Here is a 143228-nt window from a genome sequence, read left to right as displayed (position 1 = left end):
GAAAATTAACATTGGCACACCATTGTTATATAATGTACAGACCTTACGCACATTTTGCCAATCATTTACAAATGTTCTTTTTTTTAAGTTGCTGTTTTTTTAAATTATTTTTATTGTGGTAAAATATATATAACATTAAATTTGCGGCATTAAGTACATTCACAACATTATGCAACCATCACCACTGTCTTAGCCTGTTTGGGATGCTACAATAAAAATACCATAGGCTGGTTGGGTGGCTAGAAACGGAAATTACTTCTCACAGATCTAGAGGCTGGAAGTCCATGATCAGGGAGCTGGCAGATTGGGTGTCTGGTGAGAACCTGCTTCCTGTTTCACAGACCGCCATCTTCTCACCATTTCCTCACAGGACAGAAGAAGCAAGGGAGCTCTCTGGGGTCCCTTTTATAAGAACACTAATCCCTCTCATAACCTAATCACTTCTCAAAGGCCCCATCTCCCAATACCATCAAATTGGGGATTAGGCTTTAATATGTGAATCTGGGGGGACACAACAGTCTATAGCAACCACTATCCATTTCTAGTACTTGCTCATCATCCCAAACTGACACTCTGTACTTATTGAACAATAACTCCCCATCCGCCCTGCCACCCAGCCCCTGGTAACCACTATCTGTTCTGTCTCTATGAATTTGACCATTCTAAGTACTTCATAAAAGTGGAATCCCACAATATTTGTCTTTTTTTGACTGGATTATTTCACTAAGCATAATGTCCTCAAGGTTAATCCATGCCGTAGCATGACTAATGTCCTTTATAAGGAAAAAATGTTTCTTCCTGGGCAGGATCCAATCCAGAGTCCATATTGCATTCAGTTGTCATGCCTCTTTAGTCCCCTTTAATAAGGAACAATGCCTTAGTCTTTCTTTGTTGTTCATGATGTGGACATTTTTGTAGGGTGCAGGCCAGTTGTTTTGTAAAACGTCTCTCGATTTGATTTGTTTGATATTTCCTCACAATGAAATTCAGGTTATGCATTTTGGGCGTGTTGTGCCCTTGTGTTGCATCATATCAGAGCCACCTGTTGTCAATTTGTCCGTTAGCGGTCACATTAACTTTGATCACTTGGTTAAGATGGTGGCCAGGTTTCTCCACTGTGAAGTTACTGTTTTCCCTTTTGTAGTATCCTGTGGGGAAAGAGCTTGAGACCATATACAAATCCTGCGTCTCATTAAACTTTCACCCACTGTTTTAGCATCCACTGATGATTCTCCCTGACACGATTATTACTATGGTGGCTCCAACTGGTACTTTCTAATTCCATTATCCCTTCTACATTCATTAGTCGATATTCTATCATAAGGAAGAGCTTTCCCTTCTCCCTATGTATTTATTTTTTTTATTTACATAATTATATCCATAAGCACTTGTGGATTCTTACTTTAGGCTATGATTATAATAGAATAAAGTAAGAATAGTTATAATTCAATAATATCATTATCTTAGATTTGTCCAGTGGGAGCCTGCTCAAGCTAAGTATCTTTTGTCCTTTTGATATGTTCCTATGATTCTTTGAGCACTTCCTCACTGTCTGGCAGAATAATATGTTTGGGGCACATCTTGTATCTTTCCTACCTGAACCGTGAAACTGGCCATTTCTCTGTGGAGCTCTGGTGCCTTTTAGTGGAGAATGACATTTGGAATGCCCAGATCTGGGCGCTGGGTGAGCGTCAAGACCATCTTAGTGGATAGAATGGGGCACACCAGCATTAGCTGTGTGGCACTTCAGCCTTTACACCAGTGCGTTCTCACACCAGTTCTGGTTCTCAGTTGACTGCTAAGCTACGGATATGAAAAATCATGTGTTTGTTCTGGGAGGTGGATTACAAGTGACTGATTTTCTTCTTCTTTGTTTTTTTTTTTTTTTGGCATGTCACGTGGCTTGCAGGATCTTAGTTCACAGACCAGGGATCCAACCCGCGACCCCTGCATTGGGAGCACAGAGTCTTAACCACTGGGCCGCCAGGGAAGTCCCTTCATTTTAAAGATGTATGTATTCATGTCCCCTTGCTACTGTAACAAACTACCACAAATTTAGTGGCTTAAAACGACACACATTTATGATCTTATAGTTGTGGAGGTCAGAAGTCTGAATGGGTTTCACTGGCCTGCAATCAAGGTGTCTGCAGGCCTAGGTTCCTTCTGGAGGCTCTAGGGGAAACTCTCGTTTCCTTGCCTTTTCCACCTTCTAGAAGCCATTTGCATTCCAGGCTAGCGTCCCCTTCCTCCATCCTGAAAGCCAGCAATTGCATCGCTCTGACCTGTGCTTCTGTCCTCACATGTCCTGTGACCCTGACTCTCCTGCTTCCCTATTCTGAGGACCTCTGTGGTTGCACTGTTCCCCACTGGATGATGCAGGATAATCACCTTCTCAAGATCCTTAACTTAATCACACCTGCAAAGTCTCTTAGTTTTTTTTTTCTTTTTTTTTTGGGGGGGGGGTGGGCTTTAACATATGTACAGGTTGTGGGCGGACATCTTTGGAGGCCCATTATTCTATTCAGTGTATTTTATCTATTGTTAAATAATGAACACAAATTACTGTGGTAATAAAAACGTTGTAAGAAAGAAGGGCCAAAGGGACAGCTGCCCTCTTGCCCGCCCCTGCCACTCTTGATGGCATCTGCCTCCAGCTCCTGAAGCATCCCTCCACTTTGGCCAGAGGGCAGCAGAGACAGGAACTGGTGACAGGGTGGCCCAAGCCGGCCCCAAAGGCAAAGCTCCAGGGTCACCGCCCAGGTGAATGGCTCCGGACTCGGCAGGGGCTCTCCTGCCAACCCCCAGCTCCCCGGGCGAGACGTCCCCTCTTTTCAGGTCTCTGAGATTCCTCAGGCTGGCGTGCCTTTTAGAGGCAAACTCAGGACACTGTGGGGCGCCTGGGACTCGGTTTCCATTTGAGTGGCTGGATTGCAATCACGCGATGGTGGAGTTTAGCTTGTCTCCGTGCATTTCCTGCAGGAAGCGTCCGCACGGCCGTCTTCCTTCGCAACCCCTCGGCTTGCTAGCCCGGGCCCAGCCTGCCCTGCGAACTGTGCCCACCCGGCCCGGCAGGGGTCCCCCGTGATCCCGGACCCCCGCGCCCCGCCCCGCCCCCGCTCTAGCTCCTGGCCGCTTCTCTTCTGCTTTCTCCGCGGCCCCCAATCCCTACTTCTCTGGACACTCCTGTTTGCTTTCCTCCGTAACACAAATATTGCCCTTTTACGAACCTCCCGCCCCCTGCAGTCCCTTAGATTCTGAGCCAGGTCTCGCTGGGAGAGTCAGGATGGATTCCGCCGACTCGGCGCCCCTTTCCCTGCGGGCCCTCCGCTCCCTGCTCGAGTCCCCGGCGGCCCTTGCGGGACCTCGCGCCCACCCAAGGACACCGCCCCTCTCGGGCGCGGCGGCGACCCCGGAGGGACAGGATCCAGGGGTGCCGCCGCAACCCGCGCCCCTTGAGAAGCCCTTTCTGGGCTGGGGGTGCGGTTTTGGTTGGTTTCGGGGTCTCCTGGGACGGCTGGGATTGCGCCTGGAGTCGAACACCTTTGTTAGTGTCGCGTGCCACCCTTTGCCTCGGACTTCAGCCCCTGGGGCGGGGCAGGGGTGGAGGGCCCCCCGGGGCCCCGCCTGGCAGCACGTGCGCGCCTGCAGGCCGGTCTCGCGGGCAGCGCGCCCCTTGGGGGTGCAGCTAGAGACTCCTCACCCACCCTCTGCCGCCCCTACCCCCATCCCACAGCATCCGAGCGGGAAGAGGGGAAAGGGGAAAGGGAGCCTTACTGAGAAGGTGGCAGGGGCCAAGAGCAGGAGGCTGTTTCCCAGGCGATCTTCTTGCACTTAGGACAGAAATGGCATACCATATCCATCCCTCTAAGGACTAGCATACCCATACTCAGTGCTCAAAGGACAATTATTTTTAACCTCTTTATTGAGATATAACTCACATTACCATGCCATTCATCCAAAGTGTACGCTTACACGGTTTACACGTTCACAGGGTTGTGCCATCACCACCACAATCAGTTTTACAGCATTTTCCTTGCTGTAAAAAGAAAACTATTCTCATGAGCAGTGGCTCCCCATTCCTCCTCTCCCCCCAGCCCCTGGCAACCTCTAATCCAATTTCTGTGCCTATAGATTTGACTATTCTGGACCTTTCATGTAAAGGAAATCATTATACTATGTAATCTTTTGTGGCTGCCTTCTGTCACGTAGCATAATGTTATCAAGGTCCATCAATGTTGTAGCATGGAACAGTACTTCCTTCCTTTTTATCACCAAGTAATATTCCACTGTGTAGATACAGAGCATTTTATTTCTCCATTCATTAGTTGATAGACATTTGGATCGTTTCCACTTTTTGGCTATTATGAATAATGCTGCTGTGAACATTTATGTATACATTTTTGTGTGGACATATGTTTTCAGTTCTCTTGGCTATATTCCTGGGAGTGGAATGGCGGGGCTATATGGTGACTCTGACATTTCAAGGAACCGTCAAAGACCTAATTTTAGCTATTTGGGAAAGAGGGAGGTGGGGCTAGGTCAAAAAGCAACCAAAGAGGCCTGCAGCAGCACAGGATAACTACCTCCCAGCTGATGACAGAGAGCCTTCTGTACGGAAAGCCTACCCTGTGGAGACCTACGAGAGGAATTCTCACAATGCCGAGAGGAATAAGACCAGCTCAGAGAGGGCTCGGTCCAGTGAGGACTTCCTCCTCCCGGTGATGGAGACGGAGACAGACATCCCAACTCCCAGCGGTCACCCTTTCACGCGGAGAGGGCAGAAATCCGGGGGAACGCCCAGCGGTGGCTGTTTGGGGTGGTGAGGGTGTGGGGAGAGGGCGGCTTTACAGCTGAGCTAACATCTGCGTCCATCTCCAAGAGGCTTTGCAGCAGAGACGGGGAGCAGCGTGGGTTAAAGCCCAGCCATGTGAGCGCGCTTGATGCACTTGGCCATGATAAAAGGAGGACGGGAGTGGGGCAGACAGGCCCAGGAGGGCAAACTGAAGCCTGACTTCGATTTCACGCTAAGGAGTTTGGACTTGAACCTTTAGGTCCTGGGAGCCACCCAGGACTTGGGGCTGGGAAGGGTGGTCAGCCCATGACCTGGAGCCAAGCTTTTGGAGGAGGGGAGGGAAGGAGGCCTGAAGCTGGGGGTCTGGGTGGAGGCTGCCGTAGGAGAGAGATCAGGAAAATGTCGGGGCCAGGACCGGACGTGAGGGTGGGGAAAGGGAGGAGGAGGCATATGGGAACCCTCACAGGACTGTGGGAAGGTGGGAGGTGGTCAGGGAGAGGGAGAGCCGCCGCAGTCATAAAGGTTTAGTCCTTTCTTCCAGGGAGAAAGAATGGCTGCGACCTGGACCGCGCCCAGGGCATATACAGTTGCTAAACGCTTTTCCTGTGTGTTTCTTCCCACTGAGCTCCAATAAGGAAACAGCTTCAGATGAAAACGCAGCTTCTTTGGGTTCGGGAGAAAGCCTTCACTATCCGTCCCCATGGAGTGGGGTGGAGCTGCCCATTACATGCCCCCTGCCCTGGCACACACAACGCCCCAACCCCCCGCCCAGCCCCGCTTCTGCAAACCCCTCCGGGCTCCTCCTAGATGGCTATTTAAGGGCCACCTTAGGGGCATCAGAAGTGTGAAAAGGAAATACTTGTCTCCAGAAGCCATTCTTTTTCTTCCTTCTTTCCTTGTTTCTCTGTTTCTGTGCCTCTTCTCTCTACTCCCCTGTTCTTCTGTAAGAACTCAGAACTCCAGCTGCCCAGTGTCTCTGCAGGGCCCGTTCCCAGGGGGGTGTGGCTTCTCCGCCAGCACTAAGGCTCAGGTACAGGCTGAGGGTTGCAGAAAGAGCCCCTGACTCAAGGGATCATAGGAAAAAAACATTCCCTAAGGATGCGTGCAGGCAGAAAATCTGGGCTGGGGGCAACAGAGGAGCAAGCCAAAGCACTTCCAGGGTGCTGAAGTTCCTGGTAAGATTCACAGCACGCTTCATTACTTACCCTTGGGGGTCAAGTCTGAGGTCAGGGAGGACTGCTAGTGCAAAGGCTTTGAAGTGGAAGAAAGCATGATGAACTTGGTGAGGGTGAATAACGGGGGCAGGTGTGGAAGCAGTTCCCAACTTTGATATTCTTGCATGCCACTTTCTTCCCAGGGAATTTTTGGAATCAGCCCAGACCGCAGAGGTGGTCAGATGTCGGTGTAGCCCTGGTCCTCATCCAACTGTTGCTCCTTATTGCCAGAGTGTGACAGGTTTGGCAGCCTGCAGTGACAAGAGGGCCAAGTCTGAGCTGCAGGCACGAAGGTTACCCTGGCCTTCTCTGTGCCTCCTGCTGCAGGGACCTACCAGCATTACAGCCCCGGTCACGTGTGTGTTCAGCTTTGCCCGCATCCTCTTGGCAATTGGATCTTTTCATAATTCTACAACATTGTGAAATGTTTAGACATCAGGAAACCTAAGGGACTTGACATACAATTAGATAATAATAGTACATTTAAAAATAGCTGATGGATTCGCATTACTTTTCTCTTAGTTGATGGTTAAAATCCCCGTAAAAACTGCAGGGTCAGATTTCTCTGACTCATCTATAAGTGGTTTCTGATAGTTTTAAGTAAGGATTAACTGCATCAAAGCTGGAATGAATACAAGCTTCTGATCCAAAATAGACCTCTAGTCTAATTTCATCCAGGTTACAGTCTCAGAGCCAAGAGCTAATTTAATTAATGTTTATATGAGCTTTAAAGGTTATTAACAATAGTGTGGTGCATTGTGACAGTCATGGCCCCCACAAATGGTGTCCTGTGTCCTCATTCCCTTGCAGTGTGACTTTGCTGCTCTTCCCTAAATCAAGAGGTGAGACCTGTCTCTCCACCCCTTGACTCTGGGCTGGCCTCCTGACCTGCTTTGGCCGATAGAATGCAGCAGAAGTGACACTGTGCAACCTCGGAGACTAGGTCTTCAGAGGTATTGAAGATTTCATTTTCAACGTCTCGGAGCAGCTAGAGACCATGTGGAGAGAGAAGCCCCACCAGCAGCCCAAACAAGGTCCCAGGATGTGAATGAGGCTACCTTTGACTCCAGCCTCAGTATCTCCACCAGCGGTCTGACCTGGAGAGACCAGCAGAAACTTGAGAAACAATACCTTGTTGTTTTAAGCCACTAAAGTTTAGGGACATTTGTTACGCACAAGAGATAAATATAACTCGTATCCTAAATGGTGGCAGAATGGAGTCCTTTCCTATAAAAATAGACCTCATTCCTAAAAACAAATGAGACATTTCCTCACTTTCCGGAAGGGTACGGTAGAGTTTTCACCTTGAAAGAAAGAACGAAAGAAAGAAAGAAAGAAAAAAAGAAAGAAAGAAAGAAAGAAAGAAAGAAAGAAAGCAAGCAAGCAAGCAAGCAAGCAAGCAAGCAGGGTTGTTCAGGAAAGTCTGTGCGTTTAGGTTTGAAAGCCAAAATATAATAATGTTTATCCATTTTTTTAAAAATTAAGTTTTATTATTCAGACTAAGAGCTCGTTAGGGAGAAAGAAAAAGAAATTGATAAATGGGTTCCATGACTGCCTCTCATTTGTCCTGGTCAGTGCTTTGTTGGCTTCCAACTCGAAGGAGTTGGAACCTGCCCTCCTAGCACCTGACGCTGAATTAGCAAAATTGTGCTCTCCCTTTCTGCCCTCTTTCCTTGCTTATACCTCCTTCATAGCAACTCTCACCGCAATAGATACACTGTATCTCTCCCCCTAACATCATGACCTTTCTCACTTGCAGGCATTTGAATTAAAATGCATCTTCCAATACCAGGTTCATGTGCCAGATGCACAAATGCTGAGATGCGGAGGCTTGCAGCACAGAAAGTGTTTATTCACGAGACAGCCACGCGCAGAGATGGGAGAACAAGTCTCAAATCTGCCTCCCCAGAGGCGAAGGGCTTGAGATTTTTATGGGATAAATGATCAGAGTGGCCTGAGGTGTGGGGAAAGAGGATCAAGGCCAAGAAAAAGGTGAAGTAATAGGTGTTCTATGAAGGTGTATCTGAGTTACATGCTTCTATGGGATGCATGTTCAGAAAACGGCAGTGTTATCCTGATCGAATTTGGAGAACTGTCCAATTTCTGAAAAACAACTTAAGCAACCATTACCGTAGCGACCCCATAGGTCAGAGGTGTCGTCTACTTGTGATATATTGTCTAAGCTACATGAAGCTTGGGGGGAATGTGGTTTGCAAGAACAATTAAAGTGATCTAAGTCGGTGAAGACAGGTTACAGAATATTACTCATTAAGCAAGTTATAGTATAAGGGATATAAGTGAAGACTCCTGCCCTCAGTTTCAGGATTTCAGGAAGGACCTCTTCGCTCTTTCACTGAAAAAGAAACACATGATGACAATACTCCTTTCATGGGGTTCTCTTGAAGTTAAGGAATTTGATAACAGGATTTATTCCCTTTTTCACCAGAATACTGGGCAACAAATACCTAGAGAAAAAGATCCAGGTACGGAATTACTGTTCATCCTTTTCTATATTTGTCTCTTTACATATTTTAAATTATTTTAAATGTACATGCTGTAAAATACACATTTGATTTTGGTACACAGCTCTGTGCATTTTAACATACGTGTAGATATGCGTATCCACTACAATCAGGATAAAGAACAATTCCAACACCCCAGAAAATTCTTTTGCATGCTCTTTTGTTGTCAACCCCTCTCCCAGTCCCCAGCCCCTGGCAACCACTGGCCTGTTCTCCCTTCCTACAGTTTTGCCTTTCCAGAATGTTGTAATAATGGAATCATGTACTATGTAACTTTTTGAAACTGGCTTCTTTCACTCACCCATTCATGTTTTTGAGTGTGCAATATTGTAATTTATATATATTTGGTCACCCAGATGACCAAATATAAATTTCTCATGTATATATTTGGGCTTCTTCCATAGTTCCTGGCTTACAGCTCCCAAAATCCTTAGAATTTCCTGAGTCGTAAGAGCAAGGGGGGAAAAAAAGAGCAAGGGAATAATAATTGGTCTCTTATCCTCAGTTCCTGAAATTCTTCAGAGAAGGTGACTTTTGAGTCCCACCCAAGATTGGGGCCTTGATACCAGGAGAATCAATTAAGGGATTAGAAGGTTGGAACTTTCATCACCACCACCCCCCAACCTCCAGGGAGGGGAGAAGGGGCTGGAGGGTCAACCATTAGCCAACAGCAAATGGTTTAATCAATCATGCCTATGTAATGAAGCCTCCATAAACACCCAAAAGGACAGGATTCAGAGAGCTTTTGGGTTGGTGAACACGTGGAGGTTGGGGAGAGGGCCTGGAGCATGGAAGCTCCGTGCCTTTCCCCGTGCCTTGCCCTATGTATCACTCCATCTGACCGTTGATTCCTAACAAGCCAGTAATCTTGTGAGTAAATGGGTTTTCCTGAGTTTTGTCAGCTGCTCTAGCAAATTAATGGAACCCAAGGAGGGGGTCATGGAAACCCCTGATTTATAGCCAGTTGTTCAGAAGTACAGGATGCAACCTGGACTTGGGGTTGGCATCCTGAATTGGAGGGGGTGGTTGGAACATCCAATTTGTAGCCAGTTGGTCAGAAGCACAGGCTTCCACTGGCATCTGACGTGGAGAGTGGTCTTGTGAGATTGAGCCCTTTACCTGTGGAATCTGGTTCCATCTCCAGGTAGATTTAGTTGGATTCTTGGACACCCTACTGGCACCCAGGAATTGCTTGTTGATATGGGGAAACATCCATACACAGACGCGCACCACACATGCATTGGAATTGGTCCAGGAACCCTTTGCAAGGTGTATAAATAATTTGTTCCTTTTTCTATGTGAGTAGTATTCCATTGTATAAACGTACCATTGTTTGTTTATCTGTTCACTCACTGAAAGATATTTGGGGGACTTCCCTGGTGGTCCAGTGGTTAAGAATTTGCCTTCCAACACAGGGGACGTGGGTTCGATCCCTGGTCAGGGAGCTAAGATCCCACATGCCGGGGGGTAACTAAGCCTGCATGCCGCATCTACTGAGCCTGCATGCCACAACTAGAGAGAAGCCCACGCACCGCAACAAAAGATCCCACGTGCCACAACTAAGACCCAATGCAGACAAAAAAAAAATAAAATAAAAATAAATAAAATAAAATAAAAAGATATTTGGGTTGTTACCAGTTTGGGGCAATTATGAGTAGAGTAGAGCTGCTATAAATGACTTTATTTAAATTCATTAACTGTAATGCTATTTATTTCAAAACTACTTTATCAGCAGAAATATTAAACTGTAGTTTATGACACTTTAGTTTTATTTAAAGTGTTTATTCTAGTAATTTGGGGGGTAAATTAACATTTCTCTTGTATTCACTTTTATTACATAAATATAGATTATTAAATAACTACCATGACTTACTATGTCCCCACAAATCATGACAACTCAAGGCAAAGATCAAGTCCATATAATGGATACAAATAAAGTAAAGTGGTGGTTTGGAGCAGGGCAGTTTTACACATGATCTGAAGATGGAGAGATAGAAGTTAAAATTTTTAAAAATTTGATGCACTTCGGTTGGATCTTAGAAAGTATTCAATATATTGGCAGCCAGAAATGGATAAGGGAAGGCACGGATTTGTGGATAAGTTTTTGGCATCCTTGAGGGTAGTTTTGGGTACAGAAAGAACTGTGTGGATGTTTATTTTAGCTTTACATTTTTTTTTTTTTAAATAACTATTTATTTATTTATTTAGTTTTGGCTGTGTTGGGTCTTCGTTTCTGTGCAAGGGCTTTCTCTAGTTGCGGCGAGTGGGGGCCACTCTTCATCGCGGTGCGCGGGCCTCTCTTGTTGCAGAGCACAGGCTCCAGACGCGCAGGCTCAGTAGTTGTGGCTCACGGGCCTAAGTTGCTCCGCGGCATGTGGGATCCTCCCAGACCAGGGCTCGAACCCGTGTCCCCTGCTTTGGCAGGCAGACTCTCAACCACTGCGCCACCAGGGAAGCCCCCAGCTTTACATTTTAATTTCCCATATATGAAAGTTACAAATCCTAAATCCTTATTCTCTTATTAGTTATTAAAGTTTAGGTTACAGATCTCATTTTTCTTATTATACATCTAGTAAACCTGAGGCATCAGTTGAAAGAGGTTTTTGGATTTACTAAGTTAATGAACCATCTTCAACTCTTTTAAACTACATTTATACATGTAATGTAACTGATTTCCCTTTAAAGTACTTTTGTTGCCCGAATTAACAACAAAAAAGATTCCTGAATACTAAATAATTATAGGAAATCTAATAAATTAATTTACAAAAGAAGCAAAGCTTAAGTTCTCTTAATCCTTTCAATATGGTGAATCAACCTAGTAAGACTCCATCCTTGAATCACAAATCTAAATTAACTATTTAGTTACACATTTTAAATTGGTGATAAATGGCTGACCTTCTAATTGGTCAAATTCTATTAAATATTCCAAGAACATAAAATACCAAATATGCACAAATCCTACCTAACAAATTTCATGTTAATACTATGGCTTTGACTTTCATAAAGTTTTGATATTTAATTCTAAATCTTCCCCTACTAAAATGTATTTACCCGGAGGAAAGGATGGTTACCATTCCAGTTAACTGAGGCTACTCAGGCCCGGGACTTCAGAAAAACGTGAGTCCTGATGCTGCAGACATTTAGAATGGAATAGAAATCTCTGCCTGACAGTCATGCACAGCCCTTTCTACAACTGTTTTGTGATAATTCAATACAATTGACCCTTGAACACCATGGGGGTTGGGGGTGCCAGCCCTACTCCCACCCCACCCTGCTGTCAAAGTCTGCAAATTGATAAATGGCTCAGCCAAGGGCAGGAAGCTGAAACAGTTTGGGTAGGATCAGGACTCAAGCCCTAGTTCTTTTGATACATTCTGTGATCTCTAATCAAACACAACTTCCCCATACTTCATTGTACCACGTGGAACAAGATTTTTAGTAAAGAGCCAAGGTGATCAAACTTAACATGACTCACAGTGGGACACCTAATGTTATTTCCTCCTGAATGTCCTAGAACATGAAGTTCTTCAAACAACCTATGAAGACTCTTGCCAAAAATGTTTAACCTGAACCACATCAACCCTTTAAACTTACCTTCCAGTTCACAGGAAATACAGGGGAGGGTAGTTAAATGGACACTGTATTAGTTAGCTACTGCTGAGTAACTAATTACCCCAGACCTAAGCTACTTAAACAACAATGAACAGTATCTCACACAGTGGTCCAAGAGAAGGCAAGGAGAAAGCCCCAATGCCTCATATGAACTAGTCTCAGAAGGCACAAGCTGTCACTTCTGCCATATTCCATTTATTAAAAGTGTGTCAATAAGGACAGGCCACACTCAAGGGGAAGTTCCATCTTTTGAATCGGGAGAATCAAAGAATTTGTGAACATATTTTAAAATCACCACAGGGGTTATTTTAGTTTAAAAAAGATAAAGAAACCAGAAGAAATGTGTGAATCCTGATTGGATCCTGGATTTTTAAAAAAGTCATAAAAGTCATTTTGAGGACAATCATGCTTAGTGAAACAAGTCAGACAGAAAAAGATAAATACTGCCTGCTATCACTTATATGTGGAATCTAAAAAAATAAAACAAACTAGTGAATATAACAAAAAAGAAACAGACTCGCAGATATAGAGAACAAACTAGTGGTTACCAGTGGGGAGAGAGACGGGAAAGGGGCAAGATAGAGGAAGGGGATTTAGAGGTAAAAACTACTATGTATAAAATAAATAAGCTACAAGGATACACTGTACAGCACAGGGAATATAACCAGTATTTATAATAAGTATAAATGGAGTATAATCTTTAAAAATTGTCAGTCACTATGTTGTACACCTGAAACTTAAGTAATATTGTAAATCAACTTTACCTCAATTAAAAAAAAGTAAGACACAATGATATGTTGTCTACAAAAGACTCACTTTAGATATAAAAACACAAAGGTGGTTGAAAGTAATGGGAAGGAATACATGCACCTTGCTCATATAAGCTTAAAAAACTGGTGTTACTATATTAATATTACTCAAGTAGGCTTCAAGACAAAGAGTTTTATCTGAGATAAAGAGAACTATTTTATTATGATCAAAAGATTGTCAATAGAAAAACATAAAAATCCTAAGTGTGTGTGCCTCTAATAAAAAGAGCTTCAAATACACGAAGTAAACATTGACAGTATTGAAAGGAGAAATAAACAAATCCACAGTGAGATTGAGACAAACATCCCTCTCAGTATGTTTATCTGCTAAAAAAAAGTAAACAAAAACTAGTAAATGTATAGAAGATTTGAATAGCATTATTGGCCAGTTTGATCTAACAAACATTTATAGATTGCAAAAAGAAAAAGAAAAAGCCATAAAAGTCATTTTGAGAACAACTGGAAAACTTGAATATGAAACAAATATTTGATGAATTAAGGAATTATTAATAATTTTCATAGATATGACAGTGGCATTGTGGTGATGTGGAAGAAGATTTTTATTCTTAGAGAAGCACACAGAAGTATTTAGCAATGAAATGTCATGAAGTCTGCAACCTGTTTTTAAACAGATCAGAAAAAAAAGAGAGATAAAGCAAATGAGACAAAGTATTAACACTTGAATTTCAGTAGAGAGTACAAATTATTCATTGTACTGATTTTTGACTTTTTCATACTTTCAAAATTTTTCAAAATAAAAATAAGTAAATATATTAGGATAGTTTGGTGTCAAATTAGGGGTGAGTTTCTCAAATTCAAGACTGAGGAATTAGGTTGTCATCCTTGGTTTGCCAGAAGGAAAAGGAGACCCTCTGCTTTTAGTAAATGCTCTTCTTTTGTGTAATATTCCTGGCAAGTAGGTACCACATTAGCTTCAAGGAACTCTCTTCCTGTAAGAGACACAGGAAGAAATCCCTGGTGTATATGTGGGGCTCCGTCTGCAAAACCAGGCAACAAAACCACTTTGAAGACATTATAGACACACAGGAGAAGCAGAGCCAAGCAGAAATTGATGTCAAGGAGAAAAGCCGGTGTACTTTACAAAAAGCAGAAGTTCCAGGGCCTTCTGTGAAAGTCTGAGAAGGAAGAGTGGAGGAGGTAAGGAGGTGGGAAAGGAGAGCCCCTCTCAAACTTCCAGCCCAGGATTTCAAAGAAAACACCAAGAAGCCTCTGTTAGACACTGAGAGACTCTGGAAGAAAAGGCGGGGAGAATTGTGTTTGAGGTCAACAAACGAAGGTCTCAGGTTTATGCCTCTGTAGGCAGATAGGATGGGCGTCCACGGAAGAAGAGAACGAGACATACTTTCTAACACAGCGGTCCCCAACCCCTGGGCTACGGACGGGTACCAGTCTGCACAGCAGGAGGTGAGCGGCGGGCTAGCGAGCAAAGCTTCAGCTGTATTTACAGCCGCTCCCCATTGCTCGCATTACCGCCTGAGCTCCGCCTCCTGTCAGATCAGTGGTGGCATTAGATTCTCAAAGGAGCGTGAATGCTACTGTGAACTGTGCATGTAACAGATCTAGGCTGTGCACTCCTTATGAGAATCTAATGCCTGATGATCTGAGGTGGAGCTGAGGCGGTGATGCTAGCGCTGGGGAGTGGCTGCAAATACAGATTCTCATTAGCAGAGAGGTTTGACTGCACAGCGACCATAATATATAAATTGCTTGCAGACTCATATCAAAACCCTATCAGTGAGTGGCAAGTGAAAACAACCTCAGGACTCCCACTGATTCTGAATTATGGTGAGTTGTATAATTATTTCATTATATATTAAAATGTAGTAATAATAGAAATAAAGTGCACAATAAATGTAATGCACTTGAATCATCCCGAAACCATCCCCCCCTCCCCAGTCCGTGGAAAAATTGTCTTCCACGAAATCAGTCCCTGGTGCCAAAAAGGTTGAGGAGGCCAGTTTAGGCCTAAGCCATTTTGTGATCTAAGCCTGTCTACCATGCCTGCCTTTGACCAGGCCAGGGAAATAACTTAATCATATCAGAGACAAGAAATCAGTTATAAAGACTCCCAGTTCTGTTTGAGGTAGGGATTAGCCTGAAGCTCAACTCTTGAGCCATCTTGCAGGATCCAAACCCCCTTGAGCACTCAACCACCGGACTAACTGGAACCTAGGGAATGATGATGCTGACCTCTGCTGACCCTCGAGACTTCAATCAACTAGAACCTGGACTCTGTCAACCTTTTCCCCAATTCTAGGCTGAATTCTCCTCTGCCCAAGCTCCCTTGTGAATATGCATATAACCTTAGCTTAAAACTTCCCCAATTTTGCTCTTGGGGAGACACTGCATTGGGAAATATCCCTGGTGTTTTCCTTACTTGATGCAAGTAATAAATCCTACGTTTCTCTGTTCTTTGGCTTGGTTGTGTTTTGTGGCTTGGCATTCTCCAAGAGGCGAACCGAGTTTTTGGGTAACACCTTCAAAAGAAGCCTACATCCCCTACTTTAGAATACTCAAAGGGAATCCTACATATAGGATTTGAGGTTAATAGTAAAATAAGTTAATAAAACATTATTTCAACATCCCATAATGACTCAATAACTCTTATTGACACCAAAACATTTCATCCATTTAATAACATGTGGTATTATTTTTAGCAACTAGATACTGATCTAAAAATCACATTTTATTGAAGTACATTAGAAGCAAGTAGATAAAGTCAGAATGTGGGACCTTCTACAGCAGCGGTCCCCAACTTTTTTGGCACCAGGGACTGGTTTCGTGGAAGACAAATTTTCCATGGATGGGGGGGAGGGGGATTCAGGCAGTAATACAAGCAATGGGGGGGATGGTTCAGGCTGTAATGTGAGCAATGGGGAGCAATGGGGAGTGGCAGATGAAGCTTCACTTGCTCACCAGCCGCTCAACCCCTGCTGTGTGGCCTGGTTCCTAACAGGCCATGGACCAGTGCCGGTCTCTGGCCCAGGGGTTGGGGACCCCTGTTCTACAGGATAACAACCCAATGGGGAGACTATTCTAGATAAAAGAATGTTAAGAAAAAAGAAAATCTCAAAACTTGGAAATAAAAAAGTGATGATTCAGTGTCCTGTTTTTTCAATGTCACGCTGGGGCATTGCCTAACATGCTAGGGGCGTGCACCTTCATTTCAGGCTATTTAAGATTAATGAAGGTATTTCACAGTTCTGTGAGTAAAGATGATAACATGTATAAAACAGACAGAGTGATTCAGATGATTCTTATCTGATAGCAACTGGGATTAATTTTGTCTGGTAAAGATGCAAATGATTTCTACTTGGTAGCAAAGATCATCAAAAAGATTTTGATTTAAATTTTTATTTTCTTGGAGGTTGTCAACCAGTTTACAAAGAAATCTAACTTAGCAATCATTTTCTGATGCCTCAGTTTCTCAAAGTTTCTTTTAACCAACTTAATCATCTTGCTGCTTCCCTTATTACTGAGTTAATTAAATATTAATACCTAGTTCCTTTATGTTTATAGGAGACTCAGGTTTTGCCTTTTTAAAAATTCTACGTTGAAAAGAGACTTGACAAACATAACACCAAATGCAATAGGGGGACCTTGTTTAGATCCTGTTCTCTAACAAACCAGTTGTAAAGACATTTTTAGGGAGACGGAGGACATTTACAAGATGTCTAAGTATTAGATGATATTAAGGAATAAGTGGTAATTTTGTTAGGTGTAAAGATGGCATTGTGGTATGAAGGAAAAAATTATATCTATATCTATACATATATTTAAGTGTATGAGTTATCTAGTGCTGTGTAACACATTACCCCAAATTATGCTATTTTAAAATGTAGGTTTTATTATTATTTACGTATGTCAAGGCCAATAGATCAGAATATGAGTGCCATTGAAAATATAGTTTTCTATACTCCTACATCCTAAGAGAAGGGAGCACACCACACCACACCACAGGTGAGCTACATGGGGAAGCACCTGGGTCAGTCTGGAGGCAGAGGGACTGAGGGGAACATGTGGGCATGAGACTTTGTTGTGGTTTCTATGGGAAGGAACAGGCAAGGCAGGGAAAGCAGGTTTAGGATTGTCTAGTCTGAATAATTTCAGTGGGCTCTGGGGCACGGGGGCTATCTCTAGTTGTCTGGTCCCTGGCTATGCGGTCACTGGTGCAGGTAGATAGTGGCCCAGAGTGTGAGAGCCCGATGGAGGAGGTGGTTGGGGTGTGGGCTCTGGATTAGCTGGTTTGCTTATGAAAGGTATGTTCTCTTTTTAAATTTTTAATGTTTTATACAATTTTTAAAGGTTAAACTCCATTTACAGTTATTACAAAATACTGACTATATTCTCTATGTTGCACAATACATCCTTGTAGCCTATTTTACACCCAATAGTTTGCATCTCCCACTCCTCCATTCCTATATTGCCCCTCCTCCCCTCCCTACTGGTAACCACTAGTTTGTTCTCTATATCTGTGAGTCTGCTTCCTTTTATTATATTCACTAGTTTGTTGTATTTTTTAGATTCCACATATAAATAATATCATATGGTATTTGTCTTTCTCTGTCTGACTTATTTCATTTAGCACAATGCCCTCCAAATCCATCCATGTTGCTGCAAATGGCAAAATTTTATGGCTGAGTAGTATTCCATTGTATGTATACCACATGTTCTTTATCCATTTAGCTGTTGATGGATACTTAGGTTGCTTCCATATCTTGGCAATTGTAAATGATGCTGCTATGAACACTGGAGTGCATGTATCTTTTTGAATTAGTGTTTTTGCTTTTTTTGGATGTATATCCAGGAGTGGAATTGCTGGGTCATATGGGTCATATGGTAACTCTATTTTTAGTTTTTTCAGAAACTCCATGCTGTTTTTCACAGTGGCTGCACCAATTTACGTTCCCATCAGCAGTGTACAAGGGTTCCCTTTTCTCCCCATCCTTGCTGATATTTGTTATTTGTGGTCTTTTGGATGATAGCTGTTCTGACAGGTGTCAGGTGATATCTCATTGCGGTTTTGATTTGCATTTCCCTGATGATTAGCAATGTTGAGCATCCTTTCATGTGTGCCTGTGAAAGGCATGTTCTATCCCTGGGAATTGGCTAGCCCTGGGAGGCACAGTCTTTCCAGGCCCCAGAGATCAAGACATCAGAAACACATGGTTAATACACATAGCGACTTTAAAAAATTTAGTATTTCATACAGTTTCCGAGAGTCAGGAATCTGGGAGTGGCTTTGCCGGGTGGCTCTGGCTCAGGGTCTCTCAGGAGGTTACCATCCAGTTGCTGGCCAGACTGCGGTCATCTGAAACTTGACTGGGGCCAGAGCCTCTGCGTCCAAGATGGCCCAGGCATCTTGTTTTCTCTCTGTTGGAAGAGAGTTCCTTGCTGACTTTGGCCAGCAGCCTCAGCTCCTCACAAAGTGGGCCTCTTCAGAGGGCGGCTGGCTTCTCCCAGAGCAAGTGATCTGCAGTGATGGTGAGCGAGTTAAGCCACACTTACAAAAATAAATAAGTATCAGAAGTGACATACCATCACTTCTGCCGTATGCTATTGGTCAGACAGACTAACGATGGTCCATTGTGGGGGAAAGGGCTGCACAGAGTATGAATACCAGGAGGCGGGGTTCACTGTGGGCCAATTTGCAGACCACCACGGTCCACCGAAAGTTCATATCCTTCCCAGATGCAGAATATAGTCAACGCCTTCCAGAGTCCCCAGAAGTCTCATCCTATTATAGCATCTGCTCAATGTCCAGAACCTCATAATGTAAATCAGGTCCGGGTGTTATTATAGTTCCTTAAATCCAGTTTCTCCAGTACAGTTCTTCTTGACAAGTTATCTGCTCCACCCCACCCCCTCTGTATTAGTCAGCTCAGGCTGCTATAACAAAATACCACAGACTGGGGGGCTTAAACAACAGACATTGATTTCTCCCATTTCTGGAGGCTGGAAGTCCAAGATCAGCGTACCCGCATGGTTGAATTCTGGTGAGGACTCTCTTCCTGGCTTGGAGCTGGCTGACTTTTTTTTTTTTTTTTTTTTTTTGGCTGACTTCTTACTGTATCCTCACATGGAAGAGAGACAGACAGAACTAGCTCTCTGGTCTCTTTACAAGGGTACTAATCCCATCATGAGGACGTCACCCCCATGGCCTCATCTAAACCTAATTACCTCCAAAATCTCCACCTCCAAATACCACCACATTGGGGGTTAGGGCTTCAACATGAACTTTAAGGGGACATGAATATTCAGTTCGTAAACCCCCTCCTACTGAACATACAAGGGGACAGACAGAATAACCACTCTAGACACTCTTGCTCAAAAAGGGAGAAGATGAGAGCATGAAGAAGTGGCTGGTCCATATAGATTCCAAGCCAAGCAAACGTCCTAAGTTCCTTAATTATGTCTCAAGTCTGGGGAACCATACTCCAAGGCTTTGGGCCGCCCTCTGGGCTCTTGGTTTTTCCCTGTGAGTCATCCTTCCTTTTTCATGAGAGGAAAGGTATCATGCTGTAACAGGAAAGGTATCATGTGTTAGCAGCTGAGTAATATTCTCAGCCTGCTTTCTGCCAGTAGAACTTAGAGGGTCCAAAGACCTCTTTTTATTTTGTACTGGCTCTGTCCCTTTCAGTCCAAGTTGGTAATGATTCTGTACATATAATTCTCATAAAAACTTTATGGATTTCCTGCGAATCTCCATGGGACCTACTCCATTAGGCAAAGGCAACACCCCCAAATCTCTTTGAGATGAGACCTTCTCCACATAGATAGGGCTTCTGCAGACAGCTGAGGGGCAATGATCCGAAGCTTCTAGGAGCACTATTTTTTGTTTTTTTGGCCGTGCCGCTGGCATGCAGGATCTTAGTTCCCTGACCAGGGATCGAACCCAGGCCCCCTGCAGTGGAAGCGTGGAGTCCTAACCACTAGACCGCCAGGGAAGTCCTAGGAGCACTATCCTTTGACTGAGAGGGTCTGTGAGTGTCTTAGTCCATTGGCGCTGCTGTAACAAAGCACCACAGACTGGGCAATTTATAAACAACAGAAATCTATTTCTCACAGTTCTGGAGGCTGGAATTCTGAGACCAGGGTGCCAGCATGGTTGGGTTCTGGTGAGGGCCCTCCTCCAGGTTGCCGATTTCTTGTGACCTCACATGTGTGGTGCACCTTTAATCTCACAAGCATTCAGGCCACAGCAGTGAGGCACACCTTTAATCTCCTTAGATGGCCTTTTGTCTGACAAAAGTACTATGGGGTATGGCTTTATATCTTTCTGAAATCTTTTAAAAATGATTTACAGGCACAGCCTAGGGTCTATCTCTGGACCACAGGTTTTCTGGCAGGGCCCTGAATGTGGACTTTTGCTTGGAAGCCATTCCTTGATTCTAGCATAATTTGTCATCTGGCCCGGCTGAAAACCTTCCAGTCCCAGCTCCTTTCTGCTTAACGACCCTTCCGTTCATTTCTCTCTCTCCTCTGGCATCTTACTATAAGCAACTAGCAGAAAGCAGGCAGCACTGGCCAAGCTTTGGCTCCAGATCTCCTCGACTAGATCACGAGTTCACTGGGTGCATTTTCCTCGGTCCACGTGACTGCAGGCAACAGCATCGCCAGGACCCCTTCCTCCAGTTTCGGACAGCATTTCCCTCACTTTCCTGCAAGCTCTGACCTGAATCTTTAACGACCTTGACTCTTTTATTCACAGCTTCTTCAAGGTGCTCCAGGCATTCACCAATGCTCTCAACAAAGCCCACCGCCTGGTGCCAAAGCCACTCCCACATTTTGGGTTTCTGTCACAGTACCCCGCCTGCAAATGTATCCAAATGTGTACTATCTGTACTACCAATTTAGCCCCAAATTTAGCAGCTTAAAGCAATAGAAATTATTATCTTGCACCGTTTCTGAGGGTCAGGAATCTGGGACTGGCTTAGCCGGCGGTTCTGACGCAGGGTCTCTCAGGAGGTTCCCATCTAGATGTGGTGGGGTTTGCGGTCATCTGACACTTGACTGGGGCTTGAGGATCTGTGTCCATGAGGCTTTCTTTGCCACATGGGCCTCTCCATGGGGCTACTAGCGACATGGCAGCTGACTTCCCCCAGAGCAAGTGATAAGAGGGAGAGGGAGAGAGAGAAAGCAAGATGGGAGCAGCCACGTGTCTTTTGTAACTTAATTCCAGACGAGAGAGGCCATCACTACTTCTGTATTCTACTGGACCAACCCTGTACAATGTGGAAAGAGACTGTAGGAGGGTGTGAAATCCCAGAGGCTGGGAGCATTTTGGGTCATCTTGGAGGCTGACAACCACACAGTTATTTAGGGGCGAAATGTCATGTTGTCTATAACCTATATACTTCAGCAAAAAAAAAAAAAAAAAAAAAAGAAATGAAGTAAACCGCAAAAATAGTCACAATAATTATATCTAAATCAGGGGTATGTGGGACTTTACTGAGCTTTTCTTTCTACTTTTCTGCATATTTGTACAGTTTCATAGTAAAAAGTGGGAAAAAAAGCTAATTTAGGCTTTCTGTCTGGGGGTGACAAGATGGCTTAATGGCTCAAGAATCGTCTAGAAACCAGCTTTCTTTTCTACCCAGCCTTCCGACCTGCCTCCAGCAGCAATGCCTGCCTTGCACACAGGACTCAGTGCTTTCCCAGCTGGCTACCTGCAGCTGCATTCAAGGGGTGGGGCTGAGTCAGCAACACCGCCCCAGAAATGGGAACAGATGAACTACAATACACTCTCCCCCAGGTATTGCCGGGAGATGTTCTCAAACACACCAGCACTTCTTCTGATTTTGTTCCAAAATTTCTTTAGAGGAGCAGTTCCATGGAATACTTTTCCTGACCTTGCCTTCAAGGTCAGCGTTCATCACGGGGCTTTAGCAGAGTCTGCAGTCTTGTTTAACTTTGCCCGGTTTGTTAATTCAGCTTGGGTTCACTCAGTTCCTGGAATTTAGTTCCTTATTTCATAATAATAAATAAAATAACTTTGGAGGGATAACCAGCTGTGACTGCTGAGTCACAGCTCTTTATTAAGGAACTCTGTGAAATCCCAGTGTTCACTTATGCTAAGAGTTTCTATAAGAATAGAGCTTTAAAAAAATTTTTTTTAGAGTTAAATATTAACTTGTGATGAATTTTCCAGAGGAGTTTGGAACTAAAACTGGTGAAGGTGAAAAAAATGCCATTTGGGGTGTTGCAAGCAGTTTGTTCGTTTTAAGATACAAGCAAGAATTTATGTTTAGGGCCCACCCTCAATTGGTTCTGGGTGATAACACTTTGGTGACTTCTTTGACTTATTCAGATATTTAAAAATTACCTAGACATTATTTTGGAGAAATCCCAAGGCAGTGAAGCAATTCAGTTGCAGATGTTTCAAACTGGCACGTGAAAGGTTCTGTTTAATGGTAAACCAGTGTATCTCTAGCAGGATATCACCTTTGCCTTACGGAGGACTGGAAGGGTGCCCAGCCATGGTGCGATGGTTTGTCGATGTGCCCACTGGGCTAAGCTGATCTGCGTTTCCCAGCATTCCCTTTTCTTGTATGTTTCTAGTTTGATGGAGCTGTAAGGTTTATTTTATCCTGAGAGTTGCACCTGCCTTCCTCCAGCCAGGCTTTCCTTGCTGAACCTATAACATAAAATCATGGAAGGTTGACCCTGACATGGCCTATACAGATTATGTAGTTCAACTGGGTCCTAAAGTTGGTCCATTGTAAGAGTCATCTGGGGAGTTTTTTTGAAATATGCTTTCCCCAGTGCCGCCCTGTAAGATTCTGGTTCAGTAGGTCTGAGCCCAGGACATCTGAATTTTACAAGTTCCCTAGATGGTTTTGATGGTCAGCTAAGTGGGTTTTGCTAGTCACTGTGATTCTCAAAGTGTGGTCCTTGGACCAGGAGCGCCAGCATCATCACCCAGAATCTTGTTGGACCCACAGATTCCTGAGGTCCCACCTGGACCTCCTGAATCAGAGGCTCTGTTTGCGGCCCAGCACTCTGTGATTTAATAAACCCTCCAGGGGATTCTGATGCGTGCTAAAGTTTGAGAACCAAATCTAGTCTAATCCCTCATTTCATAGTTAAGGAAAACGAGTCTAAGGAGAAGGGACACATCTTTGGTTTAATGCAACGAGATGGACACAGGAGGCATTCTCTCCTTGCACTCAGGTGTTCTGAGCAGAGAACACTCACAGCCTGTCTTGAGAAACCTCAGGTTACTACACTTGTGAAAGCAAGGTTTTCATCAACTAGAAGATGTTACATGCTCCAGTGACCCAGTTTGTAGTACAAAATGCCAGAGGAATCATTTTTTTTTTTTTAGGAGTGCAGATTAGGGAAAATCAAGAGTTGTAGCACTTAAGCAAGCTTCATGAAGAAGAATTATGAAAGCTGGAAAGTATTTGCATAAATGGAAAGAGAGAGGGCGGCCCTCTCCCCAAAGTGGGAAAACCACAGGGAGGAAGAGGAAGGACAACGAAGATTCCAGCCAGGTTCAGGGGGAAAGTGCAAGTTAAGACAAAGAGAAGACTGTGGGAGGGATCTGGGAGATAGTTTTAGGAAAATAGGTGGGAAAACAGTAGATAGAAATTGTTTTTGAATGTTGTAGCAGAGGTGTACTTTATAATATAGCGCTGTCTCGTAATATTGGAATCCACTGCACAACTTTGCCAATTGAGACTGATTTGGAGGCAACTTTTTAAAAAATTACTTTTAAGTACGTGCATAAGTTTAACACTGAGTTGGCAAATTTTGGCAAGGCATAGAGTTGCGAATATGAAATCCCTCATGTTAATAAGTGTTAATTAATGTCAGGAATGATGCTTGGAGAGCTAAATTTAGCAAATAGAGAAAAATGATGTGTAATCAGTCACATCTAGTCTTTCCATGTAACTGGTACTTCCAAGATGCTGGAAGATGCTTAGAAACAGTCTAATAGAAACAATTTTGTGTTTCGATGGAAACCTATGCTTGGCCTAGAGGTCACCCTCCAGGCTATCTGATTCTTGTCTTCCAATGTCTGGTAGCTGCTTTACAATTCTGTAAGTTGTAGGTAGATGATAGACAAGCAAATTGACCTCCTTCCCCATCCTGTGGAAAAAAAGCCAGTTTGCCTCTGTCTGCATTTTCCTTTCACCATTCCTTTACTCCATATGTGTGCACTTTTTAGAAACTTTCTTTTGAACTAGTTTTAACATCTGCCTGGTTTTCTCATTAATTAATGAGTACTGTAAAGTTTTCAACACAGGTCATTTTTATATCTGCGTGAGCATCATGATTTTACCTTTTTCTGAATATTGCCCTTTAACAATCAGATTAAGTCTCACAAACCTTACCCCTCGAGGCTTTTTATATTATTGATTTGCCATCCCTCTGCAGAAAAGATCTCTTAAGAAAAAGTCACCCTCAATCAGAATTCATACCTTTTCCAACTGGAAGCGTCTTAATTAGTAAGGCTCTATCTCACGGGTCAGGAGATCTTTGGTGAAATTCTTGTGGCGTCAAGAAGCTGCTGCTACTTTTCCCTCTGTCACTTATTTTCCTAATCAACATTTCTTCCGGTTTTCTTTCTTAACCCTCCTCTGTAGCCAATTGAATTGGTTATCACAATCTTAGGTGACCAGACAAAATATGGAGTGGCGGAGGAGGGAGGGAGGTCAAGTATGAGTATGTAGTCATCTACCGTTTAAAATAGCCTAATTTTGATTTACAGTAAAGAAGTCACAGGTCTCAGGAGCCAGGCGCACATGTAAATTTCATAGGCGGCCTGTCTTCCTCCTCCCGGTCTCCCTCCCCCCCCCGTCCTCGTCTCCCTCCCCTCTCCTCCCCTCTCCCCCCCTCTCCTCCCCTCTCCCCCCCTCTCCTCCCCTCTCCTCCCCTCTCCTCCCCTCTCCTCCCCTCTCCTCCCCTCTCCTCCCCTCTCCCTCTCTCCCTCCTACCCTCCTTCCCTCTTCCTCCCGACCTCCCCTCCCTGCCCCTCCCTCCGGCTCCAGCCTTCCCCGGCGGCTGGGAATCCAGGACAGCCACTGGTCCGTCGGGATCCCACCGCCCTCCGTCACCGCGTCCACTTCCGTCCCCGAAGGAGGCGCCTCCCCCTCGGCTTGCCCCTGACCGTCTCCCCTGTGTCCCGCGGGGCTGCGGCGTTGCCCGCTCCGGTCCGGCCTCCTCCGCGCGTAAGGACAGCGTCCTTCAGGCAGTTGGACGAGGTACGTGCGCTTCGCGAGCCCGGGAACGCGCTGCAGGTCCGCTCTGCTCTAACTTGCGCGTGCGTTTGCTTGAGGCAAAGTAGGTCTTTGCCGTGTGCACAGGTAATGAACCTATTAAAGTCCATTTCAACACCTGCTTTTATCAAAGCAGTACATTGTCACTGCAGAAAAGCAACCCCGCCTTCCTACTTTGGCATATTTTCCTGTATTGTTTAGCCATACATTTTGAATAGATAGTTGAAATCGTACTGTATATAAACTTGTATTCCTTTTTTTCCATTTAACACTATGTCATGATCCTTTCCTCCGTGCCATTAAATACTCTTTGTAACCGTTTTCCTACAGTTGAACATTTTGGTCGTATAGTTCTTACTACTGATATAAAAGTATGGGGGAAAAATGAGCGTATCTGCATCCAGCTCATTCTCCACATTTTGCAGCATTTATTAAGGACGGGTGTTAAGAGAGGAGGGTCCGGTCTAGGCGTGTAGTGTCCTGGATGCTGGGTCCGTGTTGCCAGGAGAGACTGTACCGTTCCCACTCGGCCATGTGGGTCAGGAGGTGAAGCGGTGGCCTCTCCCAGGCCTTGCTGACACTGGGCACTGTGATTTAGGGCTACTTGCTGATGGAAATGCCACCTGTTGTTTTCAAAGCCCATTTAAAGTAAGGTGGTCAGAAGTGAGCCCTGTGGGTATCTGGGGGAATGCCATCCAGGCCTCACAACTGTCCAAGAAAAGGCCAGAGGCAGCCGCATGATTGGCAGTTCACAGGCCAATCCAGCTTCATCCCACCTAGCTTTCTAATTAATGCTGTCAAGACCGTGTACCCTTTGGAAAACACCACCATGATTACTGAAAAATAAAAATAATTGAAGGAGTTGATGTTCACAGAACCATCTAAGGATAAGGAGGGGCCCTGCCTTCCCTGCTGCAAGATTGAAGATCAATTGCCATGCAAGTTACCGTGTTTACCCAGTAAAGGAAACCCCCAGCCTTCCCCTGCAGCCACCTTCGAGGTCCTGTATTATTATTTCTTAGTGTTGTTTTCGATGCCCTTTCAGGTGTTCCCATTTCTAAATATCTGAGGCTGCCAGCATTTTATTCCTAGACTTCTTTGCTTGTTGCATTCCCATCAACACCAATCCCCTTCGCTTATCAAAATCTGCTTCCTTATTTCTTTTGGAGATCTTCATTGCTTTGGGAGGTGTGACTTCTGAGTTATTTAAATCCTTGGGGGTATGAAAGCAGGAAACCACACTAGCTCAACCATACTTTACCACCCATTTCTCGCCTTCTGCCCTCCAGTGAGAAAAGGGGAATGTTCAATTACACAGTTAAAAGATAATTTTCAGCGAAAGGCAAAATCATGACTAATACAGATAGAAAAACGAGCATGTGTTAAAGATTCTATTTTATTCATTAAAGAGGGGACCAGGCAGATCTTATGACTGGCTCAGAAAAAGAAGTCAAGAAGCACACATTTGTTTGGAGTAGAAGAATGCCTCTGGATGGTACATCTTAGGAAAGGGGGGAGGGCACAGCAGCCCCTTGGAATTTGCAGATCAGACATGCACCAGTGATCCCCATAGGTCTTGACTTACAAGTTTGTGGAGGCATTTGCTGTGTGAAGGAGAACTGGAGGGTGTCAAAGAAAAAATTATTCATTCGTGACACTTGTTAAAAAAACCGTAAGGCAGACCTTATTCAGGACCATCGTGATAGGGATAGGGACCACTCCAGGGGGATCTTGCAGTAGGAGAGAGACACTGGGCTCAACTCTGAATATAAGGAAAAGTGGGAGTTTCCAGCCAAGGGGCAGAGTAGAGGGTCCATGGATGGAAATAAAGGGATTCCAGCTAAGCTGACCTAACAGGATTCTTGCAGAAGACAAGCCAGGGTGATCGGACATCACCTGGGGGATGATGGAGGATGAGGAAGCGAATCAGGTAGGAGGCTGGGGGATTCTGCTAAACCGACTTAGCAGGATTCTTACTAAAACTGGACAAAGCCCAAAAGTCAGGGCCTAGTTGAGAAGAGAGTTCAGAGGATCCTGACTAGAGTTCGGTCAAGGAGAGAATCTTTGTCAAGGGACCAGAAAAGTCAGTCTGTAGGGCATGGGTCTCGCAGTCATTCACAGTTATGTGGGATCTTGCATGGGTGTTATGGGGGAATCATGTACTTTAGTGCTGCATCCTGGGTGGCATTGACAAAGAATGTGCCCATCAGGGTCTCCTCTGCTGGAGCATGTCCTGGCCATCCCTCGTGTCATAAAGAGAACCCTGACTTCTGGAGGCGTTACTGGTGGAAACCACAGATCTGATCTCAGGGTGGCTGGAGCGTGTTGCCAAGTCCACCTGACGTGATACAGAAAAGCCCTTCTTGGTACATTTTATGAGGACCCCACCATACATGTCAGACCGACAGTCCCATCCCCTTACAGGAGGAAATCTTATCCCTCACTGTGACCTTATAATGTCATAGAAGAAACTCTGTGTTTCAATGCAAAAGTACCCATACACTATAGCCCACCCTTCCGGGCTGTCTGATTCTAGCCCTGTTCATTGTATTTGAGCTGTTTTGCAGCTCTGTGAAAGTTGGGGGTAACTGATAGGTTTGTAAATTCTGTCCTGTCTGGTGGAGAATTAATTGGCTTCCTCCCCTACTGTGGAAAAATTGGTTTTGTCTCCATTTACAATTCATCTCAACATCCCTCTACTCCATATAAATTAGTGCTCTTTTCTTATTTCCTTAGAACCAGTTGTAACATCTGCCTTATTTCCTCCTGTCATATGAGTAAAATACAATCCTTAATGTGAATTCATTTTGGTAACTGTATAGGAGTCATAGTTTTACTTCTTTTTCTGAAAATTGTGTTTTAACAAATGTGTCATTTGGGAGGGAAAAGAGCCCAAATCTTGAAATATATACACAGAAAGTTTACGTATAGTACAATCAGTAGAGTGTCAAGGGTATGTTTCCCAAGGCTCTTGCCCACAGAGAGACTGTCTGCCCTGCCCACTGCGGCCTTGGCCCGGGACACGCTGGCTGGGCTTGGCTGCTGTGCCCCGTGAAGTGTCTGGCAGGAGTCCAGCCTTCCTGTGTGGCACATCCAGGCCTCCCCAGCCAGCACCCCTTTCTGAGGGAGAAAAGCCTTTCAGGATCAGTTCAGAGAGTGGCTGTCTTGGCTGTAAACATTCCTTTTGGAAAGTGGATAGCAATCGAAGGTAAGTAAAAAGATTCGGATTCAAGGCTGCTTATTTTCTGTGGTCTTGCATCCTCACAGGACAGCCCAGGTAAGAAATCAGCCTGAGGAATAGGTTCTCAACAAGTAATATGCAGTGGGACCTAAAGTTTACTGCTATTGATACTGGACTGTTCTGACTTCTCTTATAATAGTTCTATAATGTAGTTTATGGAAACAAAACTATGAAAAATACTGTCAAATTTTTCTTTGATCAAATGACTAGCTCTTAATTTCTCTTTCCTTAAAATTTAGTTATTTCTAGTTATGAACATTGAGAACATTCTGGAAAGTACAGGATATAATGTAATAGCCACCTGTAGTCACATGATGCAGACTTATTTTAAAAAAAGATATTAACATTTTGTCCTGGGCTTTCCTGGTGGTGCAGTGGTTAAGAATCCGCCTGCCAATGCAGGGGACACGGGTTTGAGCCCTGATCCGGGAAGATCCCACATGCCGCAGAGCAACTAAGCCTGTGCGCCACAACTACTGAGCCTGTGCTCTAGAGTCCGTGAGCCACAACTGCTGAGCCCACGTGCCACAACTAATGAAGCCCATGTGCCTAGAGCCCCTGCTCCGCAACAAGAGAAGCCACCACAATGAGAAGCCCATGCACCACAACGAAGAGCAGCCCCTGCTCGCCGCAACTAGAGAAAGCTGGTGCGCAGCAACAAAGACCCAACACAGCCAAAAATAACTAAAATAAATAAATAAATTAATTTAAAAATATGTATTATTCGGGGGTTTTAGTATTTACTTAGCATCAAAAAACCATTGTCTCTCTTTTTTTTAACATCTTTATTGGAGTATAATTGCTTTACATTGTTGTGTTAGTTTCTGCTGTATAACAAAGTGAATCAGCTATACGTATACATATATCCCCATATCCCCTCCCTCTTGCGTCTCCCTCCCACCCTCCCTATCCCACTCCTCTAGGTGGACACAAAGCACCGAGCTGATCTCCCTGTGCTATGCGGCTGCTTCCCACTAGCTATCTATTTTACATTTGGTAGTGTATTTATGTCCATGCCACTCTCTCACCTTGTCCCAGCTTACCCTTCCCCCGCCCCGTGTCCTCAAGTCCGTTCTTTACATCTGCGTCTTTATTCCTGTCCTGCCCCTAGGTTCATCAGAACCACTATTTAAGATTCCATATATATATATGTGTTAGCATACGGTATTTGTTTTTCTCTTTCTGACTTACTTCACTCTGTATGACAGACTCTAGGTCCGTTCACCTCACTACAAATAACTCAATCTCATTTCTTTCATTGTCTCTTTATATAGCATTATGTTTTGAGATTTACCATATTGATAAATATATATGGAATTTGCTCATTGAACTGCTATGTAATGTTCTTTTTAGGAATGTATTAGCTGTAACAAATTACCGCAAACTGGGTGACTTAAGACAATAGAAATTTATTCTCTCACTGTCTGGAGGCCAGAAATCCGAAATGAAGGTGTTGGCAGGGCCATGCTCTTCCTGAAACCTGCAGAGGAGAGTTTTTCCTTGTCTCTCTCCTGGCTTCTGGTGGTTGCTGGCAATCCTTGCCATTCCTTGGCTTGTAGATGCATCCCCTCCAAACTCTGCCTGTGTCTTCCATGGCTATCTCTCCATGTGTGTCTGTGTCTGCATCCAAATTTCTCTCTCTTCTTCTAAGGACACCAGCCATGAATTAGATTAGCACCTGCCTTCATCAGGATGGCCTTGTCTTAACCTGATTCCTCTGCAAAGTCCCTATTTCCAAATAAGGCCACATTCACAGGTTCTGTGGGTTAGGACTTGAACAGTATCTTTTTTTGGGGACACAGCTCAACCCACGACAATGAATAAATGGCAACGTATCTCATTCTCCTGATGGTCGTAATATTGCTTGCAATTGTTGCCACATTTTGGTGGCAAGAACAGCCTTGCATACCCACTGCATGTGTCTGTGTGTACACACACACACACACACAAACACCACACACACACACGAGTGTGAAATTCTCTAGGGAATACACCAGTGGGGGGATTTCTGGGTTGCAGGGTGTGTTCATCATTGCCTTTGCTGAACTGCTTCCCAGAGTGTGTATCAGTTTACACTCCCTTCCGTTTCCGTACTTGGGCACCATCTCTTGTTGTTAATAGACTTATTGCCAATCTGCAAGAGGTAAAAGGGTATCTTGTTGTTGTTCTTGTTACAATTTCCTTAAATACCAGTGAGGTTGAGTATCTTTTCATATGTTTACGGGCCATTCAGGTGTATCCTTTTGTGAATTGCCTCATATCTTTGGAGCATTTTCTATTGGGGCTGTCTTTTTTTTGTTAATTTCTAAGAATTCTTCATATATTTTATCTGGATACTACGGCCTCTGCTTTGAAGATAATTTCTTCTTTTAGTCTGTATCTTGTTTTCTCAATTTCTTTACAGAGACTTTTATCTTACAGTGTTTAAAATTTAATAAAAGTTTGAAAGCTTTTTGTTGTGGGAAATCTCAAGCATGTATGAAAGTCGAGAGGGGCTTCCCTGGTGGCACAGTGGTTGAGAATCCACCTGCCAACGCAGGGGACACGGGTTCAATCCCTGCTCAGGGAAGATCCCACATGCCGCGGAGCAGCTAAGCCCGTGCGCCACAACTACTGAGCCTGCGCTCTAGAGCCCGTGAGCCACAACTACTGAGCCTGAATGCTGCAACTACTGAAGCCCGTGCGCCTAGAGCCCATACTCCACAGCAAGAGAAGCCACCACAGTAAGAAACCATGCACCGTAACGAAGAGTAGCCCCCGCTCGCCGGAACTGGAGAAAGCCCACGTGCAGCAATGAAGACCCAACACAGCCAAAAATAAATAAATAAATTTAAAAAAAAAAGGAAAAGAAAGTCGAGAGACTAGTACAATGGACACTCCTGAACCACCCAATTCCAGCACTGTCAGTACTTAGACACTCTCCCACAATCTCCACAGCCTACTGGGAAAGTCCCAGTACATACATCAGCATGTAGCTATAAAAGATAAGGACTTGTTAAAAAAAAACCATCACTGTTATAACATTATTCCTCCTTCCCTGTCCCCCCCCATTAAAATGATTCTCAATATCATCAAATATCCAGTCAGTTCAATTTTCCCCAATTTTCTTATAAGTGTTTTTTACAGTTGGCTACTGCTATGGACTGAATTGTGTCCCCTAAATTTACATGTTGAAGATGGTATTGGGAGGTGGGGCCTTTGGGAGGCAATTAGGTTTAGATGAGGTCCTGAGGGTGGGGCCCCCATAATGGGATTCATGCCTTTAAAGGAGGCTGACAGGATCGCTGTGTGTGATAGGCAGTGACTCACAGGGATTTGTTTTCTCACCTGGGTTGCTTGGTGTCCATCCCACCTCCCGAGGAGCCACAGAGTCCTCCTGCCCCTGTCATGACCCGGCAGAGCCCCGTCTCTTTGCCGGCCTCTCCCTGCTTGCGCCCTGCAGCTGGACCTGGCTGGGGGACACGGCCTCGCTGACCCTGCCTATGTCCCGGACCCTCATTTTCCACTTCTCTTCTCCCCTCCAACCTCCTCCTTCTTCTACCCTGATCTGTTGACTCTGCTTCTTAGTTCTCTGAGCAATCAGATGCAAGTGGGAACATCCACAACCTCCCTCCTGGCATCACCCACCCACCTGTGTCTGTGTCCTCACCCTCTGCCTTCCCTCCCAGGGCTGTGGGAGGACCTGCGCAGTGCCTCCTCTGCTGTGCTGGCCTTACCCCTCTCTCCAGAGACCAGTGGTTCCCTCTCCGTGGTACATTCTCATCCATAAGCCAATATGCTGACATTTCTTCCATGAAGAAAAAGAAAAAAAGAAGACTTGTTTCCACATCTTCCCTCCATCTTTTGCTCACTCTCTTTTTTAGGGCTGGCAACAGTCTAGAGAGAGCTTTCTGTATTTCCTGTCTCCCCATCTCTCTTCTGTCTCAGCCCCCGGCAGTCCCGCCCTCCCTGATCCTGCAAACCTGTTCTGGACGCCCTCAGCCTGACTTCCACCGTGCAGAGCCTGGTGGGCAACCCTGTCTGCACCCTCGGGTCTTCCTGCAGAATGTTGCACGGTCTACACTCTCCCTTTCTTTCTTTCATTTTTATAAAAATTAATTAATTATTTTTGGTGCATACACGTTTTTTCTTTTCTTTTTTTTCAAGTATAGTGGATTTACAATGTTGTGTTAGTTTCAGGTGTACAGCAAAGTGATTCCATTATGCTTACACTCTCCCGTTCTTGAAGCCCTTCCTTGGCTTGGCTCCTGGACACCACACCTGGGGTTTCCTCCTCTCTCACTGGCCCATCCTTCTCAGACACAGTCACTAGTCCCTTTTTTACCTCCCCAAAGGAAGTCTTAAGTACTGAAGGACCCCAGGGCTCCACCTTCTGCATTCTTCTTTATTGTTATTCCCTGAATGATGTGATTCACTCTCAAGGTTGTAAATACTGTGTTCAGCTGATTCTCATTATTCACACAAGTTATGTTCGGTAAAGTTGCTGTGAACGCTGAACTAACTGCTAGTGGACCACAGGGAAATGCGGTCAGTTCCTGCGAGCTTCTGGTCACGTTTCCATCAACTCATCAATACTTAACCTTGTTTTGTTTGTGTTTCTGTATGAAGAAACACAATGTATATTTACTATATATTGTTGATTCATTAACATTGACTCATGGCCAACAGCAGTGTGACTCACACCTGAACAAAGCTTGTCTAACCCGTATTTTCTCCATAAGGCACATCACAGCCTTCTTGCACTTAGATCACTAGATGGCACTTTAGCGCTGCCCATGAAATCACCAACAAAAAGCACAAAATTACCAAAGGTGTGGCACTAAATAGACCATGAGAAGGACACTTGTTTACAGCATGAGAGCTGAAACAGGAAGACAGAGCACAGCCTTGTTCGACCTTGACTGGGAACGTGCATCTCAGTGACTCAGATTTTTTGTGGCTCTACACAGATTTGTGGATGATGCAAAAGCCCGGCAAGAATTGATTTTGGAGTTACGAATAAATTTAGCAAGTAGGCAAATTCATGAATACAGAATCTGCAAATAGTGAGGTTCGACTGTGTACGCTGATCACTCCCAAATGCATATCCTCAGCTTGGACCCCTGCCCTGAACTTGTGCGTTGTCATCCAGCTGGCCGCTGGACATGAATATGAATGTCTCATAGACATTTCAAACTGCTTATGCCACAGCCTGAAGTCCTGGTCTCCTCAAACCTGCTCTTTCGGCACTCTCCCCTTTTCATTTAGACATTCCATCCTTTTCCAGTTGTTGCTCAAGCAAAAGACCTAGTCACCACTGACTCCTTTTTGTTAAATATCCCATGCATGCCATCTCTCAGCAGAACCAATTGGCTGCACCTGAAAAATCTATCTAGACCCTGACCTTTCTCGCTCTTTTCACCATTACCATTCTCATGGCAAGAATTTGGCTTTTTCAGTGTGAGATGGAAGCCGCTGGAGGATTCTGGGAAAAGCAGGGTTCCCCACCACTCTCTCTCCCTGATACTTCTGTTCCAACTACACTGTTCCTTGTTGTTCCTCAAAAACCGGAAGAAAGTGAACACTTGTGATCACCTAGATTCAACAGTTGTTTGCAATTTGCCATAATTGCTTTATGTTTATGTATGTCTGTGCATGTGTGTTTTATAATGATTTGAGGGTAAATTGCAGATGTTGATACTTCATCCCTTACTTGAGCACACATATTTTAAAAATAAGAACATTCTCCTACATAACTTCTATTACCACACTGTAGAAAATTAATATTAATTCGTAATATCAACTATCATCCATAGTCACTTCCTCACTTGTTCCCCAAGTGTCTCTTATAGCAGTTCTTAACTTGGAACCAGGATGTAGTCAAGATTCACACGGTGCATTTGCTTTCATTTCTCTTTAATCTCTTTTAATCTCGAGCTGTCTCATCACCTTTTTTTTTCTTTTATATTGATTTTTGAAATTAGGAATTTTTTAAAAAATTAATTAATTAATTAATTTATGGCTGTGTTGGGTCTTCGTTTCTGTGCGTGTGCTTCCTCTAGTTGCGGCAAGCGGGGGCTACTCTTCATCGTGGTGCACGGGCTTCTCATCGTCGTGGCTTCTCTTGTTGCGGAGCACAGGCTCTACATGCGCAGGCTCAGTAGTTGTGGCTCACGGGCTTAGTTGTTCCGCAGCATGTGGGATCTTCCCAGACCAGGGCTCAAACCCGTGTCCTCTGCATTGGCAGGCGGATTCTTAACCGCTGTGCCACCAGGGAAGCCCAGGAATTTTTTCCTCTCTTTCATTCTGCATATTTGTCAGTTTTTTCTGTTTCTAAATTTATTAGCATAAAGTTGTTTATACTAATTTTTTTGTGATTTTTTTTAAAGGGAAAAATCTGTACTTACATCACCTTTTTCATTCCACATATTGTTATGCTGTTGTTGTTGTTATGTCTTTATCATTCTTTCCTTTTTATTGATCGGGTTTGCTGGAGATATACCTATTTTATAACTTCAAAAATCAGATTTTAATCATTTTCTGTTTCTCCATTGTTTATTTTCATCTCATTATTTTCTCCTTTTGGGTTTATTCTAATTTTTCCCCTCACTTGAATTGAATGCTTAACTTATTTCCATTCTTCCCTTTTGTCTAACACATGCAGTTGAAGAGGATCAAAGGATGCCATCTCAAATATGGCACTTTGGCATATTGATTATTTTGAGCTGAAGGCAATTAGGAAAAAGCAGATGCAAAAAGAGTTTTTCTCCCTCCCCCTTTCTGCCTAAAATTAGGGCATAAATTCCCTCTCCCCCATGAGGGGAGCAACTCTTATCACCAGATTCCCCATATATTTCCCAGTCATGTCTCCACAATTTATCACCCTTTGTTAAAATGCTGTATAAACCATGTGTCTAACTGCTTCTTAGGTTTTCACTTCTTTTCTGCAAAACCCCTGTGTGCTAAAAATTAAAAATATTAATAACGTGTATGCTTTTTCTCCTGTTAATATGACTTTTGTTGGTTAAATTCACAGGCCCTCAGTTGCTGAACCTAAGAGGGTAGGGGAAAGTGTTTTTCTCTCTGACTGCAATCTAGGGTGTCAATATTTCTCTAAGTACCAGTGTATTGTTTCAACTTTTTGCTACAGAGTGTTTTCATTGTAATTCGGTTCTAAACCTTTTGAATGTTTATTATAATTTCTTCATTGTGCTAATATAGCACGTTTTATATAAAATTTTTGCTGACTTGTGTTGTGGGTTAATATGTGGGCAGTTTGGTAGCTGTTCACATCTGCTTGAAAAGACTGTATATTCTCTAATTGCTAATGAAGAGATCTCTATCTTTGGGTTCAGCCTTCCTAGTTTTTCCTTTCCAAGGAAACCTCTTTGAATTAAAAACAAAAATTTAATTAGAGAATCTGTCTCAAACAGTGAATTTAATATATTTATGTTTGTTTGGATTTATTTCAGCCCACATTATTTTTTGCTTTATGGTTGATAGGTTTACTGTTCTTTTTCTTCTCCTTTCCTGCTGTTTGTTTGGTCAAGTGTGTTTGGGTCTCTTCCTCATTTCTACCCCATTCCCACCATCAGTCTTCCTGATGAGTGTTTATTTGGAGCACTTCCTCCTGTGAAGCTATTTGTAGTAAGCATCTCTTCAGTGGGAAGCATTTTTCGGCCTGGATTGTGAAAGTCTTGCATTTGTTTCTGCCAGGTGCCCAGGGATTTCACTGCCCAGGGTCCACTGTTCCGTCAGTTTCTCAGCCTAGGTATTCCTACTTCAAAAGGATGGTGCAAATTTGGGGGATTGGTTTTTTTGTTGTTGTCGCTGAAGACTTTACATTCATTTATTTTCCAGTTTTATTTTATTATTTTATTTTTTACGGTTTCTTTTTTCCTTTCCTGGGCTTCCTTACCATATTCCTAGACCTGGTTGGCAGAGTTTTTCTTTTTCCTTTTTTCTTGTGTTGTTTGTTTTTAATTTTCTCCACTAAATATGAACCTTGGAGGGCTCAGACCTTGTGTGGGAAAGTCTCAGTTACAAATCCCTGTCTCAAGGGGTCCCAAGGCCTCACTGGACACAGAGTCCTAAGCACTGGTTAGGTGAGAGCCTGTCTCTGGGTCTGGCCCTGTCCCCAGCATCCTGGCTCCCTCACATCTGCTCCTGCCACCCTGACCCTGACCTCCAGTTTCCTCTCTCACCCGGGGATGGGGGTTGCTTCCTTTTCCCTCTGAGCTCCACCATTTTAATTTTTATTTGTTGGTTGCATTCATTCTGGTATTTCTACTGTTTGTAAAGGGAATGGATTCTTATTAGCTTAATCTTATTACCCAGAACCAGAAGTTATCATTGATTTCTTGCATGAATACACTATAAGTATAGTTAAAATTAATTTTTTCCTGTACTCCTGATTTTAGTTTGCTCATTGTTTATAATCTTTGGATGTGCACTACTCAGAGTATAATGCACGTGTCTCTCTCTGTAGCCCGACATAAACATCTCCAATGGCTAACGAAGCTCGTCCTTGTCCATGTGACATTGGCCATAGAATAGAGTACGGAGGGTTGGGGCATGAAGTTCAAGTTGAGCACATCAAGGCTTACCTCACCAAATCCCCCGTTGACGCTGGCAAAGCTGTGATCGTCATTCAAGATATATTCGGCTGGCAATTGCCCAATACCAGGTATATGGCGGACATGATTGCAGGAAATGGATACACGTACGTATAAAATTCTTCTTTTTTTTGTTTTTTGCTTAAATTCATGTAAATTTCTGTATTTTGTTCCCTTCAAAGGAAATGAAACCGAAAAACCCTGAGTATATTCTGATGTACATTATCTATTTTCTTATCTCACTGGGGTGCAGGTAAGTGGAGAGTGTCATATACGACAGTCAGTGGCCAGTGGAAGCCAACTGCTCCCAACCCAATGTCTGGGCTTCAGGGCCTCCTAGGATGCTAGCCCTGTAGACGTGTTGGACGTTGAGAGAGTTATTTCCCGATGTGAGGCCCTGCGCAGACACTGGTACAGGACACCTGGGGCAGAACTCGCCAGCTCTGAAATGGATCCATTACTTGGCCCTTGAAGCATCTCTGCCTGGGGTCAGCTTTCACACACAGGACACACATGGTTACGTGGCCTGATCTGAATTAGACTGGCTTCCAGAACTGGCAGAGTGAGACCTCACTCAGCTCCCAAAGGCTATCTCTTTGTCACATTGTGTGACCATGGCCACCTCTGGTGAATGCTGTCACCTGTTTGCTTCTCACCGCTGTGGTGTTGGTAGCAGCTTCAGTAAAGCAGGGAGGAGAGAGAGGAGGGACCATTCCTTCCACTCCGGCTTCACTAAGCGTAACACTCAGCGAGCCCCGAGTGTGGTGCACCCCAATTCCCTTTGTTTTCTTAAAAAGAGGAGCTGAAAACCAAAGGATGCACCTATCTCATTTTCCTACAAAGAGAAACCCATTTAAAGGAAGCACACCCACTGCCGTGTGATGCAATTTCCTGTTGACTGGAAAGAGGAAGTCCACTTGAGTTTTCCCTTTTTCATGCCCTCACGTTTCTTCTTGTAGATGAGGCAACTTAACTTTCCAGGGGCAATACCAGTAATAAAACAATAGCCAGCCCTGATTGCTTTCTGGCTCCGCCAGACCCGGCACTAGGGCGTTCCCGGGGTTATTGCCCTTCATCCTTCCAACAACCCCGACAAGGCGCGGCTGTCACTGTTCCCATTTTGATGGTCAGGAAACCGGGGCATGAAGGCAGAGGTCTCAGTTGCCCCAGGTCACCCGCTGCAGCGAGGAGACTGGATGGGACGGTGGCTTCTGTTGTCCTGAGTGGGTCCATTAGCTGGAGACAGAACATAAAAATGAGTAAAGATGCCTGTGACTTACAAAGCCTCTCACCCTTATCTAAGTATTTTGCCTTCAGAATAATCCTCTGAGGGTGCACGGCTCTGTTAGATCATCAAGAAAAAGAGGCTAAAAGTGATTAAGTGACTTGTTAAGGTTTCAGGGCAGGACGGGGCAGTACTGGGCCCTGAACTTAGATTCTTCTGACCCAGATTTCAGTGTTCTTCCCCCCACCCCTGCAGGAGAGGCTGTGTTCCTCCATCCATGGCCATGACCTTTACTTCAGGAACCGGCTCTCTGGCCGGGGCCGCGTTGCCCCACCCCGGGGTTGATGCGGAAGGAAGGTTGACACGGACCCCGCAAGCTGCCTTGTCTGCTCCGCGGCCCCTTTTAGAGCCTGCGTGAGACCAAACCCGCCGGGCAGGACACTGTGCCCTGTTGGCATCCTGGGCGGAGGCTGGGAAATCGCTTGGTCATGGTGACTGGGCGGCTCACGAGGTGTGCCCTCTGGCCTGAGGCTAATGCGAAAGGCCAGCTGAGAGGTGCGACTCCTCAGGGGCAGGAGGGGAGCCTGTGTCCACCCGCCCAGGCCCTCGCCGCCCGGGGAATCCTTGTCCTGGGCGTCACAGCTAGCGGGGAGTGTGCACGACCCAGGCCTCGGCATTTCAGATGCGCTGGGCTCTCGGCCGGCTGCCAGAGGCCCTGCACCTTCGGTTGTGAAATCCGAGATGCTCTGGCCTGGAGCCAGTTGGCCTCTTTGCTGCGATCACAGCTGGCCCTGTGACCACTACCTTTCTTCTCCTGTGGTCCAGAACCGCCAACGTGACAAGTTCTTAATGAACATAAGCAAATATGGAGTCCCAACAGCTCCGAAACTAAGAAGGATGAATGTCCCTGTTTTACAGAACCATTGTTCCAGACTTCTTTGTAGGGCAGGAGCCGTGGCACCCCTCAGGGGACTGGTCCACCTTCCCGGAGTGGTTGAAGACAAGAGATGCCAGAAGGATCGATAAGTAAGTTCCGAGGACGTTACCAGCCAGCGTGGCTGTCTTGGTGGCGCCCCAGGGCCCCGGGAGCAAGAGGCAGGAGGGAGAGGAGGGTCCGGCTTCCTCGGTCACCCACCTGCCCGCCCTCCCGCTGTGTACGACCTCAGAGGCCACGGCTCGCAGAGTCCTTCCTGAGGCGTAAAGGAAACCGATTTCGTTTAGCACAGTCTTTGCAGCGGAGGGTTGGTTAGAAACCAACAAGTACCCTGCTGGCCAGTAAGTTCACTTGCTTTCCTCTCTGGGAAATGCTTCGTGGCACCGATGCTGAGAGAGCTTCCTTGAAGTACCTGGGGGTCCCATTTTCCTTGACAGTTGGGCTATAGGGGTCCATAGATGAACACTCCCTCCTTCCCCTCTGGTTGCAGAACCAGTTGAAACAACAGGCAGAGAAGAGAGACTAGAGAACACGTCAGCCCCACTTCCACTCCGCTGATTGGAAACTGAGGCCCCAAGTGCCAGCCCCTCTCCCCAAAACCCACCCTCCCACCCCCCGCCTCGGGGAAACCGGGTCTTTAGACCAGACCCACCAGACCAGGACTGCGGTCTTGCCAGGGTCCAGGGAACGTGGGAAGAAAAGGGGCGGATCGTCCAGGATTGCAGCCTTTTATTAAAGTGGCTCCACCCAGGCCAGAAGCAAGCACCGGAGGGCTCAGTGCCGCTCAGATCCCCTCTTCTTTGTCTGGAGGAACAAGGATGGAGCGGGGAAAGAGGCAGGGATGTTCTCCAGTGCCAAGCTCCTCCTGAACAAGAAAACCTGAGCCCAGGGCAAAGGGGTCCCCCAGCCCTAGCCCCCGACTCACCTTGACCAGGCACCCTCCCGGACGCTGTCCTCTCCCATCGTCGGACGTCCTCGCGTCACGCACGTGAGCCTCGTGTTTGATAAGCTGTCCCCCGAGCCCAGGTTGGGGCCGCTGCTGCTAACACGGCCCTCTGCCTGTGGCCCCTTGGTCCCCGGACCTCTCTGCTCCTCCAGAGCTGACGCCAGGGCTGCTGGCCCCTCCTGCTCCTGAGCTGGCGGACCCCGGGCGGGCCTCTGCCGCCGAGCGCGGCTCCCGGCTCCTCGGCCTCACCTGCGTCCGCGTGCGCCCCGGGGCCAGACTCCCCTGCGCTCTGGCCACCCTCTCTCTGCGGGCCTGTGCGGAGCGGCAGTGCGCCGCGGCGCGGGCCGGGGTCTCCCTCGGGGCTCTGCACAGTCCCTCAGACCCGGAGACGCCGCAGGCTGCCCTGGGGGCTCCCAGCTGGCCGGGCAGTCAGCAAGTAGGAACCTCGGGGCCTTGCTGGCGGCGGGAGACCAGGGCAGCGGCCCTCTTTGGAGTGGCCTCTAGGGTGCGAAGCGCCTTGTCTTAAGTCCCACCCTGGGGAGTCTCACGGCAGGGGTGTGGAGGCCCGGCTCCTTCACCCCCAGTCGGGGGCCGCCCCAGCTCCAAGTTCCCCGGTTGAGGCTTTTGTGGAGACTGCACCACAGCCCAGCTTCTCTCTCTGCCCTGCTTCCTCCCTTCCCTTCCCCAGGGTGGGCTCTGAGATTACTGGGGACCCAACTTCACGCACCTTGATCCATTTCCAGGCCTCCCTCCCAGGGACTCAGACTGCAAGCCCTGGAAAAACAAAATGAAGCAAGAAGTTATGAGTAAAATACAAGTAGAAACACAAAGAGAACCAGAGAGCCTGTGATGTGAATATGAAATTCAGCTTTGCGTGGAGGGGAATAGTTAGGACATTTTGAGGAAAAGCCTTGTGGGGCTGCTTTCTATTTGTGAGCACAAATCAGGGTGATCCTTTCTGGCGGGCATTAGAGCAGCCCAGAGGTACCTCTCCACAGGGGATAAGGAGAGCCACACATTTTAAATCAAAATGAGACATAAAATGGAGACACTAACTTGGAAATTAGACTGAAGTCCTTGTGTCTAGTCAAGTGTCTTTTGTTTGAAAGAAAACCCATCTTGAATGCTTACTGCTTAAGCAGTCATGGAACTTATTGGCTTATAGTACTGAAAAGAGGTAATTTCTGGCTTCAAGCAGAGGTTGGTCTATAGCTCAGAAAGTATCCCCAGGATTCGACCTCCCAACATCCCGCAGCACCCTTGTCTGATGCTGGCTCCATTGTCAGGCAGCGTTTGCCTCTGGGTGGCAAGATGGCAGCAGCAGCTCCAGCCTCCCACTGGCTCCTTTCCCAGCAACCCAGCAAAATTCTCGTTTTGTCCTGATGGTTATGACTGGGTCACAAGTCCATCCTTGAACCAATCGTTGTGGCTAGAGATTGCTATGCTGTGATTGGCCAGGCCAGAGCCATGTACTCCCCTCCTGGAATTGAGCCCCCCAAAGTATATGGACCGAGCATGGGGAAGGGAGGTTCATCCAAAGCTAAGTTCTGGTGTTCCCAGGAAAGTGGGGAATATACTCAGCAACAAAAGCCAAGATAGGTTCACTCGAGTCAGTTAAAGAACGTTTATAGAAATGCCCTCTTCCTTCTTGTCCCCTCCAATTATGGCAGTTATTCTTAAGATCAAAGCATTCGAGAAAAACTGAAAAACCAGAATGACAAAAACTATTCCTTACTCCATTTTATTTTGCAGAATTACTTAATTACAGCTCTTCTAACACTATGAAAATAACTACTTGCACACAGAATGGTATGATACATATGTTTAAATGTGTTCAAAGATATCTTACGATTAAAAGAAAAAGAACGTGCAATAGAATTGCTTTCTCCTTTTTTTTTTTTTTCTTAATTGCAAACAGACAGCATTTCTTCCTTATCAGATCCAGCAGAACTTTCCGGGCCGGCCTTGCAGCACTACCTCCATTTTGGCATCGTGCTTCTAGTTGCAGAAGCTGTATGAGTTCCAGACAACCAATTTGCAAATGAACCATTTGCAAGGCCAGAGCCACTGTTCCCCGTCTCCTCGGGCTTGCCTCTTCCTGGTGGCTTTCCAAATACTGTTGTGCTCTTTGGGCATGGGAGGAAACAGGCGATGCAGAGTTAGGGTGTCGGGCAGGGGGATGGAATGTGCTGAGTCAGACAGAGCTGAGGAGCTGCCTCCTGGTTGAGGCTGGTCCCTGTTGAGAGAGAGGAGATGGAGGAGCTCCCTGGGGCCGGATCTTGGGATGAAGCCCTAGAGCCGTGCTGTGGCCTTGGGCCTTGATCTATCCTGAGGCTGTGGAAGGCTGTTGCTCAAGATGGTATGACTTGTGCCGCCCTGTCAGGTGGTTGGAAGAGGCTGGGCTTGGCAGAGAGACTTGCCGGGGAGAGATGTCACTTGTTACTCGTCACCCGGGCAGGAGGTGGTGAGAACGGAGCTCTGAAAGTAGGAATCTCAGAAACTCAAGGAACAGCTGCTGAGAAGCCCTGTTACCACCGGTGCTTGCTGCCCAGTGCACTTTCAAGGGGCCACAAAATACCTCTTTTTTTTTTTTTTTTTTTGGCTGTGCCACGAAGCTTGCTGGATCTTAGTTCCCCCACCAGGGATTGAACCCGGGCTCCGGCAGTGAAAGTGCGGAGTCCTAACCACTGGACCGCCAGGGAATTCCCCTTGAATAACTTTTCTTTCATTCTAGAGAAGTTGACGCGGTCTTGAAGTATCTGAAACAACGTTGTCATGCCAAGAAAATTGGCGTCGTGGGATTCTGCTGGGGTGGAGTTGCTGTCCATCACGTGATGATGAAATACCCAGAATTCAGGGCAGGGGTGTCCATCTACGGTAAATCTGCCTTGTGCATTTTTACACAATGAAAACTGGAGGAGGGGTTGAGTGACAAAGGCCACGAGCCTCTTCCCAAACTGAGGGTCCTGGTGTAACACAAACCCCAGTGGAGCAGAGACGGCCTATCTTAAGGAATTGGTTTTAAAAATCTGAAGGTAGAGGCGGAAGTATGTAATATCTAACCAGAGGGAACCCGGGTCCTGACGGTGTGCCTTTGGGAGAATCCCCTAATCTGAGGTCTCAATTTCTTTACCTAGGATGAAGGGGATAGCTTTCTTTCTGTGATAATGGTTAATATCAAGAAATATTTTTATGAGCAACGGCTATGAAAAGATTTTTCCAAGATATGACTAATTCTCAACTACTCATGCATGCGTGCAGTCCTGCACACACACACACACATACACACACACACACACTATGTATATACACATGCATATATGTGTATATATATGAAAAGAGGGAAAGGGAAAACCCACTCTAAAATGTAAATAGCAACATAAACATTTCATCCAAACAAACCAAATGTATCACACCAATGACATAAGAACATTATATCTGTGTATAGAAATGGTTACTAAGTGAGGATATGGAAGCATCCGACCTCGGCTTTCTTTCGTGATAGTATATCCAACAGTTATACTAATGATTCTTATTTGGCTTAATGGTTCCTCACTGTGGTATTTTCGCTTACTTTTAGCATTAAAAAAACCTTTACCTGTTTACTCACTCAAAGGCAGTAGCAAGCTGCCAGTTGCCGCTGTGCACAACGGGGCTGGCAGCCCTCGCGGCGCCTTTGTGTGAATTAGCACAAGGCGCTCCGGCGTGGACTGCTCGCCGGCGCCCCCTCGTGGCCGCCGCTGCGCAGTGCGCGACTGCAGAGCCGGGCGGGACTTGGAGCCCAGGGGCCTCAAAGCGCTGTGCAGCCACCTAACGTGGCCTTCACAGAATAGGGCGGAAAGCGTGGCCCTCTTGCCCGTGGCTCCCTGCATTCTAGAGAGGACTTACAGCTAAGGGGAGGCTCTCCGGGCTACTTGGCTTTGCTATACTGCCAACAGGAAGTGGAAAACAATTTTTTCCCCTCCGTACTGACTGGGATTCTCTCTGACCACCCTGGAGTCAGACTCCGCTGTGAGTCTTCCTTCTGAGGAGGTCCCGACCTTGGGCTCTCTGCTTGGCCCACTGGGTCAGTTTAGCGAGAACTCCCCACCCTTGATATGTGATCAAAGTCCTCATGTCCCCCCCCCGATGCCTTGTCACCCTGGCCTGCCTTCAGCAAAGGCTTTGTCAAATATTGTCTGGCCAGAATCCCCGTACCCCGATGATTCCTTAGTAATTTTCCATCCACCGGCCCCCATCCTGCTCCTTGGCGGTAAATCCCACTTGTCCTCGCATTTGGGGTTGAGTCTGGTGTCCCTCCTCACTGCAAACCCTCATTGCCGTGGTCTCCTCGAATAAAATCTTGCTTACTGTCTTTTTTTTTTTTTAACATCTTTATTGGAGTATAATTGCTTTACAATGGTGTGTTAGTTTCTGCTTTATAACAAAGTGAATCAGCTATACACATACATATATCTCCATATCTCCTCCCTCTTGCATCTCCCTCCCTTCCTTACCATCTTTGACAAGTGTCAGAATAATCTTTTCTTTTTTTTTAATAAATTTATTTATTTTATTTATTTATTTTTGGCTGCATTGGGTCTTCGTTGCTGAGCGCAGGCTTTCTCTAGTTGCGGCGAGCGGGGGCTACTCTTCGTTGTGGTGCGCGGGCTTCTCATTGCGGTGGCTTCTCTTGCTGCGGAGCACGGGCTCTAGGCGCGCGGGCTTCAGTAGTTGTGGCGCGTGGGCTCAGTAGTTGTGGTGCACGGGCTTAGCTGCTCCGCAGCATGTGTGATCTTCCCGGACCAGGGCTTGAACCCGTGTCGCCTGCATTGGCAGGCGGATTCTTAACCACTGCCCCGCCAGGGAAGCCCAGAATAATCTTTTCTTTAGAACTCCTCTCATCTCAGAATGACAATGGAGTTTGAAACTTTTACTTATTTTCCTATAGGAGCGGGCACACTCAAAGTTGTCTGAATCCCCAAAGTCCAACATGCTTCTGACTAAATGATCTCTAAAATTCTGAAGGCACTTTAGAAGGATGAAAACTAATTATGAATGACCTGCTGGGACCTGCTGCCGTGCCCAGGGACTTCACACACGGTCTCCTCTGAGCACAAATACCCCATCAAACACTGACGTCAGAACCTTGGGGCTTGAGTAAACCGTGAGAAACTTCCAGAAAAGCGGTGGTCAGATGGTCCAGATTAGAAAGTTATCACCTCTTGGTAAATGAAGGCGCGTCCCAAGAGGGAGCATTTTTCAGGCTGCTCCGTATCTTTACCTGCCAAGCAGCCGGCCAGGTCTGCAGCCATCATTTAATGGCCTGATTCCTGGTGAGTGAGGCGGAGAGAAGGGAGCTCAGGCTCAGTAACTTTCTCTTTGAGCCAGTTTTATAGACCAGGCCACTTTTGTGGAATTGCTAAAAAGAAGAGACACAAAACCCCCAAAGCACATGTTTTTCTTTGAAAAATCTAACTCACGTCGTTTTCTGTGGCACATGTACGGGGGTCATACCCTGTGTCCCTGTCCCCCCCCCCATTCTCCAGGCATCGTCAAAGACTCTGAAGACGTGTACAGTTTAAAGAACCCCACGTTGTTCATTTTTGCTGAAAACGATGCTGTGATTCCTCTTGAGCAGGTAAGTTGGCGTCTTGACTCTTCTCGTCTCTGTGTTTAATAGCACGACTTGACATTTTGGGGGAAACATCCGAAGGATTCATTTGTTGCTCCAGATATGTTTCAACATTAAAGTTTTAAAGGTGTGTTTTATCGGGGACTTTGAGGGGTACTGTTACCCCCTAAGTGCTCCTGCCATGGCTGGGTGGCTGGTTACTTCCCTGCCCGTGCCCCCTCCGCGTGGAACCCATGAGTTATCATAAGATCTCTGTCCTTAAAGACTCAGCTCTGTTTGTTTTTTTAATTAAAAAATTTTTTTATCAAAGTATAGTTGATTTACCATGTCGTGTTAGTTTCAGGTGTACGGCACAGTGATTTGGTTACACATAAAATATATATATATACATATATACGTATATGTACATATCTCTTCTTTTTCAGATTCTTTTCCCTTATAGGTTATTACAAAATATGGAGTATAGTTCCCTGTGCTATACAGTAGGTCTTTGTTGGTTATCTATTTTATATATAGTAGTGAAGACACAGCTATGTTAAATCCAGTATGTTGATAAGGAAAAAGCAGACGGAAACTGTGGTTCAAAAGCAGTTGTTTAGAAATTACTGTTGTTATTCATAACTGATACATTTTATTGATATAAGTTTTAAACAACTTATATTTGAATCTATTGAATTACATATTGAATACATTGAATATGGTATATGCAAATAGATTGAAGTATATATTGAATAATATATAAATATATTAATACAATTTCAAATAATTGATGATGTATCTTTTTAAAAAATATTTATTTTTACTTATTTGGTTGCGCCGGGTCTTAGTTGCGGCACGTGGCCTCCTTAGTTGCAGCACGCATGTGGGATCTAGTTCCCTGACCAGGGATTGAACCCGGGCCCCCTGCATTGGGAGCGTGGAGTCTTAACCACTGCACCACCAGGGAAGTCCCCTGATGTATCATTTTTATATCGCTCTGAATTCTCTCCTTTGCCAGAGGTGAGGACTGTGCCGGTTGTAAAATTAAAAGTGAAAAATTCATGATAGCTATGGAACTTAATTTAAAGCACAGATGTTAAAGCTCTTTGATGAGCATTCAGGGAAGATTTGGAGAATGGAAAATATTGCTAGAGGGTTAAAGTCCTATCATCATGAAATCTTTTGCCAACCAGGTCTCTTTGCTGACTCAGAAGTTGAAAGAAAACTGCAAAGTGGAATATCAAATTAAAACGTTTTCTGGGCAAACGCATGGGTTCGTGCATCGCAAGAGAGAAGATTGTTCGCCTGAAGACAAGCCCTATATTGATGAGGCGAGAAGGAGCTTGCTCGAGTGGCTGCACAAGTACGTGTAGCCAAGGCCAAGGGCAAACTTTCTCAAAATAGCTCGCATCCAGAAATTTGCTTTGAAATGCTTAGATCATTTGATTTCATGTTCACTTTACAGAAGATGAATCAAGGAATCCTGAAATTCATCTGAAACACAAATTCAGTAGGAAAAGTTAATGTATGAAATACTTTAACCTTTAACATGTGCATAAATAAAAATTTTAACAACAGGTCAGGACCTGAAGAATTTGGATGGTAGAGTAATGTCCTAACTATGAGTAAAAACCTAGAGCTATCCAGGGACCAGCTCACAGCTCGGGTATGGCCTTCCCAGCCTTGAATTGAGCACATCCTCTAAAACGAATAACTTGGCAAAACCGTGAAGAGCATGAAATGTAAACTCAGGTAAAGCCCACCTTAATTGGACTTTTTTAAAAAAAATTAATTAATTAATTATTTATTTATTGGCTGCATTGGGTCTTTGTTGCTGCGCGTGGGCTTTCTCTAGTTGAGGCGAGCGGGAGCTACTCTTTGTTGCGGTGCGCAGGCTTCTCGTTGCGGTGGCTTCTCTTGTTGTGGAGCACGGGCTCTAGGCGCACGGGCTTCACTAGTTGTAGCACGCGGGCTTAGCAGTTGTGGCTCGCGGGCTGTAGAGTGCAGGCTCAGTAGTTGTGGCGCACGGGCTTAGTTGCTCCGCAGCATGTGGGATCTTCCCGGACCAGGGCTTGAACCCGTGTCCCCTGCATTGGCAGGCGGATTCTTAACCACTGCGCCACCAGGGAAGCCCAATTGGACTTTTATCTCTGTCTTAATACAGATGAATTTGTCATGTTCATATATTGCACTATGAGAAATTTTGAGATTAAAATAGGGTTTTAATGACTGACCTAATCATATCAAGCTAAAGACTTAATTTTTGAGTTTTTGAATTTGTGGCTTTTTCTAAAAGCTAATAAAAAACGATGGCTGAGAGTTGCCATCCAGCTGTCTCCTTGGCAGTGGTGTTTCAGACACTGACATTTTCCGCTCCCTGGGGCTGGGGTGGCATCACAAATCTCTCCTGTGTTCAACCAGAAGGGTGGTGTCAAGGGTAAAGTTTCAGTTTTTACATTTAAATTAATTAAAATCAAATCAAATCAAAGCCCCAGCTCCTCGGCAGCCCTCACAAGTCAAGCCCTCAGTAACCAAGGGTGGCGGGTGGGAACCGCATGGGGCGTGCTTGTCTGCACTGGTCAAGCCACTTCACCTGCTGTAGCTGCATCCTGCTGACGCGCAGCTAACCCCGTCATCCCCCACGTGACAGCCCAGCGGTCGTCCTTCTCAGTCCCGGCCCAGAGGATCTCTCTACCTGGCCAAGTGCTCACGACTAGAGCGGGTAGCCGTCCCTCCCGCTGGCCCCCAGGCCGTGCAGACGCTGGAGGGCTGCCTTTCTCCCCACCGGGCCGGCCCTGCAGGAGGCTCCTCACCCGGTGGGGCTGCGGGGAGGGGCCGGCTTGGGTCCTGGCTGGAGGGTGGGCTTTCAGCCCAACGTGCATGGCTGACTGGGGGCCGTTTCTTGTCAGGCCTGGGGCTCCGGGAGGGACATCGGGGACATTTCTCGTCTGGAAGCCGGGGAGCAAGGAGACCCCGGCAGCCTCAGGGAGCCGCCCCTCATCTTCCGTGGTCGCTGGGCCTGCAGAGGCCCCGGGAAGGGGTGCGGGCTGTCGTTTTTCCTGTGAGAGCCCACGAGGGACAAGATGCCGCCCTGGAGAGGGAGGGCGCGGGGGGCCAGGGCGCAGGGGTGCGGGCCTGAGCCGGGCGGGGACAGGGAGGAGAGGAGGGGCCCAGGGCACCTGGAGGAGAGCTGGGAGGACACGGTGAATGGCCCAGAGCGGGAATACTGCAAGACAAGTGCGGCTGTGGGGAACAGAGTTCGGTTTGGGCCCAGCCTGGAAGATCAGTTAGTTAGGTTTTCTTGGGCCGCAAGTAACTGAAACCCCGACGAACAGGAGCTAAGGGAATAAGGTTGAAGTCTCTCCCGAACACCCTTCAGTGGATCAGGAGCGGCTCAGGGCCTCACTGTGTGAGGACGTGGTGGGTGCCTGCCATCCCGGGCCCTCTCCTCTAGGTCTTGGCCTCACAACGCAGCAGCCACGCAGGAAGGGAGGGAAGGGCGCTCTTCCCGTTCCTCTCGACCTCTGTTGGGGAGGGAACTCTCCCAGAACCCCCCAACCGGCTTCCCTGCGCGTGCCGCGAAGGAGGCCGCGTGAGCCTCAGCCGAGGGGCTCCGTGGCCGGGACTCATCGGCCCCCAACTCAGCCCGGTGCCGGCCCAGTGAAGGCGGGGCGTGGAGGCCTGGCGGGTGGGCACTAGAGGAGCCCCACGTGGACCTAGAGACTGGGGAGCCCACTGCCAGGTGGCCTTGCCGGCGTGGGCGGAGGGGCTGTGGAGCAAGAGCGGGACAAGGAGAGAGCCTGGGAGGCGGGAAGCGGGGAAGGGGCCCAGCGCCCAGGCCCCAGCAAGTCGAGCCAGCCGTGCGGCTTTGGGCAGCTCACCCCAGTGCTCTGACCCTCGGTCTTCCTCAGTGTGAAATCTACCAGATGGAGAAATGACATCAGTTTGCAGTTGGGCGAAAGCAGCCCGGTCTCATGCGGGCGTGTCATCAGGTAAGGGTGGGGAGCGAACTGCAGTCGTTTCTGAATGTCCGTCTCAACCTTAGCAGGGAGCTAGGGAGGGCAGGGTTGAGGAGCTGGGGGGGGCGGCGAGAGGACAACGAGAAAAAAGAATGTTCAGGAAAGTCGGGAAGAGTTCCAAAAAGGAGGGAAAAATTTAAAAAAATTAAAAATAAAAGAAGGGAGAAGTCCACGGTGTGTGTGGAACAAGACAAGTCGTCCCTGGAGTCAGCAGGGGCCAGAGCTCCCTGTGAAGGAAGGGCCGGGCCAGAGGCCGGGCAGCGGTGGGTGAGGAGAGGAGAGGAGGTGAGAGGGCGCGGGGAACCAGGCTGGCTGCAGAGAAAATGAGAGGCACGAGGGAAGAGCCCAGGCCTCAGGGCCCAGAGGGGCTTGATTTGTTCTGCTCCCTTAAAAGGGAGCTACTTGGTGGCAGGTGCGAGGGGGTTGAAGGTGCAGTGGAGAGGTTCTGTCAGGCAGGGGGACCTCAGCTCTCAGGGTGAACCTGTCCCAGGGCCCTGACTCACTCCTGCTCCAAGCCCACGGCTGCTGGAGGGGGCTCCCATCACTGTCACTGCAGGGGGCCAGGCTGGAGCGGCCGCCCTGGAATAATGCACCTGGCTGTGCTGAGAGGAGAGCACCCTGGAGGGCCCTGCACGGCTAGTCAACGCTCTGGCCTGGAAACGATGCTTCTCTCCCCTCACGGGCCTGAGCTGCTCACAGGAACCTGGAAGCGTGATCCTGTCGGGTGCCCAGAAAGGGCCACGTGTTGGCGAGGCTCACTCATGGCTACCCGAGATGGGGAACTGAGGAAGCAAGCTTGAGAGGAGATGGAATCTAGGGTAATGCCACACACACACACACACACACACACACACACACACACACACACACACGACAGGAGTGTATGAGTTTCCTACTGCTGCTGTGACAGATGATCACAAACTTTGTGGCTTAAAGACAAACATATTATTCCACAGTTCTGTAGATGGGAAGCCAGGTCGGCTCAGCTGTTTTTTCTGCTCTGGGTCTCACAAGGCCGAAGTCCAGCTGCTGGCTCGTTAGTCTCCCTTCAGGAGGTCTGGGAAGGATCCACTTCCAGATACAGCTGACCCTTGAACAGCAGGCCTGGACTGCGTGTGTCCACTTGCAGGTGGATATCTTCCAACAGTAAACACTGCAGCGCTACACGATTCACGGCTGGTTGAATCCTCGGATGTGGAACCGAGTGTGTGGAGGGCCAAAGGGCCGGCTGTAAGTCACTCAGGGGTCTTCACCTGCGCAGGTGGGCGGCGCCCCTAACCCGTGTTGTTCCAGGACCAAGTGTGCACCCCAGTTTTGCCACAGCTGTCCCTTGCAGTTCGGGACCGAGGCCCCGTTTCCTTCCTCGGCCCCTTCAGGCCTGTCTTCAGGGACTGCACACGGTCCCTGCATCTCAGGGCCAGCAGGGGGGTATCCAGTCCTTCTCACCTGCACCTCCCTTCTGTGACCATGAAGGGCTCCTGTGATGACACGGGGCTCAGCTGCATCACCTCCCTCTCTTAAGGTCAGCTGACTAGTACTTCATGCCGTCTGCAAAGTCCCTTCACAGCAGCACCTAGATCAGCATCTGATTGGATGAGTGCATAACCAGACTGAACCCTGGTTTGGAATCCTGCCTGCCACAGGGAGAGGGATGGATGGGCTGCCAAGGTGACCACAGGTGGGAGCACAGAAGCTGGAAGTTCACACTATCAGCTTCAACCGTCCTTGAAACGGGTCAAGATCATACGATAGGTCTTGGTAAGTGCAGATTTTCAGCACTGTATAAACTTGAGTTTATTTCAATGAGTGAATGGTGCAAACTATGCAGCGTCTCTTGGCAATGACCGGCATTATCGTGAAGATTTAAGGTGCTAATGTAGTAGTTTTCAAACGTTTTCATCTCAAGATCCCTGTATGCGCTGAAAAACTTACTGAGGGCTTCCCTGGTGGCGCAGTGGTTGAGAATCTGCCTGCCAATGCAGGGGACACGGGTTCGAGCCCTGGTCTGGGAAGATCCCACATGCCGCGGAGCAACTAGGCCCTTGCGCCACAACTACTGAGCCTGCGCGTCTGGAGCCTGTGCTCTGCAACAAGAGAGGCTGTGATAGTGAGAGGCCCGCGCACCACAATGAAGAGTGGCCCCTGCGTGCCGCAACTAGAGAAAGCCCTCGCACAGAAATGAAGACCCAACACAGCCATAAATATAAATAAATAAATAAATAATAATTAAAGGTGCTAATAATTAAAAAAAACTTACTGAGGACCCTCCCCCTCCTCCCAAGAGCTTATGTTTTTGTCAGTTACACCTGTTGGCATTTAGTGTGTTAGAAAATAAAACTAAAAAAATTAAGGCAAATATTTATTTTAAAATAATAATGAACACACGTTAATGTACACTTTTTGTATTTTCCAAAACAAAAAAAGAAGAGTGGCATTGTTTTCCACTACTGCAAATCTCCTCAATGTCTCTCTTAACAGAGGACAGTGGGTTCTCACATCTGCTTCTAACAACACATTCAATTCACTGCAATGTGGAGTCTGGGCACATCAATATGTTCAGTAGTTGGAAAACAGTGCATATTCCGTTTTAGTCTCTTCCAAAACAGAACAAGTGGTAGTTTCAATCAACTTTTCATTCTGTTACGTTGGTCCACCTACCCAAGAACGAGACCGTAATATACTGAAGATTGGAAAATACTAGCTTACTGAGCCACGCACAAATACCACCAGTCATTGCTGGCGGGGTGGGGGGGTGGGGAGAGAAAGAGGGAGACCCCAGAGACCCTCCCGGAGCCGCTGAGGACACAGAGAGCAGGCGGCTGCCGCCTACACGCGCTCTCACCAGACACCGCCCCGCCGGCACCTTGATCTTGGACTGCCAGCCTCCAGAGCTGTGTTGTCTAAGCCACCCGGACTATGGTACTTTTGTTGTAGGAGTTCCACTGAAGCGACAGGGTCACAGCTCATTTCTGAGCAGCCGTCCGTCACGCACACGTGCGAGTAACCGGCTGTCAGTCACGTTTAAGTAAAGACGGTGCCCACGGGGAGGGGCCAGTCCAGCTGAGGCGGCCGCCATGCCTGGTACGTGAGGTGCTTCACACACTTGCTGTGTCGAGAGCACCGAGACGCCGTGTACTCAGGGGCCGAAGTCTAATGACTCCGTGGCCGGCACTGCTTCGAGGTCACCCGTCAGTGCGAGCGGCTTCCTAAGCGGGTGGTGGTGAGGAATACAGCTTCCAGCGCCACCACCTGATCCCCGCTCACATGAGTTTTACCCGTCACTGCTTTTGCACCATCAGTGCAGCTGTCAACGCGGTGGAAAAGGCAAATCAGCTCTTAGTGAGAAACTACTGTTGACTTCACGGCCCCTTGAAAACCGCTGTTATCACCTACGTAAGACGTTACAGCAGCACTCAGGACCCAGCACGTTGAAGGTGCCCTTGCTGCTGCCACTGCGTTCCCCCCTCCCTGGCCTTCAACGCTCCCCAAGGAGCCACCTGTCTTTGGTGCCCTCTTTCCTGGCGCTTCAGATGACCCCCGTCTGCCCGGCTACCCCCAAGAAGCACCTGAAATGCAGAAACACTTCTCCACGCCTAGTAGTAGTTCAATTATTTGTTACTTCGTTACTCCCATTCCCCCCCCTTTAGTGGGGCTGTTTCACCAGGAACAGAGAAAGAAAGGATTGAAGACATTTGGTCACATACAACCCACTAGCCTCCCAGCCCCTGCAGAAGCATTTGTATTTTTGAGTGGTTGTTGATAATCAAAGACCAGGCCACCTAACAAACATGGAATAGGGAATTCCCTGGTGGTCCAGTGCTAGCTAGGACTTGGTGCCTTCACTGCTGGGGCCCGGGCTCGATCCCCGGCCGGGAACTAAGATCCCGTAAGCTGCGTGGTGCAGCCAAAAAACAAAGCAAACGAAAAAACAAACAAACAAAAACACTGAATAAAGCTGCAAGTGCAGGAATTGGGAACCAACAGGACAATGTTGGGCCCTGCGTGGGAATCCGGCTTCAGGGTCAAGTGCCTTCACTGCTCCTGATACACATGGGGTCGGCTACAATACAAGGGATATAAACTCGACAAGCTATTTGGAACTGGAAGATAAAAGGTAACATGGTACCCTGAAGAGGCGCTTTTACCGGAAAAAATCAAAAGCTTGTGAAACAACACGTCTACGAGGTTGTTCATAAGCCACGTAGTTTCTCTTGACCGAAACCAGCAGAAACATCGTGAGGTCCACTCTTCGGAGGAGTGGTTTAGTAGCTCTTTTCATTCAACCACAAACCCCTTCATGTAAGACTGGTCCAAAGCAAGTTGCTGTATGTTCTTTATAGGCTAGAATCCACCCTTGTAAATCAACTCATCTGAACTACTAGGTTAAGATATTTATCTAAGTGGGTCTAAGTCTGACTTGATCCCAAACTTGACGCATTCTGACGCTGCACCCAGAAAGTAGTAGTGTAAGTGATAATAGTGCCACTTCACAATCCATTTCATGATGAAGTATGTACCAGGTTGTATGTTCCTTAGGATGAATGATATTGGCTCTCACTACTACGTTTCCTAGCGAAACCGCCAATGCATTAACGTAGAGAAAACACAACGACCCAATAGTTAGGACTGGTCAGCACGCAGGTCCCCAGGAGAAGGAACCCTGGATCGTTTCCTGATCCTATGGAACCTGACTGGTCCAAATCCTCTCCCCCTGGTGGCACAAGAGTGAACTTCATCATCATGATTCTCTAAGAAACATCCTTTTAGAGAACCAAACACAAGCCAATGGGGGCAAAACAGCACAGGGGAGAGGGGAACTCTCGAGTTAGACTGCCAGGGTTTGACTAGGCTCTACCACGTACTGGCCAGAAGAGGCTGGCAGATGATCAAAACTCACCTGTAGGATGTGAACAACAAGAAACCTGTCTCCTTTCCAAGGCGGTGAGGACAGATAAAGTTCTCAGAACACAGCTTGGCCTATGGTAAGGGCTATGTCACTGTTAGCCAGTATTATTTCAGTAAGCAGAATTAATTCAATACCAGTCTACTCATACATGGTCATTGCAAGGTATTTCCTCCCACTTAACCCATTTTCCCACATTTCACACTAACCTCCACTCGTTCTGTTCCTCTGATAAGAAAACCCCAACAGGGTTCTGCATCGCCCTTCTAAGCACCTGCAGGCGGTACAGGAGACTGCGCGCACTCTGGTCTTCTCTGCACACATGCTGCCTGTGCTTAGGGTGGAGCCAGGGCAGGATAACGCCAAGGGGACTACGTGAAGGTTATGCTGTTAACGCGGTCTCAGTAGCACGGTAATGACGCCCTAGCACACGTCGGTGTAACCTAAAAGCACGTTAAGACATCCCACAATCGTTTGGTGGATACTCTCCTCTGATGGGTCTCTACAGTCAAAGATCTACCCATTTACACAGATGCAGCATTTAAATAATAGGACCAAGCCCATAATTCCTCAATGTTAAAATGAACTTTGAGAACAAACTGAACATTTAAAGCTGTTAAATACAGGTCCTACAGCTTATTAAAAAAAAAAGAAAAAAAAAAGAAAAAAAAATCAACTCAAACCCCTTCAATTAAGGCATTTGATGAATGTTACAGTGAACGTTTCTTAACGTGAAGAGCAGAACATAAAGGCTGTTTAAAGAGTTCCCTTTAATAACAAATACAAAACCCTGTGAGATCACATCTCTAGTTTCATGTCTCTGAACAAGTGAAACTATTGCTACCAAACAGCTACTGTTGTTATAGCACCTACAGTGTCTAATAAAGGACATAGTAATAAATAACTGTAGATGCATCACAAGACACCCATTTATTTAATCATGGTAGTGGATCTTACTTCTACATTTTATTCTAAATTCTTTTTTTATTCTTCAGATTCTCCAGGCTTACGGATGTCATCAATCTTCAAAATCATTCTAACCATTTGTGTTGCAAGAGAGATCTGTTGCTTTTTGCCAATCAAGGTTTCTATGACGTGTTGTTGCTTCATATCTGAAAAACACAGATAAATTACTATAAAACAGCATACATATTTATTACTAATACTTTGCTCCGATTTATGGAATCAGAGTAAAACTTAAGAAACACAAACTTGGAAGCCACTAGTCCCGGTTATACTTTCAGAAGAACGTAATTCCACTGCTTCCCAGGACATTCCGGAATGCGAGCCTGGTTACTGGAGAGCTGTGGGGACAGGGCCGCCTCAACCGCAGGCTGAGTTTCTCAGTGACCTGCCGAAGGGGGGATCGCTCAGCGACACCTCAGCCCACAACGCACCCAGTGCCGCCACTTACTGATAGTAAGCCCGACGTGACCGTGCCTGAAACGTAAAGTGACTCCAGTGAAGACCTGGGCGTTCAAGTGAAAGGAACTGAAACGTGTGTCTGACAAGGGGCTGCGGCTGTTACTCAAGTCCCTGGGCTGTTGACCTAAACCCCGGAAGACACCTCCAGTGCTAAGTAAAAACAGCACAGAACACAACACCAACTGCTGGAGACTCTGTGGTCGGGACTGACGCAGCACCCCCGAGACGGCCCCGTCAGCACAGCAGTCACTGGGAACCGCCAGGACCACCGTCCCAGCACGCTAAAGCCGCGCTACCTTCTCAGATCAACTACGCGAGTGCTACAGAAGTTACAGTACATCCCATTTACAAAACACCGGGGAATTTATGGGACACGACCACAGAATCAGCTGTAAACCGAAAGTCATTTTCAGAGCTGTCCTATAGGTCATACAGAACCCACGCCGACAGACATTTGTGTAAAAAAGGTAAGATGGAAATTATTTTCTAAAACGGAAGTCACCTTTGGAATAAATACCGCACTGCAGCTTTTTGTTATTAAAATTAGCTGTAGGTTGCCAAGACCAGCAGTCCAACAATTCCCAAGATAATTAAGTCAAATGTTCTAAAATTCATGGACCTGATACCTGAAGTGTGTTCAAGTATTTAAAAAGACAGGACAACACGCAGCACGCGATGCTTCGAGTTAAGTGGCACCGCAGCCCTGGAGCGGTGACAGCGCCTCACCGTTTGTCCCCCTGTGCATGCAGTCAATCCCGAGGGCAGGGTTCATCTCCTTCACTTGTTTGGCTCGGACTTCGGTCATAGTCTGGATGGGATTCATGCCGCTGTTTTCGGCGAGGGCCATGGGGATGACCTCCAGGGCGTCGGCGAAGGCTCGCATGGCGTACTGCTCCAAGGTCGGGCACTGGAAGGGCACAGGGTTACGGTCAGCGTACTTGGCCAATGCCCCCCAAGCAGCTATTTGGAAACATAATTAAATCGCGTACTTTGAAAAGCTAACTCATAAAGAATTCTAAGGACAGGTCGTCCTAGAAAACGTCACTACAGGACGAGGATGGAGAAGCTCCATGTGTGAGAAGTCGGAACAAGTCAGCCCTTCCTGCTGTGCCTGCAGGTACGACGTCTGATTAATTCTGAATTTCAAGTAACATTAAGAGTGCAAAGTTTTGCTGTTGAGGCTGCAAGGTCTGAAAAAGGCTGAGACACGCTGTTCGTGGTAACCCGCACTCGAGTACACGGGCACGAGAATCGACGCAGATCGGACGCCTGGGGTCTAGCACCCCCGCCGCACACGCTGCACAGTCTGTGACGGGTCTCACTCACCTTGTCGGCCTCCTGGCTGACGGCCAGAGCACAGGCTACTTCGGCAGCGCCTCCGCCGTACACCACGCGGTTGTCACGGATGAGGTTCCGGATGACACACAGAGCATCGTGAAGGGACCGTTTGGCTTCCTCGATGATCTGGGGAAAACAATTTTGCCTAAGTTAACGTGATCACAATCTAATCACTTTAGAGCCGAATACCGTGCACCTGGGGTTTAATCTAAGTGCTTGCCGGGTACTGGAAATATTCCTACCTCGTCCCCAGTAAAATCCTTGGTTAAAAAGACTGGTGCCAGAAGGTTCTTTGACAGATGGTTTCTATCTATTCTACTTTCCTTCCCTATAATGTAGTTTAAAAAAACCAAAACACACGGCAGCCAGGGACTCGTTCCAGGACCTATGCCCAAGTGAAGGGGGTCAGACAAAAACGACAAAGAAATACCCTTACGATGAGTCTTACTCATCTCGATGCACTAAAAACCCATTCCTGGTGAATGGACAGCATGCCAATGGTTACCACTCAGGTCACCCATTTGTACGTATGAGACGGAGGAAAGGCAAGTGTGCCTCGTAGACCCAACGGTGGAACACGGTCTTCAGTATCTTACGTTGTGACATGTCCTTTTTTTCCCCCGCTGCACCGCATGGCTTGCAGGATCTTAGTTCCCTGACCAGGGACTGAAGCCAGGCCCTGGCAGTGAACGCACTGAGTCCTAACCACTGGACCGCCAGGGAATTCCTGACGTGTCCTTGCTTCTCTAAGAAAGATGCTGTCATCTTTCTTAAGGTAACTGTGTCTCAGTTAAATACATTATGGGAAAAGCCAAATCACGTTCCAAATTCTGAAAAAATGGAGGACCAACAACTGCGTTCTCACCATCTTATTTCCTCCTCTGATGAAAATGGTGACGGCTCTGGAGTTCTTGCACTGCTCGATGACCAGCATCTTGTCTTTAGTGGTCCCGAATGAAATCTCCTTCACAAGACCCGCAAAGCCCAGCTTCTCGGCCGTGAGCTCTGAGAACCTCGGGACAATGCGGCCGCCTGTGGCAATGGCGATCAGCTGACCGGCGGGCCAGGAGGAAGGAAGACCAGGTTGGTGAGCGGGGACTCTCAAAATCGGACCATGGAGGAGCCACCGTGTTCAGTAGAACCTCTGCCCCAGCCTGGCCCAGGTTTCTAAGTCCGCCCCGAAAGCCTGGCTCACTGAACAAGCTTCCGAAGAGCTGGGCGACCTGGTCAGGCTGCAGGGCGGCCCGGCGCCATGACCCTGTGCCACAGCCCTCAGCTCTCCACCCGTCCCCACCACGAGCAGCCACGAGGCCACGTGTGCCGGGCTACGGACCACGCCTGCAATGGCTCTCAGTACCAATGTGGCTGACACCGAAGTGGGCAGCCCGTCCTCCTGCCTCAGAGCGCCTATGAGACAGCCAGGGAGAGAGGGGAAAGCGTTTCCAAATGCCGTGAAACATCAGAAACACGTATAAAAATGATGACAAAGACTCTAGCGGTCTCCTCTCTCCCAGCTCAGCCTCCTCTTATCTGTGGAGCCCCGGCACGGTGTGCTGACCGCAGGCGAGCGAGGTCACTGCAGCCGCATGTACAGAAACGTGCCGTAAGCTCAACCCGTGTTCACAATCTCTTCACAGGGAGCCTCCTACCTCGATTTCAGGGCCTCCGACCCAACGAACCGCAGGCAGGTTATTCTGAAGGAGTAAATGATTTGCTTCGTCGTCAAAGCCCCACTGGCAAATGGCTAGGTTAGCGCCAGTTTCTTTAATCTGGGGAAAGAAATGCCGCAATCACGTTAATAAAAAGTAAGGGGCTTCCCTGGTGGCGCAGTGGTTGAGAGTCCGCCTGCCAATGCAGGGGACACGGGTTTGAGCCCTGGTCTGGGAAGATCCCACATGCCGCGGAGCAACTGGGCCCGTGAGCCACAACTACTGAGCCTGCGTGTCTGGAGCCTGTGCTCCGCAACAAGAGAGGCCGCGATAGTGAGAGGCCCGCGCACCGCGATGAAGAGTGGCCCCCACTTGCCGCAACTAGAGAAAGCCCTCGCACAGAAATGAAGACCCAACACAGCCATAAATAAATAAATAAATAAAATTAAAAAAAAAAAAAGTACATATATAACTTCAATTTAAAAAAATAAAAATAAAAAGTAAGTACTCCTTGAGCTCTTCTGTTTGAAAGAAGGTGAGAAACATCGCTAGGTGTGTAGGTGGGTGCATTAAAATAATGCACAGAAAAGAGAAGAAAAGAAATATCCAAATGTCTACCTTCTGTCAGCTCTAAACTCTAAATACTGAACACGTATCAACGGGAATCACCTCATTTATAAACAAAGCCTTAAACGTTAGCAATTCACGTGAACTACACTGTTACAAGTGAAACAACACGAGGCACGTCAACAAGGCCAAAACCCCGCCCCCGGGAAACCAAGGTCCACAGCTCTGTGTTGCCACAAACACCTATGAAGCAGTTTATTCGTGTGTGTGTTTAACAAAAATTGCATCTTGCGATATAATTTTCTGTAGCTTGCTTTTCCCACTTGAGTGGGCTATCCTCTGTGGAACAAGATGCAGGCTAATTTACAGGCCGACAGAGGTGACCCGATTCTAGTACGACCTTCCCCGCCCCCAATCCCACAAACAGCTGAGTGGCTCGTCCCGGGACGGCGGCAGTGATCGGTACTGTCAATCCCTCCCCGGGCGGTGAGGACTATGCCGTGTCCCACAGCTGCCATTTCACTCCTGTCTCCACCCACCTGACTCTCCACCTCCTCCCCCTCTTCCCCGACCCTCTGGAACCTTCCAGTGGCCCTCTGGAATTCAGCCCATCACCAAACTCCTCCTTGGCAATGTTTCCTTTCCATTCTTGCTGGAACGCACGCTGGCTGTCCCCTGAAAAACCAACGTGCCCATGCCTCCTTCTCAAGTGGCTATCTTCCCTCCCACATGCTCCAAACAGGAGGGGCCCTTGCCTCTCCCGGCCACCCACAGCGTCCCTCTTTGGGTCACGCTCTCACTCCTGACAGTGTTCGCACCCAGCCCCATCACCACTCCTGTTAGCATTCCTGGCAACCTGCACACCTATCAACCCCTTGGCATCTCGGTTCCTGTCCTCTTCTCCTGCAGGGCACCTCGGCCAGCACTCCCATGGCTACCCTAGATAGAGCCCAGATAACAAGCTCTCATTTACAACCCCCTGCCAGCATACCCAACCCCTCAGCCTGCTGTTCCCAGCCTCAGGGCCTTTGTACATGCTTCCCACTCCCACCTCGCCGCAGCCTGGAATGCTCCTCACCCAGACATGCTGCTCTCACTTCTCTGAGGTCTCTGCCCACATGCCACGCCCTTTAGAGGCCCTCTGACCAGTGTCTGTAACAGTCCCCCGACCCGCTTTCCCCTTATTCTGCACCCCAAGAGCAAGCGCTCTGCTTTGTTTACTGCCGTATATCCAGTGCCACAACAGTGTCTGGTATATACTAAGCAGAGAAATATAACATGAAAGCGTAAATGAACTTAACTATTCCCCCCTCCCCTCAAAAACACTGAAACAGCTTCTAGTTTGTTTGCTATGATAACGTTTCGATAGAGGCCCATGTTCATGCATCCCTGAGTGCTGGTGTTTTAAACTCCCAAGGACAGAGTCCCCAGGAGAGGAACCGTTTCGTCGGAGGGCAGGCACGTGTAAAACTTTAATAGCCAGAGAGAAAGTATTTATAAAATAATACTCTTGACTTGTTTAAGCAATGAACTGGGATGATTATGACTGCATTCTGGTTTGATTTCGGTTACTTAGTAATAACTCTTTTGTCTAAAAGTTTTACTCGGAAGTCTCAAACGTGTGGTAAGCCACACTACAATTGTTCAAACCTGGCACACACTAGCTCAGGTGTGCCCAGAACAAGCACGTAAAATCACAAGTGCAGCTCCACGTACCCAGGCCGAGTCGTTCATGCACCCCAGACACGTTACCATTTTAAGATTTGCCCCCTTACGCCGTTCTGTGCCATTTGACTTTTTCCTCACTGTGAATGTTTATCCATTTGATAATTTAAAAGTAAAGGAGGGGCTTCCCTGGTGGCGCAGTGGTTAAGAATCCGCCTGCCAATGCAGGGGACACGGGTTCGAGCCCTGGTCCAGGAAGATCCCACATGCCGCGGAGCAACTAAGCCCGTGCACCACAACTACTGAGCCTGCGCTCTACAGCCTGCGTGCTACAACTACTGAAGCCCATGTGCCTAGAGCCCGTGCTCTGCAACAAGAGAAGCCACCGCAATGAGAAGCCCGCGCACTGCGACGAAGAGTAGCCCCCGCTCGCCGCAACTAGAGAAAGCCCACGCGCACAGCAACGAAGACCCAATGCAGCCACAGATAAATAAGTTTATATATACAAAAAAATAAGATTTAAAAAAAATAATAAAGGAAAGAAGCCTATACTTTAATACCATATTTGTAGCCACATAAAGTATCAAGATTAATACAGATTAGCATCACATGTATTTACTACCTGGAGCTAACTAACTGCATCCTTTCAAAGTTTTAAATTTCACCAAGAGCCACGGTAAGACTTACCTGGCGAATCATCTCCTCAAACTTCTCCTTTTCATATTTCTGAAGGGCTTTAAAATCTTCCACAGACGTCACATCCAGCTTATGCTTCGTCTTTGGTTTCGGCGGCTCAAATGGACACGTGAGGATGGCAATCTTAGCATCTTCCACTTGCTGCAGTGAGAGACAGAAACGTGTGAACCAACCAGGGGGCTAAGGAGGGAAAAGGCTGAGGCTGCAGGAGGCGCTGACTCACTTTGGGCATCTGCGGGTGACTGAAATCCTTGTCCACGATCACGCCCTTGATCAGCTTGGTGTCCTCCAGCCTCCCGCCCACTTTGCCTTCTACTTTGATGAGCTCGAAGTCAACGTCTCTGCGCTGCATGTCGGCCACAGTGAGGACGGCGTTCACGGCAATCTCAGCCATTTGTCGGTGACAGCTGTTAACCCTGAAACACATGGAACAAACCTTTCACGTTCACTGAACACTGACTGCAGGCAGAGCACAACACGTGATGTGGTAACTCATATGACACAACATACTGCGACCCACAGATACTGTATGAAAAGAATGCCACCACGACCTTCACTTTCAACCATCTGGAGCAGGGATTCTTAACCTGGGATGCAGGGACCCCAAAGGGAATCATAAACTGGGATGGGAAAAAAATTCCATCTTTATTTTCACTAACAACAACTGAAATTTACTATTTCCTTCCATTATGAATATACATAAGAGACCACTGAAGTACGGTAAGAACCAAAAATTTACCAAGACTGCCACTTTTTAATACTATTAACATTCTGAAGTCCAAAACAGAATGGGAAAGCTATGAAACCACCAAGGAGAAGCCAATCTCATCCACAGGAGGTGCAGCACTTAATGAGAAAGGCCTGACCATAACAGTTACAGAGGGGGGACGTTATCTTTTCTGAGAGTTTTGAAACATCTGAAAAGACTGCTCAGTAATTTTAATTTGATTCTGGAGAAACCACAAGGGAACTCTAGTACTTGAAATACAGTGCCTGAAATCTTAGGTCACCTAGAACAGATAACCATGAAACTAAAAATACCGTGTAACCTAAGTAACTGATATACAACGTTTTGCTTTATGTTGAGGATATCTGGCCCTCGTTAATCCATTTGAACATTTTCTATAGACCTACACATACTGGGGTTTTATAAAGACTTGCAAATAAAGCAGAGTCAACTTAGAAAGCAGTAATGACACACGATTTGTGCACTTCAAGAAAGGGTAATGCCTGCTTTCCAGGAGAAAAACAATGCTGTACTTGTGACAGAGGCCGCCCTGGGTAGTCACCCTTGCCCCGGAGCTGTCTCAGCTCAGACCTGCAACGAGGGGACAGCTGGCATCACCGAAGATTTCTCTGCTTTAACACAGTGCTGCAGTGGATGCCTTTCCCCCAAGGCAGAAGGCAGCAGACATGTCTGTAGTACTTCCCCTGACCTCTAAGTTGAGACCATGTCTTCCTTCTTGGCACAAATTAAAAAATTTCTCAAATTGATATGGATAAGAAAAACAGCGTAATAAGGCACCTTACACTGGATTTTTATGCTACATTTTTAGAAGAGCCCACGAGTCTCTACCGTTGTTCAAAGTAAGGTGTGTCCTGGGGCTGACGCTGCTTTGAGTCTCTGGGGCAACGACTGTGTCTTGAGTCCCCAAGACTTGGCAGCAGGCCTGGCAAACAGTCAGTACTATGTAAATGTTACAAACGTAAGTCACTTTCAGCTTAAGTCAAACTTCAAGACTGCCCCTTCATACTAAATCAGAATTCTGGATCATTAACTTGCTTGTTGAATGAATAAAAGCAGAACCTCCCCACTAAAAGGCTTCCTGGCAAAGAAATGGTAGAAAGAAGTGTTATGAAAAATTAATACATCCCACTAGTAGGACCTTTTTCTAACCCATCTTATCCTGCCAAATTAAAGAACTCTATAGTTTCCAAATACTGTCAAGAGGCCTTAATAACCAAACCTGGAAATTCAGCTTCCAACTAAAACACAAAATGCCCGTCTACATTTGCAGTAAAGACAGAGTAAACCAAAATACAACACAAACCGAAAGCAGCTCATTAAATCAACAGGAAACCAGCAAGGATAATTCTCAGGTGCCTTTCTGAACAAGCACACAAACTCCGCCCACTCTGTGAACGCGCCCGGCAACGCTGTACTGTACACGCACACTTTGGAGCCCAGCGTGGTCTTCGCGGTCTGGATCAGGGGCTCGGTGTCCTTCATGTCGACGAGGACACTGTCGCTGATCCTGTCCAGGTACTCGATAGCGATGCGGGCGGCCTGCTCGTAGCCATCGGCGATCCTGATGGGGTGAATGCCGCGGTCCAGCAGCTGCTCGGCCTCTTCCAACAGGGCACCAGCCAGGACTGCGGACGAGACAGCACACACCTGGCTCAGGAAATCGCTAAAACTCAAAACAAGTTAGATGCTGCTGCTGGAAATATGAAGGTTCCAGAATTAAGCTGGAAGCGTCTTAGAGGCTGAGGCCATCTAATCTAATTCTGCTTCGGTTCTAACAAAGTCCTAACAGGTATCTCTTACAGATGAATGTTCAATTCTTGGTGATATACAGAATGTAAAGAACATAAATCGCAAACATTTTTATAAAGGGGAAAAAACTTCTTATGTGTCCTGGACCAGGGATTTCTGTTCAGGGACACTTATGTTGGTGATAAAAGGATTAGAGAATTTGTTTATTATCCTCCCCCAACCTTCCCTTCCCCTCTCATTTCAGCATCACAAAGATGAGGAGTTTGTTTTAATGCTGCTGCATTCCAAGCACATCCAGAACAGTGCTCGGTACCCAATGAATATTTGAAATATTTGCAGAATAAATTAATTCAAATTTCAAATACAGAAAAAGTAACATTAAAGATATTCATCTTATCAATCCTCCCAAACTTTTAAAAAATTCAAACCTTCAGAAAAAATTTCAAGAAAGTTAAATGAACACTAGTTTACTCATTAATAACATTCGGTCGCATTTGTTTCCTCTACAGATGTGTGCCTTTTCTTTTCAACTATGTGAAAATTAGTTGCAGAAATCAGACATGTCACCCCTAAATACTTCAACACAGCTCCTAAGGAAAAGGTCATTCTCCTGCATCACTGTAACACAACTGTCACACTCAGGAACCTTAATATCGGTAAGATACTACTCTAATACATGACTCACAAATGACCCCATATGTCCCAAACATTCTTCACAGCTAGGGAAAAAAAAAAAAAATCAGGCATCCAACCAAGTTTTACACATTACAGCTGGCTGTCATTTCTCTTTAGCTCCTTTAATCTAGAATAATTGCTTAACTCTACTCCCCACCCCCTTCTTGTTCTTTTATGACAGTGACAGTTTTGAAGAGTCTGGGCCACTTGTCTTGTATCGTGTCCATTTGGATTTGTCCGACTGTCTCCTCATGATTTAATTCAGAATAAACATTCTCAGCAGGCGTGTTAGGCCTGTAATATTAAATAACACCTCTTAAGTGAGAAAGGATATTTTGCCTTTTCTTACCAACCACTCCTGTGGTTCCATCTCCAATTTCATCATCCTGTGATTTGGACAGTTCGACCATCAGCTTGGCGATCTGATGATCGACATCCATCATGCTTAAGATGGTGGCACCGTCATTAGTTACGGTCACGTCGCCGTCCTTATCCACCATCATCTTATCGAGCCCTAAAAGACACCAATGTTTAAAATGGCTTTGACCTCTTGACCCAGTTCCTATCTAGGAATTTATTATAAATAAATAATTCAACATACATAAAGGAATATCTCCATGAAGACCTTTTTAGATTGGCTAATCTAAAGCAAAACATTGGAAGCAATTTAAAATGGCTAAAACTAAAGAAATGGCAAAAAAATTAAGGAGCATCACCAAATGTAACAGTCATCACAAAACATAATGTCACAAAAGACAACAGCTATGATTTAGAAAATGCTAATGGTAATTATGTTAAGTGGATAAAACATCTAATCTAAAATTGTATGCGCATTATGACTGTAACCGTGTTTAAGGTCTGGAATACACCAAACACGTTTGGCCATATTAGGGGGGAGGATGCCTCCCTTCATTTCCTAACTTTCGGCAAAGATAACGTATTGACTATTTATGATTTATGACTTTTGTTAAAAAACAGAGAATGTTAGTCTCTTACCATTTGGTCCAAGTGATGTTCTCATTGTATTTGCTACAGCCTTTGCTGCCATTATATGAGACTAAATGAAACAAAAAAAGCCATATTCAAGTTACATATAATTTTAAGAGTTAAGAACATACAGCTGATGGTTATAAAAATCACTTATGACATATTTTCCGTTCTCTAGAAGTAGCAGCAGACAGGTCCGTATCTAACTGTGACCACTTCCCAACTGCTAGTGTTAGAAGACAATTCTTATGTAAAAGAACAGAACTAAGTCCTCTGTGCTCTCTCTTTAATCCTCAACACATCTACGAGGCAGGTTCTACGGGCCCATTTTACAGCCCAGAGCACAGACAGTCTGACCCGACAGGCCTTGCAAGACCACTGTGCAATGCTAACGTCACGTGAAGAGCCTGGCGTCAACACACAGCACCCTCAACTGTCACACCATGGTTGCTGCATGCTCCTCTCTCAGGTGGTCCAGCCCGTACACAGCCCACAAGGCGGCCAGTGCTGAAAACAACAGAAGCCTGCGTGCATCCTCTCCTCCTTCCACGCATGACTACACTCATTCGTCTGGTTCCGTCTTCCTATTCCTGCCGTCACCAACCTAACCCTGACCCGCCGCACCTTACAGACTTCCTGGTCTCTTACCTCACCGATGCTTCGCGTTCATCCTCCATCCAGCTAAGCCATCCACTTCTCTCAAACACGTTACTTTCCAGTCCCCAGCCCTTCAATGACCCCCCAGTACCTCCACCCTCACGTCCGAAAGCTCCAGCTGTTCTTCAAGGCCCCCCACAGTCTGAGACCTGCGCCCTTCCAGCGAGGACAGCCTGCGCCCCAGCAGGCCCTCTGATCCCTGAAGCACCTCCGCCCATCAAAATCCTGACCAAGTCTCCAAGCAGTTCAAACGCATGTGTGCTGTGAAGTCTACCCTTGTCACCCCATCTAACAGGTAACAAGACACACAAAGTCCACCAGGTTTGTGGAAATACTGGTAATCCTCAAAATACACCTGGACTGATAGGTCTGCACAATGGAATTTTTATACAATAATAACCACAGGGAGGTGGTAGATATATTCTTAACCAGGGGTGCTACTGTCCCCCAGGAGATATCTGGCAATGCCTGGAGACACCTCTGGTTGCCACAGTCAGGGAGGGGACCCCAGTGGGTAGAGGCCAGGGATGCTGTTAAACATCCTGGACGGGACAGACCCCACAACGGACAAGGATTCAGCCCCAAACATCAGCAGCGCCGAGGCTGAGAAGTGGGCTTTAGACCGCTGGCTGCGGAGTCAGACAGAGGTGGGCTTGAACTGTGGTCCTGTCCTTTACTAGCTCTGGGACCTCAAGCAATCCCTTCACTGCTCTGGGGTCAAGTTCCCTATTCCATAAAATAGGACCTGTCTCAGAGTGCGAGGACTACATCAGATGTGGCAGGTGCAAAATAACCTGGACCTTCTGTTGTACTGGTATTTTGGGTGCAGGTACTGGCTACTACTTTCTCTGAAGTGAAAAATGGAATTGAATATGTAACACAAGTGGTGTGAGCATCTACCACGGACCAAAGGCTGGGTGGCCACTCCTTACGTTACCCCGTTTAACTCTGGTCCTCAGCTCGACGGGGGTGCACTGCCCCCACTGGGTTGTGTAACTTGTCCTAAGTCAAACAAACAGCCCGGAGTAGAACTGTACTGCTTCTTAATTTAAGTAAAACCCCAAGAAACTAAGCAAACAGGGACGCCTCAGACCTGGTGACAACAGTCCATACACAGCAACATCATGGATTCCATCCCAGATGCTACCTCCCCAAGTTTAGTTCTACTTAAATTGTGATTCTGTTCAAATCCCCTTCCATGGCTCCCCTCCCATCCCTCAGGATAACATCTCGATTGCGGGGCATTCAAGAACTTCCACGTTTTGGGAGCCACTGTAACTTAAAGTAGACTGTGCTGTTAAAACCAAAGTGCTGTCTTCTACAACATGCCATGCGTTCTCCTGCCCCGGTCCTTGCGTTCGCTGTTTCCTCTTCTTAGAAGCTAGCTCTCTCCCGTGCAAAACATAACTCCATCCCTGATCAAAGGCCAATCAATCCTCTCTCCAACGCCTGAAGGACACCCTCCAACTTTTACCTGCCACCCCTGCCATAACTGGTGATTCTGGTCGCACACAATCTTGTATTATGGTTACTGGTGACAACTTTTCACTCCTGCAGTAGTATTTTCTTCCTTAAAGGTGTACGTTTTTAAATTTTTACGACCCCACGTCCAGGAATACGCCATGCATAAAGGGACTCAAAAATGAAATGCGCTGTCAATGACTAAGCCTTTAGGAAGCAACAAAGAAAATGAACCTCATTTCCTTTGGGGCTGTTGTAGGGACACCGCCTGAGGGTTAAGAATCAGAGTCCTAACCGGCCAGGTGACCTGAGAACACCTCCGCTGCATCCTACTGCTGAAAACGCTGTTCGGAAGGACTGCATCCTGGAGAAACCAGCGGGGACGCGCCTTCAACGCCTGTGAATTCAGGCCGCCCCACCCGACTCTGAAGGGCGCCTGCGGGCCACTTTAACCCCCAAATGGGACTAAGGGCTTATACGCTGGCTTTTCCCGGGCCCGAGGCGTGGGGTGCAGGGCTGGAGACCAGAGGGGCTCCCTCGAACCTTCCCCGGGAGCACGTGGCAGAATCACTGAAGTGGCGCAGGCGCAGAGCCACTGGCTTCGGCCGCGTCCCCTCATCCCACCGCCAGTGCGTCCCCGTCCCGTTACCTTGAGGGCCTCAAGTCCCATAAGACGAGACTTGCGGTCCTGATCCTTGATGATGAGGAAAGGGCGGCCATATTCATCGAAGGCGAGGGTCCCCACGGACGCCATGATGCAGCCACAGCAGTTACTCTCCCACAACCGGCGGAAGCTACCGCGGAAGCAAGAACACACTCTGCTCTCGCGGGCGGGCGCAAAAGCTCGCGCATGCGCAGTACAGGACGCCTGAGACTTATTTCTCACTAGAGACTAGCTTAACGCCGGACAGTACCTTCTGGAATCAGCGGCCTTCGGAAACTTCTATCATCCAGGAAGCTGTGGGGGGAAGTTGGAAGACACGGAGGGGAACTTGAGAACCCACAAGCCAGGAGTAGATAGAAGTTCAACACTTATTAAAGCTATAAAATTGACTATTTCTTGACAGTGGTTCCCAACGAGGAGCTCATTTACTCAGAGCATTATTTTCTCCCTCCTTCCCACCCCGGCTCCGAGAAGATGGTAGAGCCCACTTCCTTTTTTTAAAACTACCGGAGATCTCGCGATGGAGGGAGGAGGTGAGTGTGGCCGGGCGCGGGCGCGGCGTGGGCCTCCTGGGCCTGGTGGTCAGTCAGCCGGGATGTCAGCGATGCCGCAGGTCCGTGTCGGCGCGGCGGGACGGGGAGCCGCGGGGCCGCTGCTCGGGCTCGAGGTCTGGGGTTCCGTGCTCAGTGCTTGTGCCTGCGGCGCGTGCCTGTGCTGGTCCTGGTATCTGGCCACCAGGAACTGTTCTCAGCGCTTCAGGGCGAATAACTCACTTAATCGGGAACGATCTTCTGGGATGTGGGCACTGGAGTCACACTGTCCGGGTGGGGATCACAGCTCTGCCACTTACTAGCTGTGTCTTTGGGGAAGTGACTTGTCTGCAAAAATGGCAATAATAACAGTAGCATCTCTGTTTACGGCGGCTTTACGGATTCAGGGAGAACAGTGCCTGGTCCCTAGCAAGCTCTGTTTGTTTGTATTATGTGTTTGTTAAAGAGATTTGTTTGTATTTGTGTTTGTTAAGGAGATCACCGTTTTGCACGAATACTTCAGTAACTTGCCCAGAGTTACCCAGCTAGTAAGAAGCAAAATGGCCTGGCCTTGCTCTAAGAGTCCCACTCTGAAGCCCTGCGTTGTGCTGCCTCTGAAAGATCTTTTCCTGGCAACCCTATCTAAGTAATACCAGGTCCTCTGAATCCCCTCTGCTGCTTTTTCTTCGGAGTGCTGATCACGACGTAATACTTTCTAGGCTTAGACTTATTTGTTATGGGTTTCCAGTCTCCCTGCACTCCAGCTGCTGTAGAATTGGGACTAACCCTGATGTATTATTCCTAGCCTTTATCGGCTGCTCAGATGTTGAAATGAATGCGTGGGTTATAACATTTAACCGTGGCCTGAAAGTTAAGAACTGGCTTCGTCACCGGATGGTTGGTGGTGATCATTTAACCTCTCCTGATGCTTGGCCCACTTCAGTGATGCTCCGAGGACATTTTGGCTTTTGGTCTCAATTCACTTTGGCTTGGCCAATTCAGTGTTTCTTGTGATGAATCCTGCAATCCATCTGGTTCATTAGATTGTCCTGAAGTATAGGAAATGTCTAATGATGTCCCCTATGCAGTTTATTTCCTGTCAAAACATGGAAAAAAAGTTTTTTTCTAATGTCAGTACATTCTGTATTTCAAAAAGACACAATGACGTTAGACCAGTACAAGAAAGGCTTCTTAAGGGACAAAATAATATACGTTAAAGGGACATAAAATATATGCTGTAGTTTTTCAGCTTGTATGTATACGCAAGTACACGGTGAACAGCCCTAAGATATTGTGACGTTCAAATATAAACCCCACTTTAAACAAACGGCAGGTCCCAATCCCCAAAAGGCCTGTCCTTTCTTCCTGGCCTTTTTCCTTTGGCTTGAACTTGGATAAGAACCCTGTACCTTTTTGTGCCTCTGTCACTGCCTCTAGCATTGGCTGACCCAAATCTGTTCACTGAAAATTAAGATTTTCAACCATTATCAGAAGTCAGTAACTAGGCAAGCCTGGAAACAACAGAAGTTCACTTTTTTGGGTCATTTACTTTCAACAACTGGCTCCCTCCAAGTGCTCGAAAGTAGCCAGTGGTCCCCACAGCTCTCATATAAAGGAATGCTGCCATGTTCAAAAGAGCACATGTGACAGAAATCTTGTGTCATTTATATGACAGTAAGCAGACTGAATCTAACATGTTCCATCCAGAGGATTAGGCATTTGTAGAAGCAGTCTTGATTTTAGTTTTGAATCTTTAAGGATTGCTTTTCACTGATAAAAATCAATACATTTTTTACTGAACGGACATAGCAGTATTTTGGTTATATATATTGGATTTACATAGTAACTTCTTCAAAAGCTCATGCAAATTTTTGTGACATTGAAAGACTTTTGCAGGTCTAAAAACTTGACACAGAAGATTGAGTGATTTCATCAAGGGATACACTGCTGCCAGTGTTGACTTTCTTAAAAACACAAATACTGTAGTGCTTTTGCTCAAAAAGTTTCATCCCAGTGCATAAGAATAAAGTACATGTTTAACCTGGCGTTCAAGGGCTCCCCTCTCCTTCCTGTTTTATCTCCCACCCTGTGCTCACCAAACTGCTCTCCCGCCTTCCATGCCTTGGTTCCAAGGCGTCCGTCCTTGTTTTGAGAATGTCCCTTTTCTAATGCAGGCATCCTCTGCTTTTTGAAAATGAACTTTACACCACTTTGCTTTTGTGAAAAACCTACATTAGCCCCAGTTTTCCCAAGCTGAAAGGAGTGCAGAGAAGGTTTTTGCTTTCATGACAAAAGGGGAAAAGGGAACGCAGCGTGCTGAGTTAGTTTTGCAGGGAGCTGTCCTGGAGGCGGTGTGCACCCCGCCAGGCTCCTTCCCCAGGAACCACGCTCAGCATCCAGCCGCCGCAGCCCTGAACTGTGTCTGGGGGCATCCGTGCTTCACCTAGATTTATTTTGCTTTAAGCCGTTTGGCTTACGAACGATTTCATGGGAACGCTCTGCTTTTGGACAGCGGGGGAAACCTGTACCCTCACGCCCCGCTCAGATTCTGTTTCTGCCGACACCTCCCCGGTTCCATCATTGGGATCAGTCTTTCCTCCACCTCCTCTCGTATTCCCATGGTGTTTGGTACACGTTAGAGCATCTCTCACAACCTGCCTTGTAACTGTCACCACTGGGCCCCCACCACTCACTCAGGCTAATGGGGGCCCTGAAGACCAGGAGGTCTTCATCGCCTCTTTTGCTGATTAAGTTGAAGGGCCTGTGTGTACACAGGTGAAACAGAGTTTGGGTCATCTGACTCGTGTTGGTCTAATCAACTCCCTATTGGCTTACGCTGACTAGAGAAACAGTCCATCAACAGACAAATGGATAAACAAAATGTGGGCTATCCATACAGTGGAATATTACGTATTTGGCCATAAGAAGGAATAAAGTGCAGATACATGGTACAGCATGGATGAATCTTGAGAACATTATGCTAGGTGAAAAGTCACTCACAAAAACCATATACTGTATGATTTCATTCATGAGAGTCTGCTTTCTTTAGAGACAGAAGGCAGATTTGTGGCTGCTTAGGGCCAGAGGGTGAGGGGGAGGATGGGGGGTGATGGCTAAAGCATAAGGGGTTCCTTCCGGAAGTAATGAAAAAGTTGTGAATTTAACTATGGTGATGGTTGCACATATCTGAATCTACTAAGAACCTTTGAATTGTACACATCAAATGGGCAAATTGTATGATATATGAATTACATCTCAATAAAGCTGTCAAAAATTATTGAGCCCCCCCGCCCCGCCCCCCGTGATAGTATTGAGAGTAATAATAATAGTGGCAAGTAGTCATCACTTTCTCTCTCGGGCTGCGCTAAGGGCTTTATATGCATTGTTGATTTAACTGACCCAATAACTCTGTAAGGATAGTATTATCTTAGAATCTTACAGGCAAGGAAACAGCCTTAGCAACAGCTTAACTAGTGCCACACAACCTGTTCAGTTCTGAGGCTCCAGAGTTGTGTGGCTGGAATCTTCCTAACCACTGTCCTCTACAAGTGCAATGCCTGCAGGAGGATTTTACACAAGGCATGACAGATGAGCCTTGACTTTAAAAAAAAAAAAATCAGATGCACTTCTATTAGCATGTAAGTTCATACAATGCTGAAAAGTATAAATGAGAATGTATTTAAAACTCTTGCTTTCTATCAAGCACAATCACTTTCCTAAACTTTACTTTTACTTCACCTCCATCGCCTGCATCAGCAGTAGACTTTTGTTGTTGTGTCTGAACTGGTTTTCCTCCCCGACACTAGTTGTAAAACTCACTTTAGGGGACCTCGGGCATCAACAACAAAGCTGCACCGAGCGGGAGATGCTGAGGTGGGTCAGCGCCTCCCCCAACCCCCCCCCCCCCCCCCCGAGCGGTGACTCACAGCCGTGGGCCAGCTTCTGGTGTGTCCTGTGTTCACATTTGGACCTCACCACACTTGTGACAGATGACCACATCTCACGGGTATGGTAGGCGGAAATAGGTCCGTGTTTGAATCCCCGGACCCTGTGAGGACGCTACCTGGGGAGCGAGTTGGCAGATGTGGTTAAGTTAAGGACCTTGACGTGGGGGAATTATCCTGGCTTGTCTGGGTGGGCCAGTGTGTTCACAAGGAGAGGATTCCTTTCCTATAAAGGAAAGGGGAGCAGGGCTGTCAGAGGAGGTGTCACGATGGAAGCAGAGGTTGAGCGATGTGGGACCAGTGGCCGAGGAATGCGGGTGGCCCATCCTACCCTAGAGCTTCCAGAAGGAACACAGCACAGCCAGCCTATTTCAGACATCTGACCTCCAGAACTGTACGTTAATAAATGCATGTTGTTTTAACCCACCAACTTTGTGGTAATTTCTTACAGCAGCAGCAGGAGACTAACCCAGTGGGCCTTTTGTACGGCTTACTGACGCCAAAACTATGAACACTAATGTCTTCGAATGATAAGACTCTGTTGTCGCCCCTCCTCTCACTCTCCTTTTTCCTACAGATTCCTGTGGTTTTGGTCTTAGCGCCCCAGTGAGATTGAGAGCTGGTTCAGGGCAGCAATGTCTTGTTCCCTGTGGGGTTCAAGTGCTGGGCGCTGTTCGGAGTGCTCTTCCTGTATCCCCTTGTTTCATCCTCACAAGGATCCCATGATCCTCACCTTACAGAGGAGGAGACTGGGGTTCGGAGAGGTGAAGGGTCACAGCTCTCAGTGAGGGGCGGAGCCAGGGTCCTGACCTTGGCAGCCTCTGCAGCCGTGCCCTTTGCTCTGTGCTGTGCTCATCATTAATCCATTTAGAAATTAATTTCAAGTCAATTTCAACTTAAAAAACTTGAGATCCTATTAGGAATACCTTCTAAAGGATAAAACTCAACAGGAGGTTATGTAAGTTACCATTTGTTTCCTCTGTAATTGGTGACTAGAGTTTGCTTTATTCTGTACTTGTGATAGCATTGAAATGCTTACTTTATTTTTTGTTCTTTGTGGATCTGCTTTAAAAATCTCCTTATTACCATATTTAGTAAAACCTGAATTTTGTCTCCTCTGTTACTTCAGAATTTGTACAACTGGATTATTGATGCCTGACCAATTTTGATGTAGAATACTTTCATCCTATTTGAAATAGGGTAATAATCAGACATTTTCATGCTTATTTCTTTATGGGGCTTTGTTCTGAACCATAAAAATATGGAGTACATAGTTAATATTTGAATTAATGGATACTGATTCATAAAATACCAAATAGATTGGAACACATTGTTTTCTAAGGTTGATGCCTAGAAAAAAAATCAATATGTTGGAAAGAAAAGGTTTTAGTCTTCCATGAGTATTGAATAATTTTCTGTAAAACACTTGAGTTGCTGGACTCTAGAACTCATTGTGGAATTCTACGTTTGTAATTTAAATTATATTGAGCAAAATTATCCTTTAAAAAGCATGAGTTTATTTGTCAATAAGAATTGTAAAAAAAAAAACACTACCTTGGATTTCCGATTTGGTGCTACATATATCTTTTCTGCTTGCTCTCAATCCAGGGACACCCCCAGAAACACTTAAAGAAGAAAGGCAGTCAGGATGTGTTCCACTTACAAGTCTTGAGGGCAACAGTTTGAAGAAAAGCAATTGGGGGTTCTTATTTACTGGCATTGTTGGGGGGACGCTGGTGGCCGTGTACGCCGTGGCCACACCGTTTATAACACCAGCCCTCCGAAGAATCTGTTTGCCTTTTGTACCTGCAACTGCAAAGCAGATTGAAAATGTTGTGAAAATGTTGCGATGCAGGAGAGGACCCCTGGTAGACATCGGTAGCGGCGACGGGCGTATCGTGAGTTATGCGAAGATGTTTTAAGGTTTATGTTTTTTTAGGTTTTAAGGTTTAAAATTTCTGTTTCACAGTTCTTGTGAGGCTTATGCAAAGACTTGCTAAATTGACAGCTTAATAAAGTAGTCATTTAATTTTGTATTTGTTTGGCTGAACTTCTAAGCCCTCCAGCGGGATTTTGGAATTTATTTTTCTCAGATTTAATTTTTCTTAAAGGCGAAAGTACACTGTAGATCTGCCAGGTAAAAAGGAACAATTAATTTGTAATTATGAAATTGTCCGTTAAAAAACTTAGGCAGTAGAGGTAGCATAACCAGAAGAAACATGTTAAGTCATGTAGTTTGTTTTACATTTTTTGCATCACAAATGGTTCTACTACATTTACCTGTATTTATACACGTATCATAATTCCTGTTTGGTAATATTGGGTTAAATAGGGAAGAGCCAATGTGTTGAGCCCCACTTCTCCAAAAATCAGACTTTCAGTGACTTCAGCTCACTGTGACCCCAGCTGGGAACTTATAAATAAAGACTCAAAGCCACTGGCTGGCCAGCGGTGTCCCTCGCTGGGCAAGGTGGCGCCATCTTCAGGCCCCCACCCAGATGATGAGCAGAAAGTGAGGATAGCAGAAGTATAGGCTCATGTTCTGGAAACATTTAGTGTGGAAACCAGCAGGGTACAGCACCGTTCACTGCCCCTGCAGACGTGGACCCTGCAGTTCCATGGTAGTGACCTGGAATAATCAGCAAGAGTGACATGTTTTGAAGAAATCAGGAGATGTATATATTAACTAGGAGGACATTTTAAAATCCAGATATGAACGCTTTACATCTCTGGATGGTCTCTTTCTGGTTTCTAAGAAAATGGCAAAGGGGCGACACTGTAGTTACTTGGGAAATTGCCGTAGATGGGACAGTTCCTTCAGGGCTGCTCCCTTGAACAGTGGTGGCAAAACAGGGTGAGCAGAGACCCCAGCCCAGCCCACCGTCCCTCTCACCTTTGGAGGCCGGGGGCATTCGGCACTTGACTTTATTCTGACTCGTTCCATTTTGCTTTTACCTGTTGTCGATTTTGAGCGAACCATCTTTAAATACCAAGGAAATGTGTAATTAACGGCAGGTTCCTCACTGACCGGTTGTTCTCGTTGCGTGTTACAGCCAGTTCACAAGGCGGGCCCCAGGCTCGCTCAGTTCGCCTGCTGCTGTCCGTCAGTGATGGAAGAGAAGGCAGGTTTTCAGAAACTTTTTGTCAGCCCTTCCTGGGGTGGGCCAGTCCAGAATGAATTAGGCAGCTGTCCAAAGCAAGCCTGTCTGTTCTGATGCTCAAGGTGAAATCTTTGACAGAAAAATAAGAAAACTGAGTTTAAATGGATGGGCGTTACATTGTCCACAAAGCTATTGTAACTTCAGAGCTCCACCTTTAAATGGTGTCTTGAACAAACACCTTTTGATTGGATGTTTTATGATTATAGACCATAAATAGGAAGTTTTCGTATGATTTGACCATGTGAGTTGATGTTTTTCTTATTTTGAATATGGCCTCTCTCCACAGGTAATAGCAGCTGCAAAGGAAGGATTCACAGCTGTGGGTTATGAATTAAACCCCTGGCTCGTCTGGTACTCCAGATACCGCGCTCGGCGGGAAGGGGTGCAGGCATCGGCCAAGTTTTACATCTCAGACTTGTGGAAGGTAAGTAAGGCAGAGGATGGTGCTCGGAAACTCCACCCCCAAACTTTATAGTTCATGATGAGTATGACTGAAAACTGAAGATGTATTAAAGGAAGAAGAAATATAAGTGTATATTTCAGCATAATGAAATGTGAACAGCTTTTAAATTGATACATTTTACAAGTCAACCCTACTTTGGAGTAGAAACTTCAGGTTTATAACTTATAGGTCATGTGAATACTAACATTTTATTTACTCAATTAAGAAAGTTCTCATTTCTGTTTATTATGCAGTGATAAGATTTTGATCTCTTTTGGAAGTCTTATACATCGTAATATAGGCATTAACTTGTTAATGTCATTCTTGGTAAATAGGGGTGTGTGTGTGTGTGTGTGTATGTGTGTGAGTGTGTTTATGTGTGTGTATATGCGTATGTATGTGTGTGTGAATGTGTGTATATGTGTTTATGTGTGTGTGTATGTGTTTATGTATGTGAGTGTGTGTGAATGTGTATGTGTGTGTGTTTATGTGTTAGTGTGTATACGTGTGTTTGTATATGTGTGTGCATGTGTGTGTTTGTGTGTATATGTGTGTATGTGTGTGAGACTGTGTGAGTGTATGTGTGAGTGTGTAAGTGTGTGTGTGTATGTGTGTGAGTGTGTGTATGTGTGAGTGTGTGTGTGTGTATGTGTGTGAGTGTGTGTATGTGTGAGTGTGTGTGTGTGTATGTGTGTGAGTGTGTGTATGTGTGAGTGTGTGTGTGTGTGTGTGTATGTGTATACATACCTAGAGAGAGACAGAGATGGTGCAGGAGAAAAGAAGGGATCCACCAACCATGCTGTCATGGTTCCTTCATGTCTTCATAAAGCACAAGATATTTCCAAGTTTACTTGTTCTCTAAAAAGTGCCCTGTAATTTTGCTTTAGGAATGCTCCATAAAATGCTTTTCCTTAAGTAAGAATTTCCTGTTGTAATATTGTCATCAGTAGCTTATAAAAATTCACTCGAGTTTTGCTTGCATTGTTTTTATTCTGTATATACGTAAATGATCTCTCCATAGAGTAAATAAAACTTTATTGGGCACTAAGAACTTTGACTGGCGAAGCACTTTTCCCCCTGGTTTTCCAGCTAAAGACCATTTCATTGCATTTTTTACTTAGTATTTTAGAGAAGAGGAGGGGGACTAGAATTCTAAGGATGGCGCAGCAGGAAACACAGGTGGTTCTGAAACCCCTTGAGCTCTTGCTAAGCTCGTTTGGTAGAGAGTGGAGTAGAAAGTGGGCCAGGGGTGCGGACGGCCCGGGCTACCTGGATGAGCACCTGTGGTCACTGGATGAGTCACTGCCTTCCTGACAGTTGACCCCGGGCGGCCCTGCATGGAGTGGCTCTGAAGGTGAGATGAGATAACTTACGGGAAACTTTTGGAAAACTGTAACAGATGAACTAACACGGGTGCAAGTGTGAATGTGGGAAATCTTAAAAAGGACCACTCTTTGCGAAAAACCCACTGTTGGGTGAAATGGGAAATTGCTACTCATTTTGAAATAAAACTTAAGCTAACGTTTGGCTTTCAAAAATTAATCTGTGAATTGTTTTCTCCCTCCCCTTTAGGTCACTTTTTCGCAGTACTCAAATGTTGTTATCTTTGGTGTGCCCCAGATGGTGAGTACGCACTCTCCTGCCCCCTGCGTGTTTGGTTCTAGGTTATGAGGGGGCTTCCAGCCCGAACAGACCACCTCCCTCTGGCCTGCTCCCCCATGTGCAAAATGACAGCCTCCCGAGATTCTGAGGGAACATCGGATTTTAGATCATTGGTTTAACAAAGTACTTCAGGGCCCTAGAAGATTAATCATAAAAGATCCAGTCTTGCAGTTTAAAACTTTTGCTTCAGATAAAGGTCTCAATGATCTACCTAAGCCCTAAAAATTCCAGTCTGAAAACTGCTTTATGAGCTCCTGGTGTCTAATATGGGTGGAGATTTTCATGTTCGTTCACTTATATTCTGCTGAAATCACTTGGGAAAGTTAAGGGGATGTTCCCTTTGAGTTGATCATTCCTTGGATTTTGCAGTGAGGTGATTTTCAGGGTGGATGAGCGTTGACTAGTTTCAGTTGACCTCAGTTGACTGATTTGTATTGAACTCTGTGACTCTGTACTTTCACAAGGGAAAATGCTGCAGCATCAGACTGAAAATGATCCTAAATTTAGCCTTTGGAAAGGTGACCAAAATGGGATGCTTTCATTGCAATTGTTGGTTTACAGACCATAGAAAGAAATCCCCCTTCACTTTTCAAAATATGTAATTGTAGCCATAATAATCTTGGTAAAATTGGATGTTTGCTGAAATGCCACTGTATGACTGATATGGTTTTTAATTTAAAAAAAAAGAAATTTACTTTTTTTGTTGTTATGCCTTCTTATTCATACCTTAATTTTTGTTTAAGATGTCTCAACGCTGGAGAAGTTTTGTCTTACTATTAGGACTTTCAGTGCAATGCCATTTTCTTTAAAAAGTCTATTTAGAAGTACTTTTGTTAGATATTCTTGAAAGTGGCAGGAGTATATATGTTCGTAATTCTTAGCAAGCCTAAAATTAAGATGAAACCTCCGCATCTACACTTCTGTTATAGAAATGAAGAGGTAAAAGGCATGATCCCTGGTTGTTAAAAAAAAGAAAGGGGCTTCCCTGGTGGCGCAGTGGTTGAGAATCTGCCTGCCAATGCAGGACACACGGGTTCGAGCCCTGGTCTGGGAAGATCCCACATGCCGCGGAGCGGCTGGGCCCGTGAGCCACAATTACTGAGCCTGCGCGTCTGGAGCCTGTGCTCCGCAACAAGAGAGGCCGCGACAGTGAAAGGCCCGCGCACCGCGATGAAGAGTGGCCCCCGCTTGCCACAACTAGAGAAAGCCCTCGCACAGAAACGAAGACCCAACACAGCCAAAAATAAATAAATAAATAAATAAAGTAAACAATGCGTTTAAAAAAAAAAAAAGAAAGAAAACTATTTAGGATCATAGAATTGCTATGGGATTTGATGGTTATTTCCTACTTATTGTGAAGTTTGGGCATTCTTTTGGAATAATTAGCATTTTGGGGCAAATAACTTTAATTTGAAATCTGTACTTTCTAAAAACAGAAAGTTGGTATTTCTTCCTCACTGTCTCGAGAGGCCCCGTGGCGGCCGCAGCAGCTGTGTCCCACTAGGGGGCAGCAGTGGCCTTTGCTGGCCTCCAGCTCCTTGCGCTTCTCACCACGTTTGCAGTCAGTTTTGGGAACTGTTCACTCAAGGGAAATAAGAGTCTGTTATTTTGATGAATACTGTTGCGATTATCGTCCATTCTTCTGTACACGGAGAAATCTTAAATAAGGAACTTGCAGCATTTCACTGTTCCCAGAAAAAGGGAGCAGGTGAAATACACGAAGCACCCACGTTCCCTGGGATAAGAGGGATTCAGCCAACTTGGAGTCTTCCATGCAGGGGGATCGATTGGGGTGCAGGGCCCAGATGGCTTCTGTGGGTCTGGGGGCCCCGGTTTCCGGGTGGAGGGCCCTGCTTTCCCCCTTGTCCAGCTTTGCCTACGTGGAGGCAGTGAGGGGAGGGGAGTGCTCCTGGGGGACTCAGGGGGCCGGGTTGGCCCTCGGCGGGTTGTGTGAGCGCTGGAAAGTTCTTCAACCCGTCTGGGCCCCATCATGCCATCTTCTGTCAGTAGAATGCATTTCCCTGGCCAGTTTCCTGGCAGTGGCTCGGTGGCTGGACAAAGCCAGCATGGCAGGAAAGGTTTCCACTGGCGACTGAAGCACACGTAGGCCGTGAGAAGCCGGGGGACGCTTCGGGAGCTTCAGAGGGAGGGGCCCTGGTGTTACTCCTCCTCACTGTGCTCCTGGTGCCGGGCTGGTGCTTCCTAGCAGCCCTGTGCAGGGGTAGCTCAGATGGGAGCGGCCCTGACCTTGCATCCGGGGTGTGTGTCCGGCGTAGCAGGAGTGAGGGTGCCGGTGGACCTGGCAGGCCACTGCTAGGATGGTAAACAGCCACACTTAACACAAGCTCATGCCCCGAGAGTGTCTTTTCGGAACGTGGGGCAGATCGGTTGTGTCCTTGTTGAAAACCCTTCTGTGACTTCTTGCTGCTTGAAAGCAGTGAGGGTTCGGCCCGGCCCGCCACGTGGCCCGAGTGGCCCTGCTTCCGCCAGCCCTCCGCACACCAGCTCCATCCTTCTCTTGGCCCTTAAACCGCACTGTGTGGGGCTGTGTCCTTCCCTCTGACTTCAGTGCCCCCAGCTCTGGGCCTGGCTAGGGAGCGTCTGCTCAGCACTCGCAGGTCGGATGTCTTTTCCCTCAAGGAGCCGTCGCTGATCGCCCTGTGAGACAAGCCCCAATGCCCCCGACTTCCAGAGCCCTTTGCTCTCTCTGAGGACACATGGCCGCACGTTTCCGTGTGCGATGGCTTTGGTGCTGTCGGCCATGGGCGCCGCGCACTGAGCTCAGGAGCAGGGCGGGCCTGTCGTCCTCGCTGCCAGACCTCCAGCTCAGCAGCACCCGGCCCCGTGATGGCCCCGGAAACGTGTGTCAAACGAATGGATGAATATCGTGTAAACATACCCATTAAGTACACTTTTCCAGTGGGCTGTTAAGTTTTGTAACTTCAAAGGATGACTCCTTTAATTTTAGTTACGAATCCTGTTATGACTTGATGAATGAAAATACTATCATCATGTTCTGATCAAGAAACATGATTCACGACCGAATCATTTATCATTCATTCATTCATTCAACAAGTGTTTATTCAGGGCCCACTGAGCACCAGACCCTGTTCTGCTCACTTGGAACACTTTAGTGGATGAAAAAGAAAAACATCCCCGCCCCGAGGTGTTTATATGCTAGTGGGGAGAGCAGATATTCAGTGAGATGTCTGTGCACTGACGGAATATGTCGTGCGATAAAAGGGGGTCAGTGCCGTGGGGCTAACTGAAGCGAGAGAGGGACGGGGCAGAGACTGTCCTGAAAAGGGGACCCGTGGGGGCGAGGGGGGAGCCGTGTGGCCGGCTGGTCGGGAAGAGCGGTCCAGGCAGAGGAACAGCCACTGCGAAGGCAAAGGCGCTGAGGGGTGTGTGCCTGCAGGTCCCAGGAGCAGCAGGGAGGTGGGTGCGAGGAAGGGAGGAGGGGAGCGAGGTGGGGGGGAGGGGGGAGGTGAGGTCCGAGAGGAGATGGGGGTTGGGCGGGAAGGACACAGGCTGCCATGGAGAGCAGACGGGGAGGAGCCGGGGCACGGGGTCTGAGCTCTGGCAGGCCTCCGGGCCGTCGATGGAGCAGCTGGGGAGAGGTGGTCCAATTCTGGGTGCGTCGTGAGGAGAGAACCACCAGGGTGAGCAGGCAGATCCAGTTGGGGGCGTGAGGGAAGGAGGAGCCCAGGGCGCCCCGAGGTGTTTGGCCTGAGCTGCTGGAGTTTGCTGGGCCGGCAAGGTGCAGGCCGAGTGCGCAGGGGCGGGAGGGGAGGTCAGGGATTCCACGCGGCACGTGCAGTCTGGGACCGTGTGGGCACGTCAGGTGGGCGGCAGTGGACGCGGGGAGTCTGGGGCGCGGGAGGGAGGCCTCGTGGGGCATTAGTGCCAGGAGTTGAAGCCGACGAGTGGCTGAGGTCACCTGGGGAGGGGCCGGAGCCGTGTAAGGCCTGAGCCCTGGCCCCCAGCAAAGGACTCGAGAGGAGGAGGGGGAGGGGGAGGGGGAGGGGGGAGAGGGAGGAGGAGGGGGAGGAGGAAAGCGGGTGTGCGCGTGGGTTACTCCAGAAGCCGAGAGAAGCCCGTTCCAGGGAGGAGTGACCAAGCGGCTCGGAGCTGCGGGTGCACTTGGCTAATGTGTCTTACGCCTTTGAGCTGGTTTCAACTTACGTTTAAAGTTTTGAAGATGTAATTAGAATACGATAAGTTCGTGTCACTTTGAAACGTGTAATTGTATGAATGATTTTGAATTTCATTAGGCGGACAGGGCACATCGCGGCTTCTCTTTGTGTATGATATCAAGACCCAGGTTTGTTGCATATTTTTGTGTAATTTAGTCAGTTAATTTCTTATGATTGAAATAGTGCCTTTCATTTGTAGGTTTATCTTGACTTAGCATATGACAGTCATTTTGAAATAAAAGATCTGTAAAAGAGAAAAGAAGAATGGTAATGTGAATAAATTTATAATTGTCCTTTCTGTGAACAAAATTACCATAAGAAACGTCTGATATTTTGGAAAAACACATCTTGTCCTATTCTTTGCTTATTTAATTTTTTCCTTCAAGGAACAAAACTTTTCCTTTTTTTTTATTTTTTAAAAAAGCAAAAGCAGTCTTCTACTAGCTGTTAAAAGAGTGGAAATATTCCATCCTTAATGCAATTTATTCTTTGTTATCTTGGTATTGATTCTAACGAAGAATCAGAATTCTGGCTCACTGCAGCCATAGGTCATGTAGAGGAGTTTTTCCAAACCTTTCTTTAAAGATACATAGGTGAGGAATAAAATCTTCCTAGAAGCCCTATTGATTTGTTCATCTTGATTTAATTGATTACTTTTAAAGGGGGTAGGTTTTGCTCAGATCTTGGTTTCTAAATATCATTTCTCACTCAGAGGAACCAGGAATGTTTGAGAAATGGCTGATCCCAGGGCTGAGGAAGGGAAGATAGAAAAGCCTGGAACATTTTGTTGAGCCCGAATAGCAGGAGGTGCTCAGAATGTTTGATGGGGCACATCCACAGGAGAGAGAAGCCAGCTTGAGGGAGCTCCCAGTGGCCAAGCTGGGACAATTTGTGTGCTAGAATAAACAAGGACGATGGTGGGTTGTAATCCATTGAATGAAGTGAGAATCCAGGAGTTCACACTTAACAGTGATGGAGAGACAGAGGGGAAAGCTATTCCTCGACGTTCTGACTGTCGATCTGGGAGGAAGGATGGAATTAGCAAATTGCCACTTTCAATCCTTACAGTAAAGCTTGACTCAGGCAGAATCATCAGGAATGCTGCATCGAGTGGGGGCAGCTGGATGAGTAACAGGACATTTGCATCTTCTCAAGGCTTCTCCCCGCACTTGCTTACCCATTGTAAAGGAGCAGTAGTAACCACACTGCGGAGACACCAGAAAGCTCCTTGACCGAGCGGTACGTCACCCTCAAAGCAGGAGGACCCCGTGGGCTCGGGACCGTGGAGCCCTGCGAAGTTCACAGCCCCACTTGTGGGGCGTTGCCAAGGACGCACGCGCCAAGTCATCATGAGCGCGTGTCAGAGGGACCCCCGGTAAATAACTGGCCTGTGTTCTTTTTTTTTTTTTTGAAATTATAATTTTTTTTAAACATCTTTATTGAAGTATAATTGCTTTACAATGGTGTGTTAGTTTCTGCTTTATAACAAAGTGAATCAGTTATACATATACATATGTTCCCATATCTCTTCCCTCTTGCATCTCCCTCCCTCCTACCCTCCCCATCCCACCCCTCTAGGTGGTCACAAAGCACCGAGCTGATCTCCCTGTGCTATGCGGCTGCTTCCCACTAGCTATCTATTTTACATTTGGTAGTGTATATATGTCCATGACACTCTCTCACCCTGTCACATCTCACCCCTCCCCCTCCCCATATCCTCAAGTCCATTCTCTAGTAGGTCTGTGTCTTTATTCCCGTCTTGCCACTAGGTTCTTCATGGCCTGTTTTTTTCTTTCCCTTAGATTCCATATATATGTGTTAGCATACTGTATTTGTTTTTCTCTTTCTGACTTACTTCACTCTGTATGACAGACTCTAACTCCATCCACCTCATTACAAATACCTCCATTTCATTTCTTCTTATGGCTGAGTAATATTCCATTGTATATATGTGCCACATCTTCTTTATCCATTCATCCGATGGTGGACACTTAGGTTGCTTCCATGTCCTGGCTATTGCAAATAGAGCTGCAATGAACATTTTGGTACATGATTCTTTTTGAACTATGGTTTTCTCAGGGTATATGCCCAGTAGTGGGATTGCTGGATTGTGTGGTAGTTCTATTTGTAGTTTTTTTAAAGAACCTCCATACTGTTCTCCATAGTGGCTGTATCAATTTACATTCCCACCAACAGTGCAAGAGTGTTCCCTTTCCTCCACACCCTCTCCAGCATTTATTGTTTCTAGATTTTTTGATGATGGCCATTCTGACTGGTGTGAGATGATATCTCATTGTAGTTTTGATTTGCATTTCTCTCATGATTAATGATGTTGAGCATTCTTTCATGTGTCTGTTGGCAATCTGTATATCTTCTTTGGAGAAATGTCTATTTAGGTCTTCTGCCCATTTTTGGATTGGGTTGTTTGTTTTTTTGTTATTGAGCTGCATGAGCTGCTTGTAAATCTTGGAGATTAATCCTTTGTCAGTTGCTTCATTTGCAAATATTTTCTCCCATTCTGAGGGTTGTCTTTTCGTCTTGTTTATGGTTTCCTTTGCTGTGCAAAAGCTTTTAAGTTTCATTAGGTCCCATTTGTTTATTTGTGTTTTTATTTCCATTTCTCTAGGAGCTGGGTCAAAAAGAATCTTGCTGTGATGTATGTCATAGAGTGTTCTGCCTATGTTTTCCTCTAAGAGTTTGATAGTGTCTGGCCTTACACTTAGGTCTTTAATCCATTTTGAGTTTATTTTTGTGCATGGTGTCAGGGAGTGTTCTAATTTCATACTTTTACATGTATCTGTCCAATTTTCCCAGCACCACTTATTGAAGAGGCTGTCTTTTCTCCACTGTATATGCTTGCCTCCTTTATCAAAGATAAGGTGACCATATGTGCGTGGGTTTATCTCTGGGCTTTCTATCCTGTTCCATTGATCAATATTTCTGTTTTTGTGCCAGTACCAAACTGTCTTGATTACTGTAGCTTTGTAATATAGTCTGAAGTCAGGGAGCCTGATTCCCCCAGCTCCATTTTTCGTTCTCAAGATTGCTTTGGCTATTCGGGGTCTTTTGTGTTTCCATACAAATTGTGAAATTTTTTGTTCTAGTTCTGTGAAAAATGCCATTGGTAGTTTGATAGGGATTGCATTGAATCTGTAGATTGCTTTGGGTAGTATAGTCATTTTCACAATGTTGATTCTTCCAATCCAAGAACATGGTATATCTCTCCATCTATTTGTATCATCTTTAATTTCTTTCATCAGTGTCTTATAATTTTCTGCATACAGGTCTTTTGTCTCCTTAGGTAGGTTTATTCCTAGATATTTTATTCTTTTTGTTGCAATGGTCAACGGGAGTGTTTTCTTAATTTCACTTTCAGATTTTTCGTCATTAGTGTATAGAAATGCAAGAGATTTCTGTGCATTAATTTTGTATCCTGCTACTTTACCAAATTCATTGATTAGCTCTAGTAGTTTTCTGGTAGCATCTTTAGGATTCTCTATGTATAGTATCATGTCATCTGCAAAGAGTGACAGCTTTACTTCTTCTTTTCCGATTTGGATTCCTTTTATTTCTTTTTCTTCTCTGATTGCTGTGGCTAACACTTCCAAAACTATGTTGAATAATAGTGGTGAGAGTGGGCAACCTTGTCTTGTTCCTGATCTTAGTGGAAATGGTTTCAGTTTTACACCATTGAGGACAATGTTGGCTGTGGGTTTGTCATATATGGCCTTTATTATGTTGAGGAAAGTTCCCTCTATGCCTACTTTCTGCATGGCCTGTGTTCTTAAAGGAGGTTATTGTCGTGAGAGACTAAAGGAGGCTGAGGAGCCATTACAGCTCTATGCAGCGTGGGAGCCCGGCTGTGGGACAATGTGAAGGACATTACTGGGACATTTGACATAATTGGGATGCTATTGGAATTATTAATACTGGAATACAATGTTAAATTTCCTGAATTTGATAACTGTGCTGGGGCTCTTTCTTAGAAAACACTGAAGTACCAAGGAGTAAAGGGCCATGTTGTGTGCGACCTGTTCTCAAGTGGTTTAGAAAAAATGTTCAGAGAGAGGGGAAGAGAACAATAAGACAAACTTAAAAATTGGTGAACCTGGGTAAAGGAATACAGGGGTTCTTTGCCCTATTCTTGCAACTTTTCTATAAATTTGAAATTATTCCAAAATAACAAATTAAAGGAATTAAGTAGAAAAGATGTTTTTAGGAGGTGAAGGTGGTAATATAATTTTAGGACCTGAAGATAAAATTTTAAGCAGCTGTTAATTTGCTGACGTAATTACAATGTCAGTACTCTTAGCAAGCAGTAAAACTCCTCCTTCACAGATAGATTAGTAAGAAAATTATGCAAAAGTGATAAATAAGAGGATTTTATTTTTTATAAGTTATGTTGACTATCAAGAAATTAATTTTCAGTGTATTATGGATGCACTTTTAAAAACTATGAAATATTTCATCATATTTCAAGTTGGTAGAATGTGTATATTTTTTCATGGTCTAATTATACCATTTTTTGTTGATTTTAGGTGCTGTTGATTTTAAGATGTACCATTGCTGTTGGGAAAGAAAAAAAAATGTTGCCAATTATAATTCTAAGACAATGTCAATTGTAAGATGTATCCTGATTTCAGACATGTTAAAAATGTGGAAAAAGATAAGTAATTCAGACAGGGTAGATTGAAATGTTTAGGTAGGTAAATAATTTAAGGCTGCTTCTCACATCAATTACTGCCACATCATGATTTTAGTCAGGAAAGTGGAACTCTGTGATACACATCTGCTATAAATGGCAAATTTTATAATTGATACTAGAATATTCTTATAACTGTTGTTCATGTGACTTCTGTATTTTAATGGATTATTTGATGATGTATTTATGCCCAGGAGTAATCTTTTTTACAATCAGTAATTTTGCACAGGTTTTTTTCAGGGATGCAGATACAAAAGGACATTGAGAAATCATTTCCTCCGACTATCCGCTCACTGAAATGGTGGCTGTCGTTCTCCACAGATGCCGCAGTTGGAGAAGAAGCTTGAGCTTGAACTTGAGGACGAGGCTAGAGTCATTGCTTGCCGGTTCCCCTTCCCACACTGGACCCCGGCCCAGGTCACGGGGGAGGGGATAGACACCGTGTGGGCCTACGATGCCAGTTCCTTCAGGAGAAGTAAGAAAAGGCCCTGAAGATCCGTGCATTTCCAGTTGGTCATTCAAATATAAACTTTATCCAGAGAGTTTTCTGAAGTGTCGGGGGTCTTTGATTTTATAGAGACTTAAGGCTGTGTCTTCAGCAAAGAGTATATTTTTCCTTGTTATGGAATGAGAAATTATGATTGCTTTCCTTAACTTTTGGAGAAAATAAACAGAAGTTGAGAACAGCAGGTAGATTTCAAGCCCCTTTCATGGTGGGTTCAAAACAAATGTGCTTACTGCTTTTCATGCACTCAGGTATGTGAAGATATGGATGAGCTGTGGTCATGTTGATGGGTGGGAGAGATGTCAGCAGCTCTTCACATTATAAAGAGCATGCTTTAATGCCACAGATGAGAAGAAACAATTTAAAAAGAGGGAATGCATTTGTAAATGTTTGCAATTTCCTGTAACTTTATTCACACTTGAGATTTATCTCCTTTTTTCTGTACTTAGGGCAAAATTAATTTTCTAAAGGATTTAGAGAGGTATTTATATATATATATATATATATTTTTTTTTTTAAATTTAATTAATTAAGTCATTTATTTACTTTTGGCTGTGTTGGGCCTTCGTTGCTGCACGCAGGCTTTAGTTGTGGCGAGCGGGGGCTACTCTTCGTTGTGATGCGTGGGCTTCTCATTGCGGTGGCTTTTCTTGTTGTGGAGCACGGGCTCTAGGCGCGTGGGCTTCAGTAGTTGCAGCAGGCAGGCTCAGTAGTTGTGGCTCACGGGCTCAGTAGTTGTGGCACGTGGGCTCTAGAGCACGGGCTCAGTAGTTGTGGCGCATGGGCTTAGTTGCTCCGCGGCATGTGGGATCTTCCCAGACCAGGGCTTGAACCCGTGTCCCCTGCATTGGCAGGCAGATTCTCAACCACTGCTCCACCAGAGAAGCCCGGTATTTATATTTTATAACACTTATTAGGAATAATTTGTTCCAAAGTTAGTGGATTACTGTATTTTGTTGAATCTAAGCTGTGTATGTGTGTGTAAATGTGTGTCTATAAATACACATTTTAACATGTCTGAAATTGTGATGTACCTTCCAGTTGATGGTGTCTTTTCACTGTAACTGGCAGTGCCGTACTTCATGATGTAGTTGTATGTCAGCCACCGTAGATAGAACCTCAGATATGATGAACTGTGGTATTCAGAGAAGACACAAGGTGTAGTGGAGTAGTTGGTGTGGATTTAATAGTAAAATAAACAATCCTGAGCTTTGATGTAAGCCAGACCTGGGTTCAGATCCTGCTTCCTCATCAGCAGGGACCTTGGACAAGAGGCTTTCCCTTGGTTTCCTGAGCTTCCCTGTCGTTGGGATAATGATACACTGAATAGGGGGCTGGGGACCGATCTGTAAAACTCATGGCACAAAGTCCGTGGCCTCTAAGTGGTGTTTATTATTTTAGACACTAAAGAAAAGCTTGTTCACAGAAGTTGCAGATTATTTCTGCTAGTCACTTCTTTATTTTATGAAAGCAGCCATTTATTTAATATTTCTCATTTATGAGAAGAGACTTGACTGATTTAGATAAAGACAAGTTAAGGAAAACCTCTGAATGTGAGTAGACAAGCTTCACATATCTGAAAAATTAATATTGAATGGTGGTTGAATAATCCTTGTGTATCACAGAAAATAATTAAACTCCCAGTTATATACCTGAAACCTAAATACCAAACCTTTTTAAGAGAGATTTGATATAAAGTGAGATGGTTTGCATCTTTAACTAAACTGATAAAAATATGATCAATTCGATAATCTTCATTTTAGTGAGAAGCAACTGTGGACTCATTCATTCTGCAGCAAATGGTTATCGAGTGTCTTCTGTGTAATAAGCTTTTCCAATTCAATGGGGAATGACATGCAAGTTCCTGAATCTTATGGGATTTGTGTTCTAGAAGAGAGACCAACAAACAGGTGAGTGAACGTTACTGTGTGTGAATTCTCTGGAAGAGGTAAACAGTGGGTGGTGTAGAGAGAAACTGTGTGTCTGGGGTGAGGGGCTGGGATGTTGGGGACATTTGTCAGGTTTTTAGCTGTCACCATCCATCCGTTTCCCAATAGTCCCTGATTTCCTTATGAAGAACAAATTCTTTCCCACTGTGCGTAGTTTTGGTGTCTGCCCCTTGCTGCCACCTTCCATTCCAGCCAGACCTGTAACTTGGCTGGGTGCATCTGGAGAGGGACCTCTCATAGCTCCCTGCCAGGAGGGTGAGGTGGGCAGAGGCCGGGTTTCGTGGAACCTTGGAAGTATTCCATAATTTCCTAGACATATTCCTGCCGGACTTGTAGAGGCATCAGGCTATCTGTGGAGTCATGTACGACTTGGCTGTTTTGGGGGTTCCTCCTTTAGCTTCCTGAGAATTAGATGATGCTTGGTCCTGCAACCTTAGAGAAAAACGGACCGTTTCATAGAAGTTCTGTGATTCATGGCATCTGCAGGGTCTTTAATTGATTTTTAGTTCCTAGGTTAAGGACATTGATCAAATTTGCAAACAACACGAGGCAGGGAATGAGAGCTGCTATATTTGATGTCAAAAATAGGATTCAAAAAATGTCTGTACAGATTGAAATCAGAGGCAAGTGCTAACTTGATAAAATTTAAAGTTAAAAAACACAGTAGAAATACAGCTTAGGGGCCATGTAGCATAACAGGAGCCTTTGTGAACAGGCCTGGAGGTTCCATGAGCACTCAGGTGCTCAAAGGCTTGAGCACATTCCCATCTGAACGCATCTTTCTCTGGAAGCATGGCCCCAGGATCGCAATGCTTGTGTTCCCCAGCTGTGCCAGGTGGGCACCTCATCAGACCCTCAGCCAACTCTGGCATTCAGACTCCTCGAAATGCTTAGCTCCACCAACTGCACATGAAACCAAGTTTAGAAGATGTAGGAAATGAGACTCTTCCACATACATTGTTCACCGTTGCTGGGAGATGGCATACACCAGGACAGGTGACAGCCAGAATAGAAAAAATGCAAGATTCCTGATATTTAAACCACGCAGCTGGTTACTACCCCACTGCCAAAGTACTTTCCCTGATGGCCAAAATTATTAAAGATCTGCTGTGAAGAATTCAGTGTCCTCAAGTCCAGGTGTCTTCTAAGCTTGTGCTAGTATGTGTATTTCCTAGCTTAGAACTGTGAGAGGTAAATGCTTGGTGTTTAAGCCCCCCAGTTAGAGCAGCCCGGGCTAAGACAAGCTGGTACTTAGAAGAGCCACGCTCGGCACTGCCCAGACTTGTCCGGGCCCTAGCCAGCATTCCCTTAGCTCTGACGAGGAAAGGAAGTTAAAGGGAGCCAAGCTTCAAGAGGACTCTCCCATGTGCCGGCTGCGAAGGGCAGGAAACCATCCCGCTGACCTGATGGTCAGGACTGAATAGGCTCCAGAAGTTCTGCTGGGCCGTTGGAAGGTGTGGTTGGACCATGCTCGCAGAGGAGGCCTCCCTGGGAGGGGTCTCCTCTCCAGGTCTCCCCTCCAGGCTCACACGGGGTAAACTTTTGGCAGTTTGTCCCTAAACTAACATGGGTGATATAAAAAACTAGAATTAGAAAAGGGAACAGAAGAAACCGCATTGATAAGCAGAGTGACTTCTAGATGGTAAAGGGTCTTGAAAAGACATCCTAAGAGGCACAGAGTGGTGTGATGTTTACCCTGGGTGAGAGACGGTTCGGAGGAAAGATCTTTCAGGTTTTGAAGGGCTGCCACGCAGCAGCAGAAAGGAAAGTGATAACACGGCTGTGTGTCTGGGTTTCCATGCACTGGAACTGTCCCGTTCTCATCCTCAGGGAGGTGGCACTGTCTTTACTTATTTTTCCTTTTTTAACCAAGGTGGGGGGGTGTGTGTCATTAACTTGCTCAGTGACAACCTGACCCGGAGGTGCAGGGTCTTACTACACTTGGCTGCTTCCCTGCAATTCGACCTGTTCTGTGGCTCTGGGGTGTGAACTGGGGTCCTTGGGTGGGTGCCAGAGGGACGTGACGTTCACCCTCAGGATGAAGTACAGTCCTGATGAAGTCATTTAAAGTCAAAATGTGTTGCCTCTGGACCTGGTGAGTCCCTCGTCACTGGAGATGCTGGAGCAGAGGCTGGACAGCCACTTGGTGGGGATGTTGCCGAAGGGATCCTTCCACAAGCAGGCTGAGTCCTAAGACTTGAAATGATGATGAGTTTCCCCATCTTAGCGGGGTCGCCAACCTCCGGGGGTCTGGGACGCATCACAGCAACCTTCAGCGGTGAAGGCGAGTCACACAACTGCAGAACTCAGCATCCCCAAACACGAGGAGGCTGTGATTTGCTAACAAGGTAGTTAGTTGAAGTACTGGGGTGCAGATGAGTGAAGAGAAACATATCAGGGCTCCAGCTGAGAAATGTGTAGGGCCAGAGAAGGAAGTTGGACTCTATAACCCCCCAAGGGCTCTGCTGGAGAGAACACAGTTGTGTTCCCTGGGTCCTGATTAAAGCAGAGGACTGTTTTTGAAGACTCTGGTCACTAACGGTGCCTCATCCCCTTCTGACACTGCCTCACCCATAACCTTGTCCCTGGAGCAGCCTTCTGAGGACCAGAAGTCCCCGACCCTTCTCCAGTTTGTTGACCCAGGTTTGGACATCTGGTGCGGCTGGCGGATAGACGTGAGCTGAACTACGGGATTCCGTGTTGAGAATTTTAACTGGGGAACAGAAGGATTGGGAAAAACTTAGTGGAACTTAAGGTTATGAAGTTGAGGCCAGAGGAACTTGGAGGGTGTGAGAGACGAGAGCCAGGTTTCTCTCTGGGTCAAGCGCGCCGTGCAGGGGCCAGGCCATGGTGCTGGGGGCAGGGAGGGTGGGACCCCCTGCCAGGTGCCTGCCCCCACCCACCGGGCGGCAGGACGAGCTGGCACTGTCCCTGGAACGCCTCAGCTGCCTCCTCATCGGAGGAGTGTCCTCTTCCTTGAAGAGCTCCATTTAGGAACTAGGGTTATTTTGGACGAATGAAAATACTACTCGTCATAGCAGGTATTAAACAGGAGGAGCTCATTTTCCCCAAAGATGGTGCAGGCTATATACTTACATGGAAAAAAATGGATATTTGTATAAATGGAAGAAAATCTCCATTGAAATAACACAATAAAGTTTTTCGCTCAGATAGAAAACTAGTCGTCCAGGATCCCCTCGGGCAGGACTCCTTCTCCCTTCGGAGTGAAGCGTTCCTGTAATAAGGACGTGTTGCGGTTGTATTGGAATTGGTGCACTCGTGACCCAGTGGACTGATGCAAATGGAACACGAGCGACAAAAACCATATGCCTTTTCCAGGTGAGGGAGATTAGGTGTCTTACTCTTTCTCATTTAATATGGTGTGAACGTCATCCGGAAGGATGGATAAAACAGTAGCTCATTGATCACTAGGTTTAATTCAAGGATTCGAGGGAGGAATCAAGTGAGTTTTCTTCTCCGTAATATTGTAGGATGAACAACTGGGCAGCTGTGTCAGAAGAATTTCACAGAACTCCATCTGTATCCCAAACTCGGTGGATACATTCGTGTGGCGAGGTCTTGTACGGTTGGCTATAAATTCAGCTTTGCGGTATTGTCCGTGGGGAACGTGACAGCTGAAGGAGGGGCGGCATGTCACAAGACATTAGGCGAATGCCCATACCGCATAGCTAGTAGTCAGCAAAATCCTAAGGCAAGTTCATGAAGCTGCTGCTGTTGCAGTGATTTTCCCTTTACCTCCCCTTGCACTGACCTTGTCCCAGGCTCTTACCCTTTACCCCTTTACCTTTTTGTTTTTTGCACATTTTTTCACACTTTAACATTAAAAAAAAAATTTTATTGACGTATAGTTGATTTACAATGTTGTTTTAGTTTCCTGTGTACAGCAAAGTGATTCAGTTCTACATATATATATTTTTCAGATTCTTTTCCTTTATAGGTTATTACAAAATATTGAGTATAGTTCCCTGTGCTATACAGTAGGTCCTTCTTGTTTATTTTATATACAGTAGTGTGTATCTGTTATTCCCAAACTCCTAATTTATCCCTCCACCCATCTCATAGCCCCTTTTTCACATCTCTGCTTTTAAGCGTTACATTTTCAAAGGCACTTGCATTTCGTTAAGGAGTGTGTTAATATGAATTTGAGTTTTAGTAAGACCGAAAGAGATGAATTTGTAATGGAGAAGTGTCAGATTCCTTGCTTCCACCTGCCCTTACCCCAGTCTAAACTACTCAACTGGTACATCTGTGACAGCTTGGAAATGCAAACTGTGGTTGCCAGAAGTTTCTCTTGACCTGAAAATGTTAAGTATGAATGGAAATTCGTAGTCCAGAAACTATGACAGTAAGGATAGCGCTCGTGTAATGACTGTCTACCATGTGATCAGCCTTTTACATACTTTATTTTTAATTCTCATGTTAGCTCTGCAGTGTAGACATGGTATTTCTTAGTGGGGTAAACGGAGGCATTTAGAGAGATTCATTTGCTAAGGCCCAGGCACTAATAGGCAAGTAGTGGAGCTGGTATTCAAACCCAGGCCCTCTGATATTAAAACTGTGCGATTTCCCCCATTTCACTGCCTGGGCAGGACGCAGGGGACGTTCTGTTGCTCGGGAATCAGTCCCATCTACCCAGTTAGCTTAGGTATCAGCAACACTTGAGAAACTCTGAAGCCTGGGTTCCCTGACTTTCTATCACACGGTAGCGGGCACAGGGTGGTCCTCGAGTAATAATACCTTCTAAGCAGAACTGAATTCCCACCTACCTGCCTGATAGGTCCACCCCAGCTACAGTTGGGTTAGTGCAGACATACCACCTATGCTGGAAAACAAACGACTGGTGAAGAGTACACATCTGTATTAGTTTGCTCAGGTTGCCATAACAAAATGTCACAGAATGGGTGGTTTCAACAACAGAAGTTTATGTGTCACAGTCTGGAGGCTGGACGTCTAAGATCAAGGTGCCAGTAGGGTTGGTCTCTCTCCTTGGCTTGCAGATGGCCGCCTTCTCACTGTGTCCTCACGTGGCCTTTCCCCTGCGCACGTGCATCCCTGGTGTCTCTTCCTCTTCCTTTAAGGGCGCCAGTCCTGCCAGATTAGGGCCCCACCCTAATAGCCTCATGTTAACTTAATCACCTCTTTAAAGGCCCTGTCTCTGAGGTCCTGGAAGTTAGGGCTTCAACACATGAATTTTGGGAGGACACAAATCAGTCCATAAGAACATCTGACCAAGTTAATTACGGCATCGTTTTCGTAAGTAAATAATTGGACCTAGCCTAAATGTGCATTGTTTGGAGACTAGTTAGTACTTTTTGGTCTGTGTGTCTGGAGCAGCTGTGAAAAAAACTACAGCAGAGTGACACGTACCAATGCACGTGTGATTTCCAGAGAGAGGTTCCTGTGCTGTGACATGTGTTCTTCAACAATGCACATTAAATGTTACCTGCCTTATGGAAAAGTTGGGTTAATGGGAGACTATTCAAAATGGGTGCAACCTTGAAATCAGAGCATTAACAGAAAGAATCACTGGTACCTGGGGAGATTACCTGGACTGTCCAGATGGATAGCTCAGTGGCACTGGAGACTGCCCCAGGGGATAATAATTTATACTAATAGCGTGGGAATGCTGGTTTGGGGGAACAGCACAGCAACGGTGAGTCTCCTAGAGCTTCCACTTGCTGCAAGCCCGGGACTGTGCAAGCCCTTGGGCGATGCAGACCCTCCTTTTACAATTTCTTAAAGTACAACGGAAAGGGCCCCAGGTTGAGAACCACTTCCCTTCCAGGCGAAGCTTCCAATTCTGCTCTCATCATTCAAAGCTAAGCTCCCCTTGCAGGAAAATCACACATGAACCAATATGACTTCCAGGTTGTTCTCTCCTCTCTGCACCAGTGGTCTGCGAGCTAATTGGTGTTGTAACAATAGGTGTTGCTGCAGCGTGGGATGTTGTCAGATGTAACGAACAAGGGGCACAACAGTGATGTTTGCATCTATTTATGTCATCACGGGGCATTCACATGCTCACACATGTGTTCTGTTTCTAACACACACACACACATCCCACCCGAAGTCATCTATGAACACAGGAGAAACTGGTAATAGCTTTTGCGTCTCAGGAGGGTGGGTGGCGTTTGGGACTTGAGGTAAGAGGAAGACATCTTTCATTACGTATTTTAAAAATTGTTTTTTGCATTTTTACCATACATGTGACTTTTCAGGGAAAAGTTAATTTTTACAAGTTCAGATAGAAGGTTAGCTCCAATTCACATATGAGATGCCACTTTTTAAAGCACATCAGAGGGACTTCCCTGGTGGCTCAGTGGTTAAGAATCTGCCTGCCAATGCAGGGGACATGGATTCGAGCCCTGGTCCAGGAAGATCCCACATGCCGCAGAGCAACTAAGCCCGTGCGCCACAACTACTGAGCCTGCGCTCTAGAGCCTGTGAGCCACAACTACTGAGCCCGCATGCTGCAACCACTGAAGCCTGTGCGCAGCAACGAAGACTCAATGCAGCCAAAAATAATAATAATAACATGACAAAGGATTAATCTCCAAAATTTACAAGCAGCTCATGCAGCTCAATGTTAAAAAAAAACCCAATCCAAAAATGGGCAGAAGACCTAAATAGGCAATTCTCGAAAGAAGATATACAGATGGCCAACAGACACATGAAAGAATGCTCAACATCATTAATCATTAGAGAAATGCAAATCAAAACTACAATGAGGTATCATCTCACACCGGTCAGAATGGCCATCATCAAAAAATCTAGAAACTAACTGCTGGAGAGGGTGCGGAGAAAAGGGAACCCTCTTGCACTGTTGGTGGGAATGTAAATTGGTACAGCCGCTATGGAGAACAGTATGGAGGTTCCTTAAAAAACTAAAAGTAGAACTACCATACGACCCAGCAATCCCACTACTGGGCATATACCCTGAGAAAACTGTAATTCAAAAAGAGTCATGTACCAAAATGTTCATTGCAGCTCTATTTACAATAGCCAGGAAATGGAAGCAACCTAAGTGTCCATCAACAGATGAATGGATAAAGAAGATGTGGCACATATATACAATGGAATATTACTCAGCCATAAAAAGGAACGAAACTGAGTTATTTGTAGTGAGGTGGATGGACCTAGAGACTGTCATACAGAGTGAAGTAAGTCAGAAAGAGAAAAACAAATACCGTATGCTAACACATATATATGGAATCTAAAAAAAAAAAAAAAGTCATGAAGAACCTAAGGGCAAGACGGGAATAAAGATGCATACCTACTAGAGAATCGACTTGAGGACACAGGGACGGGTAAGGGTAAGCTGTGACAAAGTGAGAGATTGGCATGGGCATACATACACTACCAAACGTAAAATAGGCAGCTAGTGGCAAGCAGCTGCATAGCACAGGGAGATCAGCTCAGTGCTTTGTGACCACCTAGAGGGGTGGGATAGGGAGGGTGGGAGGGAGGGAGATGCAAGAGGGAAGAGATATGGGGACATGTATATGTACAACTGATTCACTTTGTTATAAAGCAGAAACTAACACACCATTGTAAAGCAATTATACTCCAATAAAGATGTTAAAAAAAAATAATAAAATAAAGCACATCAGAGAGAGACCTGCTCAGCAATGCTGTGGGGCTGAAAGCTGGGCTGTTGTGACCATGTACGTTGGTAAATGAGTGGAAAATTGGAGAGCTGGGTATTTCAGGGCACATCTACCGGCAGTCAGAGCCACGCCTTGTGAAGATGGAGAGCTGAATTTCAGTGGTTGTGTTGGTTACATGTTGTTTGTGATTTCTCTTTCATCGTGTTGGTTACATATTGTTTGTGATTTCTTTTTCATCTTTTTTTTTTTTTTTTTTTTTTTTTGGCCTTGCCGTGCAGCGTGTGGGATCTTAGTTCCCTGACCAGGGATCGAACCTGTGCCCCCTGCTTTGGGAGTGTAGAGTCTTAACCACTGGACCACCAGGGAAGTCCCTTCTTTTCGTCTTCAGGTCTTTCCCTCTTTCTCCCCTGATATATGTGTTTATCATCAAATGAAACAGAGAAACACGTGATTTGTGTGATTTAGGTCAGCAGTCCCCAAAGTTAGAGACTGGAAGACAAGAGGCGGGTGGGGCGAGGTGGTGGATTCAGTGGGTGAGGAGGTGAGCGGGCAGCCCTGAGCAGAGCATCCTTTCCCTGGGCCAGACCTTCCCCTCCGCCCCCCTCCTTCCCAGCCACTGTAGGTCACGTCCAGCCCCTCCCCCTCGCCTTCGCCCTCAGTGTCCTTTCCCTCCTCCTCCTCTGGGAGATTGCCACTAACATTTAGAACGGGTCACGCCCAACACCAAAATTTGACAGCAAGTTAAAAGCCAAAATGCGTTCTCTTTTGCTTTTTGTACTGCCTAAAAAAGGACATCCTGCGTAGATTAGCAAGTGACATGCACGAACAGTGCTGAATGGAACCTTTAGGTTATTGATTCTAAATAACCATAACTCCTGTCTGAAATGTTTCCTTTGAGGCTAGGGAGCCCTGAGTGAATGCTTCCCGGGACTGGCTGTTCGCTCCCAGCCCTTCAGGCAGCCCGTTTACCTCGGGCACCCCTCTTGGAAATGCCTTCTGTAACCGTGACTGAAACCAGGCTCCCTGGCACTTCCCACCCACTGGTCTAATTTTATCCCCTGGGGATCACCCTGAAGGAATCGAATTCTTCCATGGGCTAGAATTTCAAAGGTTTGAGGGACTGTCTCCTGTCCCCAGTGAATCTTCTATTCTCCAAGTTCTTCATATACACTAACCTCCGTAGGCTGGTAACTCTCCTCTTAACAGAAGCTAGAGTTTGTATGATCTTTCTAAAGTGTGGCTCCTGGACCCAGACGTGGCCCCAGATGTGGCCTGACCAGCCCAGAGGAGAATGGATGACCCCCTTCCTCATCTTCACATTAGACGACACATGACACTCTCGATCACATGGAATTTTTAGTTATGCTTCTAAGTCATCATCTGTCCCATATAATAATCTTATATAAACCACATTCGTGGAGTTTTTTTTTTTGTTTTTTTTTTTTAACCCAAGTGGGTTTTAGTTTTTTGAAGCAAATAAAGAACCTTAAATATATTCCTTTTGAAATTTTATTGTGTTTGGCTTGCCCGACTGCCAGGGGTTTTGAGGGGACTGCTGGATCCTAATTTCATCACCCAGTCATCTGGTTGCCCCTGTGCCACCCACAGCTGTAGCAACCGTATGCCATCAGTCTTCTCATCCACGTTGTGTGAAGGAAGCAGCCACAGACTGAGGCAGAACCCTGAGACGTCCCCGCCTGTAACCTGTACCTTTGCTCTTCTGGCCGCACTCCTGGGAGGCTGCTGTTCACTGAGCTTATACTCTACTCAGTGACGCTCTCTTGCAGCTCGTGTCCCTCTGTCTTGACTACAAGGATGTGTAGGCGAGCGTGTAGCCAGAGTGTCAGCTCCACGTGGGATTCATCCCTGTGTCCCAGCTCGGAGGACAGTGCCTGCATGTCTTAGGCGGTTGGTCCATAGTATTTGTTGAATAAATGGGCGAATGAAGGGTGTCAGGGGAGAGTTGTTCACGTGTCTTACTGAAGTCCAGCTACACTGTTTTCCTTTATCCCACACCCAGTGGTGTTGGCTTCCTAGTTAAAAAAGAAAACTTGCTACCCTGCCATGATTCATTCCTAGCCATTCATACTGTCTTCTGTAGTCCCTACATATTTTTTTTGACTTATTATTTTTTTATTTGCTTTCTCACATTTTTCTTAAAAAACAAAACAAAACAGGTTTATTGAAGTCTAATTGATACACAAAAAACCCCCCAACAAAATCCTGGATGTATTTAATGTATACAGTTTGATGAGTGGACATATGCACACACCTGTGAAACCATCACCACAGTCAAGGTATAAACATATCCATCCCCTCCAAGAGTTTCCTCCTGCTCTTTTGTGTTTTGTAGTTGTTCTTGTCTTGGTGGTAAGAACACTTACCGTGAGGTCTGCCCTCCTAACAAACTGTGACGTGTACAATATTGAATTCTTCACTGTAGGCACCGTATTGAGCAGTAGACTTTTATAATATATATATATTTTTAAATTAATTATTTATTTTTGGCTGCGTTGGGTCTTCGCTGCTGCACATGGGCTTTCTCTAGTTGTGGTGAGCGGGGGCTACTCTTCGTTGTGGTGCGCGGGCTTCTCATTGCGGTGGCTTCTCTTGCTGTGGAACACGGGCTCTAGGCACGCGGACTTCAGTAGTTATGGCATGCAGGCTCAGTAGTTGTGGCTCACAGGCTCTAGAACGCAGGCTCAGTAGTTGTGGCGCATGGACTTCGTTGCTCCGCGGCATGTGGGATCTTCCCGGACCAGGGCTCGAACCCGTGTCCCCTGCATTGGCAGGCAGTTTCTTACCCACTGCGCCACCAGGGAAGGGCTAGACTTCTAGAATTTACTCATCCCGTATAACTGAGACTTTATACCCACTGAACACAACTCCTCTTTATCCCTCTACCAAGCCCTGGGCAACCCTCATTCTACTCTCTGCTTCTGTGAGTTTGACTATTTTAGATCCCTCGTGGAAGTGGACTCATGCAGTATTTGTCCTTCTGTGCAGGCTTATTTCACTCAGCACGGTGTCCTCTGGGTTCGTCCGTGTTGTCACATACAGCAGGAGTCTCTGCTTCCTTTTTCCTGGTGTGCATAAACCTTCTCAGCCTGACTCTTTCCTGAGGTCCAGGTCTTGTCAGTCTGTAGTTTCCAGAATTGACCTTCCTCCCCTTTTCAGGACTAATGTTTGCACACTGCTACGAGATCTCTGCACCTCTCCTGTTGTACATGATTTCTCCAACATCCCCAGTAATAATCTTATTTCTGGACAATATTTTATTCTAACATGGATTCATTAAGAGCAGTTAACTGACCCAGCTGTCTCTCTGTAGATTAAAAAAGGCCTAGTTGGAATACATTTTGCTATCCATTCTGTTTTTTAAAACTTTCTTTCCCTTTGGATGACTATGAAATTCTCGCAGTGCTGGTTTCTTCCTGAGTAAATGAGTCCAAATTTGAAATTTCTTTCTTTTTTTTTTTTTTTCTGGCCACACTGCTCAGCACGTGGGATCTTAATTCCCTGACCAGGGATCGAACCTGCGCCCCCGGCAGTGCAAGCACGGAGTCTAATCACTGGACTGCCAGGGAAGTCCCTAAACTTGCAATTTCTAATGAAGAAGTTTTTCTTAGCATAATCTCTAATTGAGATAACATTTCTCTCTACTGACAATTTTTCATTTATAATATCTCAATTCAAAATCTAAGTATTTTGGGTGGTGGGTTCCAAAATAGAGCAATGGATTTCACACTCACCATGTGTTTCTGCCTGTATTTACAATTTACAAATCACTTTCCACTGTCCATCGGTTCAGCTCAGCTGACTTTTCTCCTCCTCTCTCAGACACTCACCTTCATCTTATTTTCCATCCTGTCTCTCTTGCATTTTGGGACCTGGCATGTGCTGTGTCCTCTTTCTGTTCTTGAGGAGGTGTTAGGTGTTTTCCTTCCACATTTTAGTTTTTCCAAATACAGTTTTTGATTGCAAAAATTCACACCCTAACGAAGCCTCTTGTCGTTTTCTGTTCACGTTTAACTAGGCATCATCTTGTCTTTTTTTTGTTTTTATTTTATTTTATTTCGTAGCCTATCTGCTGATGCAGCATCACCTTTGTCTCTAGCAAATGAAAGGAAAACATTTCCACCCACTTAGTAGTTAGGCAAAGGGAAGAAAAGAAGCTTGAGTGCTTAGCAGTTCTCTGAGGTAAGTACATGATGGATTTACATTTTATTCTGTTTCACTGTTTGGTTCACAGGTTGGTGTTTTGTATCTTGTGTAGTTTGGTGATTATTTGTTAAGGTTTTTACTTGATGCTTTTTAAGACATGGATTTTGATCCTATATAAAAAGAGTTTCCATTAAAACAGAAGGTTCTGATTTTTTTTTCCAGGCATAAAGAATTACTTTGCTACAGAATGCAATGGATTATGTTTAGCATGATAGGAACAAACAAATAGTTCAAATTATCTGTATGACTATTGGTCAAATCCTGCAAACTGCTAGCAAACGTGAAAATAATCCAGGCTGATGATGATGAATTTTGCCCCAGAATCAAATGAACTGTTGCTGGAATTAAAACGAGAACGAGGGTCTTACCGCTCCATTTGTATGTGGAGGAAAATGATGAAGGACAGGGGTTTGCTCTTTACAGTTTTTCTCCCACAGCGGGAGGAAGCTTCAAAGTTTCAAAGTGGGTTTGACATGTTTTTTTTTTCTTTCAGTTGTCAATCCTTTGTTCAGAAAAACCAATATTCTGGCCTAAGGAAATATCAATGGAAATGGCTTCCAAGTGTTGGGCAATAATGATACCATATAAAAATACCATTTATAATGTTTTAACCTAATGTTTTAAGGTGTTAATGGTAAAATGTGAAAGCTATATGCTTTTAAAAATTGAGGTATAATTTACGTACAGAAAGACAAATGCATACCGTCACGTAACTACTACACAATCGAGATATAGAATAATCCCGTTACCCACAAAGTTCCCTTGTGCCCTTTGTGATCAGACCCTCTCCCCACCCTCACTCCCTGGAAGCCACTCATCTGTCTCCTCTCCCTCTATTTTCCAGAATACTGTATGGATGGAATCATACAGAATGTAAACCTTTGAGTCTGGCTGCTTTCACTTAGCATAATGCATTTGAGATTGTTTCGTGTTTATTAATCTTTATTGCTGAGTAGGGGTCCACTGTATGGATATACCTGACTTTATCATTCACCAGTAGAAAAAGTTTGGATTTTTTTTCTGCAATTCTTGATGATTATGAATAAAGTCACTACAAACATTTGAATAGTGTTTATTTTATTTTATTTTTACTTTTCTATGAACATGAGTGTTTGTTGAAGTTGGGTAAATCCCTAGAAATAGAGTTGCTGGGTGTCCGTTATGTTATAAGAAATCGCCAGGCTGTGGCTGTATTATCCGCATTCCCACCAGCAGTGCAAGGGAGTTCCGCTTGCTCGGCATCTTCATCAGCACTTGGTTTTTCTGAGTTTTCTCCTCTCGTTCTAATAGGTTTGTTCTGATTTCTTATTAGGGCATCATTTTGCATTTTCCTAATGATGTGATGGGGAGCATCTTTTCATAATCTTATTTGCTACCCATAGCAAATCAGTTCTTTAATGAGGTGTCTGTTCAGATCTTTCACCTGTTTTTTTTTTTTTTAAATTTTTATTTATTTATTTATTTTTGGCTGTATTGGGTCTTCGTTTCTGTGCGAGGGCTTTCTCTAGTTGCGGCAAGAGGGGGCCACTCTTCATCGCAGTGCGCGGGCCTCTCACTATCGCGGCCTCTCTTGTTGCGGAGCACAGGTTCCAGACGCGCAGGCTCAGTAGTTGTGGCTCACGGGCCCAGTTGCTCCGCGGCATGTGGGATCCTCCCAGACCAGGGCTCGAACCCATGTCCCCTGCATTGGCAGGCAGATTCTCAACCACTGCGCCACCAGGGAAGCCCCTTTTCGCCTGTTTTTAAAATTGGGTTGTTTGTTTACTTATTATTAAGTTTTGATAGTTCTTTATAAATTTAGGATCCAAACATATATCAGACATGTGTTTTATCAGACATATGTTTTGCCAACATTTTCTCCCAGTCTGTGGCTTCTCTTTTTCCTTCGTTTAGCAGTGTATTTTGCAAAGCCGAAGTTTTAAAAAAAAAATTGTTTTATTCAAGTATAGTTGACTTACAATGTTGTGTTAATTTCTGCTGCACAGCAAAGTGATTCAGTTATACATATATATACATTCGTTTTCATATTCTTTTCCATTATGGTTTATCACAGGATATTGAATATGTTCCCTGTGCTCTACAGCAGGACCTTGTTGTTTGTCCATTCTATAAATAATAGTTTGCATCTGCTGACCCCAAACTCCCAATCCATCCCTCCCTCCACCGCCCTTGGCAACCACAAGGCTGTTCTCTATGTCGCAAAGCAGAAGTTTTTAATTTTGATGAAGTCCAACTTAATCAATCTTTTATGAGTTGTACTTTCATATCATATCTAAGAAATTTTGCCAAGTCACAAAGTTTTTCTCCTATGTTTACTTTTGTAGTTTAGGTTTATAGTTACAGTTTTAGGTTTTACATTAAGGTCTATGATCCATTTTGGGTAAAATGTTGTGGAATAAGGTATGAATTAAGGTTTATTTCTTTGCATGTGGCCATCCAATTATTCTAGCAACATTTGTTGAAAAAACTGTTCTTTCTCTTTTGGATTGTCATTGCATTTGTGTTGAAAATCAGTTGACAAAATATATGTGAGTCTACTTCTGGACTGTGTGTTTTGTTCTACTGATCTATGTGTCTATCTCTTGTCAGTTCCTTACAATCTTAAGTATTACAGCTTCATGGTAAATCTCAGCTTTGTTCTTTGTAAAAAGTGTTTTGGCTATTGCAGTTCCTTTGCCTCTCCATGAAAATTTTAGAATAAGCTTGCCAATTTCTACAAAAATGTCTACTGGGATTTGGAAGGAATTTGCATTAAATCTATAAATTAATTTGGGAGAATTGACATCTTAACAATATTGAGTCTTCCAATCCATGAACACAGTATATCTCATGTTTACTTAAGTATTTAAATTTTTTTTGCCAGCATTTGGTAGTTTTTAGCATACAGATCTTGAACATATTTATTGGATTTGTACCTCAGTAGTTCATGTTTTGGGGTTGTATTGTAAATAGTAGTTTAAAAAAGTCAATTTCCAATTTTTTATTGCTGGTACCTAAAAGTACAACTGTTTTTTATATGTTGATCAGGACCCAGTTATTAGTCCTTTTAGCTCCTTTGTAGGTTCTTTGGGATTTTTTTTTTTTTAAACATCTTTATTGGAGTATAATTGCTTTACAGTGGTGTGTTAGTTTCTGCTTTATAACAAAGTGAATCAGCTATACATATACATATATCCCCATATCTCCTCCCTCTTGTGCCTCCCTCCCACCCTCCCTATCCCACCCCTCTAGATGGTCACAAAGCACCGAGCTGATCTCCCTGTGCTATGCGGCTGCTTCCCACTAGCTATCTATTTTACATTTGGTAGTGTATATATGTCCATGCCACTCTCTCACTTCCTCACAGCTTACCCTTCCCCCTCCCCGTGTCCTCAGTGGGATTTTTAATGTACAGAATCTTATTGATTGCATTTCATTTCTCACTTTCTCTTATTAAAAAATGAAATAGGGATATTAATTTCTGATTTCTCCCTCCTTTTTCATGGATTAGTGAGATAATTCTGAAAAGCAAGCTTCTCGTAAGAAAGGTGTAATAAGCATTATAATTGTAATGTATTTTAGTTAAGAAATCTATTAAGATAGCAATTGATACATGTGATAATTATAATTCAAATCCAATATGATCAGTGCCCTCTAAAATCTATTGTATATCCACAGTAACAGTGCTGGAATGATGTTAAACATAGTGGAAATTTTATCCTCCAGTGTTTTAAACCTTCAGGAGCTTCTCTAGTTTTTTACATTGCCATTTTCTAAAGAATAACAGATTGAGCTTTAGAGCTGTAGGTCAGTTGATATCATCTGAGGTTATGAGATAATTGTCATATTTTTATAATTATCTTTTAAGAGTGATCCTTGTTTTAATGAACATTAGTTTATAGTTAGTTTCCTTGGACTGGTTGCCATTTCTTTTCCAAAATTAAAAACACGTATACACACACCGTATTTCAAAAGGAACAGTGGTGAAATTTTTGATGAGTCAATGAATAGTCAGTGCAAAGTGCAAAAACTGGAGAATAAACTTCAATAGTTGCAAATGCCTGCCTTAACTATGGCTGTACTTTATTAAACTTTATTGATCAACTTTTTTGTAAAAATGGTAAGCATGTTGAGGAAAGGGAAAAAGTGGAGCATAATCAATGCATAGACGTGATTTGCCTCCTTCTGAAAAATAATCATTGCAGAATATTTTATGATAATTATCCTAATAAAAGAAAGAAGGAGTGATTTTTTTGTCATTTTATTAGCCATTATCCTATGCAAATGTAGTTTTGATGACATATTTTTACATCTACACTCTATGATATATAAAAGTAATGACAAAATTCTCTTTAAGGAAAATAGATGCCACTTAAAGAAAAATATTATGAGTTTTAGTGTTTTCATTTTCACCTTAATTGTAATAACTTTTTATATAATTTTTGGGACATAATCAGATTTTCAAATATCAGTATTTTGTCTGATGCTTTTTTTTTTTTTTTTTTAAAGAAACTAGTACTTTATTGTTAGGGCATTGATTTTTTTAAGTGTACATTTCAGTGGTTTTTAGTATATTCACCAATTGTGCAATCATTGCCACCATCTCACATCAGAACATTTTCTACACCCCAGAAATAAACCCTGTACCAACTAGCAGTAACCCCCATCCTCTACTTCCCCAGCCCTTGGAAACCATTGATTTGTTTTCTGTTTCTATGAATTTGTCTACTCTGGAAATTTCACCTAAATGGAATCATACTATATATGCGGCCTCTTGTGCCTGCCTTCTTTCACTTAGCATTATGTTTTCAGTGTTCATCCATGTTGTAGTGTGTAACAGTACTTCATTACTTTTTATGGCTGAATAATATTCCACTGTATGGATAGGCCAGATTTTATTATCCATTCATCAGTTGATGGACATCTGGATTGTTTCCACTTTTTGGCTATAATGAATAATGCTGTTATGAACATTTCTATACGAGTTTTTGTGAGAACATTCGTTTTCAATTCTTTTGCTGGGTCATATGGTAATTCTATGTTTAACTCTTTGAAGAACTGCCAAATTATATTCCAAAGTGGCTGTACCACTTTACATTCTCACCAATGACGTATGAGGGTTCCAGTTTCTCTGCATCCTCACCAACACTTGTTATTGGCCATCTTTTTTATTATAGCCGTCCTAACGAGTATGAAGTGGTATCTCATTGTGGCTTTGATTTGCCATTTCTCTAATGATGAATGATGTTGAGTATCTTTTCATGTGCATATTGGCCACATATATGTTCTTTGGAGAAATGTCCATTCAAATCGTTTGCCCATTTAATAAACTAAATTATTTATCTGTTTTATTGGTGAGTTGTAAGAGTTCTTTAATTATTCTGGACACTAGACTTTTACCAGATGTATGATTTGTAAGTATTTTCTCCCATTCTATGGGTTGTCTTTTCACTTTCTTGATAGTGTCCTTTGAAGCACAAACATTTTTAGTTTTTTAAAAATTTTATTTATTTATTTATTTATTTTTATATTTATTTTTGGCTGTATTGGGTCTTCGTTTCTGTGCGAGGGCTTTCTCTAGTTGCGGCATGCGGGGGCCACTCTTCATCGCGGTGCGCGGGCCTCTCACTATTGCGGCCTCTCTTGTTGCGGAGCACAGGCTCCAGACGTGCAGGCTCAGTAGTTGTGGCTCATGGGCCTAGTTGCTCCGCGGCATGTGGGATCTTTCCAGACCAGGGCTCGAACCCGCGTCCCCTGCATTAGCAGGCAGATTCTCAACCACTGCGCCACCAGGGAAGCCCAACATTTTTAGTTTTGATGAAGTCTAATTTATCTTTCATTGTCTTGTGCATTTGGTGTTACCTAAGAAATAATTGCCTAACTCATGGTCATGAATATTTACATTTATGTTTTCTCCTAGGAGTTTAATAGTTTTAGCTCTTACGTTTGAGTCTTTGATTCATTTGGAGTTAATTTTTGTATATGATGTGAGGTAGAGTTACAGCTTCATTCCTTTGTATGTGGATATCCAGTTGTCCCAGTCTCTGTTGAAAAGACTTATTCTTTCTCTGTTGAATTGTCATGCATCTTTGTCAAAACTCAATTGACCATACATAAGTGGTTTAATTTCTGGACTCTCAAGTCTATTTCATTGACCTGTAAGTCTATTCTTATGCCAGTACTGCATAGTCTTGATTGCTGTAGCTTTGTAGTAAGTTCTGAAATGGAGAAGTGTGAGTCTTCCAATTTTCTTCTTTTTCAAGACTGTCTTGGCAATTCAGGGTCCCTTGCATTTCCACATGAATTTTAGGATCAGCTTGTCAATTTCTGTTTAAAAAGTCAGCTGGGATTTTGATAGATGTCTCATTGAGTATGAATACCAATTTGTGGAATATTACCATCTTAACAATATTAAGTTATCCTTCATGAAATTGGGATGGTATTCTATTTCTTTAGATCTTTAATTTCTTTCAACAATGTTTTATAGTTTTCCATGTTCAAATCTTGCACTACTTTTGTTAAGAGTATTTCTAAATATTTTATTCTTTTCTATGCTATTGTAAATGGAACTATTTTTTTTTCTTTTTTTAAAATTTTATTTTATTTTATTTTTTAACATCTTTATTGGAGTATAATTGCTTTACAATGGTGTGTTAGTTTCTGCTTTATAACGAAGTGAATCAGCTATACATATACATATATCCTCATATCTCCTCCCTCTTGCCTCTCCCTCCCACCATCCCTATCCCACCCCTCTAGGTGGTCACAGAGCACCCAGCTGATCTCCCTGTGCTATGCGGCTGCTTCCCACTAGCTATCTATTTTACATTTGGTAGTGTATATATGTCCATGCCACTCTCTCACTTTGTCCCAGCTTACCCTTCCCCCTCCCCGTGTCCTCAAGTCCATTCTCTACATCTGCATCTTTATTCCTGTCTTGGCCCTAGGTTCTTCAGAACCATTTTTTTTTTTTTTTAGATTCCATATATATGTGTTAGCATACGGTATTTGTTTTTCTCTTTCTGACTTACTTCACTCTGTATGGCAGTCTCCAGGTCCATCCACCTCACTACAACTAACTCAATTTCGTTTCTTTTTATGGCTGAGTAATATTCCACTGTATATATGTGCCACCTCTTCTTTATCCATTCATCTGTCGATGGACACTTAGGTTGCTTCCATGTCCTGGCTATTGTAAATAGAGCTGCAATGAACATTGTGGTACATGACTCTTTTTGAATTATGGTTTTTTCAAGGTATATGCCCAGTAGTGCGATTGCTGGGTCATATGGTAGTTCTATTTTTAGTTTTTTAAGGAACCTCCATACTGTTCTCCATAGTTAATTTGCCCAACTCTTAATCTCATTACTGGGCATTTAATTATTTATTCCTTTTTGAAAACTTGGTCGCTGATTTCCACTTGATAACCTCATTGTTTGCCAAGACCTAAGATAAAACAATTTAAAATTTCTGTTCTTTTCAAGTCTGTTATATCTGGCATTTTGTTCTTTAAGTAATTAATTATGACTTAACAAGGGTGATTTGCCCTCAGGACATTAACTAACAGACATTTGTTTTTAAGAGATTTGCTACCACCATTAATCAAGGAAGATGAACATGAAAATGAGATCCTAAGTAAACTTGCTAATTGCTAATTTGATTATTTCTTGTAGTTCACCTTATCGTTGTCTCTCCTTTAAACAAAGCCAGCTACAAAGAAAATATTCTTAGGTGAATAAAAACATGTCCTTTCCTATACTTAAAAAAATCAACTGATGTCTAAAAAGTTTAACTTTAGTTACCCCCAGTTCAGAGAATTCCAAAGCATTCCTCAGTCTGAAGGATATTCTTAGAGGTGGAAAAAAAGGAAATTGTGCTACAGCAAAGCAAATGAAAGTCTCAAAGTGAAAAATCTGTAGTGAGATGAATCGTCAATCACTCTTCAAGGTCTAATTCTTCCTATTGAATTTTCTTATTTTGGCTCAGTGACACATTCAGTGAAGGGTCATGATTTTATATAATTAATTCCATGACTATAAGTACTGAAAAAAGAGAGGTTATTAAAACCCGGGAGACTTCTGAGTTCTAGTAAAACCATTAAGAAGGAACTAATGTGATAATAAAATGAAAAGCAATTCAAAACTTATCAGCCTAATAAAGAACATTACCAAATACCTTACCATAATAAAAATCTTTGAAAATGAAACAAAGGGAAAAAAAACCCTCACCAGCTCAGATTGACAATCTGTTATGATGGGTTTGGCCCTCATTAAATCAGTCATGATATCTTGAAGAGGGTATTTAATTACCAAGTGATTTGTAACCAGATTCATGGGAAAGTTATAGGGGGAATTGTAAGCATCTTGGCATCAACAACACACACACAAAGTCTAGCCACAAACGTGGTCTATTCTTTGGTACTCACCTGTCTTTTCTGTGAACCAGTTAGAAGCAGTTCTTTCCTCTGCAAGGCAGTGAGTTACACATACAGTGCATTGAAATAACAGCATTCTGCCAAGAAGGACAAAGTATTTCATCTCTCTGAAGGGAGTCTGATGTCAAGAAATGCTTTGTGGCAGATGGCAATACGTACAGGTCTCCCCCCTCCATTTTCACAGTGGTGAAGGGAAGAGAGGATTAAGTGTCCAACCTTGGATTCTAACTCCTTACTGCAGAAGAAAGGCTGTCTTTCCCCTAAGGGGACTTGTGCTCATTCCATCTTGTTTCCACATAGGATTGTAGAGCACACGATTATATTTCACAACCACCAGCAAGCCTGAGATGAGCCATCACGCAAAATTCAGGTCATCAGGATCTCAGAGATGCCAGGTGCTCTCTCCTGCTCGGAGTGTCTGCTCCCACCTTAACATCCCTCACGGATTTCTCTTCAGCATCCTCCATTCCTGTTTCGCTTCCTTCTCCCTCGTCTCCTTTCTTCAAGGCTCTTTTCCTCCCAGTACCCTTAAGTTACTTCTGGGTGCTGTCGACTGAAGAAAAACTCACAACCTAAAAGTTGCCAGTTAAGTTTTATTTGGGGAACTTACTGAGGACTGCAGCCCAGGAGGCAGCCTCTCAGATAGCTCGGAGGAACTGCTCTGAAGAGGTAAGGGAGGGGCCAGGATACAAAGGAGTTTTTGCTGTAAACAAAACAAAACAAAACAAAACATGTAGTTGAACATCCAAAGATTACTGCTGATCACAAAAACCAGATATCTCAAGTTAATGATTTTAGTGCTTTTCTATGTATGGGAAGATGCAAGAGTCTGGGCTCATTGAAATTATTCTCTAGATATGCACCTTAACTGTCTAGGACCAGTATCCTGTTTTTCTTCATCCTGAATCCCCTAAGGGCACAAGGTGGGGTGGCTGATGGCGTGATGGCCACAAAGTTTGTTGTTTACTGAAATGGCAGGCCACATTCTTTGTCCACAGTGCCCAGTAGAGTCTTAGAAATCTCACTGTTCTCAACTCCCCATGCACAAAACCCATGCTTATGAGCTTTCCCATAATAATCTCCAGTAATTATAAAATTGGAATGGACTTTAAGAAGTAAAGGTAACTGAGAAAGTGGTGTGCGCCCCGTCACACAGAAGTGGCTGGCCTGGAATGGGAACCCCAAGTCTTTGGACCTTCCTAAATGCCTGATGAGTTAATTCACACCAGGCTGGTAACAGCCAATGCTGGCGCACTGTCAAGTCTCTGAAGTGTTTTTTCAGAAGTATATAGAGCCATTGGATGAATCAGTATGGTACATCTTCTTGGAGCATCAATTCAACTAGAACTGATATTGGGGAAAAAATGAAAGACTGTGCTAAGCTATTGTCTCTCAGCTTCCTCTGCCTTTCCGTGTTCAGTGTCGTGGTGTTGGGCTGAGACTGCAAACACGGTTCTACTTTGGAGCCGCTCCTTTTTAGGTGCTGCCTAAAGGGGGCGCTAAAAGGTGGCTGCTAGGCTGGAGCGGGAAGAAGGGACCTCCTTCTTCCTGTTTGTTTCCTGTTAGCGACCACCCAGGGACTGACTGCCCAGTGACAGTTTCTTACCCCGCAGCATCCAATGTTCCAGTAGCAATGGTTGCACTTTTCCCCACATGTACAGAACCCATCTCATTGGTCCCCTTAGAAACACCCGCAGTGCTGTTTACTTTTCCTCCGGCAGAGAGCTCCATCCCCCGTGGGACTCCGCCTCTCTGCTTCTAGGGTTTAAGGATCCCAACTGCTTCCTTTTGTTTCCCAGCACTGGGGGGTTGGTTGCTTTCTGCATTACAACCTCTGTGAACCTTGGGGTCCCCTATTTCCATATTTTAGGTCACCAGTGCTTGGTTATCAATTTTATATGTTAAATTCTCAGTTAAAATCGTGGGCGTGGCTTCTGTTTCCTGACCAGACTCTGACTGATACAAGTACTTCAGTCCGTATTTAAGATTATATTAAAATAATCATAAATGTCTATGGAGTAGAGCACAGAATTTAATTACATTTAAAAGACAAAACAGGGACTTCCCTGGTGGTCCAGTGGTAAAGAGTCCACCTTCCAATGCAGGGAACACGGGTTCGATCCCTGGTTGGGGAACTAAGATCCCACATGCTACAGGGCAAGCCCGCATGCCACAACTATTGAGCTTGCACGCCTCAACGAGAGAGCCTGTGAGCCGCAAGCTGCAGAGCCCACGTGCCACAACTAGAGAAAGAAAACCCGCATGCCACAACTAGAGAGAAGCCCACGTGCCTCAAGGAAGATCCCGCGTGCTGCAACTAAGACCCAACGCAGCCAAAAAAAAAAAAGACAAAACAGGAACTACTTCAAAGGAATTTGACACCTCTTCAGAAATGCCTCCTGCATTCCCTTCCAGACACCTTCATTATCTTCCTTTAGGGGTACCTTAGTGGGAAAGTTTAAGAAGCATTGGTTTGAGGAGTTATTCCCGAGGGTGTATTAATGCCAGGAGGGGGGGCTTCCAGAGACGAATGCCTTCATTTAAAGAGATGGAGATGGCGTGTTGGTTGGGAGGATCACTTTTAGCAGCTCTCCACAAATTTTACCTATGAGCAAGTCGGATTGTATCATCAGAGATGAAAAGTGTGTGACTTTAAATGGCATTATTCAAGTAATGATCGGAAAATAGCAATGGATTGGTATCAGAAGCACTGTTTTCCTGAACTCTATAAAATTCTAATAGAAAGTTTCAGCTGGAGCTGAGTGGCCCACCCCATGTGGGCTGGGTAGTTCATGCATGAATCAGAGCTTTAAGCAGCCCTTGGAGATGGGATAAGTCGAAACTTCTGATTGGAACCAGAGCTAAACTAGCAGCTGTGGTTTGTTCTGTTCACTGATCAGCAAAGCTTCTGTTTCGCATTGGAACACCCCTGCATATGCTTGGCAGGCGGATGGCGTCTTGTTTGCAACTCCCGGAGAAGACATAACCACGGAGCTTCATCCTTCTTGAGCAGGCTCCCAATGTTCTTCTTGAAGAAAATAAGGCAAGAGAACAGCAAGAGAGCAACTCATTCTTGAGAGTGTATCGAACATTAAAATTGTTCATAATGCAGTTTAGTGTCAGTAGATAAATCAGTCTTTTTTTTATCATAAATTTATTTATTTATGGCTGCGTTGGGTCATCGTTGCTGCGCGCTGGCTTTCTCTACTGCGGCGAGCGGGGGCTACTCTTCATCGTGGTGCGCGGGCTTCTCACTGCGGTGGCTTCTCTTGTTGCGGAGCACGGGCTCTAGACGCGCGGGCTTCAGTAGTTGTGGCGCATGGGCTTAGTTACTCTGCGGCATGTGGGATCTTCCTGGACCAGGGCTTGAACCCGTGTCCCCTGACTTGGCAGACGTATTCTTAACCACTGAGCCACCAGGGAAGTCCTGATAAATCAGTCTTGCATTGCTAAAGTAGTAAATGCAATGGTAACGATAGAAACAGGTACACAGCCTCCTAGTGCTGCAAATAGAAAACCAGGGCATGGAAATTACACTGTGGTCAAAAGTAATGTCCAGTAATAGTTGGGTAAGATGTATGGAATAGGTTGGAATCAATGAAGCTGCACATGTGGGTTTGGGTCAGACCCATGAAGCTTATGGAATCTAGGTAAAGCTTTCTTCTACCGTTAAGTGTGTAAAATTGCATGAATATGAATGACAAGGTAGTATTTATGGGAAGGGAACCCCTAAAAAAGGGCAACTTGAGAAGAGGACCCACCCCATCCCCTTGCCTGATTAATGGTCAGAAGTAGAGAGCAGAGAGAATCTGTGATAGGAGAATGATCTATATGAAAACATCTTTCCATGCTACCTGGTGGAAGCTTCCTGAAATCATGGAAGCACAGAATATGAAACTCTGGAATGCTAGAGCTGGTTCCATAACACACAGACACCCTTTCCTAGTTACAGGTAATTTTTTGGATCCCTTCGCTTATATCCTTGAAAATAACCAAGCCTAGAATTAATTCACCTGAGAAACAAAACTTAAACACAACCCAGATAATTCACTTACTGAATTATATTCTTAGAAATGAAAGCCAGTCCTACCCAAATGTATTTTAAGGTCCCCTCGTTCCATGGGATGCTCCTGAGAAGTTCTGCAGTGAGGAAACCCGTTAAATGTTTTATCCATATTTTTCAGCTTCATTGGAACACACAATTCTTTTTTCATGTAGCATCTCTTAAGATCCAGTGGAACCTGCGTTTTTTATTTTTTTAATTTTCAACATGTACTTTAACTTTTTTCTGCTGTCCTCGATTTTGTGGTTTATGGTTTTAGAGATTTTTTTCATATTCTTTTCCATTATGGTTTATTACAGGATATTGAATGTAGTTCCCTGTGCTATACAGTAGGACCTGTTGTTTAGTCCATCCTATATATAATAGTTTGTGTCTGCTAATCCCAAACTCCCAATCCTTCCCTCCCTCACCCTACTCCCCCTTGGCATCCACAAGTCTGTTCTCTATGTCTGTGAGTCTGTTTCTGTTTTGTAGATAAGATCATTTGTGTCATATTTTAGATTCCACATGTACATGATATCATATGGTATTCATCTTTCTCTTTCTGACTTACTTCACTTAGTATGATAATCTCTAGTTGCATCCATGTTGCTGCAAATGGCATTATTTCATTCTTTTTTTATGGTTGAGTAGTATTCCATTGTGTGTATATATATATATATATATATATATATATATATATATATATATCACATCTTCTTTGTCCATTCATCTGTCAATGGACATTTAGGTTGTTTCCATGTATTGTAAATAGTGCTGCTATGAACATAAGGATGTTTGTATCTTTTTGAGTTAGAGTTTTGTCTGGATATATGCCCAGGAGTGGGATTGCTGGATCATATGGTAGCTCTATTTTTAGTTTTTTGAGGAAACTCCATACTGTTCTCCATAGTGGCTGTACCAATTTACATTCCCACCAACAGTGCAAGAGGCAGTGGAACCTACATTTTAAAGATCAGTCTGGGAGGTGGCCTAAAATATTCTCCTGCATATAGAAACACAGATGAAGATTGGTGTCTTCTTTTTGTGTGCAGTCTTTTGGAAAATTTATTGGCGCTTATTCTTAGGTATCTTGATCTAAAAAAGTGAGTGTGAAAATCATAAGGACTGTTGATTATTATTTTGGTAGTCTGCTTTCCACACACCTGGTAGGATTGGAATTCCCCAACTCCTTGAAATTAGGCATGGCCATGTGACTTAATGTGGTCAATAAGATGTGGACAGAGTCTTTATGATTTAGTGCATCAATTACTGCACTCACTTCTTCCTGCCATAACAGTTCCAGATGGTGGAGTCTTTGTCAGACTCTGTCCCTTAGTGAAGATGACAGGGAGCAGAGCCCGCTCTGTGCCCCCTTATGGCTGATGCATAGTGAACAGGTAACATGAGAGAGAAATCATTATTTATTTTTTCTAGCCATGGAAGTTGTAGGGCTGTTACTCACTGCAGCATAGTTTAGCTTATTCTGACTGATACAGAAATTGCTACCAGGAGTCGGATGCTAGCATAGCAAGAAAGTTATAATTTGTCATTGGCTCGAAGGCCAAGTCGTAGGCAGTGAAGAAACTGTGATAAAGCCCGGAAAGATGAGAATCCTTGTTATGCAGGCGCAAAAATTTTGGTGAAACTGTTGTTCACAGTTATTTGGAAGGCAGATTATATGCCTAATGAATTTGCAGTTCTAGAGAAAGAGGCAGGAAAACAATAGAGTTGACTCTTGAACAACCATGAATCACGTAGTACCATAGTATTTACTATGGAAAAAAAATCCGAGTATAAGTGGACCTGCACAGTTCAAATTCATGTTGTTTAAGGGTCACCTGTATTAGTAACATGGTGGTTTCTGTTGGCTGCGCTTGACAAAGTATTGTAAGAGACAAGGTCAGAAAAGAATTAGCTGGATTCCAATCAGGAGGTCATGGAAGATTTGAGGCTTTGCAGTATTGGAAAGGCTGACTGATTTTAGATCCCAAACAACAGAAGATAAAATTGAGAGAAACTTTTAGTAGTAAAAAACATTAAATCTGAGTCTTGAAGCACAGGGCATGACCTCTGTGCCTACTGTTATAAACCATTCAAATGATTATATTTCCTTGGCTATCACACCATTATTACAACCTCTGCAAGGACTAAGGTGCACCAGAGTAAAAATCCAAATGAGTCATGTCTTGAAGGTAACTGTGGTTGTGCCTGTTAGCAGATGGAGTTTTCTGGAATCAAATAGATAAAAGACTAAATTGTTGCAAGGGGTACACTTCCAAAAGAATCACCAGGTTGGACTAAAAGAGACTATAACTATTAAAGACCTAAAATGACCCTTGGGCCCCAAACACTTAGGTCAGGAGTAGGCTGAGCAAGCCGTGCAGCCCCTGAGCAGAGCATACACCCTGATGCCTACTTCAGGATGTGTCAAGGAGCATCATGCAACAGGAGGCCGGGGCCTGTGGAGGCTGATGGGTAATGAGGCTTCTTGCAGGGAACATGTTCAGGGGCTAATATCCACCCCGCCCAGCACAGACCTCAGAGTATTTGTCCAGGCGATTGCAGAATTGCTGAAGGCCACTGTCGGTTATATACCTCCCATTTTCCTTCTTTCCAAATAGAAATGTTTGTTGGAGTTTTCTCTTCCCTATTTCATCTTCATAAATTGGGTGTGTGTGGGGTAGATAACTTGTCTTTTTATTTTGTAAGTCTCCAGAACAAGAAGAGGCACATCCAGGACCAGTTTAGTCGCTGTGTATCACCTCCTTTCACGGACTGATTGTGTCCCCTCAAATCAAATACTGAAGGCTTAACCTCCAAGGAGACGCACTTGGAGACAGGAACTTTACAGAGGAAATTAGGGTTAAGTGAGGTCATAACGTGAGGTCCTAAGCTGAAAAGATAGGGCTCAGGGGAAACCAACCTTGCCGACACCTTGATCTTGGACTCCCAGCCTCCAGAACTGCGTGAAATAAACTTCTGTTGTTTAAGTCCCTCAGTCTTTGGAATTTGTTACACCAGCCTGAGGAGACTAATACACCTCTGGATGAAAGGATGAACATACCTTACCCAGAGGTGCTGGATCAATGACTGGGGAGGGAATAAGTGAATTTTGTTTAAAGGAAGAAAACTGAGCTGACTCGCCGCTAGAGAGGTGGATTGCGGTGGATTCCGGTTATCATTAGGACTCTTCAGCTATTAACGTTATATTTCCATGACCCCTTGAAGAGCGGCATGGTCACGTGGCTCCCTTGGCCAACGAGATGTGAGCAGAAGTGACAGGTGTTTGTCTAGGCAGAGTCCCTTAAGCGCCAATGCACCATTTGTCATCTCCCCTCCCCTCTGCCACAGCATTTGTGATGTTCCAGATGGTAGAGTGTCTGTCAACCTGTGTCCCTGAATGCAGATTACACGGAGCAGTCCCAGCCAATCTATTGAGCAGGGTGAGAAATAATGTTTACAGCCATTGAGATTTTGGGGGGTGTTTATAAATGTGCCATAACCTAGTCTATCTCGATGAATCTAATCAATAATACAGGTTGGGAAAATTTCCAAAATTCTTATAGAAAATTTGATTGTGTAATACGATTAATTCAATATATTGGAGCTTGTCCTTCATTAGATAAAGAAGTAGAGCTGATATCGGAAGATGCCCACCAGTCACTGTGCTGTCCTTTGTCTTCAAAGGTGATGCTATTGAATCACTGTTGGAAGAACATGTTTTAAGTTAATTTGTCAGTAGTGGTAATGGATTCTCTTAAAACCATTCACTCTTCTCCACTCAGCTGCCTCTAGGAAGGCGAGGGTTATATGTAATCATCAATTGGAACCAGGCGGGACCTCAAACCCACCACGTCAGTTCCATTCACTTTGTGCTGCAATAAATGGGCACGAACAGTTGACAGCAACAAGGCAGAGTCACCAGGGAATCGTCAGGTCATGGTTTAGCTTAAACATGAACCACAAACCAGGAACAAGGAATCGCCACCCATAGATTGCAGACATTTGTAAGATCAAGGCATAGTGACCTGAGGAACAACTGTTGTATACCTTCGTGAATAATGAGTTTGCAAGAAAGTTTCACCATGTGCAATGCCAATAACTCATCGATAAAATTCTAAGAATGTAGACTGGTGCGTTGTTATAATAAGGAGTTAAGAGAAGCTGAAAACATTCTATGGAGTAGAATGCATCGTTGTCTGTTGTGTGGTTGGTTGTTTATTCTCTAACAGTGCTTCAGAAAGCAGAGAATCCCAAGGGTGTGTGTGTGTGTGTGAGAGAGAGAGAGAAAGGGAGGAATCCTGAAGAGTAAACTTTTGGGAAAGACTGCAGATGAGGGAGAAGGTAGAATTTTAGTCTTCAATCAAAGCATCGTCCCTGTCTTCCAGAAACTATCTTCTGCCACATTTGCTCAAGCAGTCATTCCGTGCAGTGTGGTCCCTCCTCCCCTGCCCACAACTATTTGCCTGAGGGGCCTCTTGACCCAAAGCGGGCCCTTCCCTGGGCTTTTTGACCAAGAGCCTAGAGTCTCTTTAGTGACAGAAGTCGTAAGAGATGAAGCTGACACAGTGGAATTGCTGACAGAGTGGTCTTGCCCCTCTAGAAGGCCTGTGGTGAGAGATGGAAGAATAAAGCAGGTTGTAGAGGGGATGGCTGGAGACCAAGCCTGTCAGGGTTCCAGGGCCTGGCTTCATCTGGTCCTGTCCTTGACTAGCACAAGACAACCCAGTGTCCTTATGTATTAGTTTCCTATGGCTGCTGTAACAAATTCCCACAACCTAGGTGGGCTTAAAATAACAGAAATGTATTCTTTCAAAGTTCTGGAGGCCAGAAGACCAAGGTCAAGGTGTTGGCATGGCTGGCTCCCTTCAAGGGCTCTGAGGGAGGGAAACTGTCCAGAGCCCTCTGCGTGCTCCTGGGGATGGGTGGCTGTTCCTGGCATTCCCTGATGTGGAGATGTGGCACTCCAATCTGTGCCTCCGCTGTTACATGCGTGCTCTCCGTCTCTCTTTGCATTGTCTTCTCTCTGTGTGTCTGTCTGTATGTCTCTTCTTCTCTCTTTTTTTTTTAAAAAATATTTATTTATTTGGTTGCACAGGGTCTTAGTTGCGGCACATGGGCTCCTTAGTTGTGGCATGCGAACTCTTAGTTGCAGCATGCATGTGGGATCTAGTTCCCTGACCAGGGATCGAACCTGGGCCCCCTGCATTGTGAGCGCGGAGTCTTATCCACTGTGCCACCAGGGAAGTCCCTCTTCTTCTCTTTTTATAAGGATACCAGGCATACTGGATGAGGGCCACCGTAATGACCTCATCTTAACTTGATCACACCTGCCAAGACCCTATTTCCAAATAAGGTCACATTTATAGGTGCTGGGGTTAAAACTTGAACACATCTTCAGCAGAGGACATAATTCAAACCACAACACCTTGTATGTATCTTTTCCCTTAAGCTTCCTGGAAATGATCTCTGTCTCTTGCAGTTTCACTTGGGTTTGCGGGGAGGGCACCTGAGGCAGAACTTGAGGCCCTGAAGACAGAGTGGGTGTGAGGGAAGGAACACTGAAGAGAGTTATAGAAGTATTCATCGGTGTTGGGAGGGGATACTGGGTTAGGAGCTGAACTAATAGAATGACTCAAAGGAGAGGTGTGTGAGGCTGCATATACTATTGGCTCAGGAGAGGACAGCCAGGGTTAGAGCTGCTGGGACTCTTGCCTTTGGAAGGCAGAAATCCAGCTCAAAACTGCTTAAGTAAAAAAAAGGGAGGTGGAATTATGATACATGTAACTGGGAAGAGAGGAGATGTTATATATAAAGCAGAATAAAGCATAGCTGTTGCTCTTTTACGTGGAAATATCAAAAAGAGCCAGGAAATATCTTGTTATTATGTGTAAAAATTAATAATACCAATAATAATATTTAAAAAATGAGTACCCAGCTGTATTTGAATACATTATTGAATGGCCAGTTTTTAAACTAAATATGACACTACAATAATTACTTAAACTATACATAACATTACAGGGGTCTAAAGAAAGAACAAGTCTTTTTGCTGAAATAGATAGAAAAGGTTTCCTGGAGGAGTTAAAATACCAGCTATATTTGTCTGATGAATTACGTTATTTTTAAAAATTTTTTAAAACTTTTTATTTTGTATTGGGGTATAGTTGATTAACAATGCTGTGATAGTTTCAGGTGTCCAGCAAAGTGATTCAGTTATATAGATACGTGTATCTATTCTTTTTCAAATTCTTTTCCCATTTAGGTTGTTACATAATATTGAGCAGAGCTCCCTGTGCTATACAGTAGGTCCTTGTTGGTTATCCATTTTAAATATAGCAGTGTGTACATGTCAACCCAAATTCCCTAACTATCCCTTCTCCCCACCCTTCGCCCCTGGTAACCATAAGTTCCTTCTCTAAGTCTGTGAGTCTGCTTCTGTTTTGTAAGTAAGTTCATTTGTATCATTTCTTTTTAGATTCCAAGTTGAAGCAATATCATATTTCTCTTTCCCTGACTTCACTCAGTATGACAATCTCTAGGTTCATGATCTTTTTAATCGTCCACCATTGATATACTTTTAGGTCATTTACAACCTTTTGCTAGTAGAAATAGTGAATTTTTTTGTGCGTACACATGATTTCATACAGGTGCGAGTATACCTGTAGGATGCATTCCCCAAGGATAAATGTGTCAGACAGGGGTCAGTCAGGAAAACAGAAGCCAGTCCCTGTAGTTCTGGTGTTAAAGATTTGAATAAAGGGAGTGAGGGCTTACACATCCTTGTCAGATCCAGGTCAGCAAAGGTTAGGGAAGATGCAAACGGCAGTCTCAGGTTGAAGCCTCTGAGTCGGGGGTCCTTAGAAGCTCACTGCGAAATTGCTGTAGCTCCCAGGAAGCTCTCACCAAGGACCTCACTGTGCGGTGCAAGGTCGTGGCTCTCAAGAGCTTACCAGGAGCAAGCATCAGCTCCCGGCTTCCATGCCTGGCTCCACCTCTATATGCAAAACAATGTGGCTCCTCCCCTGTCTCTCATCTGCAAGGGCTTCTCATTGGAGGACTAACTCAGAACAAACCTGCGAGCGGCTTCTGGGGATATAGCTCCTCCCTTTTCTTTTCTGATTCAGAGACTTTAGAAGGGGTGGCTAGTGATGAAGGGTTGACAGCAGACAATCCAGGGCAAGCAATGTGTAGAGAAGTGCTGGGTTGATGGGTATGTGAACTTTATATTTTAATTGATACTTCCTAATTGCTGCTCAGAGAGGCTGTACCAGTTTACACCCCCAGCCAAGAGTGTAAAAGAGTATTTATAAGAATGCCTCTTTCCTTACGCTCTTGTCAACACAATGGATTATAAAAAATTTTTAACTTGGCAAAACCAATAACGGAAAATAATATTCTTTTGTAGTTTCTAATTTGTATTTTTAAATGATGAGACTGAGTGTTTTTCAGTTTTAAAAGCCGTTTTCCCCTCCCGTGACTAGTCTGTTCATGTCCTTTGTCCATTTTTATATTATGTTGCTGCACTTTTTCTTATTGATTTATAGGAGCCCTTTGTCATAGTGCTACAAACATATACCAGTTCTGGTCTTTTTTTTGCTATGCATAAAATTTTAATGTTCTTTACTCAGATTTAAAAAATCTTCTATTTATAACTTTTGGATTTTGTGTTATACATGAAAGTCCTTCCCTACTTTGAGAACATCAGGGAATTTGCCCTTAATTTCTTCAACAATATTTATGGATTTAAAAAAATTTAAATGTTTGACCCATTTGTGACTTATTTTGATATGATGAGTGTCATAGGGATCTAACTTGATATTTTCCACATGAATCAAAGGAAAGCAGAGAGTTCTAGATTAAACTGTATTCTTTCTAGAAGTTATAAATTGCAGACATCCCACCTGTAGGCTCGAGCAGCCCCAGGTGAGGTTGGGCAGGCAGAGGACTGGGAAAGACTCCGGGCTGGGACAAAGCTGGAGGCAGGCGTGAGCTTGGCACGTTCACAGCTGGGAATGAGACTAGCCTAGGACGTGGCTGGTGACGTGACGCGGGAGAGAGAAGCTGGGTCCACCTGGCGGGAGCCACGCTACGGGTGCGCCTCAGTATCAGGCCACGGTGATAAGGAACAGCACTGTGAGTAGAGAGCTGCAGTCGCCGCGTTTTGGGAAGTCTGGCCTGGCCGAGGATTGGTGGGGGGGAGGGCAGATGACACAGCAGGGGAACCTGAGTGGATGTGCTGTCCCAGCCCCAGGCTGAGCCAACTCAGGGCTCCTTCCCCAGGGCTGGGTGGGCGGCTGAGGCAGAGGAACTGCCTACAGACAAGGGGCAAGTTTCAAACCAGGACTCTCAGGAGCATCCGTGGAGTCAGATCGGAGCATCCCCAGGGGGCCTGGAGACCTGGGATTCTGCTTCTGCTTCTGACTCAACCCCTGAGAACTTCACATCAGACCAAGCGCCCTTGTGGGATCCATGGCTCAATAATGAGACTTCATAGATCTGGTGAGGAGTTTGCACTGTGCCAGGGTGTAGGTGAGCTCTATACCTACCATCTCATTTAATCCTCACCTGCTACCATCCCCATTTTATAGATTGGGAAACTGAGGCTTAACTCACTCAAGGTCACAGGGATTGAAAACGGTGGCACTGGTCCTGAGAAGAGTCTCTCTGACTCCAGAACTGAGCTCTTCATTGCTCTGAAGTTACCTCTGTGACTCAGGGTCAGCAAAACTTTTCTCTGCTCTTGGTTATGAGCAGAGGGCAAAGATTCATGTACATATATAAACTCTTCCATTGTAATTAAAAATGCACCTACACATTGGGATGTACAAGAAAGTAATTCTGAATTGTTGACATACATTCTAGTGTGATCAGGTAAATGCCTCCATAGAGTTTAGGAACTTCACTGGGGAAGACATCCCCTTCTTCCCAAATTGCTTGTCCCAGCTTCTCATAGATGCTTGGTGTTCCTCAGAGGGAGACAAGGGCTTTCCTGAGAGATAAGGTGTAAACTAAAGGCTGGGCTGCCGTCTGTTCCTCCGTGCCCTTCACGTTCTCTGCAGGGCACCTGAAGCAGAGATTTAATTATTTTTTTCTAGAATAAGGGAGGAGAAAAGGTGGCTTTTAAAGTAATGTTTATCCTTCACATTCACTTGCTATTTTTGTGTAATTATTTGATAAGAAAACCAAAGTTATAGGGTTGACCGTGTTTCTATGAAAGGGAGGGAACAGTCTCTAAGCACTTTCTCAGCAGACTGTGACTCCCTTTCACTAGCAGTGGGCTTCCTGTGGTCCAGAAATCACGGCTGGCTACAGGGGCACCACCACCCGGGCTGTTGTACAGCGTCGCCTGCTTAGAAGGGCTCTGTGTTTTGTTTAATGCACCACAGTCGCTGTCTTAAAATTCTTAATAGTTTTTGCACAAGGAACCTTGCATTTTCTTTTTGCACTGGGTCCTGCAAATTATGTACACATTCCTGCCTGAAATAACATGGTTAGGGACACTTGTAGAAACTTGGGATAGAATACTTTATTGACCTCCAGTGACGTCCTGCATCTTGAGGGTAGGTGATAAAATGTGGGAGACCCAGGTGCAAGGAGCAAATTTGGTAAGGTTTTATGTGGGGTGCCACCCGGCATCTTGCTACAGGCACCTCTGCAACCTTTCTGCCCTGTTCCTTGCTGTAGCAATCCACAACCCAAAATTAAAGCAGCAGAGCTGTTATTGAGAGAAATGGGAGAACTAAGCTTGCAACTAGGACCTTTGCTCCAAACTCGCAGTTGTTTATCCTCCGAGAATTCTGTGAGCCTGTCTGCCTGGGGCTCTTCGTACCTTGTTATATATTACCTGTCCACTAATACTGGGAGAATTTCCAGGTGGGTCCTGTTTCGCCTGACAGCCTGGCACCAAAGATAGCACTTAGGGGAGTGGGTTTTGAATCTGGTTCATGTTAAATCATTTGCAGAAGTCCAGGAGATAAGACATAAAATAAACTCGTGCTTGTTGAAGCAGAGTTGCCTCAACGGCTGCATCTCCTTCCTCGTACCTTCCTTCCCTCTTACCTCTAGAGTGCTATGGAGAAAAGTTTACAAACTCCTGGCCTAGATCCATGTATGGTCCTACCAATGTTCGTCAAAAATCTAAGCTTACTTCAATCTGAAGCATTCCAGCTCAGAACACAAAAATTACAAGAAGAGTGAAAAATTCTCTATGGTAAAATGCATTGCCGAGTATTCAAATAGTTCAAGGGCACTGTTCAGCTGAACAAAGGAAATGGAGAGAAGAGTCCAGAGCAGGCTAGCTCTGTCCTTGGACATCGCAGCTTAGACACCCACTATAGATTCCTCAGTTCTTCTTGAGTATCTGCTTTTTCAATCTTGTCATTGTATTGCTTCATTCAGTTCTCCTAACAACCCCAGAAAGCAGGGTAGTAGGGTAGGTTGATCACGTGAATGGGCCCACTGAATGGCTCTACCCCCCAGCCCCCTAGCTTTTAAACTCCCCCAACTCTGAAGCTGGACTTGACCATGTGACTTGCTTTGACCAATGGGATGTAGAAAATGTGAGACTGTTTTGCTTGCTCTATCAGACTGTTTTGCTTGCTCTATGAGACTCTTTTGCTTGCTCATACATATATATATGTATATTAAGAAATCCCACAGTCTGCCTCTGCAAACTGGAAAACCAGGAAAGCTGATGGTGTAATTCAGTCTGAGTCCGAAAACCCAAGCACCAGGAGAGCCATTGTCCAAGGGCAGAAGCCTGATGTCTCAGCTCAAGCAGAGAGAGTGAATTCACCTTTCCTCAACCTTTTCGTTTCGTTCAGGATCTCAGTGGCTCGGATGAACCCCGCCCGCCGTGGCCAGGGCGATCTTTACTCTGTCTACTGATTCAAATGCTACTCTGTTCTGGAGACACCCTCACAGACACATCAGAAATAATGTTTTCCTGGCTCTTTGGAAGAGAGCCCAGTCAGGTCGATACATAAAACCAACCATCACAGGCTATAATGAAATTTGCAGTCCTTTCCCCATCCTTCCCTGCTGCCGTCAGCAAACACTTTCCATGCCTTTTCGTTGTTTTCTCATGTATTTCCCTCCATAACTCTAAGTATGATGCTTTTACTGCTATTTCTTGACTTTTAGTTTTAGATTACAGTTTTATTACTGTTGAATTTATATTATGAAAAATCAGGATTTAGCTGTGTTTCATGATTACGTAACCCTCACACAAAGATATTTCCCTTTCTCAGATCTCCCCTTAAAAGGCTGAACAAATATTGTGTGTGTGTGTGTGTGTGTGTGTGTGTGTGTGTGTGTGTAATTCCCTTTTCTCCACATTCGGGGGTGGGTGGGTTTATATATCTAGTGTTTTCGTTATTTTATCTGTATAAATCTTGCTTACAAATGAGACAAATTATATCTTAGTGATTATATTTCATTTCCTGTGCATTTTTTCTGGTTCCTTCTATTGGGAATTGTTTTCTTCTTCGCCCCTTCCTGTCTTTCTTCACATCTCTCTCTGACATTATCTTTTCACATCTCAACCAGTTTTTTTTCCCAACTTTTATTCCAACAAACCTCTCAGATAACTTCTCAGATTTTTGTTTGGATAAGCTACTGAGATTTTATGTTTTTTCCCCCAGCTTTATTGAGTTACAATTGACATATCACATTGTGTAAGTTTAAGGTGTACAATATGATGATTTGATACACTTATATGTTGCAAAATGATTCCCCCGAGAGGGTTCATTAATATCTCTATCACCTCACGTAATTGCCATTTGTTTTGGTGGTGAGAATGTTTAAGATCTCCTTTCTTATCAAATTTCAAGTATAGAATATCAACTGTAGTTGACTATGGTCATCATGCTGTACATTAGGTCCCCAGAACTTATTCATCTTATAACTGGAAATTTGTACCCTTTGATCAACATCTCCTCATTTCTCTCACCCCACCCCCTGGCAACCACCATTCTGCTCTCTGTTTTTGTGAGTTCTGCTTTTTTTTAGATTCCACATATGAGATCATACAGTATTTGTTTTTCTCTGTCTGACTTATTTCATTTCGCATAATGCCCTCAAGGTCCATCTATCCACCCATCCATTAATTTTGTAGCAGAAGGCGGAATTTTTTTCTTTTTTTTAAACGGATGAATAACATTCCATTGTGTGTGTATATATCTCTCTCACATCTTCTTTATTCATCCATAGATGGACACTTAGGTTGTTTCCGTATCTTGGCTATTGTGAATAATGCTGCAATGAACATGGGGGTGCAGATATCCCATCAAAATACTGATTTAGGGAATTCCCTGGCAGTCCAGTGGTTAGGACTTGGCGCTTTCACTGCTGGGGCCTGGGTTTGATCCCTGATCAGGGAACTGGGATCCGGCAAGTTGCATGGCATGGCCGAAAAAAAAAAAAAAGATACTGATTTCATTTGCTATGTATATACACTGAGAAGTAGGATTGCTGGATCATATGGTAGTTCTATTTTTAAAACATTTATTTATTTATTTATTATTGCGGCTGTGGGCTCCTTAGTTGCGGCATGTGGGCTCCTTAGTTGTGGCATGCAAACTCTTAGTTGTGGCATGCATATGGGATCTAGCTCCCTGACCAGGGATCAAACCCAGGCCCCCTGCATTGGGAACACGGGATCTTAACCACTGAGCCACCAGGGAAGTCTTGGAAGTCTATTTTTAATTGAGGAATCTCCATACTGTTTTACATAATGGCTGTACCAACTTACAGTACTACCAGTAGTGCACGAGGGTTCCCATTTCCTCCACACCCTCGCCAACACTCTTCTAGGAGTCTTACAGTTTCAGTTTTATGTTTAAATCTTTAATCCAGTTTGAGTTAATTTTTGTGAGTGGTGAAAGATAGGGGTCCAGTTTCACTCTTCTGCATGGGATTATCCAGTTTTCCCAATACCATTTATTGGAGAGACTATCCTTTCCTCATTGAGTGTTCTTGGCTCCCTTGTCAAATATTAGTTGACTGTATATGTACAGGTTTATTTCTGGGCTCTTGATTCTGTTCCAAATATGTGTGTATTTTTATGCCACCATCATACTGTTTTGATTACTATGGCTTTGTAATAAAGTTTGAAATTAGGAAGTGTGAAGCCTCCAGCTTTGTTCTTTTTCAAGATTGCTATGGCTATTTGGGGTCTTTCATGTTCCATATGAATTTTAGGATTGCTTTTTCTATTTCTGTGAAAAATATCATTGGAATTTTGATAGGGGTTGCATTGAATCTGTAGATTGCTTTTGGTAGTATGGCTATTTTAACAATATTAATTATTCCAATCCATGAACACAGGATATCTTTCTATTTATTTGTGTCTCCTTCAATTTCTTTCATTAAAGAAAGAATTGTTTAAATTGTTAAATTCATCATATTGTTTTTGACGTTATTATGAATAATATTGTTTTGTTGTTTCTTTTTCAGATATTTTGTTGTTAGTATATAGAAATGCAACTGATTACTGATTTGTTGATTTTGTATCCTGCGACTTTACTGAATTTGTTTATTAATCCTAATAGTTGTTTGGTGGTCTTTAGGATTATCTATATATAAGATCATATCATCCGAAAATAGAGACAATTTTACTTTTTCTTTCCTGACTTGCATGTATTTTATTTCTTTTTTCTTGCCTAATTGTCAGTCTTGAGATTTTGTGGTTATTTTCCATGCAGGATTATTATAGCAATAGCTGAGTGATAAAGAGGCTTTCCTCATATGTCTAGAGATCCTTGGCTGATGACTCACTTTTTTTTTTTTTTTTTACAATGAAATGTCTTTAACTATGATAAGTAATTTTGGCGTACATCGGCATTGTGTCATACATGCACTTAAACAAGTTCAATTACATGTATTTAACAAAAAGAGAAGAGGAGAATGAACCTTAAGAGTACAAGTGTGTTGTACCCTCCACACTCTTATCACTGATGGCTCACTTTTAAGAATGGAGCACTGAAGATGGGCCCGAGACCCTGTGTGTGTAGATGGGGCTTGCGGATTATATAGTGACTGTGAGGGGACATAGATGTTTGATGGGGAGCCTCCAAATGTCAGTGTCTGCACATCTTGCTATTGTGCCACCACTTTTCCTGGGATGTCCCTGTCGCATGACTGGAGTTTATACATCTTACTTCCAGCAATCTGGTGGACATCTTCCTAGCATATCTTCATATGGCAGAGAGAGAGTGAGAAAGCTCTTGTGTCTCTTCTTATAAGGACGCTAATCCCATTCATGAGGGCTCCACCCTCAGGACTAAGTCATCTACCAAAGACCCCACCTCCTAATACCATCGCTTGGGGGTTAGGATTTCAACATATGAATTTTGGGGGGACACAAGCATTCAGTCCATAACACATCATGAGATAAAGAGTCAGATGTGGATATTGCTGAACCCGCAGAGTGCTGATGCTGGCTTACCTCTCGTACTTGTCAGTAAGAGCTTTCCTGATCTCCTTGCCTCCCCCTTCCTGCCTGACCTGGAGGGGTCAGAGCTGGATTTAGCAAACAGGAGCAGAATCACAAGCTAGGGAAAAGAGAAGAGGCAGCTCCCCTCCTAACTGCAAAAGCCTGACCGGGGGAAGGAAAGAAATATGAACTTAGAATCAAGGCTTGAATTTTGAATGCTTCTGTGGGACTGGATATTTAAGATGTGGAATCGAACTTTTGTTTCGTGATTTAGGTCTTTTTAAAGTTTTAAATTTAACAGTGACCAGAAAATTCATGGGGATTTTTTATCCAGAAGTAGAAGAACTTGTCCATTAGCAGTTTTAAAGGGAAAATGAGTCGAAAGTGGATGTTAATAAGTTTCAGTTGCTTTATGATTATATCCCAGACTTTGGAAAGTTCATCCTCATGATTACATTTAACTGAGAATCTTTTTATTTTGCCCTTCCTCTTGAGAGGGTGAAATTCTAGACTATTATTTTTGTCATCACCTCAATGATATTATTCCATTGTCTTCCAACGTCTAACGCTGTTGAAGAGAAGTCTGTGTCACTGTAATTGCCTTTTGTGTTTCTGACCGTCTTGTAAAGGAGGCACTGACAGCCTTTGTTCTGAACTATCTTTTTAAGGATGTTTGTAGAGCAAACAGCCTCGGAAGGTGGAGATGATGTCTCCTTCTGGAGCAAGGGGTAGGCTTGCTTAGAGCCTTGGGAGCTGAGAGAGCCTCTCCTCAGGGTCTTCAGCTCTTCTTAGTGCATTGAGATATTTTTCCTGTTTGTTGCGGGAGATGTTTTGAGCCCAGCTTTGCCTTTTTTGTTTTTTTTCTTGGAACATAGTGAGTACCATTTAGACAGGAAGTTTACCAGTTGTAGATAAATAATCACTTTAATGAAGTTTTCTGGAGTATTTAATCACGTTTCATGGTAATGTAATTAATCCTGGAGTTGCATTTGTTGCCATAGCAATTTACTATTGATAATTCCATTTAACAGCACTGATTTTAATTTTAGCAGATATTGTCTATAATTTTCCTCAACGTTTATTTCAGAGTACTTACTCTATTTTTTAAAAAACATAACTCATCTAGCCTTCCTTATTATACACTCTCTTGAGACTTTCAGATCAGTGGTATTACTATTCCTAGAATTTTACACTGATTCCAGTCCCATTTAATGCTCTGCACACTTCCCATTTCCCCTTGCTTGTGCTGGATATGTTACATTTCCCATTTTACGACTTTTCACTTCTTCAAACTGCCCTTTATTGCTTGAAGTTCCACATTGTAATTTGAAAAGTAGAACACTACAATATCTATTTCTGAATGATTTGCTAACTACTGGGCTGTAATTGTATTCAAAATTGATAGTTCAGTTGAAACTTTAACTATTTTATTCAACTTGAGAGGTATTTTTGTAGCTGATTATTCTTGCTTATGGCTTTACCTAGAGCTTTTATTTCACGGTTACATTTTGTACCATGTTAAATATTTTTCCATCTATTTTCACAAAGCTAGATAAAAATGTTAACAAAGGCATAAAAGCCATATGTTAAACCAAGAATAGTATTGGAATCAGAAATGATATACTGCATCACCTTACTTTTACTGTTTTCTGAGATTTATTGCTATGGAGAAGATTCAACCCAAGAGTATGATGGCTAATACGGTTATACCAAATTTTCAAACCTCTAAAATTATGACACTAAAACTTTCATATGCTGACTGGAAATGAAAAGGAAAATATGTTCAGATAAATGTCCTGAGGTAGAAAAATAAATACCAACCATACAGATGAAACAAGTCTTGCTTGTTATCTGTGTTAGATTGGCTGCTCTCCTGCTGAGAGCTCTTCCATCATTTGAGTCTTCCTTCAGTGATTTCGCACAGTACACTGTTACCCAAGGGGAGTCAGGAAATATGTGTAGGATGGCAGAGAATCACTGCAGTTCTGTTCCTTCCCCGTAACTGAAGGGCAGCAGCTCCTGACCTGAGATCCCTGGAGTCTCCGGGGTTCCCTGGGCTGGCTTTATGGACAAGGGTGCAGGGCATGGGTTATGTGTCTATTTATGGGAAGTGGGTCTACATCTTTCGTCACGTTCTTAAAGGGGTCCATGATCTTCCAAATGCCAAGAATGGAGTGTAACAACTTCTCTCTTTTATCGAAGACTATTTTAGAAATCATTTTGGCTATTACAAAAGGGCTAATGGGTATTAAGCACATTATTAATAATAACGTGTATGATTATGTGCAAGAACTGTCCTGAGCACTTGGTTAAAAAATTATTATGGGTAATTGCAAATGTACAAAAGTAGGGAAAGCATTAAAATGATTCTCCATGTGCGTATCACACAGCTCCAATCATTATCAACATTTTGCTAATTGTTCTTAGCCACTGAAATGCATGGCCTGATATAATTGCCGTAGGTACCCTAGGGGTAGGTACTGTCAGTATTCCTTTTACAGATGGGGACCCGAGGCTTGGAGAGGCTCAGCCGCTGGCTGAGGCTTGCACAGCTGGGGAGTGGCTGGGCTGTAGGGAGGGGACTTGAACCCGGGGCCGGCCAGCTCTGGAGGGCCACGCTCACCTCAGGCCACTAGGTGCCTCCCTTCCTGCGTGGCTGCGTCGCCTGGAGGATCTGTGGCCCCCGCACTCCTGTGCCTGGTTTCCCTGGAAGTGCTTTCATCTTGGAAGTAGCTACCGTTTACTGAGCATCTCCTCAGCTTTACACGTGGTTTTATTCTATTTTTTTTCTCCTGTGTTTCAAAAAGTGTATTTTTGCTTTTATTTTAATAAAGACTCTCTGAGAGAAGGACTTTATTCCCACTTTACAAGTGAGGAAACCTCAGAACAGACGTTAGGCAACTCGACCAAAGTTATACTTAATCAGCGATGGAGTTGGTGCTGGAATCCAGACATTCCGTCTTCTCTCCAGCACACACTGGGCTCCAGGCTCAGTGACATGTGACATGAAATTAAGAAAAAAAATGTATAGAGTGTATTTTCTAGAAGAGAGTTTATATTCATGGGGTCAACTAATGGTGGCTAGAATCGGACACCTAGCTGGAGACTGCCGCTATGTCAGCACGGGGGAGGGTGCGAGGCTTCCGGTGTGAGCCCCTGCCTGCCTGCGGGGCACTGCGGTGTCTCCCTGAGACCCTCCCCCCAGCAGGTCCTCAGTGTCCAGTGCAGGCTCTTGTTTCCCAGTTGCAAGCTGGGCCCTCGGGCATCGCGGTGTATGCTCCCACGGCTTTGTGCACTCTTTCAATAGAGGAAGAAGAGACTTCCTGGAAGTGGTGGGTTTTAGGACCGTCCCTCACCCCTGGACGGTGAGATTTGCCTTCTGGGACCAGAAGCAGCATCACTCGTCATCACCCAGAAGGTGCCGTGCTCCATCTCGCTCAGACGAGCACCCAGGCCAGTGGCACCACAGCATTCAGGAGACACTCCTGTCCTTCAGGGGGTGGCTGGCCTGGGGCTGCATCACTCCAATCTTTGCCTCCACCTTTGTTTTTTTTTTTTAATAAATTTATTTATTTATTTTTGGCTGCGTTGGATCTTCGCTGCTGCGCGCGGGCTTTCTCTAGTTGCGACGAGCCAGGGTGCTGCTCTTCGTTGTGATGCACGGGCTTCTCATTGCGGTGGCTTCTCTTGTTGCGGAGCACGGGCTCTAGGCGTGTGGACTTCAATAGTTGTGGCTCGTGGGCTTAGTTGCTCCGCGGCATGTGGGATCTGCCTGGACCAGGGCTCGAACCCGCATCCCCTGCATTGGCAGGTGGATTCTTAACCACTGTGCCACCAGGGAAGCCCTCTGCCTCCATCTTCACATGGTCTTTTCCGTGTGTTTCTCTGTGTCCTCTTCTCTTCGCATAAGGACACCAGTCATTGGATTTAGGGATTGCCCCCAATCCAGGATGATCTCATCCTGAGATCCTTAACTAACTACATCGGCAAAGACCCTATTTCCAAATAAGGTCACATTCTGAATTCTGGAGTAGACATGAGTTTTGAGGGACACCATCAACCCACTGCATTCTGGATGGCAGAGAGAGGGCAGGATCATGAAGTAGAGTTCTCGTGGTAGCCTTTTGTCATGGGGGTAGTGAGTTCCACCAGCTGTGTCCTCAGAAAACAGAGGATGTCGGGATGGAGGGGCTGGCCTAGCCAAACGCACTTGAGCCCACTTCTCCCCACATGTATTGCTGACCCCAGGCATCTTCATCTTAGAAGCGCAGCCTCCATGGGTTTCCAAAGAACGCTTTGGAAAGTGGGTTCTACCGAGAGAAATATGACTCGGAAAACTCAAAGAAGAGTCTTGCAAGTCAAGCCACATAGCTGCAACCTCACACGCTCCAATAGGCACAGGAGTAGAAGTGCTCAACTGATGGATTTGCATATTTTACCTGCTCAAAGCGGAGGTTTACACTATGGCTAATAGGACATGCCAATTTAGTGTTGGGTTATTATTATTGTTGTTGTTATTGTAATGCCCTGCTGTGTCCTGGGAACACTCGTTGTGTCACTGAGGGTAACTAGACATGGTGGGGTGTGACAGTTGCCCAGCTATATCCCCACAAGGGGCTGGATTGTGGTGGGTCATGGCCAGAGCTACTGCAGACTCAATGACTCCTGGGACATGGGACATGGAAGCAGTACCATGTAGCTTCCTTACATGGTACTGCTTAGACCCTCGTCTGCTGATGTGCCCCCAGCCCATCCTCGTAGTATAAAATGATGAATTCTCGGCTCTGAGCTTCTCTGACCTGGTGGATTACTCCTCCATGAAGGCTGCACTGACTATTAAATTTTGGACCTGCCTCTTTGAGCATATAGGAAAGCCACAGGTGTTTTGTTCTCTTACGTTTAACCTTATCTCAGGAATATCTTTTGCACTGTTTGCTACTCAGTGGCATACTGAAGGGGACTGAATTCACGCTTTTAATTCCAGTCTGTTTTAGACTCTGTGGTCTGGCCCGACTCCCAAACCATGCCCGAATCCATCTCCATGGCTGGGGGATGGAATAATCTATTTGATTTTAGCCCGTCTGGCTCGAACCTTGCATGGGGTGGGGGGAGGACGGTGGAGTCAGTCTCTCAACCACAGAGCTGAGTGGTGCGGGAGGCTTGTAAAGACGTTTGGAATTCTATGCCTTGAATAAAGAGAGGTAATGCTGGAGGAAGTAGCGGATGGCTCCTTCATTCATGGGTGTTTTCTAGATTGTATGTACTCTTTAGATGGCTGGACCAGATACTCGCAGATTTCAGTATTTTCATTTCTTGATGACCTTTTTCTTCATAGTGGGAAGTATAAGTCTTTTTTTTTTTTTTTCCTCCAGGCAAATAACATTTCTCCTTTATTTTATGCTGCTGTAGCTCCATGTTCTTTTTTTTTTTTTTTAACATCTTTATTGGAGTAAAATTGCTTTACAATGGTGTGTTAGTTTCTGCTTAATAACAAAGTGAATCAGTTCTACATATACGTATATCCCCATATCTCCTCCCTCTTGCATCTCCCTCCCACCCTCCCTATCCCACCCCTCTAGGTGGTCACAAAGCACCGAGCTGATCTCCCTGTGCTATGCGGCTGCTTCCCGCTAGCTATCTATTTTACATTTGGTAGTGTATATATGTCCATGCCACTCTCTCACTTTGTCCCAGCTTACCCTTCCCCCTCCCCATGTCCTCAAGTCCATTCTTTATGTCTGCGTCTTTATTCCTGTCCTGCCCCTAGGTTCTTCAGAACCTTTTTTTTTTTTTTAGATTCCATATATATGTGTTAGCATATGGTATTTGTTTTTCTCTTTCTGACTTGTTTCACTCTGTATGACAGACTCTAGGTCCATCCACCTCACTACAAATAACTCAATTTCATTTCTTTTTATGGCTGAGTAATATTCCATTGTATATACATGCCTCATCTTCTTTATCCATTCATCTGTCGATGGACACTTAGGTTGCTTCCATTTCCTGGCTATTGTAAATAGTGCTGCAATGAACATTGTGGTACATGACTCTTTTTGAATTATGGTTTTCTCAGGGTATATGCCCAGTAGTGGGATTGCTGGGTCGTATGATAGTTCTACTTTTAGATTTTTAAGGAACCTCCGTACTGTTCTCCATAGTGGCTGTATCAATTTACATTCCCACCAACAGTGCAAGAGGGTTCCCTTTTCTCCACACCCTCACCAGCATTTATTGTTTGTAGATTTTTTGATGATGGCCATTCTGACTGGTGTGAGGTGATACCTCAATGTAGTTTTTTTTTTTTTTTTAATAAATTTATTTATTTATTTATTTATTTATTGGCTGTGTTGGGTCTTCGTTGCTGTGCGAGGGCTTTCTCTAGTTGTGGCAAGCGGGGGCCACTCTTCATCGCGGTGCGCGGGCCTCTCACTGTCGCGGCCTCTCTTGTTGTGGAGCACAGGCTCCAGACGCGCAGGCTCAGTAATTGTGGCTCACGGGCCTAGTTGCTCTGCGGCATGTGGGATCTTCCCAGACCAGGGCTCGAACCCGTGTCCCCTGCATCGGCAGGCAGACTTTCAACCACTGCGCCACCAGGGAAGCCCCTCAATGTAGTTTTGATTTGCATTTCTCTAATGATTAGTGATGTTGAGCATCCTTTCATGTGTTGTTGACAATCTGTATATCTTCTTTGGAGAAATGCCTATTTAGATCTTCTGCCCATTTTTGTATTGGGTTGTTTGTCTTTTTGATATGGGGCTGTATGAGCTGCTTGTAAATTTTGGAGATTAATCCTTTATCAGTTGCTTCATTTGAAAATATTTTCTCCCATTTTGAGGGTTGTCTTTTCATCTTGTTTATGTTTTCCTTTGCTGTGCAAAAACTTTTAAGTTTCATTAGGTCCCATTTGTTTATTTTTGTTTTCATATCCATTTCTCTAGGAGGTGGGTCAGAAAGAGTCTTGCTGTGATTTATGTCATAGAGTGTTGTGCCTATGTTTTCCTCTAAGAGTTTTATAGTGTCTGGCCTTACATTTAATCCATTTTGAGCTTATCTTTGTGTATGGTGTTCGGAAGTGTTCTAATTTCATTGTTTTACATGTAGCTATCCAGTTTTCCCAGCACTACTTATTGAAGAAGCTGTCTTTTCTCCATTGTATATTCTTGCCTCCTTTATCAAAAATAAGATGACCATATGTGTGTGGGTTTATCTCTGGGCTTTCTATCCTGTTCCATTGATCTATATTTCTGTTTTTGTGCCAGTACCATAGTGTCTTGATTACTGTAGCTTTGCAGTATAGTCTCAAGTCAGGGAGCCTGATTCCTCCAGCTCCATTTTTCTTTCTCAATATTACTTTGGCTATTCGGGGTCCTTTGTGTTTCCATACAAATTGTGAAATTTTTTGTTCTAGTTCTGTGAAAAATGCCATTGGTAGTTTGTTGGGGATTGCATTGAATCTGTAGATTGCTTTGGGTAGTATAGTCATTTTCACAATGTTGATTCTTCCAATTCAAGAACATGATATATCTCTCCATCTGTTTATATCACCTTTAATTTCTTTCATCAGTGTCTTACAGTTTTCTGCATACAGGTCTTTTGTCTCCTTAGGTAGGTTTATTCCTAGGTATTTTATTCTTTTTGTTGCAATGGTAAATGGGAGTGTTTCCTTAATTTACTTTTCAGATTTTTCATCATTAGTGTATAGGAATGCAAGAGTTTTCTGTGCATTAATTTTGTACCCTGCTACTTTACCAGATTCATTGATTAGCTCTAGTAGTTTTCTGGTAGCATCTTTAGGATTCTCTATGTATAGTATCATGTCGTCTGCAAACAGTGACAGCTTTACTTCTTCTTTTCTGATTTGGATTCCTTTTATTTCTTTTTCTTCTCTGATTGCTGTGGCTAAAACTTCCAAAACTATGTTAAATAATAGTGGTGAGAGTGGGCACCCTTGTCTTGTTCCTGATCTTAGTGGAAATGGTTTCAGTTTTTCACCATTGAGAATGATGTTGGCTGTGGGTGTTTTCATATATGGCCTTTATAATGTTGAGGTAAGTTCCCTCTGTGCCTCCTTTCTGGAGGGTTTTTATCATAAATGGGTGTTGAATTTTGTCAAAAGCTTTTTCTGCATCTATTGAGATAATCATATGGTTTTTCTCCTTCAATTTGTTAATATGGTTTATCACATTGATTGATTTGCATATATTGAAGAATCCTTGCATTCCTGGGATAAACCCCACTTGATCATGCTGTATGATCCTTTTAATGCGCTGTTGGATTCTGTTTGCTAGTATTTTGTGGAGGACTTTTGCATCTATGTTCAACAGGGATATTGGCCTGTAGCTTTCTTTCTTTGTGACATCTTCATCTGGTTTTGGTATCAGGGTGATAGTGGCCTCGTAGAATGAGTTTGGGAGTGTTCCTCCCTCTTCTATGTTTTGGAAGAGTTTGAGAAGGATAGGTGTTAAGAAGTATAAGTCTTATTTTGTTTTTCTGAGACCTGGGAGCAATTGTGGATAGCTCTGCTCACAGATATGGATGTTGCATTTGGGTTATTCAGTTAATAGCTGAGCCATGCTCTGCTGTAAGCACTGGAGATACAGAGAAGGGAAAGTCTCTATTAACTGGGGTAACACGAGCTGCTGTAACACAAGACCTCAAATCAGAGAAGCCGAATGTATCAACCATTTGTGAGAGTTTTGAGGGGCGCCCTGCAGGTTGGCAGGTGGGTCTGCTTATTCAGGGACTTTGGCTGATGCTGGGCTTTGCAGTTTTCAACACATGGCTTTCAAGGTCACCCTCATCCTTGGCACTCCAGCCAACAGGAAGAGGGGAAAGAATGTTGGTGGGGGCTGGGGGTTGGAGTGGAATACAGGAACCAGGCTTGGAAATAGCTCTCATCACTTCTGCTCACATTCCTTTCTTCCAGAAAGTTCCTACCTGCCCTATGAGGACGCACTTAATTTAATGGGGAAGATCAGCATGTGAATCAAAGGCAGAGGAAGTATAGGTCTTAAGCAGTAGTTTTTCTACCTCACGTCCTACACTTTACAATTCCAAATTGTCCCAACGTTAGGAACTACTCAAAAGGGAAGGACTATAAGATGGAAACCCATTGCAGCCATATTTTAAAATCTTTATTTCCCCCTTATATCTGTTTCTAATTAGTTATTTCTTATTGTTAATGATGATGTTAAATTTTATTTACCTCACTGCAGTTCCTGGTCATTCTTTGTCTCTATTCCTTGGAAAAAAACAAATCCAAGCTTGTACTAGAGATTTATAATGTTCCAGGTTCAGATTTCCATCCCCTTCCCAACTTAATTACCACAACAAACCTGTAAAGGGCTGTTAATATTTCCAATTTACAGACATGGACACAGAGAACTTAGGAAACGTCAAGATCGTGCATCAGTAGAGATAGAGCTGTGTGTTTGTTAGGGTCACACCAGTTACTGAACAAGCAAACCTCTAAATTTCAGACATTTGTTTCTTACTCATGAGATAGCCCAAGTGGGGGTTCCCAGGTGGTGGGTGGCTTTTGTCCCCTGGCTCCTTCTTTTTTTTTTTTTTTTAATATTTATTTATTTATTTTGGCTGTGCCGGGTCTTAGTTGCAGCATACGGACTCTTAGCTGCGACATGCGGGCTTCTTAGTTGTGGCATGCATGCGAGATCTAGTTTCCCAACCAGGGATCGAACCTGGGCCCCCTGTATTGGGAGTGCAGAATCTTACCCACTGGACCACCAGGGAAGTCCCCCCATGGCTCCTTCTGTCTTGTGGTTCTGCTATTCTCTGGGACCTTGGAGCACTCAGCATCCAGCTGGCTTCCACCCAAACTCAGGTCTTTTTGTTATCCTGGAATCCCGTTTTTTCCCATGAATATACAGTGTCACACATACACTCGCATTTGGTGACTTTTATATTTTTGCATTGTCTTGGTAAACTATGCCATTACCAGCATTTTAAAAACAAAGTTTGTAAACCTTAATGTAGGCTCTTTTTGCCTCCCAGTTTTTAATTTCCAAACAATAGTAGAGAAGCCATATATTTTTCTCACTCTCTAATATTAGCCTCATTTTTCCCTTTAGCTTTTTTTTCAGCAAAGCTGCATTTCTTGACAAGGTCTGGGTGTTTTTTTTGCATTGCTTCCCTTCTCGTTTCCCACCTCAAGGGTTGCTTCTGTAGGCGTTTTGACAGATGCCTGGCTCAAACAGGCTCCCATGGAGAATGGATATTTCTTGGCTCTTCTGTGTAACCGTTCAGGCTATTAACAGCTCCTTAAATGGATTCACCACAGTCAGCTTTCAGGTCACCACTGGCCTTTTCAAGTTTGTCAGCCACAGGTGGGGATATTTCTAGCCCTTCCTAAAGCTCTCTGAACCTTGTTCCACATTTAGCTGTTTCTTATGAAAACCCTAGACTGTTTAAGGGAAAAAAAATTTTCTCCCTAGTCCTGGGATCAAGAATTTGAAAGGAAATGTCTATAGTGTATCATTTTTGATCCTTTCTTAGTGAGTTACTCTGGCACCCAAGATGAGGGGCTTGAGATTTGATAGCCAGGGAGGATGAATGAACAAGAGGATGAAAGGTTAAGGGTAACCCCACTATGTAGTGAGCTATTCCCTGCCAATTAGCTTTATCCTGGGACTGTGTCAGCAACATATTTATTCTCTGGATACCTTTTCTCCAAGACTATCATTGTTAGTCACGTGCTTCCAAGAAATGTACCATTTTGCCTGGTCATTCACAAAGCTTGACTGCTGAGTGAAGAGGCGCCTGAGCTTTCTGCAGCAGTGCAGGGACTCTGGGACAGACACTGGCCGTTGCAGATTTGACTCACTACCCACACTGGCCCCACCAGAGGCAGAAGGCAACGGTGGCCAGGGGCACTCCTCTCTTAAAATTGAGGACTTGACATTGGGCTGAGCTCAGAGGTTTAATCCACCCCTCTGTCTCGGCTTGGTGTACCCTCAGACTGGTGAGAGGTGGGCGGCTCCTGCCCAGGGAGAGCTTGGTCAGGAGGTTCACCTTGCAAGGCCTTAGGTGTAAGGTAGGTCTAACATCTCTCTGGAAATTCCAAAAGTTGAACCTCTGGGTCTCTGGGATGCAAACAAAAAACATTTGATGAAATGGATATGTGTGGAAGCAATGCTTAGCCTCTCAGTATTCTGTTTCTAGTTGTTCTATAATTCTTTTTTTTTTTTTAAACATCTTTATTGGAGTATAATTGCTTTACAATGGTGTGTTAGTTTCTGCTCTATAACAAAGTGAATCAGTCATACATATACATATGTTCCCATATCTCTTCCCTCTTGCATCTCCCTCCCTCCCACCCTCCCTATCCCACCTCGCCAGGCGGTCACAAAGCACAGAGCTGATCTCCCTGCGCTACGCGGTTGCTTCCCACTAGCTATCTATTTCACGTTTGGTAGTGTATATATGTCCATGCCACTCTCTCACTTTGTATCATGGTAATTACTGAATTTCCTAGATTCTAAGATACCACTGATTGTAAAACACATTATCAATTTAATAGCAGTATTTTTGGTGTGTTGAGGAGGAGAACAAAATACTACTGTTTAAAATGTGCAGTTTGACTGCGAAACACATTCCAAATTTTAGAAATGATAAAACGTGATGAAATGGTAATATTTTAGCTCAAGGAAATATGTTAGAAAAGAATATGTTTCTGCTCCAGACTAGAGCAAGACCAGCTCCTTGGGTAGCTGGAGAGGCTTCTTTTTTTTCAGGTTAGTTATCCCTTTTCTGGCAGTGGTTTTTGGTCTGCAATTATAGGAGCAGGCAGAAGCCAGTGGTTTTAGCACTGAGGCTCCCGCAGGGCGATTTGTGGCTGTAATTTCTTGCTGTTGTCTGTTCTGCCTCCCACCTAGCTTGCACTGAAACACGCTGTGAGCCAGTGGACCCCTAGGGAATGAATTTTCAGGAAGATAAATTCCCGTTCCCTGCCTACATTTGAATGATATTGTGGAAACTGAATAGAATACAGATCACCTCCAAATTGAATTCTGTATACCTGCTCTGCTAAGTAGAAAATTGCATATCAGATAGGTTCCTGGACTCAGCTCTGTCTAGACACAAAGCTTGCTTCCAGTTTTTAATGTTCTCAGTCATTCAGGCATGTGAAACCCATTTGCCCCAATCATTTCAGGATCTCAGGCATTTTACTGAGGGGGAAGTTATCATTTTCTACTGCCAACTCCTATCCCTGCCCTACCCCACAGTATTCTCGAGGATGCTGTGTTTATCTCTGTTACAGTATCAGCACCCTCAACTGGAACTGCTTGGGTGTAGGGACTGGGTCTCATTTTTGCAATAAGTGTTTAGTATTAGTAGCAGCACACATCATTGTGCGATAAATGCATGTTAAATGCATGAGGGCAGGGAGAACTGGCTGGCATTAGAACCTCTAAAGATCCTTCTCATGTGGACTTAGCCCTGGAAGGAAGCCCATTGCCCCTCTCCTTCTGTGTACAGCACATGGGTAAGATGCTGACTTGTGTCTGATTGGCGTTTGAGTATAATTTTCTCCTTGATGTAACTCCTCATTACGCCCTTTGTCTCTGTTTCCTCTAAACGCTGGTAGATGCTGGGGCTAGAGGAAGCTGCAGAGGCTGGTTGTGCCATTGCAGCCGTGCCAGTTCTGTTCAGTCTCCAGGCGGCCACACAATTTCACAAAGCAGGAAGGAAGATGCCAATCACAAAGTGAAAATGCAAGGACACTCAGGTTCCATCCAGGATCAGTGCCACTTGTTGGCAGATTGGGTGTCTCCAAGCAGGGGATTATTTGGGGACCATCAGGAAGATCAAGGATGGTTCCCTCAGTGGTCTAACAGCACATAGGTTTTCACCATTAGTGCTTTGCTCCTTTGAGGCTGAAACCTTTTTTTTTTTCAAGAGTCTTAAGTAAAATAAAACTCCATGTCAGGGACTTGTGTGGGGAGGGCATAAACTGTGTGTCAAAGAAATTAAAACACGAAATCTGAATTTTGTCCTGAGATGGCTTTGCAGAGAGGACCCTTTGCTTGCATTCTGAGACTTGTGTGGCTCTTGCCTGGGCAAGGGCCTAGGGGTGGGGCCTGAGCTGTTTGATTGGCAGGGTACAGAATCTGGGGTAAGAGGCCCCCCCTTGATTTTCTCTCTGGGTCTCATGGTTTAGTCAGGCAGTTCTCACTGCTTTCTGTTGGGGTGGTTTTCCCTGGGGGGGGGTGCGACATTATGGAAACTGGAGGGGGCATTTTTGCTTGTGACAAGGTTCTGGGGGCTCTGCTGGCATTTAGTGAGCATGGCCTAGGGACCCTGCATCCTGCAGTGCGTGAGGTAGTACTGCCCATGGATGGATTGCCCTGGGTCCTGCCAGACTTTCAAATGTCCCATGGGACTTTCTTTTTTGTTTGTTTGTTTTAATTTTTAAAATTAAATATTTATTTACTAAAAGGTGATTACCCTGAATATTTAAGTTACTGTTACTATTTCTTTCCTTTTTGAGCAAAGATCAGGTTTCTAATTGTGTTTGGTGCTCCTGGGGCCTTTTCACTGATGCCTGTTGAAGTGTACAGCCAAGTAGACACTGCAACCCAAGCAATCTCCAGAATTTCAAAATTTACACGCAGGAAATGTAATGGTTCATCTCGAAATTTACATAAGCCTTGAAATCTTGGCAAGAATGACCTGAAAACAACAAAAATAATGCAGTAGATGTTTACATTTATAATATTTACAATTTGAGCAATTACAACCACACATTACATAGTTTCTACCAGTGAACATTGACAAAGGCCATGCCCAGCACTGCTTAAGGAAACACACAGAGTTACTGACCAAGGACACCGTTGCCCTGTTCAAGGGGAAAGAATGTGGCAAAATTAGCCCATATGTTCTGCAGAAAGAGCTTCCTAATATCCTTTTTGTCATCACCATCCTTTGAACATGTCATCCACAGGAAGAGAATTCTAACCCATGATACTTTGGGTTAAACCACAGCATTTAGCATGCCATTCATTCCCGAGGAATTTCTCCATGCCCGCCTGTGTCTTCAATGACAGTCTCTAAGAAGCTATGTAAGAAGGACAAAGATTACATCTTGTCTTTTACATTTGGGAGGATTTTCCTTTGCATGGAGTGTGTTGGGATTATGAAAAGCAAGGAAACAGAGAGTAGAAATCCCAGATTCCTTTTCTTTCATTTACTTGTTCATGAAACAAAGTAATTATTGAATGTATCACACATGCCAGCTCGACACTCAGAGCTGGTGAGCGATGCACATTCGTAGTCTCATGTTGTTTCCTGCCATGGGACTTTCATACGGGTGAAAATACTCTCTGTTTTCCACGTGCACAGGTGTGAGCTACTCCACATTTTCTGAAGGCAGCCGCCATATAAATCATTTTGCTTGGAACTTGACTGAGTTAGAGCTGGAAAGTCACTTGTGGGGTTTGACTT

General features: G+C 44.7%; 3 protein-coding genes and 1 long non-coding RNA gene across 6 annotated transcripts; 3 read left to right on the top strand and 1 right to left on the bottom strand.

Annotated features, from left to right (window-relative positions):
* The first annotated feature begins 24976 nt into the window (after nucleotides 1-24976).
* On the top strand, nucleotides 24977-47325 carry CMBL (carboxymethylenebutenolidase homolog). Of its 2 annotated transcripts, none has more exons than XM_036848377.1 (6): nucleotides 24977-25179; nucleotides 36903-37136; nucleotides 39173-39280; nucleotides 42869-43011; nucleotides 45663-45754; nucleotides 46921-47325. In XM_036848377.1, the coding sequence occupies exons 2-6, from the start codon at nucleotides 36922-36924 to the stop codon at nucleotides 47098-47100; spliced, it is 738 nt and encodes a 245-aa protein (XP_036704272.1). In that variant the 5' UTR covers nucleotides 24977-25179; nucleotides 36903-36921; the 3' UTR covers nucleotides 47101-47325. The 2 variants fall into 2 exon arrangements, with proteins under 2 accessions (XP_036704272.1, XP_036704273.1); XM_036848378.1 differs by lacking the exon at nucleotides 24977-25179 and adding an exon at nucleotides 28299-28402.
* Nucleotides 47326-55323: 7998 nt separating this feature from the next.
* On the bottom strand, nucleotides 55324-69224 carry CCT5 (chaperonin containing TCP1 subunit 5). Its single transcript, XM_036848375.1, has 11 exons — nucleotides 68916-69224; nucleotides 66158-66218; nucleotides 65511-65675; nucleotides 64164-64362; nucleotides 62213-62405; nucleotides 61981-62130; nucleotides 59062-59181; nucleotides 58278-58463; nucleotides 57401-57538; nucleotides 56801-56981; nucleotides 55324-55761 (listed from the first exon to the last, which is right to left on the bottom strand). Exons 1-11 carry the CDS (start codon nucleotides 69018-69020, stop codon nucleotides 55634-55636), a joined length of 1626 nt encoding a protein of 541 aa, XP_036704270.1. The 5' UTR covers nucleotides 69021-69224; the 3' UTR covers nucleotides 55324-55633.
* A 25-nt stretch (nucleotides 69225-69249) lies between these two features.
* ATPSCKMT (ATP synthase c subunit lysine N-methyltransferase) lies at nucleotides 69250-88256 on the top strand. 2 transcript variants are annotated; one of them, XM_036848380.1, is made up of 5 exons: nucleotides 69250-69463; nucleotides 75013-75302; nucleotides 76852-76989; nucleotides 78580-78630; nucleotides 87404-87981. In XM_036848380.1, the coding sequence occupies exons 1-5, from the start codon at nucleotides 69451-69453 to the stop codon at nucleotides 87488-87490; spliced, it is 579 nt and encodes a 192-aa protein (XP_036704275.1). In that variant the 5' UTR covers nucleotides 69250-69450; the 3' UTR covers nucleotides 87491-87981. The 2 variants fall into 2 exon arrangements, with proteins under 2 accessions (XP_036704275.1, XP_036704274.1); XM_036848379.1 differs by having other exon boundaries at nucleotides 69254-69463; nucleotides 87889-88256.
* Nucleotides 88257-89557: 1301 nt separating this feature from the next.
* Nucleotides 89558-93797, top strand: LOC118893148. Its single transcript, XR_005019422.1, has 3 exons — nucleotides 89558-89982; nucleotides 93192-93360; nucleotides 93513-93797. It is a non-coding gene; the product is annotated as an uncharacterized LOC118893148 (long non-coding RNA).
* Nucleotides 93798-143228: the final 49431 nt, after the last annotated feature.

The sequence above is a fragment of the Balaenoptera musculus genome, chromosome 3 (assembly GCF_009873245.2).
Source record: "Balaenoptera musculus isolate JJ_BM4_2016_0621 chromosome 3, mBalMus1.pri.v3, whole genome shotgun sequence".
Classification (NCBI taxonomy): Eukaryota; Metazoa; Chordata; class Mammalia; order Artiodactyla; family Balaenopteridae; genus Balaenoptera; species Balaenoptera musculus.
The sequence above is the reverse complement of the archived record's forward strand: the minus strand, read 5'-3'. Positions and strand labels throughout refer to the sequence as shown.

What these genes read in the sequence shown, in the direction of transcription:
- CMBL (XM_036848377.1), top strand. Translation starts at nt 36,922, where the DNA reads ATGGCTAACGAAGCTCGTCCTTGTCCATGTGACATTGGCCATAGAATA. An exon ending in GATGCCAGAAGGATCGATAA is followed by an intron (nt 39,281 to 42,868) that starts GTAAGTTCCGAG and finishes CTTTCATTCTAG; the next exon opens with AGAAGTTGACGCGGTCTTGA. An exon ending in CTGTGATTCCTCTTGAGCAG is followed by an intron (nt 45,755 to 46,920) that starts GTAAGTTGGCGT and finishes TTTGCCAACCAG; the next exon opens with GTCTCTTTGCTGACTCAGAA.
- CCT5 (XM_036848375.1), bottom strand. Translation starts at nt 69,020, where the DNA reads ATGGCGTCCGTGGGGACCCTCGCCTTCGATGAATATGGCCGCCCTTTC. An exon ending in AACATCACTTGGACCAAATG is followed by an intron (nt 65,676 to 66,157) that starts GTAAGAGACTAA and finishes GGTGTCTTTTAG; the next exon opens with GGCTCGATAAGATGATGGTG. An exon ending in GTCACCCGCAGATGCCCAAA is followed by an intron (nt 62,131 to 62,212) that starts GTGAGTCAGCGC and finishes CTCTCACTGCAG; the next exon opens with CAAGTGGAAGATGCTAAGAT.
- ATPSCKMT (XM_036848379.1), top strand. An exon ending in GTAGCGGCGACGGGCGTATC is followed by an intron (nt 75,303 to 76,851) that starts GTGAGTTATGCG and finishes CTCTCTCCACAG; the next exon opens with GTAATAGCAGCTGCAAAGGA. An exon ending in ACATCTCAGACTTGTGGAAG is followed by an intron (nt 76,990 to 78,579) that starts GTAAGTAAGGCA and finishes CCTCCCCTTTAG; the next exon opens with GTCACTTTTTCGCAGTACTC.